We start from the raw sequence: 144179 nt of genomic DNA, 5'->3' as shown, positions 1-144179 counted from the left end.
CTATTCTACTGTATGACCAGTGCTCTATTCAACTGTATGACCAGTGTTCTACTCTACTGTATGACCAGTGTTCTATTCTACCGTATGGCCAGTGTTCTATTCTACTGTATGGCCAGTGTTCTATTCTACTGTATGGCCAGTGTTCTATTCTACTGTATGACCAGTGTTCTATTCTACTGTATGACCAGTGTTCTATTCTACTGTATGACCAGTGTTCTATTCTACTGTATGACCAGTGTTCTATTCTACTGTATGACCAGTGTTCTACTCTACTGTATGACCAGTGTTCTATTCTACTGTATGACCAGTGCTCTATTCAACTGTATGACCAGTGTTCTACTTTACTGTATGACCAGTGTTCTATTCTACCGTATGGCCAGTGTTCTATTCTACTGTATGGCCAGTGTTCTATTCTACTGTATGACCAGTGTTCTATTCTACTGTATGACCAGTGCTCTATTCTACTGTATGGCCAGTGTTCTATTCTACTGTATGACCAGTGTTCTATTCTACTGTATGACCAGAGTTCTATTCTACAGTATGACCAGTGTTCTATTCTACTGTATGACCAGTGTTCTATTCTACTGTATGACTAGTGCTTTATTCTACTGTATGACCAGTGTTCTATTCTACTGTATGACCAGTGTTCTACTCTACTGTATGACCAGTGTTCTATTCTACTGTATGACCAGTGTTCTATTCTACTGTATGACCAGTGTTCTACTCTACTGTATGACCAGTGTTCTATTCTACTGTATGACCAGTGTTCTATTCTACTGTATGACCAGTGTTCTATTCTACTGTATGACCAGTGTTCTATTCTACTGTATGACCAGTGTTCTATTCTACTGTATCACTAGTGCTCTACTGTACTCTACTGTATCACTAGTGCTCTTCTCTACTGTTTCACTACTTCTCTACTCTATTGTATCACTAGTACTCTACTGTATCACTAGTGCGCTACTCTACTGTATCACTAGTACTCTACTGTATTAATAGTGCTCTATTGTACTCTACTATATTATAGTGTGCTCTGTTCTACTCTTCTGTATCAGTAGTGCTCTACTCTATTCTACTGTATGACCAGTGTTCTATTCTACTGTATCACTAGTGCTCTTCTCTACTGTATCACTACTGCTCTACTCTATTGTATCACTAGTACTCTACTGTATCACTAGTGCTCTACTCTACTGTATCACTAGTACTCTACTGTATCAATAGTGCTCTACTGTACTCTACTGTATTATAGTGCTCTGCTCTACTCTACTGTATCAGTAGTGCTCTACTCTATTCTATTGTATCACTGGTACTCTACTCTATTATACTGTATCACTAGTGCTTTACTCTACTGTATCACTAGTGTTCTACTCTACTGTATTACTAGTGATCTACTCTACTCTCTGTATCACTAGTGCTCTTCTGTATCACTAGTGCTCTACTCTACTTTTCTGTATCACTAGTGATCTACTCTACTCTGCTGTATCACTAGTGCTCTACTCTACTCCACTCTACTTGAAAATGCACAAATTAGCCCACTTGTTTACCCTCTTATAGCAAAACACATGGATTACACATATCTGAAAATCTTATTAAGTTGTCTTTATAATCTCAACCATTGTAAAAATGTATTATGGGGTCTCTATCATCGTCCTGACCCCTTCATGTTGCATCATGTGCTAGGCCTATATTCTTCATCCAACTAACAAGCAAAGCAGCCAATTTCAAAGGGCTATGCCATCCCTATACCTAAGCATTTTAACGATCAACCTAATCATATTCACCACAGAGCCTGCCAGTTGTTCAGAGAGAAGGGTTTCTCTGGTTAGATCTTTGCCACACGTTTCTTTCTCAGGGAGGCTGTACCTAAAATCATCTCCAAATGGCCTCTTACATAAGACTGCTCAGTGCTTCAAGAGAGATTCCTGTTGCTGCTGATGCTGATGCTGGTCATCTCTCTCCCTTTCTCTCCAGCTCTCTCTCTCTTGTTCTCTCTCTCTCTTGTTCTCTCTCTTTCTCTTGTTCTCTCTCTCTTGTTCTCTCTCTTTCTCTTGTTCTCTCTCTCTTGTTCTCTCTCTTTCTCTTGTTCTCTCTCTCTCTCTCGTCTCTCTCCCTCTCTCACACACAATACATATTATCTCTCTCTATTTGTTCTAGTGAGGGAGGATGGCTGCCAAACAGATCATGTCCAGGCTTGCTCCCCTCCCCTTTTAAATGCACCGCATCAGGTAAGATAGGATGACTGAGAAAGAAAGAGTTTTAAATGAGTTAAACCAGTCATAAGTCAAAGAGGAAGAGCCCTGGGTGGTTGAACATTGTCCTGCATAATGACAGGGGGTGGTCTTTTTATTAGAGGATCTGAAACGCAGTATGGAGTTCTTGGCTTTGTAGTGGGTTCCACGTCCGCATCATCGGAAGCATCATCCTCCATTCAGCCAGGCTCTGGAAAATATCCCTGAGGACACGTATTCCACTGCTGCTATGTTTATGTGTGTGAGTGCTGCTTTTTGCATACAAATGTGCTCTCTCACTGCAGGACTGTTTCTTCAAGTTCTAGTGTAGAAGTCATTGCATGATAAATGAGCCACCAGTGTGTGGATCGCTGCTTGGGCTTGCACTGCTTCTTTTGTGTGCTGAGGAAAGCAGGAAAACAGGGTGGAATGATTTAGCTAATGTGGAAATACAAGAGGTTGTGACATAAGTAAAGAGAATAGAGGATTGTGGGAAGGGAAACGACTATATCGGTTTTATTTAACCCTTATTTTACCAGGTAAATTGACTGAAAGCAAATTGTCATTTACAGCAGCGACCTGGGGAATAGTTACAGGGGAGAGGAGGGGGATGAATGAACCAATGAATTAAAGTGATGTGTGTTTGAGAGCTTTTGATTATGTAATGAGCCAGATGACTTACAGTACAACGCTGCCAGATACAAGCACTCATACTGTATGTGTAGACTGGGGAGATTAGATTAGATCAGGGTTTCTTAAACTATGGGTGGTGACCCAAAGTGGGCCCTGGGCTTGTGAGAGGTGGGTCGCACGTTTTGAGAATACATCTATTATAGTACAGTATTTCTTCTTATTTGGGTCACGGGAGGACGGTCAATTTGTCATTTGGGTCTCGAGCTGAAAAAGTTTAAGAACCCCAGGATTAGATAGTACTTTATTGTTGGTTTTCACAGGAGTTTGTATTACGTTCAGAAATTGCACTGCTTAAAAGAGATCCACAACAAAAATCTCATCCTGTCCACTTATTAACCTATCAGGGACACATCACGTCCCCTTATAAACCTATTAGGGACACATCACGTCCCCTTATAAACCTATCAGGGACACATCACGTCCCCTTATAAACCTATCAGGGACAATGTCCTGTGTTGTCCTACTTCATCCTCTATCCATTGTATTCATCCGTCCTCTTATAGCCTCTATCCATTGTATTCATCCGTCCTCTTATATCCTCTATCCATTGTATTAATCCGTCCTCTTATAGCCTCTAACCATTGTATTTATCTGTCCTCTTATAGCCTCTATCCTTCTATTCATCCGTCCTCTTATAGCCTCTATCCATTGTATTCATCCGTTCTCTTATAGCCTCTATCCATTGTATTAATCCGTCCTCTTATAGCCTCTATCCATTGTATTTATCCGTCCTCTTATAGCCTCTATCCTTCTATTCATCCGTCCTCTTATATCCTCTATCCATTGTATTCATCCGTCCTCTTATATCCTCTATCCATTGTATTCATCCGTCCTCTTATATTCTCTATCCATTGTATTCATCCGTCCTCTTATAGCCTCTATCCATTGTATTCATCCATCCTCTTATATCCTCTATCCATTGTATTCATCCGTCCTCTTATATTCTCTATCCATTGTATTCATCCGTCCTCTTATAGCCTCTATCCATTGTATTCATCCATCCTCTTATAGCCTCTATCCTTCTATTCATCCGTCCTCTTATATTCTCTATCCATTGTATTCATCCGTCCTCTTATATCCTCTATCCATTGTATTCATCCGTCCTCTTATATTCTCTATCCATTGTATTCATCCGTCCTCTTATATTCTCTATCCATTGTATTCATCCGTCCTCTTATAGCCTCTATCCATTGTATTCATCCATCCTCTTATATCCTCTATCCATTGTGACACAGTGATTGCATGAACTCATACACAGTATCACTTCATCTTGTCATTGTAATGTAAACAACAACAGTGAAGAAAGGCAAGCAGCCTGTGTGTGGATGGAGTTACTGATCACATGTGGGTTTTCTGTCATGTTTAAGGTAGCTTTGTATATTCGGGTATGTTTTCAATTGTGGGTATATTTTGGTATGACGAAGGCCCTGATGTTTGACTGGCTGAATGACTGAATGACTGAATGACTGGCTGAATGACTGACTGACTTGCTGACTGGCTGGCTGGCTGACTGACTGACTTGACTGATATCGTAGGTGGAGCGACAGACAGAACTGTCCATTAGAGAGTAAGGGAAAGGAAGACGTATGATTATGACGATTAGAATGAATCAATTCCTAAATGATGAAATTGGGTTATAGCAGCAATGACAATGACCCACTTCTCTCTACATTATGTTAGTTCCACACAAAAAAAATATAGTTTCAGCGAAAGGCAAAATGAGATGTTTCTTGGGTACAATAGTTATTGATTAGTGTTGATCATCATGAATCAAATCTATAAGATCCCCTCCCTTCTCTATGCAAAGGAGGGCAACTGCTGCCATAAGTATACAGTTAGTGCTAGAACCCATGTGACAACCTGTCAGTTGAACCAATCAGCTGAAGACCATTATTACCTGGGCCAGTGACTATTTTGAGGCTGGCTGTTGGGATTATCACCAACCATCAAATGAAAAGTTAAAGAAAACTAAAGCCAAAAGAGGTTAACAAGAAATATCCAACAAGATAGGAAAGACAGTCTGAAAAGGATATATTTCTATCCATGAGGAAATATTCTCTACTGTTTAAAACATACCCAGAACCAAACCAAATGTTTCTTACTTTAGTAATACCACAACTGCCCCCCCAGACATAGGCTTTTACCTTTTGACATAACAGAGGATCATGCACTATCCTTGAATAACACTGTGAGTTGAGCAGTTTATATTGTTGTAATGATGTATGATATTAAAAAGTAGTGTGCAGCAGGGTCATATTCGTTAGTGCAAAACTAAGCAAAAAGGTTATGCAACGGAAAACAAGAACAAGAGTTTCTTATTGGACAAGCTCAGCTAGTCCCTCCCCTGCTGAGGGAATACAACCCAGGTTTCTGAGTCAGATTCACTGTACATTCTCCATATGCACAGCACCATGTCTGATTGGCTCTTATATAAAACAGAAAGCTGCAGGCATGGAGCCAAAAGAACCCACTACAGCCTTAGCTATCTATCTGTGTTCAGTTCTCTCTCTGCAGCTGGTGTTGAATTTCTTTTGGTTTTCTCCGGTTTCCCCTTGGCATTTTTTAGGACAACACCGAGATGTTTCCTCACAGACGCATCCCCTTTATGTAAAAGTTACTCTCCTATTAGTTCCATTGTTGTATTGGGGCAGAAACAAGTATGACAATCCTTTTTAGGAAGAAACGGAGCTGAGCACTGTGCCTTGGGGAATCCCAAACAAACAAATGAAAGACTGTTGCAACAGACAGATAAGGGAGAGAGATATAGAAAGAGAGGAGGGTGAAGGAGGAGGAACGCATAAACAAACAAATAAACCCTGGTGATTCAGGTAAAGTAAATGAAAGCTTCAACAACAGGCCATTGACGTTCACTCGCTCCTCAGAGAGAAATTCTCCCAGTGTGTGGAATCTCTGAGGACTAACAATGTATGACTCACCTTACAGTGAAAATTAAAGCCTGTGAGCATGTCTTCAGGTCATATAATGAAAGCCTGAACTCTGTGAGCTTGTATTCAGGTCATATAATGAAAGCCTGAACTCTGTGAGCATGTCTTCAGTGATATAATGAAAGCCTGAACTCTGTGATCGTGTGTTCAGTTCATATAATGAAAGCCTGAACTCTGTGAGCATGTCTTCAGGTCATATAATGAAAGCCTGAGCTCTGTGAGCATGTTTTCAGTTCATATAATGAAAGCCTGAGCTCTGTGAGCTTGTATTCAGGTCATATAATGAAAGCCTGAGCTCTGTGAGCTTGTATTCAGGTCATATAATGAAAGCCTGAGCTCTGTGAGCTTGTATTCAGGTCATATAATGAAAGCCTGAGCTCTGTGAGCATGTTTTCAGTTCATATAATGAAAGCCTGAGCTCTGTGAGCTTGTATTCAGGTCATATAATGAAAGCCTGAGCTCTGTGAGCTTGTATTCAGGTCATATAATGAAAGCCTGAACTCTGTGATCGTGTCTTCAGTTCATATAATGAAAGCCTGAACTCTGTGAGCATGTCTTCAGGTCATATAATTAAAGCCTGAGCTCTGTGAGCTTGTATTCAGGTCATATAATGAAAGCCTGAGCTCTGTGAGCTTGTATTCAGGCCATATAATGAAAGCCTGAGCTCTGTGAGCTTGTCTTCAGTTCATATAATGAAAGCCTGAACTCTGTGAGCATGTCTTCAGGTCATATAATGAAAGCCTGAGCTCTGTGAGCTTGTATTCAGGTCATATAATGAAAGCCTGAGCTCTGTGAGCTTGTATTCAGGCCATATAATGAAAGCCTGAGCTCTGTGAGCTTGTCTTCAGTTCATATAATGAAAGCCTGAGCTCTGTGAGCTTGTATTCAGGCCATATAATGAAAGCCTGAGCTCTGTGAGCTTGTCTTCAGTTCATATAATGAAAGCCTGAGCTCTGTGAGCTTGTCTTCAGTTCATATAATGAAAGCCTGAGCTCTGTGAGCTTGTTTTCAGGTCATATAATGAAAGCGTTACAGGACCGTGCACTGTGTTTCAGCCTGACTCACTCTGACTGATCTTCCTCAGTTGGAGTCAGGGATCAAACTGTACTCAATTAGCATCCCTGTATTTATAGACTTTCAGGCTTCTAGGCTTATCGTTTTCTGCTCGCTGTTCACAATTGTATCTATTTCCAGTCATAGCTCACTGCTGAGCCGCCAGTGAGTTAGACAGGTTAGTACATGTATTACTCATAAGTGTGTGTGTGTGTGTGTGTGTGTGTGTGTTAGAGACTCTGTCACATGCCCATGCCTATTGTGTGTGTGCTTGTAGGCACTCCTTTGATGACCTATTTGGACTCTATACGTACGTGCGTACATTCCATGTGAGAACGTTCTAAAAGCTAAGGCACATGTTTTCAACAATCATTTCAGTAAAAGACAAAAATTATTCATAATGTTGGAGCAAAGATATGCAGCGTTAATCAAATCTGTAAGATTTGTCCTCTTTGCAATTAGGAGATCGCTGCCACTTGTAATTCTAGAATCTGGACAGGATTCTAGAAGAGCTAGAAGGCTCAGAAAGTTGGGCCTGGGCAAACTATTGAGAACTTCACTCTTCTGTGAGGATCTGTCACGGCCGTCGTTGAAGAGAGAAGGGGACCAAGGCGCAGCGGGTACGTGAATACTCATACTTTAATTTATTTAATTAAAGTGAACACGAAAACAATAAACGACAGGCTGACAGTTTCACATGCTAATAATAATAACAGCAGTGCAAAATACAACTACCCACAATCAGACAGGTGAAAACAAGCTCCCTAAATATGACTCTCAATCAGGAACAACGATGTACAGCTGTTCCTGATTGAGAGCCACACCAGGCCAACAAAGAAATACACAAACTAGAAAAACCTAGAACACCAACACATATACCAAAAACCCAGGAACACATAAATACAATGCCCCTCTACATACACATAACCCCCAAACCATATAAAACAAATACCCCCTGCCACGTCCTGACCAAACTACAATAACAAATAACCCCTATTACTGGTCAGGACGTGACAGGATCCACGTGATGGACTGGAATATGGGCTATAGTATGCAACCCGCTCTCACCGTCTCACATCACAATTAGACGTTCATCCATGTTTCTTAAACGTCAAATTTCGACATTGTTCCAATCATCAACTGTCGAAGTGTTTAAGATTAAGTTCAGGCATTAACTCTGAATGGTTAAGGTTAGGCATAAACTCTGAATGGTTAAGGTTAGGGATTAAATCTGAATGGTTAAAGTTCGGCATTAACTCTGAATGGTTAAGGTTAGGCATGAACTCTGAATGGTTAAGGTTAGGCAGATGCTTACACCCATCCCCGTCCACATGTCCTAGCAAAACCCAAACCCTTGCTCACTGTTGCCCCTAGTGGCCGGTTTCCACGTCATCTCCCAACGTCCTCAGACATGGATGGACGTCGAATACTGATTTGTATCACAGGTGACCTGGCTGATAGTATGAGAATCATATCTAACCCTGGACTTACTGTGGATTGGATCTACTCGAGACTGGATCTTCTTAGGAGTGGATCTACTCTGGAGTGGATCTACTCTGGATTGGATCTACTCTGGATTGGATCTACTCGGGAGTGGATCTACTCTGGATTGGATCTACTGTGGAGTGTTTTCACTTTAAGAATGTGTCCTACTACTGCTACAACTACTACTACTGTTAGCTAACTGTTACGGACATGTTTTTGTGGTGGTATCTGGGATTCGCACCCCGGCTCTCGTGTTCAGTGTCCCAGCCTTAACGATGGCCGATGGGGCGAGACGCTGCTCTTAAAATAGGCCAGCTGCCAGGGAGATGTGCCCAGCGATCGCTCTTCCCGCATGCATGGTGAGAGTGGCGCTAACTGGGGCGTGATGGTGCCCACTGCACAGAGCTCAACCCCCTCCTCTCCTCTGCACCTGTCTCCTATCCCTCCCGCAACACAGTGAAGAAATCAATGGAGATTCAAATAGATTAGATCAGAAAATCTTTCAAGTTCTCGATGGCCATTCATTTCACTGCATACACAATACACATACACACCACTACACATACAGCAGGCCTGTTTTAGAGGCAGGATGGGCCACTAGAGAAAAAACACTGTGGATAATGACCTTAATAATAGATTTATTTGAAATTGATTACTTTGGATATCTACAGTTTTGCTCAAGGGGTTGCTTTGTACTCTGTATGATGGCTTCATGACCCTTTGCATAACTTTTGACCTGTGAAATGTGACCCTTGTCCCAGACCCCATTGTAGCTACAAAGATAAGGCACTGACATTGCAACAGAGCAACCTGGTCTCCGAGCATTTCGTATTATTCCGTACGTAAATCCGAGCCTCTCCATTTAGAATGATATGTTACGTTTGGTACGGTTACATAAGACAGATGGCTACTTAATGCAAAAACAAAAGGGAGGTGGATGGGTGGGCATATAACACAAATGTCTAGCAACCCGGAGGTTGCGAATTCGAATCTCATCATAGACAACTTTAGCATTTTAGTTAATTTGCAACTTTTCAACTACTTACTACTTTTTAGCTACTTTGCAAATACTTAGCATGTTAGCTAACTCTTCCCCTAACCTTAACACTTTTAGCCTTCCCTACCCTTAACCCTTTTAGCTAACCCTTCCCTTAACCCTAACCTTAACCCTAACCTCTAGCCTAGCTAACTTTAGTGAGCTAGCTAATGTTAGCCACCTAGATTCGTAACATATCATACATTTTGCAAAACGTAACATATTGTATGTTTTTTCAAATTTGTAACATATTATACGTTTAGAATTTTTTTTACATACCACACGAATTATACTTCGTAACATATCAAACGAAATGGACATCCACAAATTAATACATACCATACGAAACATAACATATCATACTAAAAGGAGTGTTTCGGATTTATGTACAGAATAATACAAAATGCTCTGAGACCAGGTTGAAGAGAGAAGAACTTTATAGAAGTTTTTCACCACCACTCAAAAAGCCACTTTGGCCCTCTAACTCAGGTTCACTTGGTGGGTAGGTAACATTTGGAGGTCAATTGTTTTTCTCTCGCACGTGTTAAAAGTTCAAATGACTACATCACAACAACTCCATCATAGAGGAAAATAGCAAAAACAGGTATTTGCAAATATCATCCGCTCGCAGTTCTTTGCAAGAATTTTGTTACGAATATGTTGACTGGAAAATCGTTTTTTCTTTTTCTTTTGGATGACTGAACCCAATCTCCTCTTCTTCCTACAGAAGTTAGACACCACCAATGGAGAGTGCACTGTAACAATGGGGGAACATGGAGAGTGCACTGTAACAATGGGGGAACCTCACAACCAAACTCGTAATGCATTAGGACCCATCTGTGAAAGGCGGTTGATTGCAGACCTCTTTTAGAACTGTTGTGTCACACTGAAAGCAGCGTTCAGGTGGAGTTTGTGTATCGAATAACTAATAAACTGAGTCATATTTCAGTCATATAGTACTTCATGTAAATTACCACAAACTGTATAAAGCCATGCTTTCTATGGTATTTTCTTATGTTCTGTCGATAAGACTATCCTGGTGTGAGTCACTATAATAACCTTTGGCGTGCGTCAGACTTTCCTATTAATTCCAATGAAACCTGGGCTCAAGCAGTGCTGCTCGGCAAGAGTCTGTCGCTGCTCAACTTAAAATTACGACTCACACCCGAGAACACTTCCTAAAGTGTCTCGCAACTGGATCATGCAGGCAAAAGTTACCCATCCACTGTAACAGCTAAAAACCTACTGTTTTCTCCAAGCCCCACTGTAACAGCTAAAAACCTACTGTTTTCTCCACGCCCCAGTGTAACAGCTAAAAACCTACTGTTTTCTCCACGCCCCACTGTAACAGCTAAAAACCTACTGTTTTCTCCACGCCCCACTGTAACAGCTAAAAACCTACTGTTTTCTCCATGCCCCACTGTAACAGCTAAAAACCTACTGTTTTCTCCAAGCCCCACTGTAACAGCTAAAAACCTACTGTTTTCTCCACGCCCTACTGTAACAGCTAAAAACCTACTGTTTTCTCCAAGCCCCACTGTAACAGCTAAAAACCTTCTGTTTTCTCCACGCCTCATTGTAACAGCTAAAAACCTACTGTTTTCTCCACTCCCCACTGTAACAGCTAAAAACCTACTGTTTTCTCCACTCCCCACTGTAACAGCTAAAAACCTAGTGTTTTCTCCACACCCCACTGTAACAGCTAAAGACCTTCTGTTTTCTCCACTCCAACAGTTAAAAACCTTCTGTTTTCTCCACGCCCCACTGTAACAGCTAAAAACCTACTGTTTTCTCCACTCCCCACTGTAACAGCTAAAAACCTTCTGTTTTCTCCACTCCCCACTATAACAGCTAAAAACCTTCTGTTTTCTCCACTCCCCACTGTAACAGCTAAAAACCTACTGTTTTCTCCACTCCCCACTGTAACAGCTAAAAACCTACTGTTTTCTCCACGCCCCACTGTAACAGCTAAAAACCTACTGTTTTCTCCACGCCCCACTGTAACAGCTAAAAACCTACTGTTTTCTCCACGCCCCACTGTAACAGCTAAAAACCTACTGTTTTCTCCACGCCCCACTGTAACAGCTAAAAACCTACTGTTTTCTCCACGCCCCATTGTAACAGCTAAAAACCAACTGTTTTCTCCACGCCCCATTGTAACAGCTAAAAACCTACTGTTTTCTCCAAGCCCCACTGTAACAGCTAAAAACCTTCTGTTTTCTCCACGCCCCACTGTAACAGCTAAAAACCTACTGTTTTCTCCACTCCCCACTGTAACAGCTAAAAACCTACTGTTTTCTCCACGCCCCAGTGTAGGTCCCCAGTTAGTTGCTATTGAGACAAACCTGTCTGAGCTGTCTCAGTAGCTCTATCACAGACACCTCCCAGTGACCTCCCTGTGACCTCCTTGTGACCTTGAGTCTCATCTCCAGACCACCACTCCCTCTGGCCTCTCACTACCCTCACAGGACTTCTAATTGGTCAAGGAAATACGTTCAGAAATCTTATTGGCCGTGGAGAACGGTGTGAGGTGCCCCAGCTGCTTTGTCCTTATTCAGAATAATGTGTTCACCTCTTTAAGACACCTGGAAGTAATTTACGAGCTATATCGGTAACCAAAAGTGCCAGCATAGATACAGAATCAGACAAAGCCTCAATGCATCCCCTTGGCCTTGATTGAGGGATAGATCACACTGTTGATTATAGCTGAAGAAATCCAGTCCAAAAGACAAGTCCTTGCTGGTATGTTTCCTGGTCCAGTATGTTGCTGACGGGCATGTTCTGCTCTGCACAAGGACCATTCATTCAGGTACTGTATCACTGAGTTATAGACTGCAGTTTATAGGCTGAGCATGCAGTACGTGCTTGATTAGCTTAGGTCTGTGAGATAACAGAGATAAAACGAACGGAATATTTCCGTACTGTCCGCTGAGCTCAGCATTGTTAGATCTCTCTGTCATTGATTACCCAATGCTCTTGTTTACATCTCACCTGGGCTACACACACACACACACACAACACACACACATGCACGAGAACGCATGCACACACGCAAGCGCTTGAACGCACACACACAAACACACACTCACACAAAACACAACACACACACACACACACACACACATTGTAATGAGTTTATTGGGCCTTTCCTTTTCCTTCTTGACTTTATAAATGACAATATTTTATAATCTGTATGGGGATTAGATTGGTATATAAAAGGCTGACATTCGAGAACAATATGATTCTTTTAAGATATAATCAAAGTATGATATGGAATCAGCTGAATGGCAATAACCACTGGGGGAGGTCAGTCCAAGGCTGGAAAGGATGTTGAATCTTAATTTGATCACTCTGTTGCAGGATAACTTTCCTACAATGCAGGACATTTTAAACTTGTTGTGTATTTGAGGTTTAAAAAAGCTTCAGAATGTTGAAATTTCCACTTTGAAATTTCAGACTTGATTTTCCCTCACATAAAATGTATCAACCCCTACAAAAATGTCCATTACTTATAATCCACATAATAATGAAAATGTTCTGTTGCTGCAGGATTCTTTTCCTGCTGTAGCAAACTTGCTCAAATTAAGTGAGCAAGTTTAATAAAATCAAATTAAGATCCAAACAGAACAGCACTGTTTCTTTCTAATAGTTTAGCTGCCCTTGATTGAGCTTTCCAGGCACAATGGAACCAATAGAATAATCCCCAAAGTGCAAAACCCACTCCTCTGGCAGCCAGGGCAGGCTCAATCAAACATTCAATCAAACACTTTAAAGAAAACAAATACTTTGTGAGTACAGCTCATTGGAGTGACATTGTCAAGGAGGACTAGAAATATCAATGTTTTTCATTTTCTCTGATGAATCTCTAACTCTCTATCAAGGAACAACATGGTGTAAAGATAGATGAACAGAGGACTGGCTGGCAGAGTGTTCCTCTCTATCAAGGAACAACATGGTGTAAAGATAGATGAACAGAGGACTGGCTGGCAGAGTGTTCCTCTCTATCAAGGAACAACATGGTGTAAAGATAGATGAACAGAGGACTGGCTGGCAGAGTGCCACAGGGGCAGAAGTGGATGAAAAACATCCAGTAGAGAAACAACAGAACTTATCTTATGACATTGACTCTCTCTGTAACACTGCTGAGTTGTGTAGTGGCTACAGTACAGAGTGATCATTGTTCCTCAGATGCCTCCCCATGCAGCCCTCCCTTACTCCCATCACTCACTCACTCACTCACTCACTCACTCACTCACTCACTCACTCACTCACTCACTCACTCACTCACTCACTCACTCACTCACTCACTCACTCACTCACTCACTCACTCACTCACTCACTCACTCACTCACTCACTCACTCACTCCCTCTGTCTCTCTCTCCCTCCTTCTGTCTCTACCCCCTCTTTCCCCCCCTCACCCCCTCTACCCCCTCTCTCTCCCTCTGCCCCCCCTCTCTGCCACTAGTCTAATTAGCTAACATTATCACAACAAAGTAACATTCCCACACCACAAACATAACATGAGGACATGAAGTGATATTGCGCAACATGGCTTCAGTCGGGCGAATTGAACATTTACCATTGTTTTCTATGGGGATTTTTCAATTCATGCATTTGATTTCAATCCACTTCATGAACTGGGAACATAATTGACCCAAACCCTGTTGTGTAAAATGACGCCAAAAGTGCAAGATGACAAAACATGAGGTAACCAGGCTAGCAACACTATAGCTCTGACATAATATAGAACATATAGTTTGCCTGCGCTATGTTTCTCATAGGATTACACAACATTAGCAGCAGCAGCAGTATGTCAGTCCAGTCTCAGATGGAGTGGGAGGAAGGTTTTATATAATACAGTCGTCACTAGGCTTCATGTATGAGGATCCATGCTGCTAAAGCTTCTCTGTTTCTGCCTCCCTCAGGGCTCCAATCATACTGTCCTACTTATATAAAACACCAGATGTATTTTGGGCCTTCCTACAATGCCTGCCTGTGAATATGAGCACTAAGACCCAAAATACCACACTTTTTTCACCAGTGAAGAGATAAGTTGAAAGAAAAGAGAAACCCCGTACACTGCTCTGTCTCGTATCACCTATTTTATTAAAGCTTGAAATGAGATCAGACCAGAGTCAGACTTCTGAACATCTTACACGTCTTCGGTTATAATAAACATTAAAGTGGCAATCTGGGGTATAAAATGGCGCCGGAAGAAATGGCAGCAGTTTTACGGGCGTCCAACCAATTGTGCTCCAAGCTCCTGAACAGGTAATCAAATGGCTACCCGGACTATTTGCATTGTGAGCCCCCCCTCGCTACTTTTATAGCCTCACTACTGTATATAGCCTGTCTTTTTACTGTTGTTTTATTTCTTTACTTACCTATTGTTCACTTAATAAATTTTTTGCACTATTGGTTAGAGCCTGTAAGTAAGCATTTCACTGTAAGGTCTACACCTGTTGTATTCTGCGCATGTGACAAATAAACTTTGATTTGATTTGATTTGCAGTTGCTACATCCATTCTTGGAATCATAAATTAATGATATGTACCCATTGATTCTTGAAGAATATAACTTAGAAATGCCTCATGAGCTCAGTTCAACAGTCGTACCCCATCAGAACCCATAATATAAGCTTGTTTTACTCTTATGTTTGTAAACAAAGTAATGTAAACAAACACTATATTGCCTCAACATGGTTAAAACTATAATTTTGATATCATGGATGGTCAGTCTCTGCATCCATAGCTCTGTCTATGAATTTGAGAGTGGTTACATTTCTCCAGCCCCATCCCTTTAGCTTTTTACTGAAACGGGGGAGGGCAGAATGCTTTGTTATTGTTTCAACTGCTGATTGCCTCTTCAAGGTGAGACGAGTATGATGTTAGAAAACCCAATGATAGCTAATATCCATGCCTCTACTACTCAACACACTTCTACTACTCAACACACTTCTTCTACTCAACACACCTCTACTACTCAGCACACTTCTACTACTCAACACACTTCTACTACTCAACACACTTCTACTACTAAGCACACCTCTACTACTCAGCACACTTCTACTACTCAGCACACTTCTTCTACTACTCAACACACTTCTACTACTCAGCACACTTCTTCTACTACTCAACACACGTCTTCTATTACTCAACACACTTCTTCTACTACTCAACACACTTCTTCTACTCAGCACTCTTCTTCTACTACTCAGCACTCTTCTTCTACTACTCAACACACTTCTTCTACTACTCAGCACACTTCTACTACTCAACACACTTCTACTACTACTCAGCACACTTCTACTACTACTCAGCACTCTTCTTCTACTACTCAGCACACTTCTACTACTACTCAACACACTTCTCCTACTACTCAACGCACTTCTACTACTCAGCCCACTTCTTCTACTACTCAACACACTTCTTCTACTACTCAACACACTTCTTCTACTACTCAGCACACTTCTTCTACTACTCAGCACACTTCTTCTACTACTCAACACACCTCTACTACTCAGCACACGTTTCTACTACTTAACACAGTTCTACTACTAAACACACTTCTTCTACTACTCAACACACTTCTTCTACTACTCAGCACACTTCTACTACTCAGCAGACTTCTTCTACTACTCAACACACTTCTTCTACTACTCAGCCCACTTCTTCTACTACTCAACACACTTCTTCTACTACTCAGCACACTTCTTCTACTACTCAACACACCTCTACTACTCAGCACACTTTTCTACTACTTAACACAGTTCTACTACTCAACACACTTCTTCTACTACTCAACACACTTCTTCTACTACTCAACACACTTATTCTACTACTCAGCACACTTCTACTACTCAGCACACTTCTTCTACTACTCATCACTCTTCTTCTACTACTCAGCACACTTCTTCTACTACTCAACACACTTCTTCTACTACTCAACACACTTCTTCTACTACTCAGCACACTTCTTCTACTACTCAACACACTTCTTCTACTACTCAACACACTTCTTCTACTACTCAGCACACTTCTTCTACTACTCAGCACACTTCTTCTACTACTCAACACACCTCTACTACTACTCAACACACCTCTACTACTCAGCACACGTTTTCTACTACTTAACACAGTTCTACTACTAAACACACTTCTTATACTACTCAACACACTTCTTCTACTACTCAGCACACTTCTACTACTCAGCACACTTCTTCTACTACTCAACACACTTCTTCTACTACTCAGCCCACTTCTTCTACTACTCAACACACTTCTTCTACTACTCAGCACACTTCTTCTACTACTCAACACACCTCTACTACTCAGCACACTTTTTCTACTACTTAACACAGTTCTACTACTCAACACACTTCTTCTACTACTCAACACACTTCTTCTACTACTCAACACACTTCTTCTACTACTCAGCACACTTCTACTACTCAGCACACTTCTTCTACTACTCATCACTCTTCTTCTACTACTCAGCACACTTCTTCTACTACTCAACACACTTCTTCTACTACTCAACACACTTCTTCTACTACTCAGCACACTTCTTCTACTACTCAACACACTTCTTCTACTACTCAGTACACTTCTACTACTCAGCACACTTCTACTACTCAGCACACTTCTACTACTCAGCACACTTCTTCTACTACTCAACACACTTCTTCTACTACTCAGCCCACTTCTCCTACTACTCAACACACTTCTCCTACTACTCAACACACTTATTCTACTACTCAGCCCACTTCTTCTACTACTCAACACACGTATTCTACTACTCAGCACACTTCTTCTACTACTCAACACACCTCTAGTACTCAGCACACTTTTTCTACTACTTATCACACTTCTACTACTAAACACACTTCTTCTACTACTCAGCACACGTCTACTACTTAACACACTTCTACTACTCAGCACACTTCTTCTACAACTCAGCACACTTCTACTACTAAACACACTTCTTCTACTACTCAGCACACGTCTACTACTTAACACACTTCTACTACTCAGCACACTTCTTCTACAACTCAGCACACTTCTACTATTTAACACACTTCTACTTCTCAGCCCACTTCTTCTACTATTCAGCACACGTCTACTACTTAGCACACTTCTTCTACTACTCAACACACCTCTACTACTACTCAGCACACTTCTTCTAGTACTCAGCACACTTCTTCTACTACTCAGCACACCTCTACTACTACTCAGCACACTTCTTCTAGTACTCAGCACACTTCTTCTACTACTCAGCACAATTCTTCTACTACTCAGCACACTTCTACTACTCAACACACTTCTTCTACTACTCAGTACACTTCTACTACTCAGCACACTTCTACTACTCAGCACACTTCTACTACTCAGCACACTTCTTCTACTATTCAACACACTTCTTCTACTACTCAACACACTTCTTCTACTACTCAGCCCACTTCTCCTACTACTCAACACACTTCTCCTACTACTCAACACACTTCCTCTACTACTCAGCCCATTTCTTCTACTACTCAACACACTTCTTCTACTACTCAACACACTTCTTCTACTACTCAGCACACTTCTTCTACTACTCAACACACTTCTTCTACTACTCAACACACTTCTTCTACTACTCAGCACACTTCTACTACTCATCACACTTCTTCTACTACTCATCACTCTTCTTCTACTACTCAGCACACTTCTTCTACTACTCAACACACTTCTTCTACTACTCAACACACTTCTTCTACTACTCAGCACACTTCTTCTACTACTCAGCACACTTCTCCTACTACTCAACACACTTCTTCTACTACTCAGTACACTTCTACTACTCAGCACACTTCTACTACTCAGCACACTTTTACTACTCAGCACACTTCTTCTACTACTCAACACACTTCTTCTACTACTCAGCCCACTTCTCCTACTACTCAACACAATTCTCCTACTACTCAACACACTTCTTCTACTACTCAGCCCACTTCTTCTACTACTCAGCCCACTTCTTCTACTACTCAACACACTTATTCTACTACTCAGCACACTTCTTCTACTACTCAACACACCTCTACTACTCAGCACACTTTTTCTACTACTTAACACACTTCTACTACTCAGCACACTTCTTCTACAACTCAGCACACTTCTACTACTAAACACACTTCTTCTACTACTTAGCACATTTCTACTACTCAGCACACTTCTTCTACTACTCAACACACTTCTTCTACTACTCAGCCCACTTCTCCTACTACTCAACACAATTCTCCTACTACTCAACACAATTCTCCTACTACTCAACACACTTCTTCTACTACTCAACACACTTATTCTACTACTCAGCCCACTTCTTCTACTACTCAACACACTTATTCTACTACTCAGCACACTTCTTCTACTACTCAACACACCTCTACTACTCAGCACACTTTTTCTACTACTTAACACACTTCTACTACTCAGCACACTTCTACAACTCAGCACACTTCTACTACTAAACACACTTCTTCTACTACTCAGCACACTTCTACTACTCAGCACACTTCTTCTACTACTCAACATACTTCTTCTACTACTCAGCACACTTTTTCTACTACTGAACACACTTCTTCTACTACTCAGCCCACTTCTCCTACTACTCAACACACTTCTCCTACTACTCAACACACTTCTTCTACTACTCAGCCCACTTCTTCTACTACTCAACACACTTCTTCTACTACTCAGCACACTTCTTCTACTACTCAGCACACTTCTTCTACTACTCAACACACCTCTACTACTCAGCACACGTTTTCTACTACTTAACACAGTTCTACTACTCAACACACTTCTACTACTCAACACACTTCTTCTACTACTCAACACACTTCTTCTACTACTCAGCACACTTCTACTACTCAGCACACTTCTTCTACTACTCATCACTCTTCTTCTACTACTCAACACACTTCTTCTACTACTCAACACACTTCTTCTACTACTCAACACACTTCTTCTACTACTCAACACACTTCTTCTACTACTCAGCCCACTTCTTCTACTACTCAACACACTTCTTCTACTACGCAGTACACTTCTACTACTCAGCACACTTCTACTACTCAGCACACTTCTACTACTCAGCACACTTCTTCTACTACTCAGCCCACTTCTCCTACTACTCAACACACTTCTCCTACTACTCAACACACTTCTTCTACTACTCAGCCCACTTCTTCTACTACTCAGCACAGTTATTCTACTACTCAGCCCACTTCTTCTACTACTCAACACACGTATTCTACTACTCAGCACACTTCTTCTACTACTCAACACACCTCTAGTACTCAGCACACTTTGTCTACTACTTAACACACTTCTACTACTCAGCACACTTCTTCTACAACTCAGCACACTTCTACTACTCAGCACACGTCTACTACTTAACACACTTCTACTACTCAGCACACTTCTTCTACAACTCAGCACACTTCTTCTACTACTCAACAAACTTCTTCTACTACTCAACACACTCCTTCTACTACTCAACACACTTCTACTACTCAACACACTTCTACTACTACTCAACAAACTTCTTCTACTACTCAACACACTCCTTCTACTACTCAACACACTTCTACTACTCAACACACCTCTTCTACTACTCAACACACTCCTTCTACTACTCAACACACTCCTTCTACTACTCAACACACCACTTCTACTACTCAACACACTCCTTCTACTACTCAACACACTTCTACTACTCAACAAACTTCTACTACTCAACACACTCCTTCTACTACTCTGCACACTTCTACTACTCAACAAACTTCTTCTACTACTCAACACACTCCTTCTACTACTCAACACACTTCTACTACTCCACAGTCTTCTCAAGTCTTCCCGGGACAAAATAATAATTTATCTATTCACTGTAATCTGTCATAGGTCATTACAGCATTGTAAACCTCCATGTGTCCTAATGATTTTACCCTAACATCTTTCCATTCCCTTTACATTTTGTACTAGATATTGTGCCTGAAATGGTATTGAGACTTTACATATTGGTTTAGAGAATTCGGCATAGAGCCCGCATGCACTGAGTGTACAAAACATTAGGAAAACCTGCTCTTTCCATGACATAGACTGATCAGGTGAATCCGGGTGAAAGCTATGATCCTTTTGATGTCACCTGTTAAATCTCAATCAGTGTAGATGAAGTGGAGGAGACAGGTTAAGAAAGATTTTTAAGCCTTGCGACAATTGAGACATGTCTTGTTTATGACAGAAGATTTAAGTGCCTTTGAGCGGGGTATGGTAGTAGGTTCAAGGCGCTCCGGTTTGAATGTGTCAAGAATTGCAACGCTGCTGGGTTTTTCACATTCAACTGTTTCCCGTGTGTATCAAGAATGCTCCACCACCCTAAGGACATCCAGCCAACTTGGCACAACTGTGGGAAGCATTGGATTTAACATGGGCTAGCATCCCTGTGGAACACCTTTGACACATTGTAGACTCCATGCCCTGATGAATTGAGGCTTCTTCTGAGGGCAAAAGGGGGTGCAACTCAATATTAGGAAGGTGTTCCTAATGTTGTACACTCAGTGTAGCTAGAAAGGAGTGATGAATATGCTTTTGAAGCTGTGCTGCAGTGGGTTCACAGGGCCAAGCACAGGTACTTCAGAGCAAGACTCAAAGGGCCTTTAATCTGAGAGGAGGCAGCAAAGGCAGTGAGAACAGAGAGGTGTGCTTCCCAAATGCCACCCTTTTTACTATGTAGTGCACTTCTTTTGACCAGGGCCCATAGAGCTCTGGTCAAAAGTAGTGCACTATATAGGGAATAGGGCAACATGTTGTGACTCGCAGAGAGGATTCATGGGGCACTCATCTTTCATCCTCTCTCTGCAGCTGCCAAATGTAACACCCACACCATGGTCCATGTCTGACTGCTAGACAGAAATGAAAGTGACACTTCCCTCTGCTGGCCGATGTTGGTAACTGCAGCCCTTATCAGATCTAATGGTCAATTCAGCACATTTGATTTCAACAATAATAATAATAATAATACAAGTACCTAATATTTTTTGGTTTCATAAATATTGGTATTTGTCCATTTCTGTTGCATATACCTTTTCCATCAAGTTAGATACAATTGACTGGTTTTGGATACAGTAAAAATAGCAAGGATATTCCCTCACAGCCAGATGCTTTTAGCACTGCACAAGGTATTAGTTATGTGGAAAGACATTGCTAAGACTTTGCTATGGCAGGTTTGCATGAATCCGACCCTATGACCCTATGAATGATTCCCTCTGCTGGGGGGGTACCCATACTGTACAAGTATACAAAGAGATTTATGAAAGAGATTTAAAGGAATTGAGTGAGAGGATGCACTTACAGGAAAACAATGAAATGAACACCTATAGGTTAATAATACAGGTCAATTAGACTAAAGTAAGATGTAGGGAATCCTTTCATGAAACTGTATTGTTGTTATTGTCACTGTGAATACACAAAGACTACAGAAAACAAATGCATGTATGGTGCACGTAGGGAAATACATTTTTTTTTGTTTTAATCCCAGACATGATCAACACTTACATATCACAGACAATCATCTATCCATGAGTTATAGGTCCCCTAAATAACAATGACTCGCCATTGATTTGTTGGAGTGGACTAGAAGATGGGGTGAGAATCAATGCTTTTCAATACTATATATAGATGTCTAAGAACACTTCTATAAAGTAGCTACTTGCAGGAATCCATTTGACCATTCCTGTCATATTATGATGCTGGATACTATACTGTACTGTGCATTGCATGCTGGGTAGCAGGCCCTATGCAGGTTTGGTAGTGGTAGTAGTGTCAGAGCTGGCATGTGGTACAATACATTGGGCTGTGCAGGCCCAGGCCCACCAGACCCATGCCTGTTTTTTGCATTGTCAGCCACCTCTGTGTATAAAACACTGTGTTATTTCAGCCATCCCTGGCACCAACCTGGTCTCAGAGCATTTCGTAATATCATGTATGTAAATCTGAGACTCTCCATTTAATGTGATATGTTACGTTTCGTATGGTATGTATTAATTTGTGGACGTCCATCATCCATTTCGTATGATGTGTTATGAATTACAATTCGTATTAGATGTTACAAATGTGCAAAATGTAGAATATGTTACAAATTTGCTAAATGTATAATATGTTACGAATTCTAGCAAGGTGGCTAACATTAGCTAGGCTATGGGTTAGGGTTAAGGGTTAAGGTTAGGTTTAAGTTTGGGAGTTAGGTTAAAGGGATAAAGTTAGGGTTAGGATTAGGGGAAGGGTTAGCTATCCATGAGGAGATTTGAACTTGCAACCTTCGGGTTGCTAGATGTTCATGTTATACGCCTATCTGTACACCCCGACCACGCACGCTACTTTCATTTTTGCCATAGCCCTTTCCTGCAGTCAAATGACCTAGTTGCCTCAGGGGTGGAATGTTATGAATATTTTTCATAATTAATAAACAGACAAAGATCCTGTGTTTCTATGTTTCTATGTCAAACATTATTATTATTATTTCAGTCTTCTGTGGTGTATATAAAGTGTAATATTGTAACTCAAACTGAAAATGTAATACATTTCAACTCTATATGTGACATGGTACAGGTATCTTCTTTTTTTAAGCCCATAACCATGTGTGTGAGGTGGATACTTTTGTTTCAAAGTAGATTTGTTTAAGACTACCAAGAAACACTCTGTGTGACCCAGATTTCGCCCACTGCAGTAAATTAAGTAACCATCTGTATTATGTAACCATACCAAACGTAACATATCATATTAATTTTAGTGTTCCAGATTTACATTTACTATGTTACGTCTAGCCTATGAAACCAGGCTGCTGGCACAGGCTCATCAGGCTGCCACCTCAGCACAATACCCCCCACTCACATTGCTGTGGATCCTTATTGGCAAATCCCCCTGAATCATCACTGGGGTTTACTGACCCATTGTTCAGACTTTTTAGCCCACATGCCCATTGACCACCACCTGCACCCACCTTTTACCCCACCCCAAACAGACTCCCCAGCTCCCCCCTGCCTCCCAATCCAAATAATCTCTGTATTGATGTTAGGAATCATCGGGTGGCTTCATGACAAAATACAAAAGAGTGATACGGTATTATTGTTGTATCTCTTCCTGAATGTTCCTCGTAAGAGGCGGCTGGTGGGCAAACAGCGGCAGGGTCGAATTTCAATTGGTCGCGTGTGGTCACACGAGGGCACGTCAGGACACAAATACTGTACACAAGATTCAGTTGACCTCATATGACCGAGGGATGTCACCATGACTACACACTTACTGTACTACACAGTCTGGTTGCTCTCAAAAACATCTCACCAAATACCAGCCTGGTCTCATAGACTAGACGTAAGATAGTGAATGTAAATCCAGGACACTCAAATTATAATGATATGTTAAGTTTGGTATGGTTACTTAAGACAGATGGTTAGTTAAGGCAAAAACAAAAGTAGAGTGGTTGGATCGGCGTATAACTCGCATTGCAACTACATTGGAACCCTAACCTTAATACTTTTAGCTAACCCTTCCCCCAACCCTAACCTGGGGCGGCAGGTAGCCTAGTGGTTAGAGCGTTGGACTAGTAACCAAAAGGTTGCAGCTCATTTGGTATGCCAATTGACGGTCTTGATGCACTCCTTCAAGTCTATACAATGCAGCTTACCACATTCATGTGGTGTTTGAAATTACAATTCATGCTGGATTTGTATGTGTTGAGATTCTATTGAGTAGATACGATGGGACAGGCAATGTGTACCCTAAAGGCTTGCTGGCACTCTCTTTTACTGTGGGAACTTACCTCAAGCGCTCTGATGATGTCACACAATGGTGAAAATGTAGCACAATTAAAGATAATGTCATAGTTTCCAGAAACTACACATTTTACAGTGTGCTGTCAAATTTATCTATATGGACCGGTACCATTGATGGCACTACAGAGCCCCACATGCAATCAAGACATATCAAGAGAAAAGGAAGTAGAGTGGAAAAGAAAGGAAGTAAAAAGTCAGATGCCTTCTGATTGGCTGTTGAGCATAACAATGTCTTTATTTGATCACCCTGTTGCAGGAAATTAAAAACTTGTAGTGTATTTGAGTTTTAAAAAGGCTTCTGAAGTTTGTAATTTCCACTTGATTTTTCCCTTACAAAATGTCCATTAATTATAATCCACATAATAATTTATATTTCCTGTTGCTGCAGTAATATTTTCCTGCTGTAGCAACCTGACTCAAATTAAAATCCTACATCTGTATGACATGGATGGTCTAAAAGTCCTGGACGCGGCGGAGGGAGCCCACGTTGGCCTGCATGCCCCCCCACTCGGTGTGGCGTCTGTACTCGCCCCTTTCCAGCAGGTGCTGGTGCCCCCTGTAGTTGGGGTGCTCGTAGAAGACCCAGGCGCCGTCCAGCACGTTGGCAGAGTGCACCTCGCGGTGTCGGAAACGCTCAGACAAGTTGGGGCTGTCCTCACTGAACTCAATCATCTGACCGGCAAAGTCGGGGCGCTCGTACACGCGGATCCTGTGCATGCCAGTGGTCTACAACACAGTGGAGCACAGTTCCAAACTTCATCTGAACAATATCCCTAGGGATCAATCAGCTGTGTCATTATACCTGGGATATCAGTGTCCTCATACGGGACACCAACATCAGGTTTCAACAGATCAAAAGACCAATGTTAGAATGGAAATGGATGCACTATAATAATTACATTTGGTCCTGTGTGTGTGTGTGTGTGTGGTTTGCATGCGTGCATGGATGCGTGCTTGCGTGTGTGTATGTTCGTGTGTGTGCATGCATGTCTGTGTAGATCCATGAATGAGTAATCAGCATGTACCACTACCACGCACAAATCACCTCAGTGGCTTGACTTACATGTCTGATAATCCGGCAGGACCTGATAGTGTCGTTGTAGCCCATCCAGCGCTGGTAGTCGGGGTACTCTCCCCTGGTCAGGATGTACTGAGAGCCCATGTAGTTGGGTTTCTCGTAGACCACCCAGGCACCACTCTCCACCCTGATGGAGTTGCAGCGGCTGAAATGAGAGCTCAGTTCGGGGCAGTCGCTGCTGCACTCATAGTGGAGGCCCTGGAAGTTCCGGTCCTCATAGAAGAAGATCTGCACAAAGGATTGTTGTCTTTTAAAAATGGTTACTTAAAAAAAAAGAGGGAGGAACACACACACACACACACACACACACACACACACACACACACACACACACACACACACACACACACACACACACACACACACACACACACACACACACACAGCCACCTACAGTACCTTCCCCTGCATGCGGTCCATGTTTGGATTATTCTTTTTAATACTATTCTACACACAATCAAAAATATCCCTCTAGACATATACGGTAATGTAAGGACACTGCCCTGGGGGAGTTTTATATATGTATGACATGGAAATGCATGGCCAGTGGAATCATTGTCATTCAAATGTGCACCACTATTAACTAGGGCACAACAGCTGATGCTGTGTTTGTTTTAAAACACCGCGGCTTCATGCCAAGTTTAATGATCTGTTGTATAGATGCTGACCTTTTGATCCTACAGAGCCTGATTCCAGAATCTTTTTAATTTATCCAATAAAATTGTTGCCAGCGGTGAGCAGCAGTTACTAGAACATAGCTATTAGTCTGAATACACTGTAGTCTCTGATAGTTCCAGTTTGCTGTCTGTAACACTTTACCTAAAGCCAGCTGCTATAATGCCTTATGATGTAGTTATAATGCATTGTAAGACTTGAATTAAGAAGGAAAGAAATTCTCAAATTAACTTTTGACAAGGCAAACCTGTTAATTGAAATGCATTCCAGGTGACTACCTCATGAAGCTGGTTGAGAGTATGCCAAGAGTGTGCAAAGCTGTCATCAAGACAAAGGGTGGCTACTTTGAAGAATCTCAAATCTCAAATATATTTTTATTTCTTTAACACTTTTTTGCTTTCTATATGTTTCCATATGTGTTATTTCATCATTTTGATGTCTTCACAATTATTCTACAATGTAGAAAATAGTACAAATTAAGAAAAACCCTGAAATGAGTACGTGTGTCCAATCTTTTGACTGGGACTATACAGTTGAAGTCGGAAGTTTACATACACTTAGGTTGGAGTCATTATAACTTGTTTTTCAACCACTCCACAAATTTCTTGTTAACAAACTATAGTTTTGGCAAGTCGGTTAGGACATCTACTTTGTGCATGGCACAAGTAATATTTGCACCAATTGCTTACAGACAGATTATTTCACTTATAATTCACTGTATCACAATTCCAGTGGGTCAGAAGTTTACTAAGTTGACTGTGCCTTTAAACAGCTTGGAAAATTCCAGAAAATGATGTCATGGCTTTAGAAGCATTTGATAGGCTAATTGACATAATTTCTGTCAATTGGAGGTGTACCTGTGGATGTATTTCAAGGCCTACCTTCAAACTCATTGCCTCTTTGATTGAAATCATGGGAAAATCAAAAGAAATCAGCCAAGACCTCAGCAAATACATTGTAGACCTCCACAAGTCTGGTTCATCATTGGGAGCAATTTCCAAACGCCTGAAGGTACCACATTCATCTGTACAAACAATAATACGCTAGAATAAACACCATGGGACCACACAGCCGTCATACCGCTCAGGAAGGAGACGCGTTCTGTCTCCTAGAGATGAACGTACTTTGGTGCGAAAAGTGCAAATCAATCCCAGAACAACAGCAAAGGACATTGTGATGATGCTGGAGGAAACGGGTACAAAAGTATCTATATCCACAGTAAAACGAGTCCTATATCGACATAACCTGAAAGGCCGCTCAGCAAGGAAGAAGCCACTGCTCCAAAACCGCCATAAAAAAGTCAGACTACGGTTTGCAACTGCACATGAGGACAAAGATTGTACTTTTTGGAGAAATGTCCTCTGGTTTGATGAAACAAAAATAGAACTGTTTGGCCATAATGACCATCGTTATGTTTGGAGGACAAAGGGGGAGGCTTGCAAGCCGAAGAACACCATCCCAACCGTGAAGCACGGGGGTGGCAGCATCATGTTGCGTGGGTGCTTTGCTGCAGGAGGGACTGGTGCACTTCACAAAATAGATGGCATCATGAGGGAGGAAAATGATGTGGATATATTGAATCAACATCTCAAGACATCAGTCAGGAAGTTAAAGCTTAAATTTGTGGAGTGGTTGAAAAACGAGTTTTAATGACTCCAACCTAAGTGTATGTAAACATCTGACTTCAACTGTATATATATATATATATATATATATATATATATATATATATATATATATATATATATATATATATACTGCTCAAAAAAATAAAGGGAACACTTAAACAACACATCCTAGATCTGAATGAAAGAAATAATCTTATTAAATACTTTTTTCTTTACATAGTTGAATGTGCTGACAACAAAATCACGCAAAAATAATCAATGGAAATCCAATTTATCAACCCATGGAGGTCTGGATTTGGAGTCACACTCAAAATTAAAGTGGAAAACCACACTACAGGCTGATCCAACTTTGATGTAATGTCCTTAAAACAAGTCAAAATGAGGCTCAGTAGTGTGTGTGGCCTCCACGTGCCTGTATGACCTCCCTACAATGCCTGGGCATGCTCCTGATGAGGTGGCGGATGGTCTCCTGAGGGATCTCCTCCCAGAGCTCAATTTCGAGTCTTATAGCAAGGGGTCTGAATACTTATGTAAAAAGGTACATTTGCAAAAATGTCAACCAAAAAAAACTGTTTTCGCTTTGTCATTATGGGGTATTGTGTGTAGATTGAAAATAAATAAAATAAATATAATACATTTTAGAATAAGGCTGTAACATAACAGAATGTGTCAAGGGGTCTGAATACTTTCCGAAGGCACTGTATTTACATATTCTTTCTGTAGTGGTTGTGCATCTACAGACCCATGATCCTGGAACAGGGACCTAGCTCAGCTGTAATGCTTGGTAACCTCTGACCATTGTTTTGGTTAAAACTTAGAAAAATGTCTTTAACCCTTCTGGATGACAACCAATAGTTCTAATGCATTTTAAGTAGCCTGTACATGTTGTTTCTCTGCATGAGTTTTGGAGCTGATAATAGCTGTTATTTTGACAGGATCGTTATATGAAGACACACGGATATCATAATGAGCTTATGTGTCACGTCCTGACCAGTAAAGGGGTTATTTGTTATTATAGTTTGGTCAGGACGTGGCAGGGGGTATTTGTTTAGAGTGTTTCGAGGTTTGTTGGGCTATGTGTTTAGGTAGAGGGGTGTTTGTTTAGAGTGTTCCGGGGTTTTTGGTTATGTTCTATGTTAGTATATTTCTATGTTCTGGTCTAGTCTTTTTAGTTCTATGTTTAGGGTTATAGGATGGACCTTCAATTGGAGGCAGCTGTTCCTTGTTGCCTCTGATTGAAGGTCCTATATAGAGGGGTGTTTTTGTAATGGGTTTTGTGGGAAGTTGTTTTTGCACTGCTGTGTCAGCCTGCGATACTGTTCGTTCGTTCGTTCGTTCATTTTCTTGTTTAGTTTTTGTAAGTGTTCTAATAAAAGTTAATATGAGCACTCAACCCGCTGCGCCTTGGTCCACTATATACGACGACCGTTACAGAACTTCCCACCACCAACAGACCAAGCAGCGGGGTAAGGAGCTAGAAAGGAGTTATTGTGAGTCGTGGACTTGGGAGGAGATTTTAGCCGGAGAGGGACCATGGAGGAAGGCTGGAGAGGACCGGGACTGTTATATTGGAACACGACTGGCATGGAAGCCTGAGAGGCAGCCCCGATAATTTTTTTTGGGGGGCACACGGGTAGTTTGGCTGGGCCAGGGTTAAGCCCCAAGCCAACTCCCCGTGCTTACCGGAGGCAGCATGTTACTGGTCAGGCCCTGTGCTATGGGGTGATGCGCACGGCGTCGAGGCCGAGCATTCACAGGCCGGTGTGCGCGGTGCCAGCGTCCCGCATTTGCCAGGGGGAAGCGTGCATCCAGCCAGTAAGGGTGGTGCCAGTACTGCGCTCGAGACCACCAGTGCGCCTTCACGGCCCAGTGTATCCTGTTCCCGCTCCTCGCACTAGCCCTGAGGTGAGTGTATCCAGTCTGGCGTCTCCAAAGCCAGCACCACGCACCAGGCCTTCAGTGCGTCAGCCCAGTCCAGGATGTCCTGCTCCCGCTCCTCGCACTAGCCTTGGGGTGCGTGTCTCCAGTCTGGTACCTCCACTACCAGCCCCACGCACCAGGCCTCCAGTGCGTCAGCCCAGTCCAGGATGTCCTGCTCCCGCTCCTCGCACTAGCCTTGGGGTGCGTGTCTCCAGTCTGGTACCTCCACTACCAGCACCACGCACCAGGCCTCCAGTGCGTCAGCCCAGTCCAACTCATCCTGTTCCCGCTCCTCGCACTAGCCTTGGGGTGCGTGTCTCCAGTCTGGTACCTCCACTACCAGAACCACGCACCAGGCCTCCAGTGCGTCAGCCCAGTCCAACTCATCCTGTTCCTGCTCCTCGCACTAGCCCTGAGGTGCGTGTTTCCAGTCTGGCACCTCCAAAGCCAGCACCACGCACCAGGCCTCCAGTGCATCAGCCCAGTTCAGCACGTCCTGTTCCCGCTCCTCGCACTAGCCTTGGGGTGCGTGTCTCCAGTCTGGTACCTCCAGTACCAGCCCCACGCACCAGGCCTCCAGTGCGTCAGCCCAGTCCAGCTCGTCCTACTCCTGCTCCTCGCACTAGCCCTGAGGTGCGTCTTTCCAGTCTGGCACTTTCAAAGCCAGCACCACGCACCAGGCTTTCAGTGCGCAGTCCTCGTCCAGAGTGTCCTGCAACAGTGCCCCTTCCAGAGTGTCCGGCAACAGTTCCCCGTCCAGAGTGTCTGGCAACAGTGCCCCGTCCAGAGTGTCCGACGACAGTGCCTCGTCCAGAGAGTCCAGCGACAGTGCCCCATTTAGAGCTTCCGGCGACAGTGCCCTGTAGAGAGATGGCCCACAGTCCGGAACCGAGTGAGACGGCCCACAGTCCGGAACCGAGAGAGACGGCCCACAGTCCGGAACTGAGTGAGACGGCCTACAGTCCGAAGCCGAGTGAGATGGCCTACAGTCCGGAGCCGAGTGAGATGGCCTACAGTCCGGAGCCGAGTGAGACGGCCTACAGTCCGGAACCGAGAGAGACGGCCTACAGTCCGGAGCTCCCAGAGTCGCCCTACAGTCCGGAGCTCCCAGAGATGCCCTACAGTCCGGAATCGGCGCAGCGAGAGTCGCCCTACAGTCCGGAATCGGCGCAGCGAGAGTCGCCCTACAGTCCGGAATCGGCGCAGCGAGAGTCGCCCTACAGTCCGGAATCGGCACAGCGAGAGTCGCCCTACAGTCCGGAATCGGCGCAGCCAGCGACGCGCTTCAGCCCAAGGTCTACAGCGACGCGCTTCAGCCCGAGGTCTACAGCGACGCGCTTCAGCCGGAGGTATTCAGCGGGGCTGGACAGGTTAGGTGGGGGACTAAGGCCAGAGCCTGAGCCACCTCCACAGTAGGAGGATTGGGGAGGGGGGGGGGAGTGTAGCACGGGAACCATCGGTGACGGTAGCCACCCTCCCTTCCCTCCCTTTAGTTGGGGGGTTTATTTTTGTGTTTATTTTTTGTGTGAGGTGCATCCGGGGTCTGCACCTTTGGGGGGGTACTGTCACGTCCTGACCAGTAAAGGGGTTATTTGTTATTATAGTTTGGTCAGGACGTGGCAGCGGGTATTTGTTTAGAGTGTTTCGGGGTTTGTTGGGCTATGTGTTTAGGTAGAGGGGTGTTTGTTTAGAGTGTTCGGGGTTTTTGGTTATGTTCTATGTTAGTATATTTCTATGTTCTGGTCTAGTCTTTTTAGTTCTATGTTTAGGGTTATTGGATGGACTTTCAATTGGAGGCAGCTGTTCCTCGTTGCCTCTGATTGAAGGTCCTATATAGAGGGGTGTTTTTGTAATGGGTTTTGTGGGAAGTTGTTTTTGCACTGCTGTGTTAGCCTGCAATACTGTTCGTTCGTTCGTTTTCTTGTTTTGTTTTTTTAAGTGTTCTAATTAAAGTTAATATGAGCACTCAACCCGCTGCGCCTTGGTCCACTATATACGACGACCGTTACATTATGACACATCCTACTATGCATTCTACCTGCATCACAATGCATTGCACCTATCGCCGTAAAGTAAAGTGTTACCTCATGCAGCCCAGGTTTTGAAATGGGACTACAACTGTCACGAAAATCTATGGTCAGGACCAAAATAAAGGAATGAGATTCAGCCCATATCGATCACTCAAGCCTGAATATTGTACTCATATTGCAAAGAAGTTTTTTAGATTTTCAACACAACTTTATTTGTACTTCTTACACACAATCATGCACATCCTCAACCCTTGGTGGTGACGTGCCGTACTACTTGACACAGCGGATGGAGCCTACGTTGGCTTGCACACCCCCCCCCACTCGGTGTGGCGTCTGTACTCTCCCCTCTCCAGCAGGTACTGGCGCCCCCTGTAGTTGGGATGCTCAAAGAAAACCCAGGCGCCTTCGAACACCTTGCAGGAGTTCACCTCGCGGCTGTGCCAGCGCTCCTGGAAGGAGGGCATGTTGTCTGCCACCTCCATGCTCTGGCCCTCAAAGTTAGGCTTCTCCCACAGCTTCATTCTCCACGAGTTGCCCACCTGGAGTCAGGAAACAGAATCACAACAAGAACTAAATGTTAAAGCATACATTTTTTTAGGGAAGATATGACCATCTAAATAAAAAAATGATATCTTGACCTGCCCCTTTATGGCTGAACAATAACTGCTGCACAATCAGACATGTAAAATACATTTACAGTAGGGTGGTAAGGTCTTGTTAGGAACAAGCTCTGTAAGTGTGATGCTAACCTGGGTATAATGATTACAGGTTGGTTATACTTCTCTATTCCATATGAACTCTTTGAAAGAGTCTCATATTGTCCATCCATCCACTCTACTCACATTCCTAACAATGCGACAGGACCTGACGGTGTCATTAAAGCCCATCCAGCGCTGGTAGTCAGGGTACTCTCCAGGGGTCAGCACATACTGGAAGCCCATGTAGTTGGGCCTCTCGTACACCACCCAGAATCCCCCCTCCACCCTGACTTACAGCGGCTGAGGAAGGTGTGCAGGTCGCTGGAGTCACTGTCACACTCATAGTACCGTCCCTGGTAGTTCCGGTCCTCGTAGAAGGTGATCTGACACCAAACATCATATAATTAAGTGATCATTCCTGAGAAGCCTGTGGTAACTTGTGGCATAGACACCAGCTGGAATGCGGTTTTAACCAATCAGCATTCAGGATTAGACCCACCCGTTGTATAATACATATTATGAGTTACTGTGTAACTTCAATGACATATGCAGTTTGTATATAACTTACTATAGAGTTATACTTTATGGTAACTTTGATAACTTTGTGATAGCTTTATCAATAACTGAATGTGGTAACTTTATCAATAACTTAATGTGATAGCCTTATCAATAACTTAATGTGATAGCTTAATCAATAACTTCATGTGATTGCTTTATCAATAACTTAATGTGATAGCCTTATCAATAACTTAATGTGATAGCCTTATCAATAACTTCATGTGATAGCCTTAATCAATAACTTCATGTGATTGCCTTATCAATAACTTCATGTGATTGCCTTATCAATAACTTCATGTGATAGCCTTATCAATACATTTGTGATAACTTTATGAATTACTTTCTGATTATTTTATCAATAACTTCATGTGATAGCCTTATCAATAACTTCATGTGATAGCTTTATCAATAACTTTGTGATAACTTTATCAATAACTCTGCTTACCTTTTCCATGGTTAATTACCAGTAGGCCAGGCGTGATACATTAAACATTAAACCACCAAGCTCCACCAATATTCTCTTTATATGGAGCCAGGACAATAAATGCAAGCACATGGTTACTAGCACTGTTTGAATTGTATATAATTCAATCAGCAATTCAAATCCAGACTCATCACATTGTTCAGAAGCACTGATGCCCCAATCTACAAACAAAGACAAATGGAAACCATCCAAACCATGCACTTTATACGCAACACCATGCTGACCAAAACAAGGGCACTAGAGGACATTGGTTTGATATCAAATGTTTTGGGTCAGGGCCCATCCTTTTTCATTTGTCAAAGAACCTGCAAGAGGTCTGGTCTCCACAACAGGACAACAGGTCTGGTCTCCACAACAGGACAACAGGTCTGGTCTCCACAACAGGACAACAGGTCTGGTCTCCACAACAGGACAACAGGTCTGGTCTCCACAACAGGACAACAGGTCTGTTCTCCACAACAGGACAACAGGTCTGTTCTCCACAACAGGACAACAGGTCTGGTCTCCACAACAGGACAACAGGTCTGTTCTCCACAACAGGACAACAGGTCTGTTCTCCACAACAGGACAACAGGTCTGTTCTCCACAACAGGACAACAGGTCTGTTCTCCACAACAGGACAACAGGTCTGTTCTCCACAACAGGACAACAGGTCTGGTCTCCACAACAGGACAACAGGTCTGGTCTCCACAACAGGACAACAGGTCTGGTCTCCACAACAGGTCAACAGGTCTGGTCTCCACAACAGGTCTGGTCTCCACAACAGGACAACAGGTCTGGTCTCGACAACAGGTCTGTTCTCCACAACAGGACAACAGGTCTGGTCTCGACAACAGGTCTGTTCTCCACAACAGGACAACAGGTTTGGTCTCCACAACAGGACAACAGGTCTGTTCCACAACAGGACAACAGGTCTGTTCGGCACAACAGGACAACAGTTCTGTTCTCCACAAAAGGACAACAGGTCTGTTCGGCACAACAGGACAACAGGTCTGTTCGGCACAACAGGACAACAGGTCTGTTCGGCACAACAGGACAACAGGTCTGTTCTCCACAACAGGACAACAGGTCTGTTCTCCACAACAGGACAACAGGTCTGGTCTCCACAACAGGACAACAGGTCTGTTCTCCACAACAGGACAACAGGTCTGTTCTCCACAACAGGACAACAGGTCTGTTCTCCACAACAGGACAACAGGTCTGTTCTCCACAACAGGACAACAGGTCTGTTCTCCACAACAGGACAACAGGTCTGTTCTCCACAACAGGACAACAGGTCTGGTCTCCACAACAGGACAACAGGTCTGGTCTCCACAACAGGTCAACAGGTCTGGTCTCCACAACAGGTCTGGTCTCCACAACAGGACAACAGGTCTGGTCTCCACAACAGGTCTGTTCTCCACAACAGGACAACAGGTCTGGTCTCGACAACAGGTCTGTTCTCCACAACAGGACAACAGGTTTGGTCTCCACAACAGGACAACAGGTCTGTTCCACAACAGGACAACAGGTCTGTTCGGCACAACAGGACAACAGTTCTGTTCTCCACAAAAGGACAACAGGTCTGTTCGGCACAACAGGACAACAGGTCTGTTCGGCACAACAGGACAACAGGTCTGTTCGGCACAACAGGACAACAGGTCTGTTCGGCACAACAGGACAACAGGTCTGTTCGGCACAACAGGACAACAGGTCTGGTCTCCACAACAGGACAACAGGTCTGGTCTCCACAACAGGACAACAGGTCTGGTCTCCACAACAGGACAACAGGTCTGGTCTCCACAACAGGACAACAGGTCTGTTCTGCACAACAGGACAACAGGTCTGGTCTCCACAACAGGTCTATTCATGTGCATCTTTTTTGCCACTGCTGATGGTGCTTATGATGATGTCTATAACCCTCTTAAAGGGATAGTTCACCAACACATTTCAAAATGACAAATGTTTTGTGGTACCTTGATATCAGGTTATGAACAAGGAGAAGGAGAGACTGCAGTCCATGCTTTTGGTTTGTTTACCCAGCCACTGTCACTACCTGCTTAAAAAAAAAGTCTAGCCCCAAACTAATGTGAGACAATGTAGCATACCAGATATCAGTGTTGTAGTACTCGAGAGGTCTTAAGACCACGTATTGAGTGTCTCAGTCTTGTCTTGGTGTTGGGAATACATTTGTACTCGGTCTTGACTCACCGAGACCAGCAGAGACCAGCGGAGTAAAAAACTCCTAATTATCAGCTTCCATTCAGTCAGCACATTAAACTCCTAATTATCAGCTTCCATTCAGTCAGCACATAAAACTCCTAATTATCAGCTTCCATTCAGTCAGCACATAAAACTCCTAATTATCAGCTTCCATTCAGTCAACACATAAAACTCCTAATTATCAGCTTCCATTCAGTCAGCACATAAAACTCCTAATTATCAGCTCCCATTCAGTCAGCACATAAAACTCCTAATTATCAGCTTCCATTCAGTCAGCACATAAAACTCCTAATTATCAGCTTCCATTCAGTCAGCACATAAAACTCCTAATTATCAGCTTCCATTCAGTCAGCACATAAAACTCCTAATTATCAGCTCCCATTCAGTCCAGTTCATAGTGAATGATGGCAGGTCCTACTGCCTGTAAACACACAGTCCAGTTCATAGTAAATGATGGCAGGCCATTCTGCCTGTAAACACACAGTCCAGTTCATAGTGAATGATGGCAGGGCCAACTGCCGGTAAACACACAGTCCAGTTCAAAGTGAATGATGACAGGTCCTACTGCCTGTTAACACACAGCCCAGTTCATAGTAAATGATAGGGGTGGCCAGTCCTCTTCTGGCTGTGCCGGGTGGAGATTATAACAGCACATGGCCTAGATGTTCAAATGTTCATAAATGACCAGCAATGTCAAATAATAATAATCATAGTAGTTGTCGAGGATGCAACAAGTCAGCAACACAAGAGTAAGTGTTAGTTAGCTTTTTCATAGCCGATCTTTGAGAGTATCTCTACCGCTCCTGCTGTCTCTAGAGAGTTGAAAACAGCAGGTCTGGGACAGGTAGCACGTCCGGTGAATAGGTCAGGGTTCCAGCAGGTCTGGGACAACAGGTCTGGGACAGGTAGCACGTCCGGTGAACAGGTCAGGGTTCCATAGCTGCAGGCAGAACAGTTGGAACTGGAGGAGCAGCATGGCCAGGTGAACTGGGGACAGCAAGGAGTCATCAAGCCAGGTAGTCCTGAGGCATGGTCCTAGGGCTCAGGTCCTCCGAGAGAGAGAGAGAAAGAAAGAAAGAGAAAGAGAGAATTAGAGAGAGCATATTTCAATTCACACAGGACACCGGAAAAGACAAGAGAAATACTCCAGATGTGACAGACTGACCCTAGCCCCCCGACACAAACTACTGCAGCATAAATCCTGGAGGCTGAGACAGGAGGGGTCAGGAGACACTGTGGCCCCATCCGATGAAACCCCCGGACAGGGCCAAACAGGTAGGATATAACCCCACCCACTTTGCCAAAGCACAGCCTCCACACCACTGGAGGGATATCTCCAACCACCAACATACCATCCCGGGACAAGGCCGAGTATAGCCCACAAGATCTCCGCCACGGCACAGCCCAAGGGGGGGCACCAACCCAGACAGGAAGACCACGTCAGTGACTCAACCCACTCAAGTGACGCACCCCTCCCAGGGACGGCATGGAAGAACACCAGTAAGCCAGTGACTCAGCCCCCGTAATAGGGGTAGAGGCAGAGAATCCCAGTGGAAAGAGGGGAAACCGGCCAGGCAGAGACAGCAAGGGCGGTTCGTTGCTCCAGCCTTTCCGTTCACCTTCACACCCCTGGGCCAGACTACACTTAATCATAGGACCTACTGAAGAGATATGTCTTCAGTAAAGACTTAAAGGTTGAGACTGAGTCTGCGTCTCTCACATGGGTAGGCAGACTATTCCATAAAAATGGAGCTCTATAGGAGAAAGCCCTGCCTCCAGCTGTTTGCTTAGAAATTCTAGGAACAATTAGGAGGCCCGCGTCTTGTGACCGTAGCGTACGTGTAGGTATGTACGGCAGGACCAAATCGGAAAGATAGGTAGGAGCAAGCCCATGTAATGCTTTGTAGGTTAGCAGTAAAACCTTGAAATCAGCCCTTACCTTAACAGGTAGCCAGTGTAGGGAGGCTAGCACTGGAGTAATATGATCAAATTTTTTGGTTCTAGTCAGGATTCTAGCAGCCGTATTTAGCACTAACTGAAGTTTATTTAGTGCTTTATCCGGGTAGCCGGAAAGTAGAGCATTGCAGTAGTCCAAACTAGAAGTAACAAAGGCATGGATTAATTTTTCTGCGTTATTCTTGGACAGAACGTTTCAGATTTTTGCAATGTTACGTAGATGGAAAAAAGCTGTCCTTGAAACAGTCTTGATATGTTCTTCAAAAGAGAGATCAGGGTCCAGAGTAACGCCGAGGTCCTTCACAGTTTTATTTGAGACAACTGTACAACCATCCAGATTAATTGTCAGATTCAACAGAAGATCTCTTTGTTTCTTGGGACCTAGAACAAGCATCTCTGTTTTGTCCGAGTTTAAGAGTAGAAAGTTTGCAGCCATCCACTTCTTTATGTCTGAGACACAGGCTTCTAGCGAGGGCAATTTTGGGGCTTCACCATGTTTCATTGAAATGTACAGCTGTGTGTCATCCGCATAGCAGTGAAATTTAACATTATGTTTTCGAATGACATCCCCAAGAGGTAAAATATATAGTGAAAACAATAGTGGTCCCAAAACGGAACCTTGAGGAACACCGAAATTTACAGTTGATTTGTCCGAGGACAAACCATTCACAGAGACAAACTGATATCTTTCCGACAGAGAAGACCTAAACCAGGCCAGAACTTGTCCATGTAGACCAATTTGGGTTTCCAATCTCTCTAAAAGAATGTGGTGATCGATGGTATCAAAAGCAGCACTAAGATCTAGGAGCACGAGGACAGACGCAGAACCTCGGTCTGACGTCATTAAAAGGTAATTTACTACCTTCACAAGTGCAGTCTCAGTGCTATGATGGGGTCTAAAACCAGACTGAAGCATTTCGTGTACATTGTTTGTCTTCAGGAAGGCAGTGAGTTGTTGCGCAACAGCTTTTTCAAAATATTTTGAGAGGAATGGAAGATTCGATATAGGCCGATAGTTTTTTATAATTTCTGGGTCAAGATTTGGCTTTTTCAAGAGAGGCTTTATTACTGCCACTTTTAGTGAGTTTGGTACACATCCGGTGGATAGAGAGCTGTTTATTATGTTCAACATAGGAGGGCCAAGCACAGAAAGCAGCTCTTTCAGTAGTTTAGTTGGAATAGGGTCCAGTATGCAGCTTGAAGATTTAGAGGCCATGATTATTTTCATCATTGTGTCAAGAGATATAGTACTAAAGCACTTTAGTGTCTCCCTTGATCCTAGGTCCTGGCAGGGTTGTGCAGACTCAGGACAACGGAGCTTTGGAGGAATACGCAGATTTAAAGAGGAGTCCGTAATTTGCTTTCTAATGATCATGATCTTTTCCTCAAAGAAGTTCATGAATTCATCACTGCTGAAGTGAGAGCCATCCTCTCTTGGGGAATGCTGCTTTTTAGTTAACTTTGCGACAGTATCAAAAATAAATTTCGGATTGTTCTTATTTTCCTCAATTAAGTTGGAAAAATAGGATGATCGAGCAGCAGTGAGGGCTCTTCGATACTGCACGGTACTGTCTTTCCAAGCTAGTCGGAAGACTTCCAGTTTGGTGTGGCTCCATTTCCGTTCCAATTTTCTGGAAGCTTGCTTCAGAGCTCGTGTATTTGCTGTATACCAGGGAGCTAGTTTCTTATGACAAATGTTTTTAGTTTTTAGGGGTGCAACTGCATCTAGGGTATTGCGCAAGGTTAAATTGAGTTCCTCGGTTAGGTGGTTAACTGATTTTTGTCCTCTGACGTCCTTGGGTAGGCAGAGGGAGTCTGGAAGGGCATCAAGGAATCTTTGGGTTGTCTGAGAATTTATAGCACGCCTTTTAATGCTTCTTGGTTGGGGTCTGAGCAGATTATTTGTTGCGATTGCGAACGTAATAAAATGGTGGTCCGATAGTCCAGGGTTATGAGGAAAAACATTAAGATCCACAACATTTATTCCATGGGACAAAACTAGATCCAGAGTATGACTGTGGCAGTGAGTAGGTCCAGAGACATGTTGGACAAAACCCACTGAGTCGATGATGGCTCCGAAAGCCTTTTGGAGTGGGTCTCTGTATTTTTCCATGTGAATATTAAAGTCACCAAAAATTTGAATATTATCTGCGATGACTACAAGGTCCGATAGGAATTCAGGGAACTCATTGAGGAACGCTGCATATGGCCCAGGAGGCCTGTAAACAGTAGCTATAAAAAGTGATTGAGTAGGCTGCATAGATTTCATGACTAGAAGCTCAAAAGACGAAAACGTCGTTGTTGTTTTTTTCGGGGTAAATTTAAATTTGCTATCATAAATGTTAGCAACACCTCCGCCTTTGTGGGATGTGCGGGGGATATGGTCACTAGTGTAACCAGGGGGTGAGGCCTCATTTAACATAGTAAATTCATCAGGCTTAAGCCATGTTTCAGTCAGGCCAATCACGTCAAGATTATGATCAGTGATTAGTTAATTGACTATAACTGCCGTTGAAGTGAGGGATCTAACATTAAGTAGCCCTATTTTGAGATGTGAGGTATCACAATCTCTTTCAATAATGGCAGGGATGGAGGAGGTCTTAATACTAGTGATTGCTAAAGCGAACACCGCCATCTTTAATTTTGCCCAACCTAGATCGAGGCACAGACACGGTCTCAATGGGGATAGCTGAGCTGACTACACTGACTGTGCTAGTGGCAGACTCCACTAAGCTGGCAGGCTGGCTAACACCCTGCTGCCTGGCCTGCACCCTATTTCATTGTGGAGCTAGGGGAGTTAGAGCCCTGTCTATGTTCGTAGATAAGATGAGAGCACCCATCCAGCTAGGATGGAGTCCGTCACTCCTCAACAGGCCAGGCTTGGTCCTGTTTGTGGGTGAGTCCCAGAAAGAGGGCCAATTATCTACAAATTCTATCTTTTGGGAGGGGCAGAAAACAGTTTTCAACCAGCGATTGAGTTGTGAGACTCTGCTGTAGAGCTCATCACTCCCCCTAACTGGGAGGGGGCCAGAGACAATTAATCGATGCCGACACATCTTTCTAGCTGATTTACACGCTGAAGCTATGTTGCGCTTGGTGATCTCTGACTGTTTCATAAGGTTGGGATGTTTTGACTTTTACTTTCCCTAGAAACTTGATTTCAGAAATGATGTTAAATTATTGGTTGGCAGATTGTGGTGAGTTGTACAAAGGTGTGCATATCTACTAAGACATATTATGGATCATAATTTAAGGATCGAGGTACAAAGGGAAATCCAATAGAAACATTAGGATCCTGGTGGCGCAGCAGACTAAGTAGGTTACAGGGCTTGAAGATCGCAGGTTTAAATCCTTCTTTAAAAAAGCTATAGATACTTTTGTATATATAGTGTATGTGGACACCCCTTCAAATTAGTGGAATCGGCTATTTCAGCCCACCCGTTGCTGACAGGCGTATAAAATCGAGCATACAGCCATGCAATCTCCATAGACAAACATTGGCAGTAGAAGTGCCTTACTGAAGAGCTCAGTGACTTTCAACGTGGCACTGTCATAGGATGCCAGCTTTCCATCAAGTCAGTTTATCAAATCTCTGCCCTGCTAGAGCTGCTGTGGTCAACTGTAAGTGCTGTTATTGTGAAGTGGAAACGTCTGGGAGCAACAATGGCTCAGCCGCAAAGTGGTAGCTCACAGAACAGGACCGCCGAGTGCTGAAGCGCGTAGTGCGTCAAAATCGTCTGTCCTTGGTTGCAACATTCGCTACCGAGTTCAAAACTGCTTCTGGAAGCAAGCCTAAAATCACCATGCGCAATGCCAAGCGTTGGCTGGAGTGATGAAAAGCTCGCCGCAATTGGACACTGGAGCAGTGGAAAACGCGTTCTCTGGAGTGATGAATCACATTTCACCATCTGGAAGTCCGATGGACCAATCTGAGTTTGGCAGATGCCAGGAGAACGCTACCTGCCCGAATGCATAGTGCCAACTGTAAAGTTTGGTGGAGGAGGAATAATGGTCTGGGGCTGTTTTTCATGGTTCAGGCTAGACCCCTTAGTTTCAGTGAAGGGAAATCTTAGCGCTACAGCATACAATGACATTCTAGATGATTCTGTGCTTCCAACTATGTGTTAACAGTTTGGGGAAGGCCCTTTCCTGTTTCAGCATGACAATGCCCCGGGCACAAACTGAGGTCCATACAGAAATGGTTTGTCGAGTTCGGTGTGGAAGAACTTGACTGTCCTGCACAGAGCCCTGACCTTAACCCCATTAAACACCTTTGGGATGAATTGGAATGCCGACTGCGAGCCAGGCCTAATCGGCCAACATCAGTGTCCGACCTCACTAATGTTCTTGTGGTTGAATGGAAGCAAGTCCCCGCAGCAATGTTCCAACATCTAGTCGAAAGCCTTCCCAGAAGAGTGGAGGCTGTTATAGCAGCAAAGGAGGGGAACCAACTCCATATTAATGCCCATGAAATTAGATGTTCGATGAGCAGATACTTTTGGTCATGTAGTGTATGTTTGGACAATACCCTAATAAAATATAATGATGTCAGAAGATTGAAATGCCATTATCTTTAAGTTTGCCAATGATAATAATGTTACATTCTTTGAATGTTAGCTCAAACCCTAACTAGAACTTGGGACTGTGGACTGTTAGCTAATGTTCTGGGAATGTTCTCGGTTTGCTTGGCAGTTTGTTCATTGACATTTAGAATACTCAGAAGGTCGCTTATGAAATTAATTTGTCAGAAAAGTTTAGCATTGTGGTAGGATCATGGTGTCCTACCACCAAACTCATGAAACCTTGATGTTATCTTTTGCACATGTTTGTATCTCATCTCAACAGATCACAAAACCAGTTTCAGACACTTGCAAATAGTTCATTTTTTATTGGATCATGTCACACAGACTCAATAAGATCAGAGAACAACTCGATCCTACACTCAAAGGTCAAAGGTCACAGAGCCCTAGAACTCGGTGATCCTGCGGAAGGAGCCCACAGCGGCAGATGCGGCGCTCCAGTCTGTGTGGCGGGGGTACTCGCCGCGCTCCAGGAAGTACTGGCGTCCCCTGTAGTTCGGCAGCTCGTAGAAGGCCCAGGCGCCGTGGGTCACCATGCACGAGTACACCTCGCGGAACTTAAAGGCCTCGTAGACCGAGGGGCAGTCCTCAGCCCACTCCACCATCTGACCGCCGAAGTCTGGCCTCTCGTACAGCCTCAGCTTCCACACGTTGCCATGCACCTGGCAGGAACAGAGGGAGAGAAAGACAACCATTGTGAAGGGTTAGTTAGGGTTTTGATTTGTACCAAATCTACTGTAATATAATTTATTGGGTGTTTCAGAGGCTTCTGAAATTCAGTTGGATATCATAATAGCTATAGCTGCCGTACATTCATGTTAAATATAATAAACTGCATGTAAGATATTGTCTTCACTTATGTTGGTCAATAAATTATTTTTAATTTAGAACAACTCATTCAAATTTAAATGACGTTGTAGCATATCTAACGTGGATTTGTTCGTCTCTTTTCGTGTTCGAAGGGCATGAAGTATTAAAGGAAAATGCCCCTTTAAAGGTTTCTTGGCATATTTCCTCTTAAAGTGATGGGCGTGGGGGTAAAATGCTGCCAAAAATGTCTGCTTTTGTCTGCTTGTATTGTCTGCTGGATTATAGAGCAGTGTGTTATTCCCTGATGCATTCTGGGCCTGAGGTCCACTTAACCCTGTATGAAACACTATCTCAGTCCCGTTCTGTAACATAGACTTTTATACAATATTAGACAAGAGGGAGAATTAGCTTACCTCCTAGTCGAGACTATCAAACATCATATTATACAGCTTTTTTTTTTACACACTTTTCAGAGCAAATTTTAAATGCATATTGGTTTGCGTTACAAGTTTCTGCGATGAAAGAGACACATTAACTGCTGGGAACTATGGGACTAAGATTTTTTTTTGAAAGCATACAGAAGAGAGAGAGAGAGAGTATGGAGGGCGGGAGGAGATAATTAGGGATGTAGGGAGTAGAGAATTATGATATGAAATATGGATATGCAAGGAATCATCTTACGTTTTTGATGGCGCGGCAGGACTTGACGCTATCGTTGAATCCCATCCATTGCTGGTTGTCTGCGTACTCCCCTGGGCTCAGGATGTATTGGTAGCCCTTGTAGTTGGGTTTCTCATAAAGCACCCAGGCCCCGCTCTCCACCCGCGCCGAGTTGCAGCGGCTGAAGTAGCAGTGCAGGTCGGCACAGTCGGTGCTGCACTCATAGCAGCGGCCCTGGAAATTATTTTCCTCGTAGAATGTGATCTAAGGAAGGATGGGAAGCAGAGAATACTCTGCGGTGAGTTATGGATAAAAACAAATATCATATTACTACAGGATCACATATTACATGTCCGCTTTATTCACATATTCTCAAAGTCATATAAAAATGGCAAAGCCATATCTTCAAACTATTATCAAGTTCACTTTTTGTGTTTGCAGGAATATGAAGAGTCTTGGCTGCATATGAATGAATAAAAAAATAAACATATAAAAACCCAAATGCTCAGCATTTCTATTGAATAAGTATATGCATTGAAATTACTATCATCACTGATAAATACAGACCATTTTTTTTCATGCGTCACCTTACCTTCACCATTTTGCAGCACTGTATACTACTTTCTTAGCTGCCGCACCGTCAAAGTATTTATGGATAAACAAAATGTGCAGAGTGTGGAAAGCCTTTGATATCCAAATGAGGTCGATTTGCATATCAGCAAAAATGATTTGGTCATGTTTCATTTCTCTTTGTTCCAGTCTAATGACTCTGTAACAAACAATTGCTGGAACAGTGAAATGAATGTTATAAAGGCCTAAGTCACAGCATTCTGCTCAGACTATTTTATGATGATTTATTTTTCTGTTGGGGTTTACATCTTGGATATACTGAGTGGGTTTCCTATTCCACTACTCTTGTTGAGGAAAATGGACTTGATCAAGTTTCTTCTTCATCTGATATCAAAGATGATCTGCATGTTTATGTGAGATTTGTGCTTTCTTTTTTTTTAAATATCCGTAACTGTTTCTGCTGTATTGTACTACATTTTCAAATGATACAAACATTTAAATTGCTACTTGGGCTTTAAATACAGTATCTGACATTTTTCAATAATTACTTCAGTTGTGATTTTTGAAATTACAAACATGTAGCCTATTTTTAATTGATAAGCAGGGTGTTGATAAGCGGGTGTTGATATTGGCAAGATATTTGCCTCGCTACCACTCTCTGTGAACAGATACTTGATACTGATTTGAGGTCAAATCATTCCTTGGTAGAAATTGAAGTGGATGTATACTGAAAGTAACTATGGATACTCAATGAAATGTCAATGAGAGCTAAATTAACTCTAACCTTGATAATGAAAATACTGGAAAAACAACCTTTTAGCTAAGCTTAGCATATTTATCTATAATCTTGGATAATTTCTCAACCTGGTCTCAGAGCATTTTGTATCATTCTGTACGTAAATTCGAGACACTTCATTTAGTATGATATGTTAGGTTTCTTCTGGTATGTATTCATTTGTGGATGTCCATCACCAATTTCATATGATATTTTAGGAATTACAATTCCTATTATATGTTACGAATTTGCAAAATGTACAATATGTTACGAATTTACAAAACGTATGATATGTTACAGATTCTAGCTAGGTGGCTAACATTAGCTAGGTGGGGTGGGCCGTCATTGTAAATAAGAAATTGTTCTTAACTGACTTGTCTAGTTAAATACAGGTTAAATAAAAAATGTACAAATACATAAAAAATCTAGGCTAGGGGTTAGGTTTAAGGTTAGGGTTAAGTTTAGAAGTTAGGTTAAAGGGTTAAGGTTAGGGGAAGGGTTAGCTAAAAGGGTTAAGGTTAGGGGAAGGGTTAAGGTTATGGTTAGGGTTAGGGGATGGGTTAGCTAACATGCTAAGTAGTTGCAAAGTAGCTAAAAAAGTAGTAAGTACCTAAAATGCTAAAGTTGTCCATGATGAGATTTGAACTTTCATCCTTTGGGTTGCCTTAGATTTCAATCTGTTTTATGTAACCATACCAAACAAATGGTTATCATACATTTTCTATGTTAGGTCTAGTCTATGAGACCAGGTTGCATTTATATATAATTATGTAGGCCTATCATTACCTCAAGTACTGCATCCAGCTTTTCCATATTTAGTCATCAGAGCCAACCTCTTTGAATGTAAAGTAAAACCCTTAATGGCCCTCTATCAGCCATCAGTAAAGAAGTCAAGCATTCATAATTTCATAATTGGTTGCATTACTGGCATGCTTGTTAAGGCCCACCTCCAAGGAAGTATTTAGAGTAATTCATGTCGTAGAGCAGAAATTCTTGTTTAGATTCCACCTCAAAGGCTGACTTAGACTGCTAAAACATATTATGGAATTGGAGATGGATAAAGTTGTGGTGATTCCCACGTGTAGCAGAGAAATAACAACAAATAGGCCACTGATTGACAGCGGTCAGTGTAACTAGCTAGCATGCTAACCTTAGCTAGCTAATGAAAGTTATATGAGTACCATTTAAACTAAGACAAGTCAGGTGAAAATAATGATTTCAGAAACAAACTACCAGCCTACCTGTCAAGAGATGAGTCTCAGCTAAACTGTGCCTATACCAGTTGTTGACATGTTGAGGGCTGACATTTGTCTGACTCTTGCAGTTTTGATAATTCCAGTGAAACTGTCGGCTTCCAGACATCATTAATATTTATACTTGTACAAGAACATAATCAAATAGCTATATTCTTTGTTCTCTCTGTTATCATTTCAGCTAGCTAGCTATACACTGACTATACATAACATTAAGACCACCTGCTCTTTCCGTGACATAGACTGACCAGGTGAATCCAGGTAAAAGCTATGATCCGTTATTGATGTCACTTGTTAAATCCGTCATTGTAGGCCGTCATTGTAAATAAGATTTTGTTCTTAACTGACTTGCCTCGTTAAATAAAGGTAAAATAAAATAAAAATGTAATCCACCTCAATCAGTATATTGGTGTTCTAAAATACAATCATATCACACAATTTGACCATTTATAAAATCATCATGTATCTTTTTCTATGTAGACTAGCTTAAAAATAAGTGAAATCTGACAAATGATCCAATGGATTATGATAATTAGCTGGTAAAAAAAGGGAAAGTGTAAAAACATTACTTTGCCCCCCTATTTTAATTTTCTCCATGGCAAGTCGGTCAAGTGTAGGGTCGTCACTAGTTAACACAGCCACAAAGTCATAAAACAGGATTTTAAACCTAACTCTCACTTTAACCCTAACCTTAACAACACTGCTAACTTTAGCCTGACCCTAACCTTAAATTAAGACCAAAAAAGCACATTTTTGTATTGTATTGTATTGTATGATATAGCCAAGTCTGACTTTGTGTCTGTTTTTATCTAGTAGAGCCCCACATGTAGACTTGAGAAAAGCTGTTTGGCTCTCAGTCGACTCGCGGATAGGAAGAACTTTGCAGCGGAATGAAAAAAAAACATTGCCATGCTGGTGGGTGGTAACATTTAAAGAAAACCCGGCCCTGAAACGGAACGTAGGCTGAAAATAATTCGCACATAATCTCATAGGATATGATACGGAAGACTCACGGAAACGTCTGAAGTCACACATTCGGATTTGGCACTTCAAGGTCAATTATATCATACTTTGACTAAAATGATGACTGAGTGACTTACATTGTTGTGCAACATCATAGGTAAGCTGTGGCCATCATCTTTTAGCTGTAAAAAGTGGATTTCTACTAGTGTGGGCGTTTAATAATGTTAAGTAAACTGCTGGGTTGGTTTCCTTACTCTGAGTTCCCCTAGCCTCTGTCCCCCTATAGGCTGAGTCACTGCAGGATTAACTGAGCATGACCTCGTGACCCCATCTGCTCCCAGGACTGTTGACATTCGCCTCTCAAAACAGTTGTCATGGTGACAGACACATTCTCACCCCCCCATAAAATGTGTATGTTAAATACATTACACAATCATTAAGATATATCTTCACTGCCTAAAAAAATGAAATAAAAAATGAATGCACCATATATTTGATACTCCAAACCAATTATAATGATGGTCAAATGTGTTGTTCTTTTGTAAAACACAATCCAATACGTGTAAAAAGTGTTTGTAAATACTCTTGGTAAACTATGATAAAAACAGCTACATGTTTTAAATACCTATGATCACGTGATAATTCTAATACAGTATTCGTGCCCACTGTCTCTCTGCTTGTGCCAGCCAAGGGCACAGCTGCACAAAAACAACAGCAAGAAGCATCCTGCTTATTCATCAGGATGGGGAATTTGAATAACAAAAAGCCATTTGAAATGGTATAAGGTATAAAAGCTTGAGTGAACATGGCCTATTGGACAACATCCCAGAGCCGCAGCAAACAAACACCATGGCCAAGGTACAGTGCTGTATAGCTGGATTTTCTGCCTGATACAATGGCAATTTACTTTATTTTATTTCTTTATTTTAGAATTGTTAAGTTACAGTTTTGACGTTAAAAGCTCTTTTTACTTGACTGTTTTTATGTTCAGTAACGTTCAGTTACATTTCAACAGCTGTTCTTCATGGCTGAGATTGTGTGGGCCTCATTCCTACATTTAACCATTTCATTGTTGATTTACTCAATTAATTACCAGTTGTTCTTCTTACAGATCAAATTGTTTACATTTCAATATTTAATTATTTAGTTGATTAAAAATTACTTTTGATTTGAGGCGTATCCATCTCCTCTCTGTGTTATGATTGATGTCTTTCCTTGGTTGCTCCAGATCATCTTCTACGAGGACAGGAACTTCCAGGGTCGTTCCTATGAGACCAGCTCAGACTGCCCTGAGTTGACCCCCTACCTGAGCAGGTGCAACTCCTGCAGGGTGGAGAGCGGCTGCTTCATGGTGTACGACCGCTCCAACTTCCAGGGAAACCAGTACTTTGTGAGGAGAGGAGAGTATGGTGACTACCAGCGTATGGGCATGTCTGACTCCGTTCACTCTTGCCGTATGATCCCCATGGTAAGATGGCTCTATTAGAAAACAAGTTATATATGATGCATTTATAGTGTCATATGTATAATATATATAGCTTAATACAATGCATAAAAAAATGTAAGTATTTGATTGTAAACTGATCAGATTCCTATTTAATTACTTTGATCATGTTCTTACTTTAAATATGTGTCCTTATAAACTTTACAGCACAAAGGACAGTTCAGGATGAGGATCTATGAGAGGGAGAACTTCGGAGGCCAGATGCACGAGGTGATGGACGACTGTGACTCCATCCAGGAGCGTTACCGCATGTCCGACTGCCAGTCCAGCAACGTGATGGAGGGCCACTGGCTCATGTACGAGCAGCCCCAATTCAGAGGCAGGCAGATGTACGTGAGGCCTGGAGAGTACAGGAACCTCAGAGAGATGGGAAACAGCTCCGTGAACAGATACAGCTCCATGAGACGTATCCTGGATTCCTGCGAGAGCCAGCATCATTGAAGTCTGAGATTCTTATTGTTCTGACATTCAAAATAAATATTGTATAATTGAAATGCATGTTTCATTGTCTATGTATTACCTACCTAAACTTTACTGATCATTCTAGTACAAGTGAATGATATTTTGTCTCCAGTGCCTTTAGAAAGTATTCATACCCCTTAACTTATTCCACACTTTGTTGTGTCACAAGCTGAATAATAAAACATTTAAAAATCTCCGCCATCTACAAACAATACCCTGTAACGACAAAGTGAATACATGTTTTTAGATATTTTTGCACATTTATTGCAATTTAAATACAGAAATATCCCATTTATATAAGTATTCAATACTTTGTATAAACACATTTGGCAGCGATTACAGCTATGTGTCCTTCTGGGTAAGTCTAAGAGCTTTCCACAAGTGGATTGTGCAACATTTGCCCATTATTCTTTTCAAAATTCTTCAAGCTCTGTCAAATTGGTTGTTGATTATTGCTAGACAACCATTTTCAGGTCTTGATATAGATTTGCAAGTAGATTTAAGTCAAAACTGTAACTCGACCACTCAGGAACATTCATTGTCTTCTTGGTAAGCAACTCCAGTGTAGATTTGGCCTTGTGTTTGAGATTATTGTCCTGCTGAAATGGGAATTAATCTCCCATTGTCTCGTGGAAAGTAGACTGAACCAGGTTTTCCTCTAGGATTTTGACTGTGCTTAGCTCCATTCTGTTTCTTTTTTATCCTGAAAAACTCTCCAGTCCTTCAACGATGACAAGCATACCCATAACATGATGCAGCGACCACTATGCTTGAAAATATGGAGAGTGGTACTCAGTAATGTGTTGTATTGGATTTGCCCCAAACATAACACTTTGTATTCAGGATATAAAGTTAATTGTGTATTACTTTAGTGCTTTGTTGCAAACAGGATGCATGTTTTGGTATATTTTTTATTCTGTAAAGGCTTCCTTCTTTTCACTCTGTTAATTAGTTAGTATTGTGGAGTAAGTATTGTGTTGTTAATCCATCCTCAGTTTTCTCCTATCACAGCCATGAAACTCTGTAACTGTTTTAAAGTCACCATTGGCCTCATGGTGAAATCCTTGAGCGGTTTCCTTCCTCTCCTACAAGGTACAGAGATGAGGTAGTCATTGAAAAATCATGTTAAACACTATTATTGCACACAGAGTGAGTCCATGCAACTTATTGTGTGACTTGTTAAGCCACATTTTACTCCTGAACTTATTGAGGCTTGTCATAACAAAGGGGTTGAATACTTATTGACTCAAGACATTTCAACATTTCATGTTTAATAAATCTGTAACAATTTAGAAAAACATAATTCCACTTTGACATTATGGGGTATTGTGTGTAGGCCAGTGACCAAAATATCTATATTTAATCCATTTTAAATTCAATCTGTAACAGGACAAAATGTGGAAACGTGAAGGGTGTGAATACTTTCTGAAGGCACTATATTTCCTTTAGTGTCAATTAATGAAAAAATGCTTTTGGTTTAGGAGACTTATGTTATATTGAATAGTCCTAAAATATACACCATGTTCAGTTCTGAAACAACTAATATTGCATATACTGTATATGTTTATATCAGAGCCAACTTAGGTGCACACTACCACCTTACCACCCCGATACAGATTCAAACACAGCTCTGATGATTATAACCATGTTTACATCTAGACATTATTCTGAAGCCCACCAGGCACCAGAATAATGGATAGTCCATATGAATGACAGAAACTCATATACGGTATGTGTCTGTGATATCATCTTGAGTTGAACTTAGGTAATGCAAGTGAGTAAATTGATCTAAAAAGGAACATTTGTAAATAAAAAAGGGACATTGTACAGACAACTTCATTATGTACAGGGCCACAACATGCACTTGCAGTGTTGCTCTATGTTTTGGTGATTGTGGGTAATTTGGCTCATTGTGAATTTCGTAAATCTTGGGTTATTGAACTTAATACCCTTCGTTCTTACAGTGGTAAATGGTCAGTAATTCTAATAACCGGCAAAGTCAGCCCTTCCAACGTGGAATTGGCTGGTCAAACTACTGAATGTACCATTTGAGGGGTAGAGTATGCAACCTACTGTAAAAAATAACTAACAAAATATAATTTGGCTGACATGTTGTCTAAGCCTTTAACTTATTTTGAATTTACTTGATTATTATGAGTTACACAAACAAATAAATCTAAGTTGAAACTTTGTTGAATTTAATAAATCAGGCTAGCCTACCATTTTTCCTAGGATAGCTACTGCAGCAAGAGAGTGAAGGAGAGGTTGCTAACTAAGTGTATGTAACTTTTGCTAGCCAGCTAACTAACTTTGGTACCTGGGGTGAAACAATGAAGCTCTTTTAGTTAGGTAGCTCCTGCAGCGCTCTTTGCTACTTAACATAACGCCAAAACTCATAGAACTCCAAAACTGGTAAGGTAGCTTCAATAATGTTGATATTTGTGATCTGTCCCCTTTCCAAACGTATTGCATAATATTTACTGAACTTATTTATGGATTCAACTTCAATTCTTTGTCATTGAATCTAATTACAGATTATCTCAACATTTTGAATGCCGGTGACACCATGTCCCTTTGTCAAATGATGCATGTCTGATTAAAATGAAAGAGTGATCTTTGTAAAGGAGTGGTTTACCATGTACAGTACATGTTTACAGGTTAGTGGTTTACCATGTACAGTACATGTTTACAGGTTAGTGCTGTAGCCTTCTAAAACTATAACCAGCACCATTCACTTAGAAAGTGGATTACATCACAATCTGTCAAATGTAAACACAACTGCAGACACCTTATCATTTTTGGAGGCGTGTTCTTGACACAACAGCATTACAGTAGCTAGTAAAAGAGTTTAGGAGTGTCTGTTAACAATCTGTAAATAACTTTGGCTGGCTGGCTAACTAACTTTGCTGATCTGCAGGCCAAAACAGTTCACTTATTCACAGCTAGTTAGCTATCTCACCGTTCTTTGCTATCAAATGTAATGTTACCCCCAAAACTGAAAAGGTGTCTTCTCTAATGCTTCCATTTTCCTCTTTGTGACATGTCCACTTTCCAAGCCTATTAGCTCATGGCAGACACCAGACCTTACGCACTTGTCTTACTAATTGGTTCCTTTTGATTGATGAGATGGTTGTTGTGCTCTGTTTTAAAGAACTAGGACACATCAGGAATAATTACAAATTTAACACTTTATTAAGTTAAACTACAAAGTTGTGATTTTAACAGGAATCAGTGATACGTCTAACAGACATGAATCTATTCATGGAGCTGTTTCCCATCTCTCTGAGGTTCCTGTACTCTCCAGGCCTCACGTACATCTGCCTGCCTCTGAAGTGGGGCTGCTCGTACATGAGCCAGTGGCCCTCCATCACGTTGCAGGACTGGCAGTCGGACATACGGTAACGATCCTGGATGGAGTCACAGTCGTCCATCAGCTCGTGCATCTGGCCTCCGAAGTTCTCCCTCTCGTACATCCTCATTCTGAACTGGCCCCTATACTGTTGATAAAAGCAACAGGTCAGACAGATATGGAACTACTGGAGATCCAACCGCTGGGCTCATACATTTAAATGTCAAATCTTGTTGATGACACGAGTTCACGACCCTTGCTGTTGAAACTATCTGCATCAGCTAAGAAGCAGCTACACACTCCATTACTTACACTGGGGATGTTACGACAGGACCTGATGCAGTCGCTCATGGTCATACCCATCAGACGCTGGTTGTCGGGGTACTCTCCTCTCCTAACCATCATCTGGTGACCCATGAAGTTGGGGCGCTCATAGACCATGAAGCAGCCGCTCTCCACCCTGCAGGAGTTGCACCTGCTCAGGTAGGAGGTCACCTCAGCACAGTCGTTGCTGGTCTCATAGGAACGACCCTGGAAGTTCTTGTCCTCGTAGAAGATGATCTACACAGACAATCACACAGTTAGTGCTCGATATGTTGAAATTAGTGCACTAATGCTCATTTGATTAGCAATGCCTTGTGTTTCCGATCCGACAGTCTTCTTTGGATGCAGGGCTGCTTGGATAGACCCAGAGAGATAGGCATGGAGGAAGACTTGCAGTGGCACTTACCTTGCCCATGGTCATGGTGATGGTGATCCAATCTCTTATCCAATTTCAGATGGAATGCTGGACCATCAACCTCATGTCCCTTTTATACCTTGGACTGCATTCACATCTCCATATTTATTGTTCTGGAACTCCATGAGTCATCATTCTATATTGTTGTGCAAGCCAGTCCTATAGTGCCACGTAGTGAATGCCACTTTTCTAACTATGTCACGGGGGGTAAAATAGAGGATCATGTTTGTTTCCAGCTAACCCTAGCTACCCTAATACTAGCTGAATTAGTATATCAGTATTTTATCAAATATTCCAGATAAATTGAGATGGAACTGAGATGGAATTCAATGTATATTGTAGCATTATTTTATTGTGAGGTATTATTTGGTTGGATATTTTTTTTTATGGCACTATGTACACTACCGGTCAAAAGTTTTAGAACACGTACTCATTCAAGGGTTTTTCTTTATTTTTACTATTTTCTACATTGTAGAATAATAGTGAAGACATCAGAACTATGAAATAACACATGGAATAATGTAGTAACCAAAAAAGTGTTAAACAAATCAAAATATATTTTATATTTGAGATTCTTCAAATAGCAACCTTATGTATTGATGACAGCTTTGCACACTCTTAGCATTCTCTCAACCAGCTTCATCTGGAATGCTTTTACAACAATCTTGAAAGAGTTCCAACATACCCTGAGCACTTGTTGGCTGCTTTCCCTTCACTCTGCGGTCAGACTCATCCCAAACCATCTCAATTTGGTTGAGGGCGGGGGATTGCGGAGGCCAGGTCATCTGATGCAGCACTCCATTACTCTCCTTCTGAGTAAAATAGCCCTTATACAGCCTGGAGGTGTGGTGGGTCATTGTCCTGTTGAAAAATAAATGATAGTCCCACTAAGCCCAAACCAGATGGGATGACGGATCGGTGCAGAATGCTGTGGTAGACATGCTGGTTAAGAGTGCCTTAAATTCTAAATAAATCACAGACAGTGTCACCAGCAAAGCACCCCCACACCATAACACCTCCTCCTCCATGCTTTACGGTGGGAAATACACATGCAGAGATCATCCGTTCACCCCCATCGCGTTTCACAAAGACACGGCGGTTGGAACCAACGATCTCCAATTTGGACTCATCAGACCAAAGGACAAATTTCCACCGGTCTAACGTCCATTGCTCGTGTTTCTTGGCACAAGCAACTCTCTTCTTCTTCTTAATTTCCTTTAGTAGTGGTTTCTTTGCAGCAATTCGACCATGAAGGCCTGATTCACAGTCTCCTCTGAACAGTTGATGTTGAGATGTGTCTGTTACTTGAACTGTATAAACCATTTATTTGGGCTGAAATTTCTGAGGATGGTAAATCTAATGAACTTATCCTCTGCATCAGAGGTAACTCTTGGTCTTCCATTTCTGTGGCGGTCCTCATGAGAGCCAGTTTCATCATAGCGCTTGATGGTTTTTGCGACTGCTCTTGAAGAAACTTTCAAAGTTCTTGTAATGTTCCTTATTGACTGACCTTCATGTCTTAAAGTAAGGATGGACTGTCGTTTCTCTTTGCTTATTTGAGCTGTTCTTGCTATAATATGGACTTGGTCTTTTACCAAATAGGGCTATCTTCTGTATACCCCCCTACCTTGTGACAACACAACTGATTGGCTCAAATGTAATAAGAAGGAAAGAAATTCCACAAATTAACTTTTAAGAAGGCACACTGTTAATTGAAATGCATTCCAGGTGACTACCTCATGACGCTGGTTGAGAGAATGCCAAAAGTGTATAAAGCTGTGATCAAGGCAAAGGGTGGCTATTTGAAGAATCTCAAATATAAAATATATTTAGATTTTCTTTGGTTACTACATGATTCCATGTGTGTTATTTCATAATTTTGATCTCTTCATTATTATTCTACAATGTAGAAAATAGTAAAAATAAAGAAAAACCCTTGAATCAATAGGTGCTCTAAAACAGTAGTGTATGTATTTCTAAAATGTAGGAAATCAGTAGTGTTGTATTAATTCATTATTTACCTGATAATTACTTTGTTCTCTGATTCTTATTTTTTGTTATTTTGAGAAGAACCAGAAAGTTGTTGACTAAGTGTGACCGAGTTCACTAAGTGGGACCAAGTTCACTAAGTGGGACCAAGTTCAGTTACTGTGACCAAGTTCCCTAAGTGTGACCAAGTTCCCTAAGTGGGACCAAGTTCACTTAGTGTGACCAAGTTCACTTAGTGAGTCCTAATTCACTGTGACCAAGTTCACTTAGTGGGACAAAGTTCACTAAGTGTGACCAAGTTCACTAGTAAATATACTGTAACTGTATTTTGACCTGGTAAAGTACCATCGAGCATAATCACCCAAACTGAAGAATATGCCATGTTCTATTTCTGGTGAGAACAATACATGTCATGGCCCCCATGCTGCATTCAGCATCCAATAATAACTAATTGAGATGTGCTGTGTAAAATGTATACAAGCCCCACGTGGGCCTTGTGATGACTCATGCTATTTAGCACAAAGGTGTGCAAGGTGCCCTGTGGACCCAATGTCAACATAAAAGTGCCACTGGATCGACACAACACACCGTGTCTTCTGCGTGTCATCTAATCAAGCTTCACCATCAAGCTAAACCACTGTAACCATGACCAGGGTAATACAGAGCAGCGGATTTTTATTCACTATAAGAGCTGGCCATTGAGATATGAATATAGTGTCTTGCATAGCAGCTATAACCACAAAATCCTAATCCAAATAATATCAATCTGTGAGAATAAAGCAACGTTTTTCAGCTAACTAATGCTAAACTATTTGTTTTATTAAAATAATATAGAGTTATTATATGACATCATGCCGTTGATATGCATTATATACATTTAAGAATTTACAATTATGTTTTTAATTATTAATAGTAATGACAAATTAATCACAATCAATTAATAATGATTAACTATATTAATTATGTAAAACATTTAAAATCATAGCCTTTATAATCTTCTCAACATAGGTGAAGAGGTCATAGGTTAAATAATTTCTTAATCAAATCACCCTCTCAGATCATCTTCTACGAGGACAGGAACTTCCAGGGTCGCAGCTATGAGACCAGCAGCGACTGCCCCGACCTCAACATGTACCTAAACCGCTGCCAGTCGGTCAGGGTGGAAATGGGCTGCTTCGTCATCTATGACCGCTCCAACTTCATGGGCAACCAGATGTTCCTGAAGAGGGGAGAGTACTCCGACTTCCAGCGTATGGGCTCCATGATGGGCATGGGGGATATGACCATGCTGGAGTCCATCCGTTCCTGCCGCATGATCCCAATGGTAAGACGTCCACAGTTGGAGTTCCACCATCTCCTTGTGTTTGATGATGACATGATTATATTTATGATATGGTTCATGCTATTTCTCTTCATATAAAGAGTGCATTTTTATATTTTTGAGTAGCTAGATGTTCGTGAATGGTGATGAAGTTTGAGTTACTAGGACTCTGTACATCTAATACTTGACGTGCTTTTCACCTGGGTCGTGTTCAGCAGGGCACACCGTAGCCAAACGTTTTGTAACAGAAAACAAAAATATGTCTTCTAATTGAACAAGTTTCGGTATTATCTAAACAGTTTGTCCCTAATGAACGTGGGCCTCTATTACTGTAGAAGTCAGCTGACAAGCAATGATAAATGTAATACTGGAAGCATACAGTACACACACGGTAGCAACTGTCAATGTTCTCTCTCCCCAACAGCACCGGGGACAGTTCAGAATGAGGCTGTACGAGAGGGAGAGCTTCAGAGGCCAGATGCATGAGCTGATGGAAGACTGCGAGTCCATCCAGGAGCGCTTCCGCATGTCCGAGATGCAGTCCTGCAACGTGATGGATGGCCACTGGCTCATGTACGAGCAGCCCCATTTCAGAGGCAGGATGATGTATGTGAGGCCTGGAGAGTACAGGAGTATCAGAGACATGGGCATGAGCACCATGATGAGAGTTCACTCCATCAGAAGGATCATGGATGCCTGTGAGGGTCAGCGGCATTGATGCCTGAGATTCCTGCTGTCCTGACATCGAAAAAGGCTGCTAAAAGTCACAATTCTCATTGAATGAAATAAAACTCTTATTTTGAAGTACCTGTTCTCTTCTCTTTTTTCTATCAAATCTAATCTACCCATGGTATTTAAATTACACTGGTTTATTCTGACAGATTGTTGTCTGGAGAGGGATTTCAAATGGTCTGAAAGAAAAAAAGTAATATAATTCGATTTTGATACACCAAATGTGCACAGAACATTCATTTACCAATAGCAAAAATATATATATATATATATATATATATATATATATATATATGCATTTTCTCACTGGCTCAATTGAACCAAATTTAACCCATGTTACAGTACATCAGAAATGATATACAGTACATCAAATTATATTACTCAGAAAGCCTGATGTACTGTAACCTCCAGTTTCTCAAACTTATTTTGCAGCAAACTAATCCTTATTGTCCATTATTAGCATTACGCTAGTTTACATTTTCTCCACAGTATAATGTAAAACCAATGACCTGGGATAGAGAAGTAATGTATAACCAATGAACTGGTTTAGAGACATTAGAGAAGTAATGCATAACCAATGAACTGGGATAGAGAAGTAATATAACTAATGAACTAGTTTAGAGAAGTAATGTATAACCAATGAACTGGTTTAGAGATGTTAGAGAAGTAATGCATAACCAATTAACTGGTTTAGAGACGTTAGAGAAGTAATGTAGAATCAATGAACTGATTTAGAGAAGTAATGTGTAACCAATGAACTGGTTTAGAGACGTTAGAGAAGTAATGTGTAACTAATGAACTGGTTTAGAGACGTTAGAGAAGTAATGTATTACCAATGAACTGGTTTAGAGACGTTAGAGAAGTAATGTATAACCAATGAACTGGTTTAGAGACGTTAGAGAAGTAATGTGCAACCAATGAACTGCTTTAGAGACGTTAGAGAAGTAATGTGTAACTAATGAACTGGTTTAGAGACGTTAGAGAAGTAATGTATAACCAATGAACTGGTTTAGAGACGTTAGAGAAGTAATGTATAACCAATGAACTGGTTTAGAGACGTTAGAGAAGTAATGTATAACCAATGAACTGGTTTAGAGACGTTAGAGAAGTAATGTATAACCAATGAACTGGGATAGAGATGTTAGAGAAGTAATGTGTAACTAATGAACTGGTTTAGAGACGTTAGAGAAGTAATGTGTAACTAATGAACTGGTTTAGAGACGTTAGAGAAGTAATGTATAACCAATGAACTGGTTTAGAGACGTTAGAGAAGTAATGTGTAACTAATGAACTGGTTTAGAGACGTTAGAGAAGTAATGTATAACCAAAGGACTGTGGACTGGTTTAAAGAAGTCAGAGGAATTAGACCTTCCATGACCTCTGGTGGCTGATAATATTTTGTCAGAGGAACTCTTTGAAGAACATCTTCTGCATTGGGGTTTGAATTGGACATCATTTTTGTTCATAATAATAGTTCCTAAATGTGGACTGTATGTGAGCATCAAATGTGCAGCATGGATATGTATCCCTTTTTCTGTTGTTGTTTTTGGGGGGGGTTTCTGAAACATTTCTCTTTTAATAGTTTCAACTGTATTCTTTGTGGGCATGATACATTTTTGTAGTGACATCACAATGCAAATGAATGCCATTACAGTACATAACAACCAGACAGCGGTATACCGCTCTATGCTACTTCATGTTGCTTGGTCAGGGATTCTTCACAATGGGGCCACCCATTTCACTAAACACAATAGATGTATTATAAAAGTAAGGTATTAGATAGGGGTCAGGCGTACAGTACATTGTGGCTATTCAATTTCAGAACAGATCAAAGTGTATAGTTGCCTACCTGCTTACATAATTCATGTATTGCAGTCATCTGCTTTCTTTATGCCCATGCAGGTACACACACACACTTATGCACACACACACACACACACACACACACACACACACACACACACACACACACACACACACACACACACAGCACAGCACAGCACACACACACACACACACACACACACACACACACACACACACACACACACACACACACACACACACAAGCACAGCACAGCACACACACACACACACACACACACACACACACCACACACCACACACACACACACACACACACACACACACACACACACACACACACACACACACACACACACACACACACACACACACACACACACACACACACACACACACACATATGCACATGCACAGCACAGCACACAGACACACACACTCTCTTGCACGTTGAGCGCCAAAAGGCAACCACAAAACCAACCCTATAGGAACAACTTAATGTAAAGTGTTACCCTATAGGAACAACTTAATGTAAAGTGTTACCCTATAGGAACAACTTAATGTAAAGGGTTACCCTATAGGAACAACTTAATGTGAAGGGTTACCCTATAGGAACAACTTAATATAAAGTGTTACCCTATAGGAACAACTTAATATAAAGTGTTACCCTATAAGATAAACTTAGTATACACTTTTATCCTATAGGAGCAACTTAATATAAAGGTTTGATTCCTGCTGGGGCCACCCATACGACAATGTATGCACATATGACTGTAAGCTCTGGATATTACAATTTTATTTCATTAGGATGATGTACAGGTAACTGCACAGATAATGGAAACACTTGAGTAAATGAGGGATACAAAGTGTATTGAAAGTGTATTGAAAGTGTATTGAAAGTGTATTGAAAGTGTATTGAAAGCAGGTGCTTCCACACAGGTGTGGTTCCCATCATGCTTAGGATCATGCATACAAATGCTGGGCAGGCCATTATTTTGGTTACCATGGCTATGCATGCCCCCATAGGCTGACATTGCCCCACCCACAGGGCTCGAGTGGTCACTGAATGGTTTGATGAGCATGAAAACGATGTAAACCATATGCCATGGGTGATTCTGGAGCGGCACCTGAGACAGGAACACTTATGGGGGACTCTGGCGCGGCCCCTGAGACAGGAACACTTATGGGGGACTCTGGCGCGGCCCCTGAGACAGTGAACACTTATGGGGGACTCTGTCAAACTAAATATCACAGTATCTTTCAATGATATTGAATGTAGCTACTGTACAAACACTTGCATAAAAAGTGCATGCACTTTTTAAATAACACTGAATTGGAATATTATATTGCTGAAACACTCAAGGAGCAATTCAAACAACCCCCATATTGCTTTTGCTACTTTTTTTAATACTATTTTGATACTATGCGATATGCAATATAAATTGTAAGGTACACCTTTACCTACACCTTACCAACCACTTAAAGGTAAAATCAACTATCTTTTGGTTTTTTTGTTCAATAGTCCACAGTTTGCATCATGATGATGTGGCTGGTGACACTGTACTTCTTGAAAGTCCAATATCTTGTAAACTTGACTGCTGACATGCAAAACATTTCGGGACTGTAATCAATAGGGGAATACCAAAATATCATTTTTGAGTGGAGGTTTCTTGTGTGCACTGCACAAACCTATTCCTAATGCAAATGAAATAGGCATGAACATAGCCTATAAAGTTAAATAAAGGTTAAATTACAATTAAAATAAAAAAATGAAGTGTTTCCCCCAAATGGTTAATTATGAGCACATCATTTACACAAATGTATTGTTGAAGCTAAATTAAAATCCATAAATAGTTTATTCACCCTTCACAGTCTATTTAAAAGAGACTATACAATACATCTAAAAGGAATCAGACCTAATCTAAACCCTTTTACCTTACAGAGCACTAAATGATAACTCTTTGCCGTGAGCGTTGCGTTGATGTATAGTACAGTACAGTGTTGCTCAGCTGACTCAGCGTTTTATACAATTGGACGGTAGATTCTTCTGGAGCTACATCAAGCATAAAAGGCAGCACGCCAGTAGGGAGAACAACAGAAATCAAATAACTGTGACCATGAACGGAAAGGTACTGTAATGTGGGGCTGTGATCAAAGTCTGTGCACAGTGCTGAACTGTACGTCACCTGGCATTGGAACTATGAATCTAGGATGCATCAGAGCCCATTTCCAATGGGAAATATATCCTTGATGTGTGTGTTTTTAGATTCAGAACACTATGATAACTACAGATTACTTATAATGACTTATAATTATAATCATGGTTGCATTGTTTGATTTTGTCAGACACATTAAAATTATTATGTAGAATCATTTCTGAACGGGATAGAATGTATGACTTTTTGCACATCAAAATCAATTGGTTTCACGTCATGATGTTTAGACCTTCAACGCATACTTTCTCTTTCTCCAGATCATCTTCTACGAGGACAAGAACTTCCAGGGCTGCTCCTATGAGTGCAGCAGCGACTGCTCCGAGCTCTCCTCTCACCTGAACAGGTGCAACTCGTGCAGGGTGGAGAGTGGCATGTTCATGGTGTACGACCGGCCCAACTACATGGGCCACCAGTACTTCCTGAGGAGGGGAGAGTACCCTGAGTACCAGCACATGATGGGCTTCAACGACTGCATCAGGTCTTGTCGTATGATCCCCCAGGTAAGCAGTTCTGCAGACAGAGCACAACAGACCACAACTATTCACAACCACACCACAATGACCACAATCATCGATGCCATAAAACTATCTTACACTCCAAAATTGAAGACTGTCTAATGTTTTCACACCTCAAATGTAATCTAAAGTCAACATAAAAACACATCCCACGCCATCGGTTGTGTAGATCCAGCTATATGCCTCAACTGCAAATGAATGAAGAAGATAACAATTATACCGTATGGTGCTTATCTTTTTCATTCATTTTAGATTGTGGCATATTGCATTGTATGCCATCCTATCAACCAAGCTCATCCTATTCAGTTAATAGATGTGTGAAATGTGTTATTTTCTTTCCAATAGCACATGGGCCAGTTCAGGATGAGGATCTACGAGAAGGAGAACTTCGGAGGCCAGATGCACGAGGTGATGGACGACTGTGACTCTATCCAGGAGCGTTACCATATGCCCGAGATGCAGTCCTGCAACGTGATGGACGGCCACTGGGTCATGTACGAGCAGCCCCAATTCAGAGGCATGCAGACCTACCTGAGGCCTGGAGAGTACAGGAACACAAGAGAGATGGGAATGGGAAATGATGAAATGAGGTTCCAGTCCATGAGGCGCATCAGCGGCGATGCTGCCTTTTAAATGGGCTGTCTTTAAAGAGTGCAACGACTTTTTAATAAACATTTTAAACCTTCATTTTTTGCAGCGATTTTCTTACCTTATTTCCACAAACCACTGCACTGTAAATTACTGTTATATCAATATAATACTCTAACCACTAAAAAGCCACTATAAGCAACTATTATACTGCAACCACTATAAACACTAATATCAGCTGTAATGTATGTAAACACAATGTAAACAAAAATGTCCCTTTTTCCCCAAATTCTATAATCCTTATACAGTGAGGGGAAAAAGTATTTGATCCCCTACTGATTTTGTACGTTTGCCCACAGACAAAGAAATGATCAGTCTATAATTTTAATGGTAGGTTTATTTGAACAGTGAGAGACAGAATAACATAAAAAAAATCCAGAAAAACGCATGTCAAAAATGTTATAAATTGATTTGCATTTTAATGAGGGAAATAAGTATTTGACCCCCTCTCAATCAGAAAGATTTCTGGCTCCCAGGTGTCTTTTATACAGTTAACGAGCTGAGATTTGGGAGCACACTCTTAAAGGGGGTGCTCCTAATCTCAGTTTGTTACCTGAATAAAAGACACCTGTCCACAGAAGCAATCTATCAATCAAATTCCAAACTCTCCACCATGGCCAAGACCAAAGAGCTCTCCAAGGATGTCAGGGACAGGATTGTAGACCTACACAAGGCTGGAATGGGCTACAAGACCATCGCCAAGCAGCTTGGTGAGAAGGTGACAACAGTTGGTGCGATTATTCGCAAATGGAAGAAACACAAAAGAACTGTCAATCTCCCTTGGCCTGGTGCTCCATGCAAGATCTCACCTCGTGGAGTTGCAATGATCATGAGAACGGTGAGGAATCAGCCCAGAACTACACGGGAGGATCTTGTCAATGATCTCAAGGCAGCTGGGACCATAGTCACCAAGAAAACAATTGGTAACACACTACACCGTAAAGGACTGAAATCCTGCAGCGCCCGCAAGGTCCCCCTGCTCAAGAAGCACATATACATGCCCGTCTGAAGTTTGCCAATGAACATCTGAATGATTCAGAAGACAACAGAGTGAAAGTGTTGTGGTCAGATGAGACCAAAATGGAGCTCTTTGGCATCAACTCAACTCGCCATGTTTGGAGGAGGAGGAATGCTGCCTATGACCCCAAGAACACCATCCCCACCGTCAAATATGGAGGTGGAAACATTATGCTTTGGGGGTGTTTTTCTGTTAAGGGGACAGGACAACTTCACCGCATCAAAGGGACGATGGACGGGGCCATGTACCGTCAAATCTTGGGTGAGAACCTCCTTCCCTCAGCCAGGGCATTGAAAATGGGTCGTGGATGGGTATTTCAGCATGACAATAACCCAAAACACACGGCCAAGGCAACAAAGGAGTGGCTCAAGAAGAAGCACATTAAGGTGCTGGAGTGGCCTAGCCAGTCTCCAGACCTTAATCCCATAGAAAATCTGTGGAGGGAACTGAAGGTTCGAGTTGCCAAACGTCAGCCTCGAAACCTTAATGACTTGCAGAAGATCTGCAAAGAGGAGTGGGACAAAATCCCTCCTGAGATGTGTGCAAACCAACAAGAAACGTCTGACCTCTGTGATTGCCAACAAGGGTTTTGCCACTAAGTACTAAGTCATGTTTTGCAGAGGGGTCAAATACTTATTTCCCTCATTAAAATGCAAATCAATTTATAAAATTTTTGACATGCGTTTTTCTGGATTTTTTGTTGTTATTCTGTCTCTCACTGTTCAAATAAACCTACCATTAAAATTATAGACTGATCATTTCTTTGTCAGTGGGCAAACGTACAAAATCAGCAGGGGATCAAATACTTTTTTCCCTCACTGTATTTAGTCTTCCCTGTGGCTCAGTTGGTAGAGCATGGTGTGTGCAATGCCAGGGTTGTGGGTTCAAATCCCACAGGGGGCCAGTACAAAATAAATAAGAAATGTATGCATTCACTACTGTAAGTCGCTCTGGATAAGAGCGTCTGCTAAATGACTAAAATGTAGTCTTAAAAAAACTCTAGCCTATACTTGACACTGCCTTGTGTATGGGTGTTTTAGACAAGATAAGCTCTTAACACCGGAATCCTGCCGACTACGCCAAATGAGGATCGAAATAAGACTACGCCACTTTTTGTAAAAGGCAAGGAAGGTCCTCTAATTAACTAAAAAGATGAAGGATGGAAATCAGACAGGTGCTCAAGTGATCAATTGTTTTGTTTACTTTGAGGAACTTCAGCTTTGAGGAGATTCAGCTTTGAGGAACTTCAGCTTTGAGGAGCTTCAGCTTTGAGGAGCTTCAGCTTGAGGAACTTCAGCTTTGAGGAGCTTCAGCTTTGAGGAGCTTCAGCTTTGAAAGCTCAGCTCAGCACATCATACTGTCCGTACTCAGACATAATCAAGCATGTTGCTGCTATAATAAAATAAGGACATTTCACACTCACAAATTCAACACTTAAGAACTAGTGACAACTTGTCACAACCCGTCAAACTACACAGTGGCATGCCATATTTATCAAACCACTTCCCACTTCCATCCTTCAAAACTGTAACATTACCATAATACAAACCACAAACTCATCAAATAGAATATGTGTAATAATTTCCATGAGGCATACATAACTCCTTATAAGTGCCTTAGTAATGCCTTATAATACACTTATAGTGCCTTATAATACTCGCTATAAGATATAATAATTTATCATAAGTAGTTATGGCTTTCTTACAATACATTACTATAATGCATTATCAGCCTAAAAAGCATCATGCATTATAGACCTACCTAAAATGCTCTGTCACAGACCTGCTGTTTTCAACTCTCTAGAGACAGCAGGAGCAGTAGAGATACTCTGAAAGATCTGCTATGAAAAGCCAAATGGCATTTACTCCTGAGGTGCTGACCTGTTGCACCCTTGTCAACCACTGTGAATATTATTATTTGACCCTGCTGGTTATCTATGAACATTTGAACATCTTGGCCATGTTCTGTTATAATCTCCACCCGGCACAGCCAGAAGAGGACTGGCCACCCCTCATAGCCTGGTTCCCCTCTAGGTTTCTTCCTAGTTTCTGGCCTTTCTAGGGAGTTTTTCCAAGCTACCGTGCTTCTAAACCTGCATTGCTTGCTGTTTTGGGTTTTAGGCTGGTTTTCTGTACAGCACTTTGTGACATCAGCTGATGTAAGAAGGGCTTTATAAATACATTTGATTGATTGATTGATTGATACTTAACAACATTAATGTGAACAGAGCATGATTTATAACATCAGCCTTTTGGTATTTAAAACCGGCCATTACCCCTACGCCAAGAAAACTAGCTAGCTAGCTCGATCCCTGGATTTTGGAAGGTGCAGCTAGAGTAGAGTAGCTACAGTTTATCTAGCTACAGCTTATGTCATCTTTAACTCTGCATTGTTGGAAATTGACCCATAAGCATTTCACTGTTAGTCTACACCAAAAATTGGATTCAATTTTGATTCACTTTGATAAGACTATTTGAGTGAGTCGCTAGCTAATTTTGGCTAGCTACATTTCTAGTGGCACGAGGTATTTGCAAACAGCACAGCATTGTGTGATTAGCTACGAGCTAGCTAGCTAACAAGCTGGCTAAGTTAGAAATGTCTGAGCTGCTAGCCAACACTGTGTTGTATTTACCCAAGTTAGCAGGACTAGGTAGCTAACGTTAGCTAGCAACAAATATTTGGAAAAGCTAGGCACCTGCCGACACTTACCTAGCTAGCTAGCTAACTGTTTGCTAGGAACACAGCTGACTGTGAAGATTGCTAATAAGCTAGCAGAGGCTGAAGACATGACTGATGCTAAACATATAATTATCAAGCTAGCCGAGTCAAATTCATCTTTGACCTAAATATAACACTAATATGTAGCTAGCACGAAATGTGAGTGTTCTTTGCTAGATTTTCACATTCTTGCAATGATATAATGCATTTTATGCTCTCTGGGCTTATAACGCATTATATGTATTATCAGGATGGATAAGTACTTATGAACAATTAGTAAGTATGATACAACTCTTTGTATTATAAGACATTACATATACACTTATAAGGCATTATATGTATGCCTCATATAAAATATTAACAAATATGTTTTTACACACATGACGTCTACCAAAACAATAACCTATTTTTTTAATTTAATAAACACATTTTCAAATGTCAGTCAGATCACTCAACCAAATCTAAATTATTTCAATCAATGGGGGTGACTGGAATACTGTGACTAAAGGAATTGTACATATCTGGCACAATCAGGAAGTGAGGCATGTCCTGGAAGAAGGAAAGTGGATCCTGAGGAGAATAACAAGCTCACCTTGCCTAAAACACTAACTTACTGTTGCTTGACATCACATTTGGATAAAAGAAACACACACTTGAAACAAACTACAATTTGTAAAGGCTCTATAGGGCTTTCATAGCCTTTATAAGAACTACACAAGTGCTTCACAAATTATTCATAAGCTCCCGAGTGGTGCAGCACTCTAAGGCACTGCATCTCAGTGCTAAAGGTGTCACTACAGACCCTGGTTCGATTCCAGGCTGTTTCACAACCAGCCGTGAGAGTCCAATAGGGCGGCGCACAATTGGCCCAGCGTTGTTAGGGTTTGGATGGGGTAGGCAGTCATTGTAAATAAGAATTGGTTCTTAAAACCTGTTAGGGACAGACGTTCTGCTAGCGGAACGCCTCACCAATATCCAATGGTATAGAGTGGCGCGAATTACAAATACCTAAAAAATGCAAAAACTTAAATTTCTCAAACATATCACAATTTTACACCATTTTAAAGACAAGACTCTCCTTTATCTAACCACACTGTCCGATTTCAAAAAGGCTTTACAACGAAAGCAAAACATTAGATTATGTCAGGAGAGTACCCTCCCAAAAATAATCACACAGCCATTTTCAAAGCAAGCATATATGTCACAAAAACCAAAACCACAGCTAAATGCAGCACTAACCTTTGATGATCTTCATCAGATGACACTCCTAGGACATTATGTTATACAATACATGCATGTTTTGTTCAATCAAGTTCATATTTATATCAAAAACCAGCTTTTTACATTAGCATGTGATGTTCAGAACTAGCATACTAGCATACCACAAACTTCCGGTGAATTTACTAAATTACTCACGATAAACGTTCACAAAAAAATTATTTTAAGAATTATAGATACAGAACTCCTTTATGCAATCGCGTTGTCAGATTTTAAAATAGCTTTTCGGTGAAAGCACATTTTGCAATATTCTGAGTACATAGCCCGGCCATCACGGCTAGCTAATTTGACACCCACCAAGTTTGGCCCTCACCAAACTCAGATTTACTATAAGAAAAATTGGATTACCTTTGCTGTTCTTCATCAGAATGCACTCCCAGGACTTCTACTTCAACAACAAATGTTGTTTTGGTTCGAAATAATCCATAGTTATATCCAAATAGCTCCGTTTTTTTCGTGCGTTGAAGTCACTATCCGAAGGGTGACGCGCCGGCGCATTTCGTACCAAAAAATTTCAAAATATTCCATTACCGTACTTGGAAGCATGTCAAACGCTGTTTAAAATAAAATGTTACGCTATTTTTCTCGTAAAATAGCGATAATATTCCAACCGGGTGACGTTGTGTTCATTCAAACACTGAAAGAAAAAAATTGAGTTGTCTCGTGCATGCGTGCCTCAGTGTCATTGTTCTCAGAAGGACCACTCACAAAAACCTCTGCTGTTTTTCGCCCAGACTGGAGAGCTCTAATTCCACTTTCTGGCGCCTTCCTATAGCCAATGGAAGCCTTAGAAAATGTCACGTTACAGCAGAGATGCTGTATTTTTGATAGAGATGCCCTAGAAGTAGAACAAATTGTCAGACCGGGCACTTCCTGTATAGAATCTTCTCAGGTTTTGGCCTGCCATATGAGTTCTGTTATACTCACAGACACCATTCAAACAGTTTTAGAAACTTTAGAGTGTTTTCTATCCAAATCTACTAATTACATGCATATTCGAGTTTCTGGGCAGGAGTAGTTACCAGATTAAATCGGGTACATTTTTTATCCGGCCATGAAAATACTGCCCCCTATCCCAAACAGGTTAACTGACTTGCCTAGTTAAATACAATTTTAAAAAATGTGTTACTAAATAAAGGGTAAGGTTAATGGACATTCCATCTGGTATTTTGACAAATGTGGCATAACCCTTTTACTATATTTATACAGCATCTCTTTGCTAACAAAGGCTTTACAAAGCCTTACAAGTTGTAGTTCCTTTAATTGCACGGTGGATCAATAGCAAGGTCAGGTGCAATAGCAAGGTCAGATTCAATAGCAAGGTCAGATTCAAATGGATTAACTACAGTATGTGACAGTGACAACAATGGGTATTTCTCAATATGCATACTACCGTGCTCTGAGCATGCAAATTGGAGCACAGAACGGTTGGAGTGTGAGTCCAAATCAGAGTATGTGAAACGGGAATGGACTATGGCTGCGAGGGGTTTTGAGGTTAAGTCAGGAGGAGGCCACCCACACTGTTCATTGGTAAGACAACATACAATGGATAATGGACTAACTCCAGGCTGTTTGGCAACAAGGACGAAGTGGGCTGATGCAGAAATAGGCATGAAGTCTATATAGACCACTACACCAAGTACTGATATATAATAGCTTAATTTCTTGCAACAAATTCAGTTTTGTTTGACTATTGGTCATTTTTGACCAATTTGTATTTATAAATACATTTCTGTTCAGAATTAAAGTATCAACTGAACTGATTTCCAATCAAAGTTCAAGACTGCAAATTGGTTTTCCATTTCACTCAGGGAACTAGAGATTCTCAGGGAACTAGAGATTCACTGAAAACAAAAGCCAGCCATAACGTTGTCTACCTGTACATTACTCGTGTAATAATTTACAGGAAATAGGTTAATTTAGGCTGTTTTCACTTTGAAATGAAAAACATAATCCCAGTCAATCAATCACTTATCACTGAACATCTAAAGATCAAATATTGTTTTCAGTGATTTCTCTGACAGGACATGTCAGTGCGTTAAATTGAGAGGCAATGTACAGTACTATACATTACCAGCCTCTCAAATTATGATGTGCATAATGTTATGTTATTATAATAATATTATACAGTAGATGGGTGCCCTTTGAGGTAAATGATCATAATTGGACCAGAGAATTTTCTTTTTTTCTCTCTGTCATTCAAACAGCAACAATCCAAAAATGGACCCCACCTCACAAATGCACACAATGGGGAGTAATAAAGGATTTAGCTGGAAACCATTGTGTAAAGGGGCCCCTATGCCATTATGCCAACTCAGGACTTTTCACAATGGAGCTGGGGGTTCTTTTGACGTTAAGCCAGGTATAAAAGTACCCAAGGACGGAGAATAAGCTATACATCTTCAGGCCAAGTATCACCGTATATCTGTAGGCTACCCAAACAAGAGTCACCATGACCAAGGGAAAGGTACACCAACCTACAGCCTCTCACCACTGAAGAAACTTTCAAAATTGCAGTTGAACTTGAATTTTGAACTTGTCGTATTACTGTTTGGAGTCAATGTTGTTGTTTCTTTTGACCTCCAGATCATCTTCTACGAGGACAGGAACTTCCAGGGCCGTTCCTATGAGACCAGCTCAGACTGCCCTGAGTTGACCTCCTACCTGAGCAGGTGCAACTCCTGCAGGGTGGAGAGCGGCTGCTTCATGGTGTACGACCGCTCCAACTTCCAGGGAAACCAGTACTTTGCGAGGAGAGGAGAGTATGGTGACTACCAGCGTATGGGCATGTCTGACTGCATTAGGTCCTGCCGAAACATCCCCATGGTAAATAAACAACTAATTAATATGTTTCTGTAATCACTTATATAGTTTCGATTGGATAAAATAGTTATAATTGGAATAACATTTTATAATCCATTACAGCACAGCGGCCAGTTCAGGATGAGGATCTACGAGAGGGAAAACTTCGGAGGCCAGATGCACGAGATGATGGACGACTGTGAGAACATGATGGACCGTTACCGCATGTCCGACTGCCAGTCCTGCAATGTGATGGACGGCCACTGGCTCATGTATGAGCAGCCCAACTACAGAGGCAGGCAGATGTACCTGAGGCCTGGAGAGTACAGAAACTTCAGCAACATGGGAGGAAGCATGGGCAACATGAGATGGCAGTCTATGAGGCGTATCATGGATTCTTGTTAATTCACTGTTTGATGTGAATATTAGGTTTATAATAAAGGCTTGTATAAAAGCATCTGTCATGACGTGACGTTGGATTGATTAATGTGACGACTGCTGTTCATTGAATGATTAATTGTTTATAATTACGTGATTAAATGAATCAGGTAATTATTAAGTCATTAACCTGGGGCACCATGGGAAAGTTTGGTTTTATTGAGTTTCTATTTCCCAAATTAACTCAAAGAATATCGCTAATTAATTAATTTCCTCTACAGTCTCATCCTGAACGTTGCATAATCCGGGAATCTGCACAAACCCGAGTCCCACTAAAAAGGTCCGTACCACACCAATTGAGTTGATTATTTATTTACTAACAGACTAAAATTATTATATAAGATACACATACACACAGTCTAGGCTATTGATTAGAACCTAGTACAATGAAACAGGTCCCTAGCGGGCCAACACAATATCACACATGTTACACAAAATGGGGATTTCAAAAGAGAGAGAAAGAGAGAGGGTACGAGAGAAAAGCACACTTGGGTACATTTGTAAACTATGCTTAGTTTAACCCTAACCTTAACCCGAACTGCCGCTCTTATTGGTCAGAATATAATGATGTAATTATGTGTTGAAGGTCTCCGATGGGGTATCTCCTTGTGGACCGAGTTCCGAATTCTCCTCTGAGGGCGACACTTCTGTTGTTACCGGGTGTAACTCTCTAATTGTCCACACAATGTCAGTGTCCTTTCTCTTCATGGTCTGTTTCCTCACCCTTGTTCTGAAAGGGGGTCTTCTGAGTACAGTCAGCTGTGTAGCTCAGGGCTCCAGTGTAGGAATGAAAGCAGTGTAGACACACGATTCCTTGGAGAGTGGTAACCGGGTGGTCCTGCTTGAATTCACCCTCTTAGACACAGCTACTCATCCGTAGCATAGATTAAGACGTTCCTTTGTCTTCTTCAACCTCGTGTTACATTTTGGGGTTACAACTAATTGGACCTTGGCTGTAGTTCGTGGTCACCTAGTCTGATATGTTAATTCTTAACTCACATGTTTTATACCCTCGGGTCAAAAATGGGCCTTTCCGCCTTTAGGGCATAACTAGTTACGAGGCAAGGTTGGGATTTTACTCAGATACAATTTAGACAACTAACTTCACATTTCCTCTTTACAAAAACATTTTACTTGATCTGGACATTTTCCACACAATGTACAGTATGCAAACATCAGGTACATATTGTGAAAACTCTTCAAGTTACAATGTTTTCGTTATAACATCGTCATTTAACTTTTAATAACATAACAAAAATGACATTCATTTTCATATTCCATCTATCGTCATTACTACCATTTTGGCTGACGAAACATATTGTTCCAAAGTCCGTTTATTGCATGTTACTGTTCTGAGGTAGGTTCTCCATAGGCCCGTCATACTTTCTATTCCTCCATACTGAGAGGACAAAGGGATTTTGTCTGCTGCCTTAAGATTTACAATGGGCGTGAGATGTCATAAAACCCCCCACCTCCATACCTCTCGATCTCTCCCCCTCTGGTGGGTGTGAGAGATGTCTCTTGTAGGAGTGTGGTCCATGGTAACCTGATCCGAACAGGCCAGTCATGACACATCCATCTCAAATTAATTGATTCAATGTTACAGGTAATTTTAATATTTGAATACAAAATAATGTTACATATAATCTATTCCCAAGAAAATATGCTTGCAATCTATAACAAAAATAAATACTTAAAGTTACTCTAAAATCAACTTCCTCTCATAACATTGAAAACTCTTCTACACAGAGGTCATTGGTAGCCTAGTGGTTAGAGCGTTGGGCTGGTAACCAAATGGTTGCTGGTTTGAGTACCTGAGCCAACAAGTAAGGCTTTTAACCCTAATTTGCTCCAGGGCTGCCCTACTACTATGGCTGACCCTATAAAAGACCCCGTTTTCCTGCACCTATCTGGTGTATGTGACAACAAAACATATCTATTTTTTATTTATTTATTTACAATTAGAAATCATTTGTACTAGGTCTGTGGGCCTTTTTCTGAGTTAACCAAAACTCTACTAGTTGACACCACTAGTTGGTCCCTTCCTCATTAATAGTTTGGCATGGAAGTGTGCGGTGGCCTGCAGGTCCCAAAAAGCCTCATAGAGCCAGGCCAGTTTCTTATTGAAATGGCGCAAGGCCTAAATTCCAGCCGTGCATGTTTTCAAATGGCCAGGGGATGTTAGCTCCAATGTCCCATAATATTCCAACAAAAATAAACATTAGGTTCTGTCTGTTAGTTAATTTTGTAGTTTTGTTATTTAGAAATCATTAAACTTGTTCATCAAGAGATGTATTTTGAAAAAATATATGAGTTTTGCGATGACGCTGAGAGAAGGCAAACACCTTCTCCCTAAAGAATTAAACACATTTAGAATTTGACTGTTGATAGACTGCTGCTAGGTACTCATAGTAGGAGGCTGTCCCTTCTCTTTCTAGAACAAAAAACGTACCTGCTGCATACCGACGAACATGCAATTTCTACTTGTAGAATCACAACGCTCCTCAGTGGCCAACAACTTGACTTTGAGCCAATCAGAGAGCACAAAGTGGGGGAGCCGAGAGGAGTAACAACAAAAAGGAAAAATAATACTGTGCTGGCTAGCGAATTACATGCTAAAGGTTTAGTTAACAAAAATAAATGGCACTGGCAGCATGGGATTATGGAGAGTGAATTAAATTGTTTCTTTGTCATCTTGCTAGCTAGTTATTTAGCTTTGGCCATCTGTCAAGGATCACCAAGGGCATTCTACAACAATAGCAACATTAGCACAGCTAGCTAGTTAGCTAACATTGGATCCCTACAAAACAAAATACATAGGGACTAGCATTGTCAAACTAAGCTGAAGAATGCAACACTACTGCTACCTTCTAGTTAGGAGTATTTTAACAAGACTGTAAACTTTAATTCATAGGCTAGGTTGTAGCAACCGCATGATGGGTACAGGGAAAATTCAAGTATCATGTAGTAGCCTAAATCTATCACTGTTACATTGAACTGGCAGAATGGAATATGAAGGACAGTCATCCAATATGCTGTAATAGAAATAAGGCCATGCTCATGAAAAAAAATATCGGCCTCCTTCATCTTAAACTGCACTGACCACCACTGATACCAATATCTACATGTCCTGTAGTCAAAAATATGGAGAAAAAAAAGGTCCTAAGAAAATTACTCTCTATGATGTCATCAGGAGTCATAATTAAAACTAAATGAGTTCCCAGTTGATTCCACACACCAGTAAGATTGTCAGATGTTTGCTTGCCAAGAGTACTTAGCACCTATGAACAGAGTTTTGGCAGTCAATCTCTTTTGTGTGTTCACACCGAACATACTTTGAAGCCATCACTCTTGCCTGCATCTAGCTGATATAGGGTGTAGTCATTCGTACCACAGTTGCAAACAAGAGTTTCTATTGGACAAATTCAGGTATGTTTATCCCTGTTTTTCAACAGAATTGATTATATTAATACACCCCTGATCACGCGTAAACACAGTTCGCTTTCATAGCAGCCACGTTCTATTCCTTCTCGCATCTATGCGCTCTCCTCCTCTCACCTTTTCCCTTCGCTTCCGGACTACAATGCACAACACATCAGCTGTATGTGACCAGGCGAAAAAAAACTTTCCAAGCCAAACCATATGATAACCACTACACACAGCCTACATCATTGTCACAATATTAGCTAAAGTAACATCATAGTCAACATAGCTATAGAACTAACACGCTGGTAAAGCCGCTACAATCATGCAGTAACGTTACAGTGTAAGCAGTTTAGCACTTAAAAGCAGAAGCTTGCCTTGACTTGGAGTAGTTGTGTTGGATAGTCATAGCCAGCTAGCTACAGTAACATAGCATACCTCTGTTTGAGCAGGGTGTTTGAGTAGACTAAACTAGCTAGCTGCATTTACTAGCTAAGTGGAACTGAAAGTGAAGAAAATGATCATCTTTCTCTATCTCTCTCTTGCTTCTCCTTCATTTTGGAAGAAATTAATTTGTTCAAATCTGTTCAACTGTTGTCTTTCTCTCTCTTTGAGTCAACTACAGACCACATTTTATGCACTACAGTGCTAGCTAGCTGTAGCTTATGCTTTCAGTACTAGATTATTCTCTGATCCTTTGATTGGGTGGACAACATGTTATTTCATGCTGAAAGAGCTCTGATAGGTTGGAGGACGTCCCCTGGGAAGTTGTCATAATTACTGTGTAAGTCTATGGAAGGGGGTGAGGACCATGAGACTCCTAGGTTTTGTATTGATGTCAATGTACTCAGAGGAGGACAGAAGCTAGCTGTCCTCCGGCTACACCGTGGTGCTACCCTACAGAGTGTGTTGAGTTTATTTACTTTATTTGTATTATTTTATTTTTAATCCTTTTTCTCCCCAATTTTGTGATATCCAATTGATAGTTACAGTCTTGTCCCATTGCTGCAACTCCCGTACGGACTTGGGAGAAGTGAAGGTTGAGAGCCATGCGTCCTCTGGAACACGACCCTGCCAAGCTCCACTGCTTCTTGACACACTGCTCGCTTAACCCGGAAGCCAGCTGCACCAATGTGTCGGAGGAAACACTGTACAACTGGAAACCGTGTCAGCGTGCATGTACGATGGGACAAGGCCATCCCAGCTGGCCAAACCCTCCCTTAACCCGGACGACGTTGGGCCAAATGTGCGTCGCCTCATGAGTCTCCCAGTCATGGCCGGCTGCGACACAGTTCGGGATCGAACCCAGATCTGTAGTGACTCCTCAAGCACTGCAGTGCCTTAGACCGCTGTGCCTCTACAGAGTGTGTTTTAATCAATTATTTGGTGACATGATTATATTTATTATAGTTTTACATAAAAAGGTGTTTAGATGTTTAAAAATATATATTTTTATGAAATTCACTGAGGAAGATAGTCCTCCCCTTCCTCCTCTGAGGAGCCTCCACTGATTGGTATGGTGCTGAAGATAATGAATATGAGGTTACAAAGTGGTTAAAGAACCTAATAAAGCTTCAAATCCACCATTTCGTTATAAAGAATGTTGCTTGTGACTTATAAACACAAAAACTTGTTTGTTACTTATATTTTCTTTGTTTAGACACGTACTAGTATGTCCCCATCGATTAGTAGCTTCACTGTATTTTCTTTGTTAAGACACATACTAGTATTAAAACCTTTGAGGGATTAAGCCTATAGAACATCTCACAGTAGGAGGATTTGAAGCCAACAAAAGCAGAAAGAGACAGAGAGTTTATTATGCTGACCCCATAGAAATGAAGGGTGGCTCAACTGTAAATACGCAACGTATAAAAGGTCGACTGCAACACTAAATGAACACAAACATCCCCATGGGAGCGGGTTTGTAATGACTCTAAGTACAACATGTAGATTAGATAGATAATGGATACAGACAACAGTTCAATTGTAATAGTTAGAGAAGTATTGGCTCTGCATACAGCTTGATCTTACCTGACAAAGTTGTCATCTCTGCAGGGAAAACAGTGATAGAGCTGATGTTTTGGTCAATGTTTACTTGACTTCTGACCCAGATCTGCAAGGGCTGTTGTTTACTTTAACTCTCTGACCCAGATCTGCAAGGGCTGTTGTTTACTTTACCTCTCTGACCCAGATCTCCAAGGGCTGTTTTTTTAACTTTACCTCTCTGACCCAGATCTGCAAGGGCTGTTGTTTACTTTACCTCTCTGACCCAGATCTCCAAGGGCTGTTTTTTTTTACTTTACCTCTCTGACCCAGATCTGCAAGGGCTGTTGTTTACTTTACCTCTCTGACCCAGATCTCCAAGGGCTGTTGTTTGGCCAACACCAGCTACTGCTTACCCTAACCGGCCTTGCAGTGGCATTCCTCACGTATGTACAAATGCTTCAACTATTTTGATACCTCCATTTTGCTGAGATTAACATTTTACGTAGCAGGGACACCATTTAAAACAGAATTGTGGGTAGTATGGCCATTGCCATGTGATTCATTGCAAAATGTGATTACAGAAACAGAGTTATTGTACATATTAAATTAGTGTGGCCAAACCACTTCTGGTTTTTGTTTCTACCTGGTAGTTAATTTGCACTCACCTGGTGTCCCAGGTCTAAATCAGTCCCTGATTAGAAGTAGAGGATGAAAACAAGAAGTGTTTTGGCCCTCCAGGACCAGAATTGAACAGCTTTGAATTATAGCATTAAATTAGAGTATTATGTTTTCTTGGTTTTATCAAAACATCACAATGTAGAAGAACTGAGTAAGTAACACAAGGCACATTGAATATATAAAAAAATGTGATGACTTGACATTGGATGAGTTATTCAATTATATGTTTTACAGTGTTTTTATGTTAAATCCATGCCATCAAGTTTTCCCTTCAGAGAGCCAAGAGGAAGATTGGTGACATAGAGATGTTTCAATTTTTAATAGTTCAATAAAGAACTCCCCCTCCAAATGTACTGTGCACTTTGTTTTTTATGAAATGTGATGGGGTACATACAGGAAAACATCATTTTCACTACTATAATGTTTTAACCTGGGTTGGTTCACAAAACTGGACACTTGTATTACTCAGATTAGTCTACCATTTAATTTCTTCATATAGAAATATAGTTGTTAATGTATCACAATCAAATCCCAATCTAGTCTAAAACAACATAGTTGTAATCGTCAAGAGATGATCACTCATCTACAAAACATTTTATAATTACAATCATCCTAAATAAAATAAGCCTTTGTTGAAAAGGAAAAACGCTTACTTTGTTGACCACCTAAGATAAAAATACATTGCAGTGTTCACAGCATTCTTGCGAAAAAAAAACGCTGACGTGTTAAAAGTCAAACTATTTACATGACAATACTACCGTTTGTCCATGGATTATAAAGAGAGGACGCACCTCCCAACCCGTGCTGAGTGCCAGTGAGACCAAAGTTAACCTTCACAATGGGAAAGGTAAGGCTGGTTTTTATGCTATGCATATGTTGTGCCTCTGCATTCCTCTATAGATTATTCTACCGAAATCAATAAAAGGGGATGAGATTCATTAAAGGTAATGTGTGCCTCTGATCAGGAATTTTAGTCTGTACAATATTTCAAAATAATTCTAAATCTTGGGGCTTACTGCTGGGGAAGAGATCTGGTCTTACACAATAAAACACCTCAATTGATCTGTTTTTAGATAATTTTCTACGAAGACAGAAACTTCCAGGGTCACTCTTATGAGTGCGGTGGAGAATGCTCTGACCTCCATGCCCACTTCAGCCGCTGCAACTCCATCAAGGTGGAGAGCGGCAACTGGATGGTGTACGAGAGGCCCAGCTACATGGGCTATCAGTACTTCCTGAAGGAAGGCGAGTTCTCCGACTACCAGCGTTGGATGGGCTTCAATGACTGCGTCAGGTCCTGCCGCATGATCCCCCAGGTAAGAGACGGATTTAGGAAGAGGTTAAAGAGATCCCATTAACTCTGAAGTATTGGAGGGATTCTAAAGTATTACAGGGACTTTTGGACCTTTGTAGTTTGATCCCAAAACTACACAAAATCAACTGCTGGATTCTGAGCAGTGGAGGCTGGTGGAGAAAGAAATGGGGAGGACAGGCTCATTATCCTTCCCATTTCTCCCTCCACCAGCCTCCACTGACTCTGAGGTTGGACATAGTCTACCACATATTTTTCTGAGATAGGCTACACATGAGTATCATCCCAATAACATTGCTCTCTGTATCAACAGCACCAGGGATCTCACCGTATGAGAATCTTTGAGCGCTCCGAGTTCGGAGGACAGATGACGGAGTTGACGGACGACTGCCCCAACCTCCACGAGCGCTTCCATTACAATGACATCTACTCTTGCAATGTGATGGAGGGCTCCTGGCTTTTGTATGAGCACCCCAACTACAGGGGGCGCCAGTACTTGCTGACCCCGGGAGAGTACAGGAGATACAACGACTGGGGAAGCATGAGCGCCAGGGTGGGCTCCGTCAGACGTATTGCTATGTAAGAAGCTGAATGTATGACTGTTGAATCAATGACCAATGGGAAATCATTTTGAAATAAATCCATCCACACATTAGAGCCTTTTTTCCTGCCTTTTGGATTTTAAACCACAGAGAAAGAAGGAATATGCAAACTTATCTGTTAGGTTGGTTGAACTTTTAAAATGTTTTACCATGAATTAACTCCCATATTACCCATATTACCGGAGTGAATCAACCTAGAACAGACCATGTGTGTACCCTAAATACCTCACATCAAATATTTGTATTTATTGGTTATTGTCATGAACAGGCTGTTCATGACAATTTGAGAATAATATGAAATGAAGACCCTACATATTTTGCTTTGCACTCACATTTGTGTAATGTGTTACAGATGTAGGATCCTAATTTGATCACCCTGTTTCTGGTGAACTTTCCTGCAATGCATTAAAAAAGGCTTCTGAAGTTTGTCATTTCCACTTTGACATTTCAGACGTGATTTTCCCTTTGAAAAAATGTATCAACCCCTACAAAAATGTCCATTAATTATAATACACATTTCCTGTTGCTGCAGGATTATTTTCCTGCTGTAGCAAACTGTCTCAAATTAAGATCCTACATCTGTACTCAGCAGAATTTGCTAATATTCATTCATGATACAATAGGGAAATGTCTGGGCAACTCATAGTCAGCACTGTTGATTGAAGAACTTGAGTTACAGAAAGGAAATTGATTATGTTGCAACATTGCAACATGAAAAGGTGCATCTGATGATGTTAACGTTGTATTTTTGAACCGTCTTCCATGTTGTAATGGCTTGAATGGAATCATTGGAATGGTATCAAACACATCCAACACATGAAAACAATGTGTTTAATGCCGTTCCATTGATTCCATTCCAGCCATTATGATGAGCCCGTCCTCCTATAGCTTCTCCCACCAGCGTACTCTACCATGCATATGCATACATTTACTGTTATACAATGCCGTTAAAGTGCATGATACTGTAATACTAAATATTGAATACAAATCCCTCTGTGTTCTGTGGATAGTTCTAGAAGCACCTACACAAGTGTTCACTGTTTGGAGACACATATTGTTTGGTTGAACATGAAGCTTTATTGAGAACAGACATAGGACATAGAACTTTTAGTTGTTGGAGTCAGAGATTCGTCTGAGGGATCCGATCCTGGGGCTCAGGCCACCCCAGTCGCTGGGTCTGCGGTACTCGCCAGGCTTCAGGTAGTACTGTCTGCCCTTGTAGTTGGGCTGGTCGTACATGAGCCAATGGCCGTCCATCACGTTGCAGGAGTTGATGTCGGACATGCGGAAGCGGTCCTGGACATTGGGACAGTCGTCGTTCAGCTCCTGCATCTGGCCACTCATGTCGGGGCGATCGTACAGCCTCATCCTGTAGGAGCCGCGGTGCTACAGGATGAGGAAATAGAGGTCATATTGGGTTTTTACATTACTACAAATTAGAGGTCAATTATTTACAAGACAATATAGCAAAATAGGTGGGGCCAAAACGGAGCCTTGAGGAACACCTTTACTAAGTTCAAGAATATTTAATTGGTGCTCTTCTATAAAAACACATTGTAATGTGAGATGGGCCTAGTGATGAGCGTAGCCCTGTGTTTGAGGCATCTACACTGGGTTTACCATGGGGATCATGCGGCAGGACCTGATACAGTCGTTGATGCCAATCATGCGCTGGTTGTCATTGTACTCTCCCCTCTTCAGGAAGTACTGGTGGCCAGTGTAGTTGGGCCTCTCGTAGACCATGAACATGCCACTCTCCACCTTGATGGAGTTGCAGCGGTTGAAGTAGGAGTGCAGGTCGGCACAGTCGCTCATGCACTCATGGTGCCGACCCTGGAAATTCCTGTCCTCATAGAAGATGATCTGCAAAGGGGAGTGTAGACATTTTAAAGCATTAAAACATGTATCTTACATCTACTGAACTGATGTATTTTTTTCAATGTTGTGGTCATTATATGGTGGACAAAAACTAAATGTTTTATGTTTTTTTTCAGTTATACTATAAAACTAGTAATATGAATGCAGGTGGGTGCCTGACTTACCTTTCCCATTGTCATGGTTGCGTGAGGGGCAGATAGACAGTCAATGGTCACTCTTTCTGTGCCTCTGTCCTTTTATAAAAAGCAGCTGGGTGATTGCGCAGCATAAAGTATTGTCATTCAAATCATGATCTGGAGTTAGCACACAAATCTGTTTATGTGTAGCCATGCATTATTGTGTGACAAGTTATTGTTGTTGGCCAGTTTTCACATGTTCATCACTATTGTCAGAAAACACTACTGTATACTGGAGATCCGGTGCGTTGCTGGGCTTAGCATCAGCAAAACAACTCAACGAGACATTTAGCATATCATTGTAATTCACAAACACCGTCAATTTCAATTGTGTCCTTTTATGCACAATTATGCAAATGTATCAGCTTATAAAATGTCTTTCTGGGATTGAATCCGTGAGAATGAGCCAGAGAATATGTTTCTTATTTCTAGATGTAGGCATGCACTCTGAAAACGCTGACGTTACCGTAAATTATGTAATGAACTGTTGTTTGGCCCCATACTTTCATTGTTCTGATCTATACTTAAAGATCTGTGTTTTGTGGGCGAACAAAATATCTGTCTATATGAATATGTATGTATGTAATCATATACCATGTTTACATACATAATGGCCAACAATATTGCCATGGTGTCATTAGCAAGAAAAAAAAGCAAGTAAAAAACTGTGCTAATTCACTTTGAGAGGAAAAACTTCATTTTCATCCTGATCCGGATTTGAAAATAAACGTCAATGTTATACCGACGGTCAGTGAACGGTTATGTGATGAGTAACCTTGTCGGAGACCTGAAGACTTGCGTTAGCTCCCCAAACTAAAGGCTTTGGCTCAGTGGGCTAATACAGTCTTTGTGGTGCACAGGGGGACCTGGATTCGAATGCCAGTCAGTCTCAGAGACAGCATCATGTCAGTGTTGTGTAATTGAGAAAGTTAATGGTAGCAGTAGCCAAGCATCCAGGAAAAACCATCGGGAACATCAGGATAACTGATGGTTCAAATCTACACAAACCTCTACACATGAGTTATCTGTGGTTCCTCATATATAAGACGACAGTTGATGATAGTGTTGTTGTTGTTGTTAGAATGATATATTATTGGATGTAATGTATTGGTATTTTGTATTGTTTTAGTAAGTATGTGTATTGTGACTGTGTAATTGTCCTTGGCTGCTCTGGGACTACGGGTGCAAATTAGCTTTTGGCTAACCCTGGCACATTTACATGGATGTTGCATTATTGTAATATGGATGTTGATTAATGTGCATTGTCCCCTATAAATGAATAATAAATAATTGATTGTTTTATTTAACCAATTTATTAATTGTGTGAAAAAAGGCATACAGGAGACATTTTTTTATTTAACTAGGCAAGTCAGTTAAGAACCAATTCTTATTTACAATGACGGCCTAGGGACAGTGGGTTAACTGCCTTGTTCAGGGGCAAAACAACAGCTTTTTACCTTGTCAGCTCAGGGATTTGATCTTGCAACCTTTCAGTTACTGACCCAACGCACTAACCACTAGGCTACCTGCCAACCCAGGATTGATCTGGATTGGTTTGTTATTGAAAGTCCTTTTCTTAATTAAAAGGTATTTTTTATTAGAGGTCCATGAGACGCCTGATGGAACCGATCCTGCCTCCCCAGTCACTGTATCTACGGTACTGGCCGGGCCTCAGCTAGGACTGCTGCCCCTGTAGTTGGGTTGGTCGTACATCATTCAGTGGCCATCCATCACGTTTGAAAGGAGTTGAAGTCGGACATGCGGAAGCGGTTCATGCGGTTGGGGTAGTCGTCGTCCATCTCCATCATCTAGCCGGCCGTGTCATTGTGTTCGTACATTCTGAAGCTGCCACAGTCCTGTAAGGAACGACCAAGTCACGTCACTCAACCCAATGTGTACATGTCATCAACATAGCCAGAATAAATGCAGCTTGTTGAGTGATGTTCAACACATTATTTAACTAGATGTAGATTAGAATTTACAATTGTCAGGTAGGTCATTTACACAAATAGTCAACTATAATGGCTCAGTAAAATAACCTTGTGGCACTCCAGTACCATTTTATAGATTTACCAATCCATAGCATAAGATTACCGGTGTACAGGCCTATTCATATCCTGGTATTAAACATCATACCATGGGGATCATGCGGCAGGACCTGACACAGTCGTTCATGCCCATCATACGCCGGTAGTCGGAGTACTCTCCCCTCCTCAGGAAGTACTGGTGGCCCATGTAGCTGGGACGAGTGTAGATCATGAAGCAGCCACTCTCCACCCTGATGGATTGGCAGCGCTGGAAGTAGGGGTCAGCACAGTTGACCATGCATAACCTCAGGAAGTAGGAGTACAGGTCAGAACAGTCGACCATGCATAACCTCAGGAAGTAGGAGTTCAGGTCAGAACAGTTGACCATGCATAACCTCAGGAAGTAGGAGTTCAGGTCAGAACAGTCGACCATGCATTACCTCAGGAAGTAGGAGTACAGGTCAGAACAGTCGACCATGCATAACCTCAGGAAGTAGGAGTTCAGGTCAGAACAGTCGCCTGCACCCAGGGTGGGCAGGTCAGACGCGCCTGCACCCGGAAGTAGGAGTTCAGGTCAGAACAGTCGACCATGCATAACCTCAGGAAGTAGGAGTTCAGGTCAGAACAGTCGACCATGCATAACCTCAGGAAGTAGGAGTACAGGTCAGAACAGTCGACCATGCATAACCTCAGGAAGTAGGAGTACAGGTCAGAACAGTTGACCATGCATAACCTCAGGAAGTAGGAGTTCAGGTCAGAACAGTTGACCATGCATAACCTCAGGAAGTAGGAGTACAGGTCAGAACAGTTGACCATGCATAACCTCAGGAAGTAGGAGTTCAGGTCAGAACAGTTGACCATGCATAACCTCAGGAAGTAGGAGTTCAGGTCAGCACAGTTGACCATGCATAACCTCAGGAAGTAGGGGTGCTGAGGGTTCTGCAGCATCCCCTGAATAATCCTGCTTCACAGACGTTAACACACTAGAATAATGCAACACGGCATGTAGACATGTTGAAACTCTTTTTTGTTGTTGTGGCATCATTTTGGTATCAAGTATCGCGATACTAAACCTGGTATCGGTATTGAAAGTCAAAATTCTGGTGTCGTGATAACACTACATTATTGACATAATCAAGTAGTAGACTTTGGTGAAACTTTATGTTACTTTAGTAGTAGGCCTTTTCTACAATGTCTGGTTTAATTCATTTGATTTGATCTATTTTGTATTCTGCAAACAGATATTGTTACAGGTTTTGCTTGTACAATATTTTCTACTCAGAAATGCATATACACTGAACAAAAATATAAACACAACATGTAAAGTGTTGGTCCCATGTTTCATGGGCTGAAATAAAAAATCCCAGAAATGTTTCATATGCTCAAAAGCTTATTTCTCTCAAATTTTGTGCACCAATTTGTTTACATCTCTGTTAGTGAGCATTTCTCATTTGCCAAGATTATCCATCCACCTGAGGTGTGACATCAAGAAGCTGATTAAACAGCATGATCATTACACAGGCTCACCTTATGCTGGGGACAATAAAATGCCACTTTAAAATGTGCAGTTTTGTCACACAACACAATGCCACAGATGCTGAGGAGTATTTCTGTCTGTAATAAAGTACTTTTGTGTGGAAAAACTTATTCTGATTGGCTGGTCCTGGCTCCCAAGTGGGTGGGCCTGGCTGCCAAGTTGGTGGGCCTATGCCCACCAATGCACACCCATGGCTGCACCCCTGCCCAGTCATGTGAAATCCATAGACTAGGGCCTAATGAATTTATTTAAATTTACTAATTTCCTTACATGAACTGTAACCCAGTAAAATTGTTGCATGTTGCATTTATATTTTTGTTCAGTATACATAACTGATCTAACCAGACATAGAACATATTAGATTTATTATAGAACAATCTTATTAGTAACAATATGATTCATACCATAATTACAATATTTTCACTTCTGACAGCACTTTAAGCAAATTTTGATAGCACTTTAAGGTGGTCCTTAAACATGACTTATAAAAGTGTAATTTTATTGACAAAAATCCATAATGACAATGTAGGCCCGTCTATACACCTTGAAGTCCCTGGAATATTATTATTACGTTACTGACATTAATATTTGCTTCTATATACTTTGACTGACAGGGCCTAGTAACCAATAGGATTTCTGTTATATTGCATAAGGTGGAAGCGCACACTAGCAGGTATGAAAATATCTGTAGGATCTCTGTTTTATTATTTTATGGGCTTTGTTTTGGGACCTTTTTCTGGTTGGGAACTTTGCCAACGAGGAGGTAAGTTTCAACTGTGTGACCCTTTTTGGCCCAGTGACTCTGTGTCAAAGAAGCATGTAGAGTGAGTAAGCTAGAAACTTGATCCTGCACATGGTCTGCTTAATGTCATATGATTCAACACTTTAATGTTAAATGTGCAACACAGAGATACACCATTAAAACAGCCCATTCAGGTACATTTTTAAGGTGTATTTCAAATATATATTTACATCCTCTTATTTGCAGTATATTCCATTCTATTTAGACCTACATGTACAACATGTGCCTCTTGCTCAATATATTGAGGTTTGTCCTCCATTTAAGCTAAAGGCACAAACACAGACCCCAAATATCATAAAGGTCACCAAATAATATCAATCACTTAATCAGAAACAGTGAAATGGAAATATCAACAGCAAGCTTATTTAAACAATGGTTTTATTGACTGGTCAGAGTGGAGAGGATGTTGGGCCTAAAAGTCGGTGATCCTTCGGAAGGAGCCGGTGGTGGCACAGGTGGCTCCCCATTCGCTGAACTTCCTGTACTCGCCGGGCCTCATAAAGTATTGGCGCCCCCTGTAGTTGGGATGCTCGTAGAGGGTCCAGTAGCCGTCCATGACGTTGGCGGAGTAGATGTCACGGCTACGGAAGCGGTCCTGGACGGAGTCACAGTCCTCGCCGAACTCCATCATCTGTCCCTGGAAGTCTGGCCTCTCGTAGATTCTCATACGGTAGGGACTGCCGCTGGCCTGCTCGGACAGAGAGGTACAGGAGAGGTAACACTGGCAAAACACAGGTCACTTGGGGGGCATGGGGAATCACAGGTAACCAGTACATCTGACATGTTTCAGCGGGCCTTAGGTTAACACGGGTAAGTAAAAATGCTAAAGTAGCCAAACACCACATTTGATGTCAGAAGTGGATATCGCAATTGGGGAGGTTGCAGTGTGCTAACATAGGCCAGGGTCATGACAGTCACAAAGGTAGTTTAGGACATGTCTAAAATGTCTCAGAAATGTCTCTTGAAGGAACCCAAGATGAACCCAGAATGATCTGCATGAGATATTCTGCTGATTAGGTATTGTTTTGGTTGGTGGGAGGCTCCAGTCTGAGGCTAGACAACATGAAACAGCATTATGTCATTAACATGACATACATGGTAGATAACTATGTCATATGAAACCTAATACAAAGGGTCTATGGGATTAACATTTTATGGGCTTCCATCCATCCAACCATCGACTCTCCTCCTCTAGGCGAGTCGTAGAGTCATGTTGCTTTATTTGCCATGTACCTTCAGACCTTTATGTGGTCTGGTTATCTCCCAACCATTCACAGATTCATGTGTTGTGCTTATAAAACTATGGGCCGGGTTCCCGGACACAGATGAAGCCTAGTCGTGGACAAAAATCAATGGAAAATCTCCACTGAAAGTGCTTTTTAGTCCACGACTAGGCTTCATCTGTGTTAAGGCAACCTGCCCTAAAACCACCAGTTGAGTGAACAAGTATACACTGATAAATCCCCACAATGCATTACTACAATACAGATTGAGCCATGAACAAACCAGACATTAAAACCCATCTTCTCTCACATCCCGGCTACTCACATAAGAAAAGGTACGGCAGGAGCGAATGGTGTCGCTGTATCCCATCCAGCGCTGGTACTCTGGGTACTCTCCCCTGGTCAGTACATACTGGTAGCCTCCGTAGTTGGGCCTCTCGTACAGCACCCAGCAGCCGCTATCTACCTTGATGGAGTTGCAGCGGCTGAAATGGGGGTGCACATCGGGGCAGTCCGTGTCGCACTCATAGGAGCGACCCTGGAAGTTTTTATCCTCGTAGAAAGTGATCTACACAGCCAGGGCCGAAGGTCGGAGGGAAATGTTAACATCAGTTAGGGCATACACTTTTTTTTCTTTCATTTTACTGCATTTCAAATAAAATGACACTTCCTAATATAAAAACACATTTTCTATGATTTCTATAATGGAAAAATATACTGCCTTCTCTGGACCAACAATTACGTACAAGTAAGTTTGTCTCCTGTTTATAGGTCTCCTGTTAAAGGCTACTACACTGCTGGCATTCTACAGCTTGTCTACCAGTAAAACAGCGATCAATGATCATTTTCATTACCAAACACTATCAAACTTACCTCTGGATTATCTTTCTTGGCAGCACTATGACATTACTGTGTTGAACAATCAACCAGTTTCTTTCCAAATCAGCTTTAAAGTCCATGAAAACAAACACAGACCCAGAGAGCTGTATACAGTAGTGCCAACTAGCTAGAGAAAAACTGGTCTGCCTTACCTTACTCATGTCTGGGCTGTTGTTAGAGCACTCTTCCTCAATGTAATATCCAGGACAGAGGGCCACGAGCCTCTTTTATAAAACTCAATCAAAGGTTGCCGGATCAGAGGTTTTGTTATTTTAATGAGCAGGGATTTAGTGGCATTGAGATGCTGCCAAGGCCTTGATCCTGTCCATACAGATAAAACCCCTGATTCATCAATGCAGATGTCCTAGCCCTGCACATTATTGACCCACGTGCTGTGGACCACGGCCCTTTTGATACTGTACGTCTACCAAAATACATTTTATTATCCAGTAATCCACAATAAAGGGACACATGTTTACTGTTTGGAATGCATCATCACAATGCTACAGTATCTGCAGGCCCACATTCATTCTCTTAAAGTCATCACAACACTATGGTATAGGACCATCACAATACTATAGTATAGGACCATCACAACACTATGGTATAGGACCATCACAATACTATAGTATAGGACCATCACAACACTATGGTATAGGACCATCACAACACTATGGTATAGGACCATCACAACACTATGGTATAGGACCATCACAATACTATAGTATAGGACCATCACAACACTATGGTATAGGACCATCACAATACTATGGTATAGGACCATCACAATACTATAGTATAGGACCATCACAACACTATGGTATAGGACCATCACAACACTATGGTATAGGACCATCACAACACTATGGTATAGGACCATCACAATACTATGGTATAGGACCATCACAACACTATGGTATAGGACCATCACAATACTATGGTATAGGACCATCACAACACTATGGTATAGGACCATCACATCACTATGGTATAGGACCATCACAACACTATGGTATAGGACCATCACAACACTATGGTATAGGACCATCACAATACTATGGTATAGGACCATCACAATACTATAGTATAGGACCATCACAACACTATGTTATAGGACCATCACAACACTATGGTATAGGACCATCACAATACTATAGTCTAGGACCATCACAACACTATGGTATAGGACCATCACAACACTATGGTATAGGACCATCACAATACTATAGTATAGGACCATCACAACACTATGGTATAGGACCATCACAACACTATGGTATAGGACCATCACAACACTATGGTATAGAACCATCACATCACTATGGTATAGGACCATCACAACACTATGGTATAGGACCATCACAACGCTATGGTATTGGACCGTCACTACACTACGGTATTGGACCGTCACTACACTACGGTATAGGACCATCACAACACTACGGTATAGAACCATCACAACACTATGGTATATAACCATCACAATACTATAGTATAGGACCATCACAACACTACGGTATAGAACCATCACAACACTACGGTATAGAACCATCACAACACTACGGTATAGGACCATCACAACACTATGGTATAGAACCATCACATCACTATGGTATAGGACCATCACAATACTATGGTATAGGACCATCACAACACTATCGGTATAGGACCATCACACATACTATAGTATAGGACCATCACAACCCTACGGTATAGGACCATCACAACACTACGGTATTGGACCGTCACTACGGTATAGAACCATCACAACACTACAGTATAGAACCATCACAATACTATAGTATAGGGCCATCACAATACTATAGTATAGAACCATCACAATACTATAGTATAGGGCCATCACAACACTACAGTAAAGGACTATCTGCAGTACACATTCATTCTAGAAATGACATGGAGGCCTGTTAGAGATAAGCTTCTCTATATGGAGTACAATATGGAACATAGGAAGGAGCAGACACTCTCAGATTCCGTCCAACCATGACGTTATTGTTTTAGGGTATAACAGTTGTTATAACAGAGTATAAACAGCTTGATCATAACATCTAATGCATTGTGAGGATAGAATGGACTATAGAACATGGAACATTGTCATTGAGAGTAAGCTAATGGAGAATCAGTTAATATTTACAAACAGGTTATCCTGTGGAAATGCCTGATCCTACAGTAGGCTACTGCAGCCACAAAAAGGCTTATGAGGCTTATGGTATTATTGGGGGAAGAGTGTCTGACAGGGGAACAATATATTATGGGGGATAGGAGTATCTGTTATGGAACAACACATAATGATAATAATATAGCCTCTACTGCATCAGATACTGTCACAGGACTGGTGGTCAACAGTGTGGCCTGTGAATTTAAAAAGACTCAACAGTATTAATCAATCAAATGAAAGGAGACAATAAACAGAGAAAATTACATTTGTTTTCTTACATATAAATACATTGAAGTCAAAATTACCCCCTATTTTTCCTCAAAATATTTATGTTGAGAACAATTTAATAGCTTTCCACAACTAAACAAATATTATTCTTATTTTCTATTTTCACTGATATATATATATATATATATATATATATATATATATATATATATATATATATATATAGCAGCAATGGTGTGTGTGTGTGTGTGTGTGTGTGTGTATAAGAGAGGATGTATCAATGTATACTTGATTTAATTTCAGCTCTCAGATCCACACGGGTGGGAGAACTGGGTGTATTCATTATTTGGATTTATGAATTAGTCGGACTCCGTTGCAAAACGTTTGGTCTGTTGCAAAAGGTTTTGCAACGAAAACGAGAGTTTCTATTGGAGAAATTGAAGTAGGTCCCTCCCCGTTTCTTTCCGTTTGTTCTGTTTGTTTCCGTTTGGTTCCTAGAGTAAACGGTAAACTATATATACACGCACACACTACATTGACACTCCCACACACATACACTACATACGCTAACACACATAGGCTAACACACACACGCACACAGAGACCGACACAACACAAACACACACTTTTACACTCATCATTTGCTGCTGGTGCTCTGTTCTTTATTTTATTCTTATTATCGATCCTGATGTCTAGTCACTTTACCCTGCCTTCGTGTACATATCTACCTCAGATACCTCGTACCTCTGCATATTGATCTGGTACTGCTACTCCCTGTCTATATACTGTAGTTCCATTCTTGTGTATCTTATTTTATTCCTCTTGTACTACTTTATTTTTAAACTCTGTCGTTGGGAAGGGCTCGTAAGCAAGCGTTCCATGGTAAAGTCTACACCAGTTGTATTCGGCCCATGTGACAAATACAATTAGATGTTATATTATTTGATTTAAACGGTTTCTTTTTCTAAAGCGTTTTTCCAACAGAATCCGACTAATGAATACACCCCCGAGGTTCAATCAAATCCGCAATCTCATGTTTTACTGAACGAAGAAAGGCTACTTGCAGGGCGAGCTGACACTTCCTCTAGCGTTGGCAACATCCGGATTCCAGTCGAGATGGTCATGGCGGAGGGTGCAGCTGTTATGAGGAGGAATCGACCAGGGACTAAGGAAAAGGTACCGGATTTTAGCAACATGGTTTAATTTTAGTGTGCTCAATGCTCCTGTCTTGCATTTTACTTGGGCACATTTGGATCCTTTCCTTTATGGCCCGTTTGTCAGCTGCTAACGTTAGCTTACTTAACTAGCTAATGTTGCTAGTTAGCGAGGCTACATACTGCCAGCTGGCTAGCCAGTCAAAGTCAGGAGCTATAAGATATGGGTTGGTAACAGCTATCAAACGATGCCTGTTTATATTGTTAATTGTCTGAAGTTATCTGAACATCGAATCTACAGGTAACTATGTAGTAGCTAACTACCTCGCCCTTCATCACGACTCTCAGTGCCATTAGATTACACATCAGTCACTGGATGAAGGATTCTTCTGTAGGTGGGAGTTTTGTAAGAGCCGCGACATTCGGTCTGAACATTAACACGGATAGTTTGCAGTACGATTTTGGAAACATAACGACCTTATCTTTCATATCGGCGAGAAATAATGTAAAAAAACAAACAACAAAAAACATGTGAAATTGATACACATCTTTAAAAGGTTAGGGTACCACATGGACATATTTCCATTTTACAACGCTTGTTAAGGTCTCGATACCTGTGCTAATTAGCTGTCTCTGAACAACTGTGTGTAAACTGAAGACAGGCCACAAACATGTCACTGAAAAATACTGTCCACTGCAGCTGTGTTAACCGGTTAAACCGGTTAAACCAGTGGCGGCAGGTGGGAGGACCTATATGAGGAACTCATTGGACTGAGCCCTTCCTATAGCTCCTCCCACCAGCCTTCACTGGTGTACAGTAAGCTGTATTTTGCATTTGTGAAATTATTTTGTGACGTGAACATAAATCCCTCTATGTTTCTAGAACTGTACCACAATTGAGAATGGATTCATGTTTAGATGGAGTATTTGGCTTCCAGAGCCAATTCGCCCTTTAAACAGAACATGTATGGTCCTTGGACTATAAGGAGTGATGTTAGGCTCCTTAAGTCCAATATTGGGCTAGTAGCTACCTAGTCATTTACCAGACAGAGATAAGCTAGCTGGCGAGGTGTTTTTGTCAGCTGAATCAGTGCAGTTAGTTTGCCCTGCTCAGTTTCTTGTGTATGCCCACAGGACTTCTACAACTGGCCCGATGAGTCATTCGAGGAGATGGACAGCACACTGGCTGTGCAGCAGGTGGGAGTCAGATGTCTCTGTTAAAATGTTTGAAATATCTTACTGTTTGAGTCATTTGAATATGATGACAGTGTGGTTAATTGAAGAAGTCTAATCAGGCATTCTACTAGCTACGTAGCTAGGGTTGATCTGTGTCGGCAGTTCTCTGTAACATTCTCCAGTATGGATTGAGCAGTTGCATATAGCCAAAATATCAGAGAAACTGAAATCTTTCGAGTGTAGACAACAATCAGACTGCTATTCTGCCATTTGAGTTGCTGAGGTAGAATGGCTTAGTCAGGTGATATATTTAATACAGTTCTGTTCTGCTTCTAAAGTGTGTTTGTGGTTCTTGTCAGTACATCCAACAGAACATCCGTACAGACTGCTCCAACATGGACAAGATCCTGGAGCCCCCAGAGGGTCAGGATGAAGGGGTCTGGAAGTACGAACACCTCAGGTAGTGGCTGCCATTTACCACTTACAAGAAAGTCATGTGGACATCCAAAATGTGTACTGGTGCTGAAAACAAATCCTTCTTTTAACATTTGGTCTTGTCTCCTGTCCTCCATTTTTAGGCAGTTCTGTTTGGAGCTGAACGGACTTGCTGTGAAACTACAGGTATGCTCTTACGATTGACCAGCAGGCCTGGGCATTTCCAGTCCTCGGGGGCCTGATTGGTGTCACAGTTTTGCTCCAGCTAACACACCTGACTCCAATAACCACCTAATCATGATCTTCAGTTTAGAATGACATTTGATTAATCAGCTGTGTTTGCTAGGGATGGAGAAAAAGTGTGACAATCAGGCCCCCGAGGACTGGAGTTTCCCAGGCCTGTGACATAGCTCTTCAGGAAGATCATGTTGAACATCCATTCTTCTCACACTGTGTTTGTTGGAGTGGTAACGTCCAGTAAGTCTGTTGCTAACATGTACTCTATCTGTTCACAGGGAGAATGCCACCCAGACACATGCACCCAGATGACGGCAACAGAGCAGTGGATCTTCCTCTGCGCTGCACACAAGACTCCCAAAGAGGTAAGGTCCTCTCTGCCCACAGCATTTGTAGAGAGGGATCCCTCATCCAGTTCCTACCCCCTTTCCCTGGTATAAGAATAGAATACTAATATAAACCAGTTACACTTTTATCCAAAGACACTTAGTCTTAGTGACTTAGTCATGCGTGCATACATTTTTTGTTTTGAAGTAAGCATTTCGTTGGACTGTGTATCCCAGTGGGAATCGAACCCCATGGCACTTAGCATTGCAAGCACCGTGCTCTACCAACTGAGCCACACAGGACTACAAGATAGTTGTCCTCTGGCACCGAACATTCAACATGCCAGGACTAATAACACCATTATAGTCATTATTGTATCATGGCTGGTACTCAAGCCTGTTGTTGTTTGCTGTCTCCTGCAGTGTCCAGCCATCGACTACACCAGACACACTCTGGACGGAGCCGCCTGCCTCCTCAACAGTAACAAGTACTTCCCTAGCAGGTAACAACTGTTTACCGTGTTCCTATGTCTCCTGTGACTTTCTCATTAACCCCCAGCACCCTTCACACACAAATCACAATCGTTTTTTTATTTAACACCGTTTCATCCAATTGATCATTCGCATCGTACTGATTTATGCAGCTACCTACACTTGCTGTAAGCGTTGAAGCGTTGTAATAAAGTTGCTGTCTATAGATTGTAAACTGATTTGGTCTCTGTTCTATGGTAGAGTGAGCATTAAAGAATCCTCAGTAGGGAAACTGGGTTCAGTTTGTCGACGGATCTACAGGATATTCTCCCACGCTTACTTCCACCATCGTCAGATCTTTGACAAGTATGAGGTAAGCATTTTCTATGACTGTCTTTATTCCTGTGAATTGTAATTACACATGTACATACTGTATTTAAAGCACTAACCCAAAACCTAGCCCTAAGGCTGGGATTCAATCTGATCCCGCGTTGTCGAATGTTCCAGCGGCTGCGGAGATCACGTTCACGGTTAACGCTGCATATGTCGGCTCAATGGGAAATGACCTTTACATGTTAAGTGTGCTACAATGTGTGATCAGATTGAATCCCGCCATAACTCTTACCCCAACAGGTTTCACATAGATTCAGCTGTGATTGTGATGATACTTGTTACATTGCATTTAATATAATTTGACTCTGGTTTATTGGTTACCAGTGATTACAGCTTTCAACTAGCATTGGATTTAGAAATGTTGTTGTTGTTGTTGTTGGGGGGAGGATTTTATATAGGAAAACTCAAGCGAATGCTCTTGCCCTCTCCAGAACGAGACGTTCCTGTGCCATCGGTTCACGCGCTTCGTGATGAAGTACAACCTGATGTCCAAGGACAACCTGATCGTACCCATCATGGAGGATGAGACTAACCCTAACGAAGCAGAGGGCGAGAACGACGCCTGAGGACTGGGATCTGAAGAGGATCTGCTACACCCTGCCAAACTATTTCAAACACATGGCTGTTACACACCACACACACACAACTACACAATACTCTCAAAAGCACACTAAAATCACCAGTTTAAGTAGAATATTTTCAATATTGTATGAACATCCTAATTTAGCTTGTATGTTTCAGAGAACAAGACAATGTTGTGGTTAAATGACTAACCAATATACACTGTGGCCAGTTAATTAGGTACACCCATCTAGTACCGGGTCAGACCCCGCTTTGCCACCAAAACAACCTGAATCCTTCAGGGCATGGATTCTACAAGGTGTCGGAAACGTTCCACGTGGATATCGGTCCATGCAGACGGGATGGCATCACGCAGTAGCTGCAGATTGGACGGCGGTACATTGATGCTGTGAACAGCCCGGTCTACCTCATCCCAAAGATGCTCTCTATTGGGTTTGGTCAGCAACAGTGTTCAGATACGCTGTGGCGTTCAATCGTTGCTAAATTGGTATCAAGGGACCTAACGTGTGCCAGGAAAATGTTCCCCACACCAGTACCCTACCGGCACCAGCCTGTACCGTTGACACCAGGTAGGATGGGTCAACGCACTCCTGCTGTTTACTCCAGAACCCAACTCTGTCATCAGCATGAACCGGGATTCGTCAGACCAGGCACGGTGTTTCCACTCCTCAATTGTCCAGTGTTGGTAATTGCGTTCCCACTAGTGCTTCTTCTTTGTTTTAGCTGATAGGAGTGGAACCCCGTGTGGTCGTCTGCTACAATAGCCCATCCGTGACAAGGATCGACTAGTTGTGCGTTCTGAAATGCCGTTCTGCACATCACTGTTGTACTGCGCCGTTATTTGCCAGTTAGTGGCCAGCCTGTTAGCTTGCATGATTCTTGCCATTCTCCTTCGACCTCTCATCAACGAGCTGTTTTCACTCACAGGGCTGCCGCTGACTGGATCATTTTTGTTTGTCGCACCATTCGCGGTAAACTCTAGACAATGTCGTGCGTGAAAGTCCCAGGAGGCCTGGCCCTTTCAGAGATATTGGATCCGGCGCACCTAGCACAGACGATCATACCACGCTCAAAGTCACTTAGGTCTCTAGTTTTACACATTCTAGCATTCAATCAAACAGTTACTGAATGGCTCGATGCCTGTCTGCCTGCTTTATAGACCAAGCCACAGCCACGTGACTCACTGTCTGTAGGAGCGAATCATTTTGGTGAACAGGGTGGTGTACCTGATAAACTGTGAGACACCCTTGGCTAGTTACTTTATCATGTGCTTTCTGTTTGGTCCTTAGGCAGCGTTTACACAGGCAACCAAATTCTTATGGGCAAAATAATTGCTCTGCTTGGTCAAAAGACCAATTGGTGGCAAAAGATCATAATTGGGCTGTCTGTGTAAACGAAGCCTTTGTTGTGTTCTAGGTGTCAGGAACTCTGGTCTAATGTAGAGCTACAAGTTAATATAACAGGTATTTAATAAACAGCCTACATTATACAGGTTGATATAACAGGTATTTAATAAACAGCCTACATTATACAGGTTGATATAACAGGTATTTAATAGTCCATTATTTCTGACTATACTGTATATAGCACCACGTCAGTCTTCCATCCTAGATTAAGGAAGTGGAAGGGCATGATTAATTGAAGACTATAACAAAAAATGGGTTGTAGGGTTTTAGTCCACTAATGACTGAGTTTAGGATTAGGGGAAGGGAAGCTGATCCTAGATCAGCTGAGGTTAGGATTAGGGGAAGGGAAGCTGATCCTAGATCAACTGAGGTTAGGATTAGGGGAAGCTGATCCTAGATCAGCTGAGGTTAGGATTAGGGGAGGGAAGCTGATCCTAGATCAGCTGAGGTTAGGATTAGGGGAGGGAAGCTGATCCTAGATCAGCTGAGGTTAGGATTAGGGGAAGCTGATCCTAGATCAGCTGAGGTTAGGATTAGGGGAGGGAAGCTGATCCTAGATCAGCTGAGGTTAGGCTTAGGGGAAGGGAAGCTGATCTGCACCTAGGGGAAGCTTTAACCCAGAGCCAAAAACTGCATCATTGCCGCAGGATAGCCTGTTTACTGGGCCAGAGTTCCTACATCTTTGACACTACAGACTGTTTTCCTAATAACTTGTTTCTATAGAAGGGGACGGGGGTGTTTATGTTCATGCCAACAATCTCTCACTGTATTTATTTAAAAGAAAGGAATTTGATGTTTTATTAGTGAATATTAATTAATGACAGCTACTCAGAAATGCCTTAGGTTTTCAAAGCACAAGTATGTCTCATTCACTTTCTATATTCTTGTGATTAACTATTACTCAGGCAACACAACGATGTGTTTGACTGTGTTGCCATTTTGTCCCTGGTGGATATCTATTCACTGTTTCTTATTAAAATATCAGATATATTTACAATCAAGTGCCATGTGTATTCCTATTGTACATTTGTGACCTGTTGTCTTCACATTTTCACTGTAGTGCAACGTTTTCAAACAGGCTTCCATTTCATCAGTAAGGGTTTTTTAATAAAGGGTTGTTTCCCTGGGCTCAATGACACACGGACGTATCCATCCTTCTCAAGGGTTCAAACTTTATTCTTATGAACAAGACGACCCACTTCTGAACACAAGTCTTAAACATTTCCCCCCAATATTCGGAAAGAACAAGGCACAATGTAATGTGCAGAAGAACATAAACATCCAAACGTTAGCTAGTGTTCAGAACTATATACAAAACATACAACATGCACTGAGGTTAAAACAAAATCTTAACTGTAAGGTCAAGACAACTTAGCCTCATTTAGAAAACGGGTGGACGAAGGGAACATATCTTAACTCAAACAATATTTGACATTTTTTAAAGGCTGTACTTTGGAGCAAAGCATAGTTGATCTGCTCCTCAAATTGAGTAATGGGATTACAGGAAGTAGAGGAAGGGAAGAAATGGAATATCCTCAAACGTCTAACATTGTAATAAATAGTTAAACATTTGTTTTAAAAGGCAAGACACATTGACTTGACAATGTGGTGCTATGGAAATATGTAAAGAGTAAAACATGTTTATTTAAATGTAACATTTTGAGAAATTACAGGCATGCTTGGAATACAACAAAATACTTTTCCTAAAATGATCTAATTTCAAATCAAACTTTGATTCTGTTTTATTAGTAACTGACCAAATCAAATTTACCTAAAAGTTTACTTTAATGTTAAATTAACAGAACGTGGGAGCACTTATTTATGAAATTCTTCTGTCATTTGTTTTCATCTGGCATTGACTTTCACTATGATCAAAATTCTCAACAAGAAAACAAGTACGTTTCAAAGCAAAACGGCATAACTTTTCAATTGTGAACCGTTGTGGAAAATTCGAGATGTTTCTACCCTGATTATATATTTTTTTACAGGGAAGATAATGAAAGTGAATAGCAGTTCACACAAAACAAAATCAGACACCTCATAGTACATGCTATTCAAATAATTATTCCAAAAAAATAGGCCTACATGAAATATGTGATGTCATAAATTCTTTAGTTAAACCTCAACACTGACACCCATAGCTTATCAGTTATAGAATACAATTTATAAAAACTTTTTTACAGAATACATGCATAAGCAATGAGGGAGCAGACCAAGACAGGATGCAGGAAAAAAGAAACCTGACCATGTAAACCTGAGTGGACCATGGGTGACTCATGACTGAACCAAGGGTGATTGAAGTTGATGAAGATGAGGTGAATAATTTACAGGCAGGAAAGAATGGCAAAAAAAAAAGAGCTTACTTTGTTGACCTTCCAATCTTGAAATGTCCCAGCCGTCACACAAAGCCAACGTGAGACCACGTGAAACTTTATTTGTGGTCCCAGTCCTGTGGACAGAGTTATTTTGATGTTACCCCTCATCTGGAGGGCACATCGTTTTTAGAGACTCACAATCACAGAAAAATCTACATGAAACAGCTCTCGAAAACATGAGATACATAAAAATGCATAAAATAATCTCCTGTTTATGTATTTTTTCATCCAGTTGGAGAATTATGTAACGATTAACCCTCTAGGGATCTATTTGCCCTCTTCTGTGACAGCAGCCTAATTATTTTTAAATACATTTTCCAACATGTATTGCTGTCACATTAAAAAGACAGTAATCTTGACTATTCTAATACCATTGAGATAAAACATGCTCAATAGCAGATAGAGCTTTTCACCAATATTGGCAATAATCTTCGTTAGACTTTTTTTTCATTGCGTTAAGAGCTAATTTGAAAAACAAAACTTGTGATTGGCCAATAGGCCTACATAAAGCAGTACCAGGAAATAGTTACCTATTGCTTCTATACTCTGAACGGTTACATGGCAAAAGTTTGACACAGATGCCAATGGAGGAACATTCTTGTTACAAAAGATCGTTTAGCTTAACTTTAAGCTCAATCCTGCATTAGGTTAAGTTATGAAACAGTTAAACAGTACAATACAGTACCAAGAGCTAGTTATCCCTCTGAGTTGTGGAAAAAACACCAGAGAAAACTATGCACTTTTTTACAGTCCGGAAGTGATAGAACGAGCACTTACATCATAGTGCTTACAGTACTTTTTAGTAGCTAAAATGATAGAATATTACATTAAATTATACTACACAGATAAAAAAAAATGAACATTCAGCGAGCACATAGTTGTCTGGACTGAATAATATAATGCGGGTGAAGGGTTGGAGGAGACAGGGTCATGAGAAGCGGGTGGAGCGATTGAGAAGTGGGTGGAGCGATTGAGAAGCGGGTGGAGAGATTGAGAAGTAGGTCTTTCTGCCTGAGGAGATGGGCGTTTCATTGGCCGAAAGGAAACGTGGATGACCTCTACTTGAGTGGTTCGGTGGCGGGCAGAGGGGAGGGGTCAGTGGTGATTTCTGGGCGGTACTCCTTGCGCAGGTGGGCGTAGTGCGGGTTGCGGCCGTACCTGGGCTTCAGGGTGACCGGTGAGGAGGGGTAACCTCGCCTCATGGCGTGGAACTTCTGTTCCTAGATGGGGAACGTAACAGACACGACACATGACAATCCTTCTCCAACAGTCATTCCTCACAACAGACCAATAAAGATGATTCTCTAGCATGCATTATCATATGTCATAATAAGTTTATACTGGTATTATAACTGGTACCTTTCCTGGTTCTTGCTGTATCATCACAGGTGTCATCCCCCCTGGACTTTGTGGGTAGTATGATAACGTGTGATTGTAGGCTGGTTGCACCATGTGGTCGATGAACTGCTGCTGTGGTAAAACAAGTAAGCACTGAGTACGGTTTTATACATCAACTGTCACCTAATGCTAACGCTATGAAGTAGCATATGCGAAATAGTACCCTGACCGAGGGAACTACAAAACGGTTGTGTTCAGTAGGTCGTACTGTGGCAAAACATTTTGAAACAGTCAATACAAATGTGCCTTTCTTATTGGACCAAGGTAATTTTTTTCTCAGTTTTGAGCGTAATGAACAGGACCCAGGTCAGGATGTTACCAACCTCTGGGATGGGGGCCTCTATGAGGGGCATGGCAGGCTGGACACAGCCCCCGTCGCTGGGCTGCTCCATGGGCTGGTACAGGAGCTCAGAGGGCTGCATGTACAACACTGGGCTGGAGGGCACTGGAGACTGACACACACACACACACAATTAGTTGACATTTAGAAAACACCTTGCCTCTGATAAAAACCCACTCACAAACGTAGAGGTGAAGAACACAGAAGCCCATCTCCTTACCTGAGGAACGTTCCATTGCAGGTGACTAGGGTGACACTGTGTAGGGGCCTGACGGACACAGAGTATAGGAAACATCAGTACCCAGGAGTACACCAGCTTTCTCCCGGAATAACACCTCAATAGCATTACATTACATCTGAACAGCTGACTTGGCTGTCAGTGGCTGAGGTACCAGTATTTACAATGGATGTCTTATGATGCTGTACTGGTGACTACGGTTAGCCTGGTCCCAGATCTGTTTGTGCTGTCTTGCTAACTCCTATGGTCATGAACATAATTCCTATAGAACACAAACAGATCTGGGATCAGGCTGGTCAGCTGAGCTGTAATGGTGGTGGTGAGACGGTCCAGAACAGTCTGCTCTGACCTGGTAGTGATGGTAGGCCGGCTGCTGGTAGATGGGTGGAGGCTGGTGGGCCAGCATGACTGGAGAACCAGGCACTGAGCGGGACTACAAGGACACAGACGCACATGTAATATGTGGGACACCAGCCATGTAAGAAAGAACATGTATCTTTATGCCAAAAAAGCAAATGTACAATAACTTAAGATTTTATCAAATGCAATGAATTGTATAAAATGACTAAAACACTGTAGTATGTCATGTCTGTTTCCTGTATGAAACATGATCAATAGTCTCTCTATGATTCTCACATGTTGCTGTGTAATCAAATCTTCATGTAGAATGCACATTTCATTCACCACCAGGGAAAATGTGGCATGAGCACATGGCTGAGTGAAGGATAGGACTCACAGGCCAGTGGTAGGGGGTGGAGGGGCTCATCTCTGGGGTGTGGAAGTAAGCCACTCCGTTGTGGTAGGTGTAGGGGTACCCCGTAGAGGTGGTGAGGTACATGGTTCCACAGGGGGTGGGCATCATGGCAGGAGTATGGCTGGACACAGAGAAGCTGTTTGCTGAGTGGAGGAGGAAGGAGGCACAAGTCAACCACCAGGTTATGTACAAAGGCAAATGTTATCGACACTCAATCCCAGGTGATGATTCAGCATTTTAAAGCCAACAAGTGCAAGAGCACATTAGTCCCCCCCACCACGATCAAGATAAGACAATATATGGTATGATAGTTCAAATGTTCAATGATGCATTACAAACGTGTTGAAAAACGTATTTCCACCACTATGTAATCCTACTGCTTCAGCTGTCACTCATCTACAGCATGGTAAGACAACCCTGTTCCTGAGGTGCTGCAGGATTCTGTTCAATCTAGGCACCACACCTGACCAAATTAGCTAATGTTCAGTGACTGCCTAAATTCAACACACCTGGTCTTCCAGGTCCGTTAAAGCACTTCAGGACCAGGGTGACCTAGCCCTGCTCTATGGTGCTCTGTTACTTACGGTGACCTCCCACTTGTTGCTTGCGGACAGCCTGGCCGATGTTGAGCCTCTTGTCCCGGAAGCACAGTCTGTCAGCCTGGGGATGTGGTGGTGGCAGAGGGACAGGGGGTATCCGGTACAGATTGAGACAGATCACTTTACTACCCATGACCATGACTTTACTGGTGATGGACTGAGCTAGATCTAATGTGAATTTGAGCTGCTGTCTGCCAGAAGGAGATATAAGGTTTGTATTGTATCATTTCTATCCCATATCTCTACAGTATACTGGCTCTAAAAAAAAAGGTGCCATCTAGCACCTAAAAGGGTTCTTCGGTTATCCTCATAGGGGAACCATTTTGGATTCCATGTGCAACCCTTTCCAGAGGGCTCTACATGTAACCCAAAATGATTATAACTGGAACCAAAAAGGGTTCTCCTATGGGGACAGTCGAAGAACCCTTTTGTGAAAGAGTGTACTTTTAGTTACTCACATCATGAAGGATTCTCTCTGTATCCTCCTGCGTCTCAAAGGTAACAAAGCCATATCTGTGGGATGGACACAAACACACAGTGTCCCTGGATTACATTTCCATTGCCATACCTTATTTAATAAACATCATTGCAAGTGTCATCCAGTCTATGTGGGGCAGAACATCTCCAGTTTAACTGAACTCACCCTTTTGACACCCCAGCACGGTCAATCACTATCTTCACCTCCTTCACTGCTCCATGCTGGGAGAAGAAGCGTCTCAGGTCGCTCTCATTGGTCTACACACAAAAAGAACACACCCTTTTTATGCTCCAGTAACATGCAGCAGCAGCAAAAAGGTAAAGTTAGGTCGCAAAACACAAAACCAGGAGGCCCTATGAAAGTAAAGAAAGAGACAAAATTCACCTTGAAATCAATGCCTCCCACAAAGATGCGGTTAGGGATGATGGTGCCAAAGCGGGGGGCATGGTGAGAGGGAGAGGTGTTGTTGCTGAGGTCTTGAGACACTGGAGTAGGAGGAGGAGAGGGAGTGCTGGTCTGCGTGCAGATTGAGATTAGCTTGAAACAGAACAAGAGCATCACTGGATTGGCCATCCTCACCAATGCTGAGAAATTCTGATAATGTAGCAAAAGTTAGCTATTTTACAAAGCAATATTGTTTGATATCTTTAAGACAAAAGGTATGTTGTAAGCCTTTGATCTTTCAAAACAAACTGTCTCTACAACTGTATTCTTGGGGACAACTGCACCTTGAAAAGAGGTTGTCTTTGTAGATGCACTTTTGTTTTGTCTAGAGCTGGGAATAACTAGCCAACCCTGAGTGACCTTTTGCTTTTTAAAGCCTATAATATGGCTCACAGAAATGCATGAGAAACTGCACAATGCTAGGCTAAGGTTTAGGAGAGAACTTAGCTACTTAGCTAGCTACTAGCTAACAAGAGTCAGCCAACACATTTTCGATCAGGAGAAACATGCAAGATTAATCACCATTTACCAATAAACGAGTTACAACATAACTTACTCTGGTTTGGAATACATTATCTATATCAAGCGACATATAACTGAACAGAAAGAACGCTAGTTAACATAGCTAGCTAGATAAATTAGCTAAACTAAATACCTTGCTAACTTTATGCACTGGAAGCTAACGTTTGTGATAGCTAGACAATTATCGTTAGCATTCAAGAGTGACATTTTAACTTACTGGCTATATAACATTAATTTATATAACTGTAGTATTGGCAACCCACATTGTTACATGAATCACAATTAAATATACCGACACAATCAAACGTAACACTTATCTGTTTAACGTTATATATATATATATATATATATATTACATATTCATCTTAGTTAGCTACTGGTAGCTAGCAAGATGGCAAGTAAAGTTAGTACGCTCGTAAAGGTAACTTACAGCTATTTCGTTCTCCATCGTAGACACTGTGCTTAATTAGATGGCTTGAACAAGTAAAGTGGAAACAAATAATTGATTGAGGGTTATATCCAATGTAAAACAGCAAGACAATGGCAACTAAAGTTAAAACACCTTGCAAGCGAAGTGCACACAGCCAGGGACAGCCGACCTTGTATCAGAGTCATCAACACCAGTCTCGCTCTAGCTGCAGCAGGAACGAAGGAAAAATATCTGGCGTTTACCAGATCGAGCTAGTCGATCCTAAACCATTCATATTCATAGGTGGGCAAGTATTGGTTACATTTCTTTTGTTTCATTTGGATTTAACCAGAGAAACATGTATCTATAGATTATTGTTAGTTTGTTTCCATGTGCCAAAGGTAGGAAACTTTAGGTTAGCTAGCTAGTTTAATTCGGTTTTATTTCCCGCTCTTCGAGGCTCTGCCGCCCTCAACTTGTCAGGATGGCACTTTCCCAGTCCCCAATGACAACGTTGTTGGCGGGAGAAAAACCGTTTTTAGGAAAAACGTTTTTATTGAACAATTTCAGTTAATTGCTACATTATAAGTGTGCACGAATGAACATGGCAATTTATCGTATTATTAACATTTTGGCACAAATATTCTACAAAGAAAACTAGCAAACATACCAAAACATTTAGGCACATTTACCCTATTGCCCGAGTGTATGGTTGGTACCGGGTTCTGTCTTGCCTGGTTGCCATTTTTTTTAAAGCTCATGTTCAACTCCTTGTACTTCATATTCACATGACTTGGAGAACAAGGAGTGGAATGTTAGCTAAACAGACTGGCAACCAGGCTACTAGGTTCTGTCAGGCAGAGACCGTTCACATTGATACAGCACCTGTTGCTGTCTTCAATGCAGCGCCCCCTCCCAGTCTGGCTCTTCCTGAGAGGCCTTTTATATATGAACCCTCTTTGATTAGCCATGCACTGTAGTGTGAAGTCCTTAGCTGATCTTTTCACAAGTAGACCTATGGGTAAATGAAATAGAATGTATCTGTGACGTTCAGCATTATTTTTGCTAGGTCGTTACATTACATAGTCCTATTGAAAGCATTGAATTGATTTTGTGTGCAAGCATCCAATATTGCTATTAATATGTTGCAGGTGTTGTGCAGTACGGTACAAGCTACAGGTGCTATTATTGGTTGCGTTCCCCTGCTCAAACGCTGCATGCATAAACCAATGGTTGCCTGCCCTGTCATCAACTGTGCAGTTTTGCACCAAAATGCTAAAACATAAGATGTGGTTAGTTGATACATAAAATACATATCCGGGCGTTGTAAAATCTGGCATGTGTCAGCTACGTCAGAGCAGAGGAACTCAGAGCAGAGGAACACGACCATTGCCATGCCTTGTTTTGTCATGTTCCCTAGCCTAGCAGAATGTCACACCTGTTCACGCTGCTGGTGCTTGGCTTACCTACCTGGGAGCACTGAGGTCCAGGGAGGCTGGAGGGTGAACCGTGCATTTCTCCACGGTCCTGGGAGAGACAGGGTTTGGTGCGATGAAAGAAAGAGACACTGTGAGAACTCTGTCGCCAGGCTTGCAATGCCTGTGCTGCACATACCAGGACGGTATCGTTTAACCGTGAACTGTGGGCAATGAGCACCGCCATCCACCCTCTCCTGCCCCATATCTCTCACTCTGTGTTGCTTTGCTTATAGTCCCTCCTTTTTCTTTATCCTTCTCTAGCCCTGACCAAAGAAAGAGTTCTAGTATATACACTCTGTCTCGGCTATACACTGAGTATACAAAACATTAGGAACAACTGCTGTTTCCATGACATTGGCTGACCAGGTGAATCCTGGTAAAAGCTATGATCCCTTATTGATGTCACTTGTTTACTCCACATCAATCAGTTTAGATGAAGGGGAGGAGACAGGTTACAGAAGGATGTTTAAGCCTTGAGACAATTAAGACATGGATTGTGTATGTGTGCCATTCAGAGGGTGAATGGACAAGACAAAAGATTTAAGTGCCTTTGAACAGACTATAGTAGTAGGTGCCAGGCGCACCGGTTTGTGGCAAGAACTGCAACGCTGCTGGGTTTTTCACGCTCAACAGTTTCCTGTGTATATCAAGAATGGTCCACCAGCCAATGTGACACAACTGTGGAAGCATTGGAGTCAACATGGGCCAGCATCCCTGGGGAACGCTTTTGACACCTTCCCCGACACCTTGTCCATGCCCTGACAAATTGAGGCTGTTCTGAGTGCAAACTCAATTTTAGGAAGGTGTTCGTAATGTTTGGTATACTCAGTGTATGTCCTTCCTGGTTTGGTCAGCATTATGGCCAGTATGCAATATACTGGCTATAAGGTCTCCAGAATAATGTTGGCCTCAATAAATATTTATGCAATATTCAAGATCATTCACAAGAGGGCAATGTTTCCCTCTGAATTTGTGCTGGTTAGACCAAAACATAGCCTGCCTGTCTACTACAACATGTCATGAACTGGGTTTGTTTGACATTTCTATTCCAGAGAACGGTAAAGCATGTTGTAGGTCTAGTATGTAATGAGATGCTTATAGAACCTTTCATTTGATAGCTGTGTTCTATCAGGCAATATGGCTCATAACAGCTTTATCCACCACCAGGATAGGTTCAGGCCTATCGCTGGGAGGGTTAGGCCTATAGGATGTGTCTGTCTGACTCCTAGGCAGGGGGACAAAGTACCTGACAGACTCAGCTTATAATGCAGATGTACATCTGGGGCAGTATTTCCCTAGCATTACATCATTACACTTGATTTAAAGGTTTGATGATGAGTTGATTAGTGGAATCAGGCGTGTAGTACTTGGGCAAAAACATGGCCTCCTCAGCCTGACAGGGCTGCATGCGGAAAGGAGTCTCCATCAAATAAAATTGTATTTGTCACATGCTTTGTAAACAACAGGTGTAGACTAATAATAAAATATTTAACTTACGGGCTGTTCTGGACAATGCATAGAGAAAAATAATAGAAAAATAATAACACAAGGAATAAATACACAATGAGTACAAATAACTTGGCTATATACACGGGGTACCAGTACCGAGTCGATGTACAGGGGTATGGTCAGGTTACAGTCAGCCATGTAGCCTCTTTTAACTCAGTCAGGTGTGACATGTAGCTTTTTAGCCTCTTTTAACTCAGTCAAGTGTGACATGTAGCCCCGTAGCCTCTTTTAACTCAGTCAGGTTTGACATGTAGCCATGTAGCCTCTTTTAACTCAGTCAGGTTTGACATGTAGCCCCGTAGCCTCTTTTAACTCAGTCAGGTTTGACATGTAGCCCCGTAGCCTCTTTTAACTCAGTCAGGTTTGACATGTAGCCCCGTAGCCTCTTTTAACTCAGTCAGGTTTGACATGTAGCCATGTAGTCTCTTTTAACTCAGTCAGGTGTGACATGTAGCCATGTAGTCTCTTTTAACTCAGTCAGGTGTGACATGTAGCCCCGTAGCCTCTTTTAACTCAGTCAGGTGTGACATGTAGCCCCGTAGCCTCTTTTAACTCAGTCAGGTGTGACATGTAGCCCCGTAGCCTATTTTAACTCAGTCAGGTTACAGTCAGCCATGTAGCTTCTTTTAACTCAGTCAGGTGTGACATGTAGCCCCGTAGCCTCTTTTAACTCAGTCAGGTGTGACATGTAGCCCCGTAGCCTCTTTTAACTCAGTCAGGTTTGACATGTAGCCCCGTAGCCTCTTTTAACTCAGTCAGGATTGACATGTAGCCCCGTAGCCTCTTTTAACTCAGTCAAGTTTGACATGTAGCCCGTAGCCTCTTTTAACTCAGTCAGGCTGGACATGTAGCCTCTTTTAACTCAGTTTTTTTTTTTTTAAATGGTCGAATCAATAAACTAAAGTAAAAAACGAAAAGTTTCTCTCCCTAAGTCAAATTGGGCCAGGTACTGGTAGCTGGAGAGAGACAGTGGAGGGGAGAGTGGGTGGGCAGCCAATTAGCAGCGCAGGTAGCAAGAGCCTCGTTAAAGACAGGGCTGATTCAGGTGGTGCAGTCGGAGCACTTTGTTAATAAAGCTAGTACATGTAATTTGGACGCTCTGCCCCACACAACGCCACTCGACGCTGTGCTGATCCTCAAAGAGCCACTTTGTGTCTGATTATAGGCCTCGTGCAGCTATAATTTCTCTCTGATTGAAGACAGATCACTCTAGTCTTGACAGTCTGTAAATTGCATCTTATTTTTTCCCCAACCTCTCTTACCACAACAAAGGGATACAGCATCAGTTGTACCAAGAGAGCACGAGGCAGCAAATCGCCTGCTCCATTACCTGTAATGCATGGACGACTCCGAGGGGGGCGGCATACTGAAAAGTGTTCACGTCCAAACTTTCCCATCCTGTGTGTGTTTTTCCTGTTACGCATATGCTGATTGGTCGAATTCCAGTTTTTATGTCTCTGCTTTTTTCCTGGATCGAATTGTCTGTCACGTATGCCTTGTCAATACTTTACAGTGACCTTAAACTGGCAAATGAGTGTTTTATACTGAACTAGGCCTATGTGCTAGAGCTGAGGACAAAGCAGACATTACCTAAGGATGAGCTGGTTGGGTTCAAACGTCATTCCATTTACAGCCTTTCTCTGTACAATTTAGATTTTGAAAGACCTCTCTCTCTCTCTCTCTCTCTCTCTCTCTCTCTCTCTCTCTCTCTCTCTCTCTCTCTCTCTCTCCTACTCTCTCTCTCTGTCTCTCTGTCTCTCTCTCTCTCTCTCCTACTCTCTCTCTCTCCTACTCTCTCTCTCTCTCCTACTCTCTCTCGCTCTCTCTCTCTCCACACAGACTTATCTTGTCCCTCCATACATCAACACTCTTGGTCATATAGCACTTAGCAGCTCCCCACTGTTCACTGAAAGCCTCATAAAATTAGCCCCATGATGAATCCCCTTCTTCCTTGTTCCTTCTTCATTATTTCAACCCCCCATCCCCCCATTGTCTGCCCTCCCCACTCTGCAATATGGACCTCTCAACTGGGGCTGAAGTCACTTGTTGTCCACGGCCACTGGAAGTTAATTGGCGCTTTAAATTTGCCAACGAGGTCTTACTGTGCTAAATGAATATGGCTTTGCTTGATAATTACAGCAATCTGGCCCCCCTCCCATTTACATCCCACAAAGATGGTTTTAGATAGAAGGCTTCTCTGAGAACATCTCTTGCATTAAACAGAAACCAAATATAAAGGGGCTCATTCTTTTTATCTACTGTGGAAAACTACCTGTATCCATACATGCATGGCTGAGCGAGTGTTTTTACACAGTTATTATTCAGTTATATGGGGAATTTTAACTTCTACAGTAGAACTCCCTCTATTCTGTATCCTATATATCTGCCTATCCCCTCACTCTGGCAGGCTGTTTCTACCCCAAATCTGCTCTGATGCAACATGACATGACAAGCCTCCTGCCAACTGTCCTGCTGCTGTCACTGTCACACACAAGGGAAAGGGTATAGCTAGGTAGATCAGGGTATAACCTACAGAACTAGGTAGATCAGAGTATATCATACAGTACTAGGTAGATCAGGGTATAACCTACAGAACTAGGTAGATCAGGGTATAACCTACAGTACTAGGTAGATCAGAGTATATCATACAGTACTAGGTAGATCAGAGTATATCATACAGTACTAGGTAGATCAGGGTATAACCTACAGAACTAGGTAGATCAGGGTATAACCTACAGAACTAGGTAGATCAGGGTATATCATACAGTACTAGGTAGATCAGGGTATAACCTACAGAACTAGGTAGATCAGGGTATAACCTACAGAACTAGGTAGATCAGGGTATATCATACAGTACTAGGTAGATCAGGGTATATCATACAGTACTAGGTATATCAGGGTATATCATACAGTACTAGGTAGATCAGGGTATAACCTACAGAACTAGGTAGATCAGGGTATAACCTACAGAACTAGGTAGATCAGGGTATATCATACAGTACTAGGTAGATCAGGGTATAACCTACAGAACTAGGTAGATCAGGGTATATCATACAGTACTAGGTAGATCAGAGTATATCATACAGTACTAGGTAGATCAGAGTATATCATACAGTACTAGGTAGATCAGGGTATATCCTACAGAACTAGGTAGATCAGGGTATATCCTACAGTACTAGGTAGATCAGGGTATAACCTACAGAACCAGGTAGATCAGAGTATATCATACAGTACTAGGTAGATCAGAGTATATCATACAGCACTAGGTAGATCAGGGTATATCATACAGTACTAGGTAGATCAGGGTATATCATACAGTACTAGGTATATCAGGGTATATCATACAGTACTAGGTAGATCAGAGTATATCATACAGTACTAGATAGATCAGAGTATATCATACAGTACTAGGTAGATCAGGGTATATCATACAGCACTAGGTAGATCAGGGTATATCATACAGTACTAGGTAGATCAGGGTATATCCTACAGTACTAGGTAGATCAGGGTAAAACCTACAGTACTAGGTAGATCAGAGTATATCATACAGTACTAGGTAGATCAGGGTATATCCTACAGTACTAGGTAGATCAGAGTATATCATACAGTACTAGGTAGATCAGGGTATATCCTACAGTACTAGGTATATCAGGGTATATCCTACATTACTAGGTATATCAGGGTATATCCTACATTACTAGGTAGATCAGGGTATATCATACAGCACTAGGTAGATCAGGGTATATCATACAGTACTAGGTAGATCAGGGTATATCCTACAGTACTAGGTAGATCAGGGTAAAACCTACAGTACTAGGTAGATCAGAGTATATCATACAGTACTAGGTAGATCAGGGTATATCCTACAGTACTAGGTAGATCAGAGTATATCATACAGTACTAGGTAGATCAGGGTATATCCTACAGTACTAGGTATATCAGGGTATATCCTACATTACTAGGTATATCAGGGTATATCCTACATTACTAGGTAGATCAGGGTATAACCTACAATACTAGGTAGATCAGGGTGCATCCTACAGTACTAGGTAAATCAGGGTATATCAGGGTATATCCCACAGTACTAGGTAGATCAGGGTATATCAGGGTATATCCTACAGTACTAGGTAGGTCAGGGTATAACCTACAATACTAGGTAGATCAGGGTATAACCTACAATACTAGGTAGATCAGTTTGTCCATGGCGCTGTATGTTTTTTTATTTTTTATTATTTAACTAGGAAAGTCAGTTAAGAACAAATTCTTATTTACAATGACAGCCTAGGAACAGTGGGTTAACTGCCTTGTTCAGGTGCAGAACGACAGATTTTACCTTGTCAGCTCGGGGATTCAATCTAGTAACCTTTCGGTTACTGGCCCAACACTCTAACCACTAGACTACCTGCCACCCCGAGCACCATATGACACCGTATCAGTTCATGTCTACGGAGCAGTTTTGAGATGCAGTTAAATGAAACCTTGCGGGACCGTAATCACTAGAGGTGGTAGTTCACCCCAGCTCACATTGTTAAGACTGAGAGGAAAAGCAGGTAGGTTCCATTCCAATACCTTGTGTTTTCACAGAGTCCAGTGTTCTGAATATGTAGCATACTCATTCAGCTGGTTGTTTACAGAGTCCAGTGTTCTGAATGTGTAGCCTACTCATTCAGCTGGTTGTTTACAGAGTCCAGTGTTCTGAATGTGTAGCCTACTCATTCAGCTGGTTGTTTACAGAGTCCAGTGTTCTGAATGTGTAGCCTACTCATTCAGCTGGTTGTTTACAGAGTCCAGTGTTCTGAATGTGTAGCCTACTCATTCAGCTGGTTGTTTACAGCGTCCAGTGTTGTGAATATGTAGCCTACTCATTCAGCTGGTTGTTTACAGAGTCCAGTGTTCTGAATGTGTAGCCTACTCATTCAGCTGGTTGTTTACAGCAAAGACCAGGTCTTGACTAATGCTCCTGTAAGTAAGAGGGGGCCAAGCAAGGAGAATGGACCATGCTCCCAAAGACAAGACCAGACACCCTGCCCCAAATTACCAGGGGGTGTGGGGTGTCCCCAAGGAGTCAGTCAGTCAGGCCAATCCCAGTGTCTCTGGCCGGTCTCCAGTGGCAGGTCACGGGGGATATCTGGTCTGTGAGCCAGTTCTTGACAAAGCAGCGTACCCAGCAAATCAATTCAACCAAGGCGCAAATACAAACAGCAATTAATTTCTGTCACTGAGCTGGGCGCCTGGATTACATGGAATCCTGGTTGTTGTTGCTACCCAGATGCCAGACTTGTATAGGGGTTTGTTTGTTTGGGCTCTGTTTTGCAGTGTACTGAAGAGGTGCACATTTTGGATGAATGGTCACACATGTAGTTTGAGCTAGTTACTTTGCATATGTTTAAGGCTTATAGGCCTATATGCTTGGTATAAAAAAGTGTACATTATCGGCAACCACATCTCTCTGTCTCTCTCTCTGTCTCTCTCTCTCTCTCTCTCTCGCCCACACACGCACACACACACACACACACACACACACACACACACACACACACACACACACACACACACACACACACACACACACACACACACACACACACACACACACACACACACACACACACACACACAGACAGTCTGTGTTTCTGAACACCGTCCTGCTATGCTAGATTGCTCAGACTGATTTTCACCTCGTGAGGCATTAGATCCATTTCCTCCCTATCAAACCCAGTGCCACCGAGCCTCCTGATAGGCCAGACAAAAGACAAAGATGAAGATAAGCCTTAAACACAGGCACTGAAAGGAAGATAATTGATACATACAGAAAAGGATAGGAGTCAGGCAGATGTATAATTGTTGAAATCTTTAAAGCTGAAGACGTCAGACAGTTTCCCTATGCGGTATCTGTGATTGGCCATTCTTGAGAGTTGTGTTTGTCCAAATGTTGACTCTTCACCTGATGAAGTGTGTATGGAGCGGAAGAAAATGAGTGTCTGTAAAAAGAAACAGGCTTTGATTGACAGAGTGGGATGGTACGCTGCATGGATTGAATGGTTCTCAGTTGTTATTCAGTGTTTGAGGATGTCCTCAGATTGACAAACGCTGTTCTTGTTTTATTTCATTCTGTTGCTAAATCACAACGAATACTGTCCTCTGCATTGCCACGTAGGTTAGCCTTTTGACAAGGTAAAAAAAGTCATACATTCTATGTTTCATGCAGTTAACCATAAAACAGTGGTTTGGCTCAACTATGTCATTACTTTACAAATCTCTGATTTCCCTTCCTTTCACTTTGGGCTATTTTTAGACAGGGGCATTCCTTTGGAAAATAAATAAGCTCCTTCACAAAGTACAATACCAGAAATGAATGGTTTAGACAAACATTTGCAGAGGCGTGGTTGAGCACACTGACCACTACTGGCCTTGCGTGTGGTTCTGGTCCTCGTGTGGTTATCTTTCTCCAGGGCACAGTAGGTTGTTTCTCAATGTTTTTCAATGTTAGAGCCAAAGATAGTTGAAAGAAAAATAGGCCTGAATTGTTTGTTGGCTGAATGAGTAGTGTTGATGGTTGGTCTAGAAAGTTAAAAAAGGTCAAGTGCGTTTTACAGTCATCCTTTACCCCGACCTATTCCCCTGCTTACTCAAAGAATACGGTCAAAGGCAAACACATCCTGCAAAAATGCATACCCTCCTTACACACACACACACACACACACACACACACACACACACACACACACACACACACACACACACACACACAGTCTGTTGTAGCTCAGGTAACAATAGTCCTTCAGACCTCCCTACTCCTGTCCCAGTGTGTTTATGTTATAATCACAGGTCTTTATTGGTAGATCTGCCCAGCCCTCTTCTCCCGTTGAGACTAACCACCTCTGATATGTGTGGAGAACCTCAAGCTTCCACAGTGTTTAGGTCATCAGAGGACCATATTTACAACAAGGAGTTCCTCATTGATTATGTCTGCCCTCCACTCTGTTTACAGAGGAAATCAAGAACACATGTGTCCTTCTTATCCTCTCTACCACTCTTTCCATCTACTTCCCACAATCATTCTTTTATCATACTAGGCCTCTTACTCTCTTTGATGATCTGAAGTTACATGTTGGTCATTTAGCAGACTCTCTGATCCAGAGGGACTTACAGGAGCAATTAGGTAACAGTGCCTTGCTCAAGGGCACATCTACAGATTTTACACCTAGTCGGCTCGGGGATTTGAACCAGCGACCTTTCCGTTACTGTCCCAGCACTCTTAACCGCTAGGCTACCTGGATGAGTTTTCACTGTGTGTGAGTGTGTGCGTGAGCGTGACAGTATGTGTATGCGTGTATGTGTATGACTGTATGTGACAGTATGTGCATGACAGTATGTGACAGTATGTGTATGACTGTGTGTGCGTGACTGTGTGTGTGTGTGTGAGACTGTGTTTGTGTTTGCGTGACTGTGTTTGTGTGTGACTGTGTGTGTGTGTCCTATAATTAAGCAATAAGGCACGAGGGTGTGGTATATGGCCAATATACCATGGCTAAGGGCTGTTCTTAGGCAAGACGCAACGCGGAGTGCCTGGACACAGCCCTTAGCCGTGGTATATTGGCCATATACCACAAACCCAAGAGGTGCCTTATTACTATTATAAACTGGTTACCAACGTAATTAGAGCAGTAAAAATAAATGTTTTGTCATACCTGTGGTATACGTCTTATTTACCATGGCTGTCAACCAATCAGCATTCAGGGCCCAGTTTCTAATGTGTTGTAATGCAGCATCAGACATTACTGTTATAAATGTCCTGGCTGGTACAGGGGAAGTAGTTCTCCCTGTGAGTCTATACAACAAAACTCTTTTAAGACCTCTGAAGAAATGTCTTATCTTAAACCAATGGATGCCAGATGCATTAGGAAACAGTTTGTATACTTAATGTTTATACTCCAAACCACAAAGAGAGAGTAGAAATATTCACACAGTAGAGATATTCATCAGCATAATGGGTAAATGGCAGGTAGCCTAGTGGTTATAGTGTTGGGCCAGTAACTGAAAGGTTGCTGGATCAAATCCCTGAGCTGACAAGTCAAACATCTGTTGTTCTTCTCCTGAGCAAGGCCGTTAACCCATTGTTCCCTGGGTGCTGCTGATTAAGGCAGCCCCTGCACCTCTCTGATTCAGAAGATTTGGGTTAAATGCGGAAGACACATTTCAGTTGAAGGCAGTTTTCTCCCTTTAAACATATTCCTGTGTCAAATATATTCTTACAGAGAACTGTGTGTTTGACAATATCAATGTGAATAGTAGGCCTACTTAATCTAGTGACCTCTGTGTACTCTGCAGATAAATTCAATGGACCATATTCACAGATCAGAGTCTCAGAGTAGCAGTGCTGATCTAGGATCAGGACCCCTCTGTTTATATCATCTTATTCTTTAATGATGATCCTAAAGTGACGTCTGATCCTAGATCAGCAGTCCTACCCTGAGACTCTTTGTGAATACAGGCCAAGGTTTTCCATCATTGTCAGTTTCACTTTAATGTTCAAATAGTATTTGAACCCTGGTCAGGAGTATTCAACTGTTATTCAACTGTCACTAAAGTATTTACTGTCACTAGCGAGTTGCCATTCTATAGTCTCCCAACAGGGGGCAGTAGAGTCTGGATAAGGACAGAGCTAGCGGCCCCCTACAGGCTTCATGCACTGGATCCTCCTCAACCAGAACTACACTTAGAGAGAGAACGACATCCTCACTGTGAGTGAACACTTCTGTACCCTTCTACAATCTACACCATACTAACTGAATGTGTCATCCTTCTACAATCTACACCATACTAACTGAATGTGTCATCCTTCTACAATCTACACCAAGGTAACTGAATGCGTCATCCTTCTACAATCTACACCATAGTGACTGAATGTGTCATCCTTCTACAATCTACACCATAGTAACTGAATGTGTCATCCTTCTACAATCTACACCAAGGTAACTGAATGTGTCATCCTTCTACAATCTACACCATAGTGACTGAATGTGTCATCCTTCTACAATCTACACCATAGCTAACTGAATGTGTCATCTTTCTACAATCTACACCAAGGTAACTGAATGTGTCATCCTTCTACAATCTACACCAAGGTAACTGAATGTGTCATCCTTCTACAATCTACACCATAGTAACTGAATGTGTCATCCTTCTACAATCTACACCAAGGTAACTGAATGTGTCATCCTTCTACAATCTACACCAAGGTAACTGAATGTGTCATCCTTCTACAATCTACACCATACTAACTGAATGCTCAGACCGTCAGTCTCCCTGCCAGTACTGCCCCCTGCTCAGACTGTCAGTCTGCCTACTGCCCTCTGCTCAGACCGTCAGTCTGCCTACTGTCCCCTGCTCAGACCATCAGTCTCCCTGCCAGTACTGCCCCCTGCTCAGACCATCAGTCTCCCTGCCAGTACTGCCCCCTGCTCAGACTGTCAGTCTGCCTACTGTCCCCTGCTCAGACCATCAGTCTGCCTACTGTCCCCTGCTCAGACCGTCAGTCTGCCTACTGTCCCCTGCTCAGACCGTCAATCTGCCTGCCAGTACTGCCCCCTGCTCAGACTGTCAGTCTGCCTACTGTCCCCTGCTCAGACCATCAGTCTCCCTGCCAGTACTGTCCCCTGCTCAGACCATCAGTCTCCCTGCCAGTACTGCCCCCTGCTCAGACTGTCAGTCTGCCTACTGTCCCCTGATCAGACTGTCAGTCTGCCTACTGTCCCCTGCTCAGACCGTCAGTCTGCCTACTGTCCCCTGCTCAGACCGTCAGTCTGCCTACTGTCCCCTGCTCAGACCGTCAGTCTGCCTACTGTCCCCTGCTCAGACCGTCAGTCTGCCTACTGTCCCCTGCTCAGACCGTCAGTCTGCCTGCCAGTACTGCCCCCTGCTCAGACTGTCAGTCTGCCTACTGTCCCCTGCTCAGACCGTCAGTCTGCCTGCCAGTACTGTCCCCTGCTCAGACCGTCAGTCTGCCTGCCAGTACTGTCCCCTGCTCAGACCGTCAGTCTGCCTGCCAGTACTGTCCCCTGCTCAGACCGTCAGTCTGCCTGCCAGTACTGTCCCCTGCTCAGACCATCAGTCTGCCTGCCAGCACTGCCCTCTGCTCAGACTGTCAGTCTGCCTGCCAGTACTGTCCCCTGCTCAGACCGTCAGTCTGCCTACTGTCCCCTGCTCAGACCATCAGTCTGCCTGCCAGCACTGTCCCCTGCTCAGACCGTCAGTCTGCCTGCCAGTACTGTCCCCTGCTCAGACCGTCAGTCTGCCTGCCAGTACTGTCCCCTGCTCAGACCATCAGTCTGCCTGCCAGCACTGCCCTCTGCTCAGACCGTCAGTCTGCCTACTGTCCCCTGCTCAGACCGTCAGTCTGCCTACTGCACCCTGCTCAGACCGTCAGTCTGCCTACTGTCCCCTGCTCAGACCGTCAGTCTGCCTGCCAGCACTGCCCTCTGCTCAGACTGTCAGTCTGCCTGCCAGTACTGCACCCTGCTCAGACCGTCAGTCTGCCGGGCCAGTGTACCAACCTCAAATGGACGGAGTGTGTAGAGACTGGCGACAGTGTTAAGTGCATAGCAGTCCTGGGTTCAAAACAGTAGGCCTACTTGTTTTTCTTTCAAATAATTTTGCACACTGGGGTCAATGGAGTAGTCCCAAAAGTGTAAGCCCCGACCATCTGGCACTATGTGTCAAATAGGGGGTATGTCAGCTAAGAGGGTAGGTCAGAAGTTTGGGAGGGGGGTGGAATGAGTGTTAGCGGTTGAAGCAATAGCGTCCAGTAGCATAGTGGTCGGTTGGCTCATTACAGTTTTTCTCAATTGTTTACACACAAATACTGGTACTTGAGACACAATGACCACAACATGTAACTCATGCACCAACCCCCTGAACCAATTCTGCTAAACTACAAGCACAAGTCCTGCTTTACACTCAAATTGCAGTTCTAAAACACACTTTTTTCAAAACACTACACACAATTCTTTGCATTTGGCACAATTTTCATGCAGAAAATCTCTTGTTTTCACAATGAACACACTGCCATTCAAATATGCACACTGACTCATCACATGGGTAAACACCCATCACACAGTTTTACAATTAGCAATCAGAGCTTTAGCATAAAAGGGCAACAGGTGAGCTCTTCTGTTTTGGAGCGATGGATGCCAACATTGGAAACAGAGGCAGAGCCAGAGGAGTGAGAGTAAGAGGAGGAGGACGGGGAGGACACGGACGAGGACGAGGAAGGCCAAGGACCGTAATCTCTGATGAGATCCGAGCCACTTTGGTTGATCATGTGGTCAACCATGGTCTAACAATGAGGGAGGCTGGGCAAAGAGTACAGCCAAATTTGAGCAGGTACACTGTAGCATCCATCATCCGGACATTCCGAAATGAGAATAGGTAAGAAATCTACTCTCACTAGAAAATTGCAGTACTGCATATCAATACAGTACTCAATGAGTACAGTAGTACAGTATTGCCTGTGGACTGTTCTGTAGGACTGTAAAAATAAAGTATGTTTCAAGTATTTGGGAAATGTATTCCTACTTTGTATTTACAGTATTTGACTATTTGTTTGGCAGAACTGAAAGATTACCAACACAAGGTGGTCGGGAACGTGTTCTGTCTCCTGAACAGGAAACTGAAATCATCAACATGGTCCTAGAAAATAACGCCATAACATTACGGCAAATACAAAGAAAAATAATAGAAAACAATGAGATACTTCAAAATATTGATAGGGTAAGCTTATCAACACTGGAGGTCTACAGGGTGCCATTTGAACGCAATTCAGAATGAGTCAAAGAATTGCGATATAACTATGTGCAAGTGAGTCCTATACAATCCCACAATTGATGCATACTCTCAACACTGTATAAATTATACATATTTCAGTATTGTAATCATAATGATTGTGCTTCACAATAGTGACCACTCCATGTCTATTTCTGATATTGTCATGTGTGTTTCAGAGAGTCCTTGAGCTAGAGGTGGCTGCAGTGGAGCACCAGTTCATCTTCATTGATGAGGTTGGATTCAACCTCACAAAAAGATGAAAGAGGGGAAGGAATATCATCGGCCAGTGTGCCATTGTTCAAGTCCCTGGCCAGCGCGGAGGGAACATCACAATGTGTGCAGCGATTACCCACCACGGCGTCATCCATCACCATGCTACCCTTGGCCCCTACAACACCGCCCATCTGATCACATTCCTGGACACCCTACACAACACACTCATTCCACCAGATCAGGTAGATGGCCCAGAGCAGCTCAGGTACGTTGTCATTTGGGACAACGTAAGTTTCCACAGGGCTGCTCTGGTTCGTAACTGGTTCACTGCCCAGCCACGCGTTTTAGTTGTTTATCTCCCTCCATATTCTCCAGTCCTCAATCCTATTGAGACATTTTTTTCTGCCTGGAGATGGAAAGTGTATGACCGAAATCCACAAACGTGTATACCTCTTCTCCAAGCTATGGAAGACGCATGTGGAGATATAGCAGCTGATGCTTTTCATGGCTGGAATCGCCATGCTAGGCCATATTTCCCCCGCTGCTTGGCCAGGGAAAACATTGCTTGTGATGTGGATGAGGTGCTGTGGCCAGACAGAAGAGAGGATGCAGCATAGTTTTAGAAAATTTTTATTTGTTATTTTTTTACTGTAACTGTATACATTAAATTCTTCTGTTTTGTATGTAGACCACTGTATGTGCAACTTTGTGTTGGTTGGGAATGGGATGTGTACATTGTTTTTGTGGGAAAAAGAAAATATATTTGTTACCGTGTATTTGTGTGTTCTGAGTATAAAAACAATATTGTCAAATATTTTACAACACACTTATGTATGTACTGTCTGTAGTAATGACAACACTGAACCAAAAAAAGGCCTAAGTCATTATGATGAATGGAGAAGAAGTGTTTTCCATTCATCATAGTGTTTTACATTGAGCACATCAGTGTTCAACTGGTTCTTATAAATGTCTATTCATATGATGGTTTGTGTGTGTCATTTGAAAACAAAATACCATTTTGATAAGAAATAACATTGTTTTGAATGTAAAGTTTCATTTTGCTGGAGAATTGAGGGGTTTTGCCCATTGTGTGTGTGTTTTTTGATTTGTGTGTAGAGTTCTGAGAATATGAGGCATGCTTTCAGAAAATGTGTTTAAACTATCGAGGAAAAACTGTAAGAGAGAACACAACCATTTCTGTCCCCCCCAACAACAACTCTCTTTTACTAACATGAAAAGACCTCACTATTTACAAGCAGGGTGACAAACAAGATCTGTTCACTTTTTATTACCATAGTAAAACCACATAAGGCTTACTGATCAGAGTCTATTACTATCCTTTGTACTAGTTTAGATCACATAAAAATCACATGAAAGTGAAATAGCCGTGCTCTTCATCCAAGGACTTGTTGCTGACGTGATCCTGGGAAAGTGGCATCTGTGGTGCCTTGATGTTTGCAGTTCCTCTTTATGTGATCACATGATGAACAGTGGATGGAGTCATCATGTGGATTATTTCTACTAAACACCATTGATCTGTACAGGACAGTGTGCTGTGACTCCACTAGATGCTTGACATTATGGAAGTAGGTCCCCTTCCTGAACACTGACAAACTCATGGACTGTCAGTCTTTGCATCTAGCAGCTATTTCTATGTAACAGTCAAAGCTAGAAAGTCAGGGAGTGATGTATAGAGGACAATGTTTTGATACATTTTGACTGCGAGGATATATAATCCATTTATAATATAATCTATTTAAAGTGAGGCCCTTGGGACTTCGGTGAGGACTGAATGCGGCCCGCGGTGCAAAATGAGTTTGACACTCCTTATCTAGCTACTTGTATGAATTGTCCCAGTCCGGTTCCTCATCTCAGTAGTGGCAGGGAAGCAGCTGTTGGCTGAAACACAAGCTGCAGATTGTAGCTTTAAGTATAGATGGTTAAACCCCCAGCAACATATTGATGCCACTGGGAGGGCCCATTTGATGTGCTTTACTACTGTGGCTCCTCATACATTCCTGTTCTAATCTACTCAGATAAAGCAGTGACAATATAGTGTCTTCTGACACCGTCAGCTCAACGTCAACTCACTAAACATCACCCTTTACCTCTGTAGAATCACATTCATTTACTGGTTTACCTGTCTGTCTGTCTGTCTGTCTGTCTGTCTGTCTGTCTGTCTGTCTGTCTGTCTGTCTGTCTGTCTGTCTGTCTGTCTGTCTGTCTGTCTGTCTGTCTGTCTGTCTGCCTGCCTGCCTGCCTTCCTTCCTGCCTGCCTGTCTGTCTGCCTGCCTGCCTGCCTGCCTGCCTGCCTGTCTGTCTGTCTGTCTGTCTGTCTGTCTGCCTGCCTGTCTGTCTGTCTGTCTGTCTGTCTGTCTGTCTGTCTGTCTGTCTGTCTGTCTGTCTGTCTGTCTGTCTGTCTGCCCTGTTTAATCATAGGCTTTTAAGTGTAATTTAAATGTACAGTAAATGTCCATCATTCATCTCCATGTTGAAGTGTTATGTCAGCACATGACTGGCCTTGACATGATCTGTAGTTATTGTCTAACGAGGAACCGTTACGGTACTATGGGAAATGATTTCCCTATAAAGTTTTATTCTCTTCAGTTTTACTGAAGGTTTTACTGTCTCTCTGTAATCAACTGTTCTCTGGTGGAGGCCAGAAAGAGGTGACAGTTCGTGTGTGTGTGTGTGTGTGTGTGTGTGTGTGTGTGTGTGTGTGTGTGTGTGTGTGTGTGTGTGTGTGTGTGTGGTGTGTGTGTGTGGATTAATCTGAGTCTTGAGTCTTGGATGTGGTAGAGATGTTTTGGAAGTATTGGTTCCATTATTTGTACTTTTATTTGTCATAGTTTATGACACATATTGACCACCCACTCAAAAACTATGTTCTCTCGCACTTGCACAAACACAAGGTCATGCACACACACACACATGCATGCGCGCACACACACACACCCTCTTATCTTCACACTCTTCAATCCCACTGTGGCCCTATGTGTGGCGAGGCCCTGGTCACTGTCACAATGACAGCATTCCCCTGTGGGTTAGGACCCCAGACACACAGCACCTCCCTCCTTTGTCTCCCCTGTGAATTAAGACCCCAGACACACAGCAACTCCCTCCTTTGTCTCCCTGTGGGTTAGGACCCCAGACACACAGCACCTCCCTCCTTTGTCTCCCCTGTGAATTAGGACCCCAGACACACAGCACCTCCCTCCTTTGTCTCCCTGTGGGTTAGGACCCCAGACACACAGCACCTCCCTCCTTTGTCTCCCTGTGGGTTAGGACCCCAGACACCTCCCTCTATTGTCTCCCTGTGGGTTTGGACCCAAGACACCTCCCTCTATTGTCTCCCTGTGGGTTAGGACCCCAGACACAGAGCACCTCCCTCCTTTGTCTCCCTGTGGGTTAGGACCCCAGACACGCAGTATCTCCATCCTTTGTCTCCCTGTGGGTTAGGACCCCAGACACACAGTATCTCCATCCTTTGTCTCCCTGTGGGTTAGGACCCTAGACACAGAGCACCTCCCTCCTTTGGGTTCCTCCACCCTGTTTGTTCTCTCCCTTTATAAAGTATTTAGCCAGAATGGGTAAATAGCCATAGGGCAGCAACACCCATTTATTTCCCTAACAGTAGACATATATTTAGTGTTTTAATGATACGGAAGCTATATTTAATGAGAATGCAGAGCAGAGCAGAGCAGAGCAGAGCGAGAGAGAGAGAGAGAGAGAGAGAGAGAGAGAGAGAGATAATTATTTTCTTGTTATTCCAAATAAGACATTATGTCCATTATAACAGGAGAGTGAAGTAAATAAGACATTCTGTCCATTATAACAGGAGAGTGAAGTGAATAAGACATTCTGTCCATTATAACAGGAGAGTGAAGTGAATAAGACATTCTGTCCATTATAACAGGAGAGTGAAGTGAATAAGACATTCTGTCCATTATAACAGGAGAGTGAAGTGAATAAGACATTCTGTCCATTATAACAGGAGAGTGAAGTGAATAAGACATTCTGTCCATTATAACAGGAGAGTGAAGTGAATAAGACATTCTGTCCATTATAACAGGAGAGTGAAGTGAATAAGACATTCTGTCCATTATAACAGGAGAGTGAAGTGAATAAGACATTCTGTCCATTATAACAGGAGAGTGAGGAGACGGAACATACAGAAACAAGCTCCAATCAAGTGATGGGTTGTAATGTGGCCATCCCGGATCATGAATTATTTGGCATCATAACATTCGTTTTGCATTAGACCTTAGGCCTCGGTGCGTCGGTGCATTCAGACTCTGCCATCTACTCCCCCTCTTGTTGTTAGTTAACTCTCCTGGCGCTTTCTGATGAGAGTGTGTGTTGTGGTGAATATAGGTCAATATATGTGGTGTGTGTGTGTGTGGTGGGTCCGCGGCACGTTGTGTGTGTGTATGCGTGTGTGTGGTGGGGGTGATGAACGATGTGTGTGTGTGTGTGTGTGAAACACGTATAGTAGCAGGACAGTGTGTGACACACTTCTCTTAATACAACGCTCACCAAGTTGAACATTTCAGTTAGCTGATGAACTGTATCTGTTCTGCACCCTGATCCTTACTATACATAATACATCTGTTCTGTTCCCTGATCCTTACTATACATAATTCATCTCTGCTGCTCCCTGATCATTACTATACATAATACATCTGTTCTGTTCCCTGATCCTTACTATACTTAATACATCTGTGCTGCTCCCTGATCCTTACTATACATAATACATCTGTTCTGCTCCCTGATCCTTACTATACATAATACATCTGTTCTGCTCCCTGATCCTTACTATACATAATACACCCGTGCTGCTCCCTGATCCTTACTATACATAATACATCTGTTCTTCTCCCTGATCCTTACTATACATAATACATCTGTTCTGTTCCCTGATCCTTACGATACATAATACATCTGTTCTGTTCCCTGATCCTTACTATACATAATACATCTGTTCTGTTCCCTGATCCTTACTATACATAATACATCTGTTCTGCTCCCTGATCCTTACTATACATAATACATCTGTTCTGCTCCCTGATCCTTACTATACATAATACATCTCTGTTGCTCCCTGATCCTTACTATACATAATACATCTGTTCTGCTCCCTGATCCTTACTATACATAATACATCTGTTCTTCTCCCTGATCCTTACTATACATAATGAATCTGTTCTCTTCCCTGATCCTTACTATACATAATACATCTGTTCTGGTCATTGATCCTTACTATACATAATACATCTGTGCTGCTCCCTGATCCTTACTATACATAATACATCTGTTCTGTTCCCAGATCCTTACTATACATCATACATCTGTTCTGCTCCTTGATCCTTACTATACATAATACATCTGTTCTGTTCCCTGATCCTTACTATACATAATACATCTGTTCTGCTCCTTGATCCTTACTATACATCATACATCTGTTCTGTTCCCTGATCCTTACTATACATAATACATCATTTCTGCTCCCTGATCCTTACTATACATAATACATCTGTTCTGCTCCCTGATCCTTACTACACATAATACATCTGTTCTGTTCCCTGATCCTTACTATACATAATACATCTGTTCTGCTCCCTGATCCTTACTATACATAATACATCTGTTCTGCTCCCTGATCCTTACTATACATAATACATCTGTTCTGTTCCCTGATCCTTACTATACTTAATACATCTGTTCTGTTCCCTGATCCTTACTATACATAATACATCTGTTCTGATCCTTACTATACCTAATACATCTCTGCTGCTCCCTGATCCTTACTATACATAATACATCTGTTCTGTTCCCTGATCCTTACTATACATAATACATCTGTTCTGCTCCCTGATCCTTACTATACATAATACATCTGTTCTGCTCCCTGATCCTTACTATACATAATACATCTGTTCTGTTCCCTGATCCTTACTATACATAATACATCTGTGCTGCACCCTGATCCTTACAATACATAATACATCTGTTCTTATCATAATACATAATACATCTGTTCTGCTCCCTGATAATTACTATACATAATACATCTTTTCTGCTCCCTGATCCTTACTTTTCATAATACATATGTTCTGTTCCCTGATCCTTACTATACATAATACATCTGTTCTGCTCCCTGATCCTTACTATACATAATACATCTGTTCTGTTCCCTGATCCTTACTATACATAATATATCTGTGCTGCTCCCTGATCCTTACTATACATAATACATCTGTTCTGCTCCCTGATCCTTACTATACATAATACATCTGTTCTGTTCCCTGATCCTTACTATACTTAATACATCTGTTCTCTTCCCTGATCCTTACTATACATAATACATCTGTTCTGATCCTTACTATACCTAATAGATCTGTTCTGTTCCCTGATCCTTACTATACATAATACATCTGTTCTGATCCTTACTATACCTAATACATCTCTGCTGCTCCCTGATCCTTACTATACATAATACATCTGTTCTTATCATAATACATAATACATCTGTTCTGCTCCCTGATAATTACTATACATAATACATCTGTTCTGCTCCCTGATCCTTACTATTCATAATACATCTGTTCTGTTCCCTGATCCTTACTATACATAATACATCTGTTCTGCTCCTTGATCTTTACTATACATAATACATCTGTGCTGCTCCCTTATCCTTACTATACATAATACATCTGTTCTGTTCCCTGATCCTTACTATACTTAATACATCTGTTCTGTTCCCTGATCCTTACAATACATAATACATCTGTTCTGATCCTTACTATACCTAATACATCTCTGCTGCTCTCTGATCCTTACTATACATAATACATCTGTTCTGTTCCCTGATCCTTACTATACATAATACATCTGTGCTGCTCACTGATCCTTACTATACATAATACATCTGTTCTGCTCCCTGATCCTTACTATACATAATACATCTGTTCTGTTCCCTGATCCTTACTATACATAATACATCTGTGCTGCTCCCTGATCCTTACTATACATAATACATCTGTTCTTATCATAATACATAATACATCTGTTCTGCTCCCTGATAATTACTATACATAATACATCTGTTCTGCTCCCTGATCCTTACTATTCATAATACATCTGTTCTGTTCCCTGATCCTTACTATACATAATACATCTGTTGTGCTCCTTGATCTTTACTATACATAATACATCTGTGCTGCTCCCTGATCCTTACTATACATAATACATCTGTTCTGCTCCCTGATCCTTACTGTACATAATACATCTGTTCTGCTCCCTGATCCTTACTATACATAATACATCTGTTCTGCTCCCTGATCCTTACTATACATAATACATCTGTTCTGTTCCCTGATCATTACTATACTTAATAAATCTGTTTTGCTCCCTGTTCCTTACTATACATAATACATCTGTTCTGTTCCCTGATCCTTACTATACATAATACATCTGTTCTGCTCCCTGATCCTTACTATACATAATACATCTCTGCTGCTCCCTGATCCTTACTATACATAATACATCTGTTCTGCTCCCTGATCCTTACTATACATAATACATCTCTGCTGCTCCCTGATCCTTACTATACATAATACATCTGTTCTGCTCCCTGATCCTTACTATGCATAATACATCTGTTCTGCTCACCTATCCTTACTATACATAATACATCTCTGCTGCTCCCTGATCCTTACTATACATAATACATCTGTTCTGCTCCCTGATCCTTACTATACATAATACATCTCTGCTGCTCCCTGATCCTTACTATACATAATACATCTGTTCTGCTCCCTGATCCTTACTATGCATAATACATCTGTTCTGTTCCCTGATCCTTACTATACATAATACATCTGTTCTGTTCCCTGATCCTTACTATACTTAATACATCTGTTCTGTTCCCTGATCCTTACTATACATAATACATCTGTTCTGATCCTTACTATACCTAATACATCTCTGCTGCTCCCTGATCCTTACTATACATAATACATCTGTTCTTATCATAATACATAATACATCTGTTCTGCTCCCTGATAATTACTATACATAATACATCTGTTCTGCTCCCTGATCCTTACTATTCATAATACATCTGTTCTGTTCCCTGATCCTTACTATACTTAATACATCTGTTCTGTTCCCTGATCCTTACAATACATAATACATCTGTTCTGATCCTTACTATACCTAATACATCTCTGCTGCTCTCTGATCCTTACTATACATAATACATCTGTTCTGTTCCCTGATCCTTACTATACATAATACATCTGTTCTGCTCCCTGATCCTTACTATACATAATACATCTGTTCTGTTCCCTGATCCTTACTATACATAATACATCTGTGCTGCTCCCTGATCCTTACTATACATAATACATCTGTTCTTATCATAATACATAATACATCCGTTCTGCTCCCTGATAATTACTATACATAATACATCTGTTCTGCTCCCTGATCCTTACTATTCATAATACATCTGTTCTGTTCCCTGATCCTTACTATACATAATACATCTGTTCTGCTCCTTGATCTTTACTATACATAATACATCTGTGCTGCTCCCTTATCCTTACTATACATAATACATCTGTTCTGTTCCCTGATCCTTACTATACATAATACATCTGTTCTGCTCCCTGATCCTTACCATACATAATACATCTGTGCTGTTCCCTGATCCTTACTATACATAATACATCTGTTCTGTTCCCTGATCCTTACTATACATAATACATCTCTGCTGCTCCCTGATCCTTACTATACATAATACATCTGTTCTGCTCCCTGATCCTGACTATACATAATACATCTGTTCTGTTCCCTGATCCTTACTATACTTAATACATCTGTTCTGTTCCCTGATCCTTACTATACATAATACACCTGTTCTGATCCTTACTATACCTAATACATCTCTGCTGCTCCATGATCCTTACTATACATAATACATCTGTTCTGTTCCCTGATCCTTACTATACATAATACATCTGTGCTGCACCCTGATCCTTACTATTCATAATACATCTGTTCTGTTCCCTGATCCTTACTATACATAATACATCTGTTCTGCTCCTTGATATTTACTATACATAATACATCTGTGCTGCTCCCTTATCCTTACTATACATAATACATCTGTTCTGTTACCTGATCCTTACTATACATAATACATCTGTGCTGCTCCCTGATCCTTACTATACATAATACATCTGTTCTGCTCCCTGATCCTTACTATACATAATACATCTGTTCTGTTCCCTGATCCTTACTATACTTAATACATCTGTTCTGTTCCCTGATCCTTACTATACATAATACACCTGTTCTGTTCCCTGATCCTTACTATACTTAATACATCTGTTCTGTTCCCTGATCCTTACAATACATAATACATCTGTTCTGATCCTTACTATACCTAATACATCTCTGCTGCTCTCTGATCCTTACTATACATAATACATCTGTTCTGTTCCCTGATCCTTACTATACATAATACATCTGTTCTGCTCCCTGATCCTTACTATACATAATACATCTGTTCTGTTCCCTGATCCTTACTATACATAATACATCTGTGCTGCTCCCTGATCCTTACTATACATAATACATCTGTTCTTATCATAATACATAATACATCTGTGCTGCTCCCTGATCCTTACTATACATAATACATCTGTTCTGCTCCCTGATCCTTACTGTACATAATAAATCTGTTCTGATCCCTGATCCTTACTATACATAATACATCTGTTCTGCTCCCTGATCCTTACTATACATAATACATCTGTTCTGTTCCCTGATCATTACTATACTTAATAAATCTGTTTTGCTCCCTGTTCCTTACTATGCATAATACATCTGTTCTGTTCCCTGATCCTTACTATACATAATACATCTGTTCTGCTCCTTGATATTTACTATACATAATACATCTGTGCTGCTCCCTTATCCTTACTATACATAATACATCTGTTCTGTTACCTGATCCTTACTATACATAATACATCTGTGCTGCTCCCTGATCCTTACTATACATAATACATCTGTTCTGCTCCCTGATCCTTACTATACATAATACATCTGTTCTGTTCCCTGATCCTTACTATACTTAATACATCTGTTCTGTTCCCTGATCCTTACTATACATAATACACCTGTTCTGTTCCCTGATCCTTACTATACTTAATACATCTGTTCTGTTCCCTGATCCTTACAATACATAATACATCTGTTCTGATCCTTACTATACCTAATACATCTCTGCTGCTCTCTGATCCTTACTATACATAATACATCTGTTCTGTTCCCTGATCCTTACTATACATAATACATCTGTTCTGCTCCCTGATCCTTACTATACATAATACATCTGTTCTGTTCCCTGATCCTTACTATACATAATACATCTGTGCTGCTCCCTGATCCTTACTATACATAATACATCTGTTCTTATCATAATACATAATACATCTGTGCTGCTCCCTGATCCTTACTATACATAATACATCTGTTCTGCTCCCTGATCCTTACTGTACATAATAAATCTGTTCTGATCCCTGATCCTTACTATACATAATACATCTGTTCTGCTCCCTGATCCTTACTATACATAATACATCTGTTCTGTTCCCTGATCATTACTATACTTAATAAATCTGTTTTGCTCCCTGTTCCTTACTATGCATAATACATCTGTTCTGTTCCCTGATCCTTACTATACATAATACATCTGTTCTGCTCCCTGATCCTTACTATACATAATACATCTCTGCTGCTCCCTGATCCTTACTATACATAATACATCTGTTCTGCTCCCTGATCCTTACTATACATAATACATCTCTGCTGCTCCCTGATCCTTACTATACATAATACATCTGTTCTGCTCCCTGATCCTTACTATGCATAATACATCTGTTCTGTTCCCTGATCCTTACTATACATAATACATCTGTTCTGTTCCCTGATCCTTACTATACATAATACATCTGTTCTGATCCCTGATCCTTACTGTACATAATACATCTGTTCTGTTCCCTGATCCTTTCTATACATAATACATCTGTTCTGCTCCCTGATCCTTACTATACATAATACATCTGTTCTGCTCCCTGATCCTTACTATACATAATACATCTGTTCTGCTTCCTGATACTTACTATACATAATACATCTCTGCTGCTCCCTGATCCTTACTATACATAATCAATCTGTTCTGCTCCCTGATCCTTACCATACATAATACTTCTGTGCTGTTCCCTGATCCTTACTATACATAATACATCTGTTCTGTTCCCTGATCCTTACTATACATAATACATCTCTGCTGCTCCCTGATCCTTACTATACATAATACATCTGTTCTGCTCCCTGATCCTGACTATACATAATACATCTGTTCTGTTCCCTGATCCTTACTATACTTAATACATCTGTTCTGTTCCCTGATCCTTACTATACATAATACACCTGTTCTGATCCTTACTATACCTAATACATCTCTGCTGCTCCATGATTCTTACTATACATAATACATCTGTTCTGTTCCCTGATCCTTGCTATACATAATACATCTGTGCTGCTCCCTTATCCTTACTATACATAATACATCTGTTCTGTTCCCTGATCCTTACTATACATAATACATCTGTGCTGCTCCCTGATCCTTACTATACATAATACATCTGTTCTGCTCCCTGATCCTTACTATTCATAATACATCTGTTCTGTTCCCTGATCCTTACTATACATAATACATCTGTTCTGCTCCTTGATCTTTACTATACATAATACATCTGTGCTGCTCCCTTATCCTTACTATACATAATACATCTGTTCTGTTCCCTGATCCTTACTATACATAATACATCTGTGCTGCTCCCTGATCCTTACTATACATAATACATCTGTTCTGCTCCCTGATCCTTACTACACATAATACATCTGTTCGGTTCCCTGATCCTTACTATACATAATACATCTGTTCTGCTCCTTGATCCTTACTATGCATAATACATCTGTTCTGTTCCCTGATCCTTACTATACATAATACATCTGTTCTGCTCCCTGATCCTTACTATACATAATACATCTGTTCTGATCCTTACTATACCTAATACATCTCTGCTGCTCCCTGATCCTTACTATACATAATACATCTGTTCTTATCATAATACATAATACATCTGTTCTGCTCCCTGATAATTACTATACATAATACATCTGTTCTGCTCCCTGATCCTTACTATTCATAATACATCTGTTCTGTTCCCTGATCCTTACTATACATAATACATCTGTTCTTATCATAATACATAATACATCCGTTCTGCTCCCTGATAATTACTATACATAATACATCTGTTCTGCTCCCTGATCCTTACTATTCATAATACATCTGTTCTGTTCCCTGATCCTTACTATACATAATACATCTGTTGTGCTCCTTGATCTTTACTATACATAATACATCTGTGCTGCTCCCTGATCCTTACTATACATAATACATCTGTTCTGCTCCCTGATCCTTACTGTACATAATAAATCTGTTCTGATCCCTGATCCTTACTATACATAATACATCTGTTCTGCTCCCTGATCCTTACTATACATAATACATCTGTTCTGTTCCCTGATCATTACTATACTTAATAAATCTGTTTTGCTCCCTGTTCCTTACTATGCATAATACATCTGTTCTGTTCCCTGATCCTTACTATACATAATACATCTGTTCTGCTCCCTGATCCTTACTATACATAATACATCTCTGCTGCTCCCTGATCCTTACTATACATAATACATCTGTTCTGCTCCCTGATCCTTACTATACATAATACATCTCTGCTGCTCCCTGATCCTTACTATACATAATACATCTGTTCTGCTCCCTGATCCTTACTATACATAATACATCTGTTCTGTTCCCTGATCATTACTATACTTAATAAATCTGTTTTGCTCCCTGTTCCTTACTATGCATAATACATCTGTTCTGTTCCCTGATCCTTACTATACATAATACATCTGTTCTGCTCCCTGATCCTTACTATACATAATACATCTCTGCTGCTCCCTGATCCTTACTATACATAATACATCTGTTCTGCTCCCTGATCCTTACTATACATAATACATCTCTGCTGCTCCCTGATCCTTACTATACATAATACATCTGTTCTGCTCCCTGATCCTTACTATGCATAATACATCTGTTCTGTTCCCTGATCCTTACTATACATAATACATCTGTTCTGTTCCCTGATCCTTACTATACATAATACATCTGTTCTGATCCCTGATCCTTACTGTACATAATACATCTGTTCTGTTCCCTGATCCTTTCTATACATAATACATCTGTTCTGCTCCCTGATCCTTACTATACATAATACATCTGTTCTGCTCCCTGATCCTTACTATACATAATACATCTGTTCTGCTTCCTGATACTTACTATACATAATACATCTCTGCTGCTCCCTGATCCTTACTATACATAATATATCTGTTCTGCTCCCTGATCCTTACCATACATAATACTTCTGTGCTGTTCCCTGATCCTTACTATACATAATACATCTGTTCTGTTCCCTGATCCTTACTATACATAATACATCTCTGCTGCTCCCTGATCCTTACTATACATAATACATCTGTTCTGCTCCCTGATCCTGACTATACATAATACATCTGTTCTGTTCCCTGATCCTTACTATACTTAATACATCTGTTCTGTTCCCTGATCCTTACTATACATAATACACCTGTTCTGATCCTTACTATACCTAATACATCTCTGCTGCTCCATGATCCTTACTATACATAATACATCTGTTCTGTTCCCTGATCCTTGCTATACATAATACATCTGTGCTGCTCCCTTATCCTTACTATACATAATACATCTGTTCTGTTCCCTGATCCTTACTATACATAATACATCTGTGCTGCTCCCTGATCCTTACTATACATAATACATCTGTTCTGCTCCCTGATCCTTACTATTCATAATACATCTGTTCTGTTCCCTGATCCTTACTATACATAATACATCTGTTCTGCTCCTTGATCTTTACTATACATAATACATCTGTGCTGCTCCCTTATCCTTACTATACATAATACATCTGTTCTGTTCCCTGATCCTTACTATACATAATACATCTGTGCTGCTCCCTGATCCTTACTATACATAATACATCTGTTCTGCTCCCTGATCCTTACTACACATAATACATCTGTTCGGTTCCCTGATCCTTACTATACATAATACATCTGTTCTGCTCCTTGATCCTTACTATGCATAATACATCTGTTCTGTTCCCTGATCCTTACTATACATAATACATCTGTTCTGCTCCCTGATCCTTACTATACATAATACATCTGTTCTGATCCTTACTATACCTAATACATCTCTGCTGCTCCCTGATCCTTACTATACATAATACATCTGTTCTTATCATAATACATAATACATCTGTTCTGCTCCCTGATAATTACTATACATAATACATCTGTTCTGCTCCCTGATCCTTACTATTCATAATACATCTGTTCTGTTCCCTGATCCTTACTATACATAATACATCTGTTCTTATCATAATACATAATACATCCGTTCTGCTCCCTGATAATTACTATACATAATACATCTGTTCTGCTCCCTGATCCTTACTATTCATAATACATCTGTTCTGTTCCCTGATCCTTACTATACATAATACATCTGTTGTGCTCCTTGATCTTTACTATACATAATACATCTGTGCTGCTCCCTGATCCTTACTATACATAATACATCTGTTCTGCTCCCTGATCCTTACTGTACATAATAAATCTGTTCTGATCCCTGATCCTTACTATACATAATACATCTGTTCTGCTCCCTGATCCTTACTATACATAATACATCTGTTCTGTTCCCTGATCATTACTATACTTAATAAATCTGTTTTGCTCCCTGTTCCTTACTATGCATAATACATCTGTTCTGTTCCCTGATCCTTACTATACATAATACATCTGTTCTGCTCCCTGATCCTTACTATACATAATACATCTCTGCTGCTCCCTGATCCTTACTATACATAATACATCTGTTCTGCTCCCTGATCCTTACTATACATAATACATCTCTGCTGCTCCCTGATCCTTACTATACATAATACATCTGTTCTGCTCCCTGATCCTTACTATGCATAATACATCTGTTCTGTTCCCTGATCCTTACTATACATAATACATCTGTTCTGTTCCCTGATCCTTACTATACATAATACATCTGTTCTGATCCCTGATCCTTACTGTACATAATACATCTGTTCTGTTCCCTGATCCTTTCTATACATAATACATCTGTTCTGCTCCCTGATCCTTACTATACATAATACATCTGTTCTGCTCCCTGATCCTTACTATACATAATACATCTGTTCTGCTTCCTGATACTTACTATACATAATACATCTCTGCTGCTCCCTGATCCTTACTATACATAATATATCTGTTCTGCTCCCTGATCCTTACCATACATAATACTTCTGTGCTGTTCCCTGATCCTTACTATACATAATACATCTGTTCTGTTCCCTGATCCTTACTATACATAATACATCTCTGCTGCTCCCTGATCCTTACTATACATAATACATCTGTTCTGCTCCCTGATCCTGACTATACATAATACATCTGTTCTGTTCCCTGATCCTTACTATACTTAATACATCTGTTCTGTTCCCTGATCCTTACTATACATAATACACCTGTTCTGATCCTTACTATACCTAATACATCTCTGCTGCTCCATGATCCTTACTATACATAATACATCTGTTCTGTTCCCTGATCCTTGCTATACATAATACATCTGTGCTGCTCCCTTATCCTTACTATACATAATACATCTGTTCTGTTCCCTGATCCTTACTATACATAATACATCTGTGCTGCTCCCTGATCCTTACTATACATAATACATCTGTTCTGCTCCCTGATCCTTACTATTCATAATACATCTGTTCTGTTCCCTGATCCTTACTATACATAATACATCTGTTCTGCTCCTTGATCTTTACTATACATAATACATCTGTGCTGCTCCCTTATCCTTACTATACATAATACATCTGTTCTGTTCCCTGATCCTTACTATACATAATACATCTGTGCTGCTCCCTGATCCTTACTATACATAATACATCTGTTCTGCTCCCTGATCCTTACTACACATAATACATCTGTTCGGTTCCCTGATCCTTACTATACATAATACATCTGTTCTGCTCCTTGATCCTTACTATGCATAATACATCTGTTCTGTTCCCTGATCCTTACTATACATAATACATCTGTTCTGCTCCCTGATCCTTACTATACATAATACATCTGTTCTGATCCTTACTATACCTAATACATCTCTGCTGCTCCCTGATCCTTACTATACATAATACATCTGTTCTTATCATAATACATAATACATCTGTTCTGCTCCCTGATAATTACTATACATAATACATCTGTTCTGCTCCCTGATCCTTACTATTCATAATACATCTGTTCTGTTCCCTGATCCTTACTATACATAATACATCTGTTCTGCTCCTTGATCTTTACTATACATAATACATCTGTGCTGCTCCCTTATCCTTACTATACATAATACATCTGTTCTGTTCCCTGATCCTTACTATACATAATACATCTGTTCTGCTCCTTGATCTTTACTATACATAATACATCTGTGCTGCTCCCTTATCCTTACTATACATAATACATCTGTTCTGTTCCCTGATCCTTACTATACATAATACATCTGTGCTGCTCCCTGATCCTTACTATACAGAATACATCTGTTCTGCTCCCTGATCCTTACTACACATAATACATCTGTTCGGTTCCCTGATCCTTACTATACATAATACATCTGTTCTGCTCCTTGATCCTTACTATGCATAATACATCTGTTCTGTTCCCTGATCCTTACTATACATAATACATCTGTTCTGCTCCCTGATCCTTACTATACATAATACATCTGTTCTGATCCTTACTATACCTAATACATCTCTGCTGCTCCCTGATCCTTACTATACATAATACATCTGTTCTTATCATAATACATAATACATCTGTTCTGCTCCCTGATAATTACTATACATAATACATCTGTTCTGCTCCCTGATCCTTACTATTCATAATACATCTGTTCTGTTCCCTGATCCTTACTATACATAATACATCTGTTCTGCTCCTTGATCTTTACTATACATAATACATCTGTGCTGCTCCCTTATCCTTACTATACATAATACATCTGTTCTGTTCCCTGATCCTTACTATACATAATACATCTGTGCTGCTCCCTGATCCTTACTATACATAATACATCTGTTCTGCTCCCTGATCCTTACTACACATAATACATCTGTTCGGTTCCCTGATCCTTACTATACATAATACATCTGTTCTGCTCCTTGATCCTTACTATGCATAATACATCTGTTCTGTTCCCTGATCCTTACTATACATAATACATCTGTTCTGCTCCCTGATCCTTACTATACATAATACATCTGTTCTGATCCTTACTATACCTAATACATCTCTGCTGCTCCCTGATCCTTACTATACATAATACATCTGTTCTTATCATAATACATAATACATCTGTTCTGCTCCCTGATAATTACTATACATAATACATCTGTTCTGCTCCCTGATCCTTACTATTCATAATACATCTGTTCTGTTCCCTGATCCTTACTATACATAATACATCTGTTCTGCTCCTTGATCTTTACTATACATAATACATCTGTGCTGCTCCCTTATCCTTACTATACATAATACATCTGTTCTGTTCCCTGATCCTTACTATACATAATACATCTGTTCTGCTCCCTGATCCTTACCATACATAATACATCTGTGCTGTTCCCTGATCCTTACTATACATAATACATCTGTTCTGTTCCCTGATCCTTACTATACATAATACATCTCTGCTGCTCCCTGATCCTTACTATACATAATACATCTGTTCTGCTCCCTGATCCTGACTATACATAATACATCTGTTCTGTTCCCTGATCCTTACTATACTTAATACATCTGTTCTGTTCCCTGATCCTTACTATACATAATACACCTGTTCTGATCCTTACTATACCTAATACATCTCTGCTGCTCCATGATCCTTACTATACATAATACATCTGTTCTGTTCCCTGATCCTTACTATACATAATACATCTGTGCTGCACCCTGATCCTTACTATTCATAATAAATCTGTTCTGTTCCCTGATCCTTACTATACATAATACATCTGTTCTGCTCCTTGATATTTACTATACATAATACATCTGTGCTGCTCCCTTATCCTTACTATACATAATACATCTGTTCTGTTACCTGATCCTTACTATACATAATACATCTGTGCTGCTCCCTGATCCTTACTATACATAATACATCTGTTCTGCTCCCTGATCCTTACTATACATAATACATCTGTTCTGTTCCCTGATCCTTACTATACATAATACACCTGTTCTGTTCCCTGATCCTTACTATACTTAATACATCTGTTCTGTTCCCTGATCCTTACAATACATAATACATCTGTTCTGATCCTTACTATACCTAATACATCTCTGCTGCTCTCTGATCCTTACTATACATAATACATCTGTTCTGTTCCCTGATCCTTACTATACATAATACATCTGTTCTGCTCCCTGATCCTTACTATACATAATACATCTGTTCTGTTCCCTGATCCTTACTATACATAATACATCTGTGCTGCTCCCTGATCCTTACTATACATAATACATCTGTTCTTATCATAATACATAATACATCCGTTCTGCTCCCTGATAATTACTATACATAATACATCTGTTCTGCTCCCTGATCCTTACTATTCATAATACATCTGTTCTGTTCCCTGATCCTTACTATACATAATACATCTGTTGTGCTCCTTGATCTTTACTATACATAATACATCTGTGCTGCTCCCTGATCCTTACTATACATAATACATCTGTTCTGCTCCCTGATCCTTACTGTACATAATAAATCTGTTCTGATCCCTGATCCTTACTATACATAATACATCTGTTCTGCTCCCTGATCCTTACTATACATAATACATCTGTTCTGTTCCCTGATCATTACTATACTTAATAAATCTGTTTTGCTCCCTGTTCCTTACTATGCATAATACATCTGTTCTGTTCCCTGATCCTTACTATACATAATACATCTGTTCTGCTCCCTGATCCTTACTATACATAATACATCTCTGCTGCTCCCTGATCCTTACTATACATAATACATCTGTTCTGCTCCCTGATCCTTACTATACATAATACATCTCTGCTGCTCCCTGATCCTTACTATACATAATACATCTGTTCTGCTCCCTGATCCTTACTATGCATAATACATCTGTTCTGTTCCCTGATCCTTACTATACATAATACATCTGTTCTGTTCCCTGATCCTTACTATACATAATACATCTGTTCTGATCCCTGATCCTTACTGTACATAATACATCTGTTCTGTTCCCTGATCCTTTCTATACATAATACATCTGTTCTGCTCCCTGATCCTTACTATACATAATACATCTGTTCTGCTCCCTGATCCTTACTATACATAATACATCTGTTCTGCTTCCTGATACTTACTATACATAATACATCTCTGCTGCTCCCTGATCCTTACTATACATAATATATCTGTTCTGCTCCCTGATCCTTACCATACATAATACTTCTGTGCTGTTCCCTGATCCTTACTATACATAATACATCTGTTCTGTTCCCTGATCCTTACTATACATAATACATCTCTGCTGCTCCCTGATCCTTACTATACATAATACATCTGTTCTGCTCCCTGATCCTGACTATACATAATACATCTGTTCTGTTCCCTGATCCTTACTATACTTAATACATCTGTTCTGTTCCCTGATCCTTACTATACATAATACACCTGTTCTGATCCTTACTATACCTAATACATCTCTGCTGCTCCATGATCCTTACTATACATAATACATCTGTTCTGTTCCCTGATCCTTGCTATACATAATACATCTGTGCTGCTCCCTTATCCTTACTATACATAATACATCTGTTCTGTTCCCTGATCCTTACTATACATAATACATCTGTGCTGCTCCCTGATCCTTACTATACATAATACATCTGTTCTGCTCCCTGATCCTTACTATTCATAATACATCTGTTCTGTTCCCTGATCCTTACTATACATAATACATCTGTTCTGCTCCTTGATCTTTACTATACATAATACATCTGTGCTGCTCCCTTATCCTTACTATACATAATACATCTGTTCTGTTCCCTGATCCTTACTATACATAATACATCTGTGCTGCTCCCTGATCCTTACTATACATAATACATCTGTTCTGCTCCCTGATCCTTACTACACATAATACATCTGTTCGGTTCCCTGATCCTTACTATACATAATACATCTGTTCTGCTCCTTGATCCTTACTATGCATAATACATCTGTTCTGTTCCCTGATCCTTACTATACATAATACATCTGTTCTGCTCCCTGATCCTTACTATACATAATACATCTGTTCTGATCCTTACTATACCTAATACATCTCTGCTGCTCCCTGATCCTTACTATACATAATACATCTGTTCTTATCATAATACATAATACATCTGTTCTGCTCCCTGATAATTACTATACATAATACATCTGTTCTGCTCCCTGATCCTTACTATTCATAATACATCTGTTCTGTTCCCTGATCCTTACTATACATAATACATCTGTTCTGCTCCTTGATCTTTACTATACATAATACATCTGTGCTGCTCCCTTATCCTTACTATACATAATACATCTGTTCTGTTCCCTGATCCTTACTATACATAATACATCTGTTCTGCTCCTTGATCTTTACTATACATAATACATCTGTGCTGCTCCCTTATCCTTACTATACATAATACATCTGTTCTGTTCCCTGATCCTTACTATACATAATACATCTGTGCTGCTCCCTGATCCTTACTATACATAATACATCTGTTCTGCTCCCTGATCCTTACTACACATAATACATCTTTTCGGTTCCCTGATCCTTACTATACATAATACATCTGTTCTGCTCCTTGATCCTTACTATGCATAATACATCTGTTCTGTTCCCTGATCCTTACTATACATAATACATCTGTTCTGCTCCCTGATCCTTACTATACATAATACATCTGTTCTGATCCTTACTATACCTAATACATCTCTGCTGCTCCCTGATCCTTACTATACATAATACATCTGTTCTTATCATAATACATAATACATCTGTTCTGCTCCCTGATAATTACTATACATAATACATCTGTTCTGCTCCCTGATCCTTACTATTCATAATACATCTGTTCTGTTCCCTGATCCTTACTATACATAATACATCTGTTCTGCTCCTTGATCTTTACTATACATAATACATCTGTGCTGCTCCCTTATCCTTACTATACATAATACATCTGTTCTGTTCCCTGATCCTTACTATACATAATACATCTGTTCTGCTCCCTGATCCTTACCATACATAATACATCTGTGCTGTTCCCTGATCCTTACTATACATAATACATCTGTTCTGTTCCCTGATCCTTACTATACATAATACATCTCTGCTGCTCCCTGATCCTTACTATACATAATACATCTGTTCTGCTCCCTGATCCTGACTATACATAATACATCTGTTCTGTTCCCTGATCCTTACTATACTTAATACATCTGTTCTGTTCCCTGATCCTTACTATACATAATACACCTGTTCTGATCCTTACTATACCTAATACATCTCTGCTGCTCCATGATCCTTACTATACATAATACATCTGTTCTGTTCCCTGATCCTTACTATACATAATACATCTGTGCTGCACCCTGATCCTTACTATTCATAATACATCTGTTCTGTTCCCTGATCCTTACTATACATAATACATCTGTTCTGCTCCTTGATATTTACTATACATAATACATCTGTGCTGCTCCCTTATCCTTACTATACATAATACATCTGTTCTGTTACCTGATCCTTACTATACATAATACATCTGTGCTGCTCCCTGATCCTTACTATACATAATACATCTGTTCTGCTCCCTGATCCTTACTATACATAATACATCTGTTCTGTTCCCTGATCCTTACTATACTTAATACATCTGTTCTGTTCCCTGATCCTTACTATACATAATACACCTGTTCTGATCCTTACTATACCTAATACATCTCTGCTGCTCCATGATCCTTACTATACATAATACATCTGTTCTGCTCCTTGATCCTTACTATGCATAATACATCTGTTCTGTTCCCTGATCCTTACTATACATAATACATCTGTTCTGCTCCCTGATCCTTACTATACATAATACATCTGTTCTGATCCTTACTATACCTAATACATCTCTGCTGCTCCCTGATCCTTACTATACATAATACATCTGTTCTTATCATAATACATAATACATCTGTTCTGCTCCCTGATAATTACTATACATAATACATCTGTTCTGCTCCCTGATCCTTACTATTCATAATACATCTGTTCTGTTCCCTGATCCTTACTATACATAATACATCTGTTCTGCTCCTTGATCTTTACTATACATAATACATCTGTGCTGCTCCCTTATCCTTACTATACATAATACATCTGTTCTGTTCCCTGATCCTTACTATACATAATACATCTGTTCTGCTCCTTGATCTTTACTATACATAATACATCTGTGCTGCTCCCTTATCCTTACTATACATAATACATCTGTTCTGTTCCCTGATCCTTACTATACATAATACATCTGTGCTGCTCCCTGATCCTTACTATACATAATACATCTGTTCTGCTCCCTGATCCTTACTACACATAATACATCTTTTCGGTTCCCTGATCCTTACTATACATAATACATCTGTTCTGCTCCTTGATCCTTACTATGCATAATACATCTGTTCTGTTCCCTGATCCTTACTATACATAATACATCTGTTCTGCTCCCTGATCCTTACTATACATAATACATCTGTTCTGATCCTTACTATACCTAATACATCTCTGCTGCTCCCTGATCCTTACTATACATAATACATCTGTTCTTATCATAATACATAATACATCTGTTCTGCTCCCTGATAATTACTATACATAATACATCTGTTCTGCTCCCTGATCCTTACTATTCATAATACATCTGTTCTGTTCCCTGATCCTTACTATACATAATACATCTGTTCTGCTCCTTGATCTTTACTATACATAATACATCTGTGCTGCTCCCTTATCCTTACTATACATAATACATCTGTTCTGTTCCCTGATCCTTACTATACATAATACATCTGTTCTGCTCCCTGATCCTTACCATACATAATACATCTGTGCTGTTCCCTGATCCTTACTATACATAATACATCTGTTCTGTTCCCTGATCCTTACTATACATAATACATCTCTGCTGCTCCCTGATCCTTACTATACATAATACATCTGTTCTGCTCCCTGATCCTGACTATACATAATACATCTGTTCTGTTCCCTGATCCTTACTATACTTAATACATCTGTTCTGTTCCCTGATCCTTACTATACATAATACACCTGTTCTGATCCTTACTATACCTAATACATCTCTGCTGCTCCATGATCCTTACTATACATAATACATCTGTTCTGTTCCCTGATCCTTACTATACATAATACATCTGTGCTGCACCCTGATCCTTACTATTCATAATACATCTGTTCTGTTCCCTGATCCTTACTATACATAATACATCTGTTCTGCTCCTTGATATTTACTATACATAATACATCTGTGCTGCTCCCTTATCCTTACTATACATAATACATCTGTTCTGTTACCTGATCCTTACTATACATAATACATCTGTGCTGCTCCCTGATCCTTACTATACATAATACATCTGTTCTGCTCCCTGATCCTTACTATACATAATACATCTGTTCTGTTCCCTGATCCTTACTATACTTAATACATCTGTTCTGTTCCCTGATCCTTACTATACATAATACACCTGTTCTGATCCTTACTATACCTAATACATCTCTGCTGCTCCATGATCCTTACTATACATAATACATCTGTTCTGTTCCCTGATCCTTACTATACATAATACATCTGTGCTGCACCCTGATCCTTACTATTCATAATACATCTGTTCTGTTCCCTGATCCTTACTATGCATAATACATCTGTTCTGCTCCTTGATCTTTACTATACATAATACATCTGTGCTGCTCCCTTATCCTTACTATACATAATACATCTGTTCTGTTCCCTGATCCTTACTATACATAATACATCTGTGCTGCTCCCTGATCCTTACTATACATAATACATCTGTTCTGCTCCCTGATCCTTACTATACATAATACAACTGTTCGGTTCCCTGATCCTTACTATACATAATACATCTGTTCTGCTCCTTGATCCTTACTATGCATAATACATCTGTTCTGTTCCCTGATCCTTACTATACATAATACATCTGTTCTGCTCCCTGATCCTTACTATACATAATACATCTGTTCTGATCCTTACTATACCTAATACATCTCTGCTGCTCCCTGATCCTTACTATACATAATATATCTGTTCTGCTCCCTGATCCTTACCATACATAATACTTCTGTGCTGTTCCCTGATCCTTACTATACATAATACATCTGTTCTGTTCCCTGATCCTTACTATACATAATACATCTCTGCTGCTCCCTGATCCTTACTATACATAATACATCTGTTCTGCTCCCTGATCCTGACTATACATAATACATCTGTTCTGTTCCCTGATCCTTACTATACTTAATACATCTGTTCTGTTCCCTGATCCTTACTATACATAATACACCTGTTCTGATCCTTACTATACCTAATACATCTCTGCTGCTCCATGATCCTTACTATACATAATACATCTGTTCTGTTCCCTGATCCTTGCTATACATAATACATCTGTGCTGCTCCCTTATCCTTACTATACATAATACATCTGTTCTGTTCCCTGATCCTTACTATACATAATACATCTGTGCTGCTCCCTGATCCTTACTATACATAATACATCTGTTCTGCTCCCTGATCCTTACTATTCATAATACATCTTTTCTGTTCCCTGATCCTTACTATACATAATACATCTGTTCTGCTCCTTGATCTTTACTATACATAATACATCTGTGCTGCTCCCTTATCCTTACTATACATAATACATCTGTTCTGTTCCCTGATCCTTACTATACATAATACATCTGTGCTGCTCCCTGATCCTTACTATACATAATACATCTGTTCTGCTCCCTGATCCTTACTACACATAATACATCTGTTCGGTTCCCTGATCCTTACTATACATAATACATCTGTTCTGCTCCTTGATCCTTACTATGCATAATACATCTGTTCTGTTCCCTGATCCTTACTATACATAATACATCTGTTCTGCTCCCTGATCCTTACTATACATAATACATCTGTTCTGATCCTTACTATAACTAATACATCTCTGCTGCTCCCTGATCCTTACTATACATAATACATCTGTTCTTATCATAATACATAATACATCTGTTCTGCTCCCTGATAATTACTATACATAATACATCTGTTCTGCTCCCTGATCCTT

General features: G+C 41.2%; 13 protein-coding genes and 2 pseudogenes across 22 annotated transcripts; 7 read left to right on the top strand and 8 right to left on the bottom strand.

Annotated features, from left to right (window-relative positions):
* Nucleotides 1-24635: 24635 nt before the first annotated feature.
* Nucleotides 24636-25877, bottom strand: LOC106595629 (gamma-crystallin S-1). The gene is made up of 3 exons (XM_014186995.3): nt 25791-25877; nt 25377-25619; nt 24636-25039 (listed from the first exon to the last, which is right to left on the bottom strand). The coding sequence occupies exons 1-3, from the start codon at nt 25809-25811 to the stop codon at nt 24767-24769; spliced, it is 537 nt and encodes a 178-aa protein (XP_014042470.1). The 5' UTR covers nt 25812-25877; the 3' UTR covers nt 24636-24766.
* A 6060-nt stretch (nt 25878-31937) lies between these two features.
* Nucleotides 31938-33354, bottom strand: LOC145861054 (gamma-crystallin S-1 pseudogene; annotated as a pseudogene).
* Nucleotides 33355-42436: 9082 nt separating this feature from the next.
* Nucleotides 42437-44230, bottom strand: LOC123727895 (gamma-crystallin M2-like). The gene is made up of 3 exons (XM_045698147.2): nt 44185-44230; nt 43614-43856; nt 42437-42784 (listed from the first exon to the last, which is right to left on the bottom strand). The coding sequence occupies exons 1-3, from the start codon at nt 44191-44193 to the stop codon at nt 42509-42511; spliced, it is 528 nt and encodes a 175-aa protein (XP_045554103.1). The 5' UTR covers nt 44194-44230; the 3' UTR covers nt 42437-42508.
* A 3702-nt stretch (nt 44231-47932) lies between these two features.
* LOC123727894 (gamma-crystallin M3-like) lies at nt 47933-49155 on the top strand. Its single transcript, XM_045698146.2, has 3 exons — nt 47933-48011; nt 48382-48621; nt 48805-49155. Exons 1-3 carry the CDS (start codon nt 48003-48005, stop codon nt 49096-49098), a joined length of 543 nt encoding a protein of 180 aa, XP_045554102.1. The 5' UTR covers nt 47933-48002; the 3' UTR covers nt 49099-49155.
* Nucleotides 49156-52292: 3137 nt separating this feature from the next.
* Nucleotides 52293-53280, bottom strand: LOC106575865 (gamma-crystallin M3-like). Its single transcript, XM_014152566.3, has 3 exons — nt 53199-53280; nt 52781-53029; nt 52293-52616 (listed from the first exon to the last, which is right to left on the bottom strand). Exons 1-3 carry the CDS (start codon nt 53211-53213, stop codon nt 52338-52340), a joined length of 543 nt encoding a protein of 180 aa, XP_014008041.1. The 5' UTR covers nt 53214-53280; the 3' UTR covers nt 52293-52337.
* Nucleotides 53281-55761: 2481 nt separating this feature from the next.
* Nucleotides 55762-57324, top strand: LOC106595105 (gamma-crystallin M3-like). Its single transcript, XM_045696815.2, has 3 exons — nt 55762-55850; nt 56254-56520; nt 56942-57324. The coding sequence occupies exons 1-3, from the start codon at nt 55842-55844 to the stop codon at nt 57233-57235; spliced, it is 570 nt and encodes a 189-aa protein (XP_045552771.1). The 5' UTR covers nt 55762-55841; the 3' UTR covers nt 57236-57324.
* Nucleotides 57325-61098: 3774 nt separating this feature from the next.
* On the top strand, nt 61099-62491 carry LOC106595106 (gamma-crystallin M3-like). Its single transcript, XM_014186480.3, has 3 exons — nt 61099-61202; nt 61547-61789; nt 62150-62491. The coding sequence occupies exons 1-3, from the start codon at nt 61191-61193 to the stop codon at nt 62435-62437; spliced, it is 543 nt and encodes a 180-aa protein (XP_014041955.2). The 5' UTR covers nt 61099-61190; the 3' UTR covers nt 62438-62491.
* Nucleotides 62492-69847: 7356 nt separating this feature from the next.
* On the top strand, nt 69848-70725 carry LOC106575871 (gamma-crystallin M3-like). Its single transcript, XM_014152571.3, has 3 exons — nt 69848-69933; nt 70053-70292; nt 70392-70725. The coding sequence occupies exons 1-3, from the start codon at nt 69919-69921 to the stop codon at nt 70671-70673; spliced, it is 537 nt and encodes a 178-aa protein (XP_014008046.1). The 5' UTR covers nt 69848-69918; the 3' UTR covers nt 70674-70725.
* A 6844-nt stretch (nt 70726-77569) lies between these two features.
* LOC106575873 (gamma-crystallin B) lies at nt 77570-78760 on the top strand. Its single transcript, XM_014152572.3, has 3 exons — nt 77570-77640; nt 77867-78109; nt 78419-78760. The coding sequence occupies exons 1-3, from the start codon at nt 77632-77634 to the stop codon at nt 78686-78688; spliced, it is 522 nt and encodes a 173-aa protein (XP_014008047.1). The 5' UTR covers nt 77570-77631; the 3' UTR covers nt 78689-78760.
* A 1001-nt stretch (nt 78761-79761) lies between these two features.
* LOC106575874 (gamma-crystallin M2-like) lies at nt 79762-80871 on the bottom strand. Its single transcript, XM_014152573.3, has 3 exons — nt 80750-80871; nt 80328-80570; nt 79762-80093 (listed from the first exon to the last, which is right to left on the bottom strand). Exons 1-3 carry the CDS (start codon nt 80762-80764, stop codon nt 79815-79817), a joined length of 537 nt encoding a protein of 178 aa, XP_014008048.1. The 5' UTR covers nt 80765-80871; the 3' UTR covers nt 79762-79814.
* Nucleotides 80872-82358: 1487 nt separating this feature from the next.
* Nucleotides 82359-83736, bottom strand: LOC106575867 (gamma-crystallin B-like; annotated as a pseudogene).
* Nucleotides 83737-85488: 1752 nt separating this feature from the next.
* Nucleotides 85489-87484, bottom strand: LOC106575866 (gamma-crystallin M2). Its single transcript, XM_014152567.3, has 3 exons — nt 87382-87484; nt 86676-86918; nt 85489-85815 (listed from the first exon to the last, which is right to left on the bottom strand). Exons 1-3 carry the CDS (start codon nt 87388-87390, stop codon nt 85540-85542), a joined length of 528 nt encoding a protein of 175 aa, XP_014008042.2. The 5' UTR covers nt 87391-87484; the 3' UTR covers nt 85489-85539.
* A 2684-nt stretch (nt 87485-90168) lies between these two features.
* LOC123727891 (MOB-like protein phocein) lies at nt 90169-96810 on the top strand. 2 transcript variants are annotated; one of them, XR_006759853.2, is made up of 10 exons: nt 90169-90394; nt 90604-90809; nt 91922-91984; nt 92323-92423; nt 92542-92584; nt 92914-93000; nt 93385-93464; nt 93694-93805; nt 94257-95912; nt 95955-96810. XR_006759853.2 is itself a non-coding variant. In XM_045698143.2 (9 exons), the coding sequence occupies exons 2-9, from the start codon at nt 90750-90752 to the stop codon at nt 94389-94391; spliced, it is 681 nt and encodes a 226-aa protein (XP_045554099.1). In that variant the 5' UTR covers nt 90169-90394; nt 90604-90749; the 3' UTR covers nt 94392-96810. The 2 variants fall into 2 exon arrangements, 1 of the variants encoding a protein (XP_045554099.1); XM_045698143.2 differs by having other exon boundaries at nt 94257-96810.
* Nucleotides 96811-96866: 56 nt separating this feature from the next.
* On the bottom strand, nt 96867-104345 carry LOC106574806 (protein boule-like). 7 transcript variants are annotated; one of them, XM_014150893.3, is made up of 12 exons: nt 104256-104345; nt 103392-103435; nt 102380-102511; nt 102161-102252; nt 101976-102030; nt 101503-101578; nt 100901-101061; nt 100514-100597; nt 100147-100194; nt 99910-100038; nt 99548-99658; nt 96867-99408 (listed from the first exon to the last, which is right to left on the bottom strand). In XM_014150893.3, the coding sequence occupies exons 2-12, from the start codon at nt 103407-103409 to the stop codon at nt 99247-99249; spliced, it is 1068 nt and encodes a 355-aa protein (XP_014006368.2). In that variant the 5' UTR covers nt 103410-103435; nt 104256-104345; the 3' UTR covers nt 96867-99246. The 7 variants fall into 7 exon arrangements, with proteins under 7 accessions (XP_014006368.2, XP_082819171.1, XP_014006369.2 ...); XM_082963045.1 differs by lacking the exon at nt 104256-104345 and adding an exon at nt 103524-103917; XM_014150894.3 differs by lacking the exon at nt 104256-104345 and adding an exon at nt 103561-103917.
* Nucleotides 104346-114989: 10644 nt separating this feature from the next.
* On the top strand, nt 114990-119465 carry LOC123728187 (uncharacterized). 3 transcript variants are annotated; one of them, XM_082963044.1, is made up of 3 exons: nt 114990-115101; nt 115219-118216; nt 118360-119465. In XM_082963044.1, exon 2 carries the CDS (start codon nt 115646-115648, stop codon nt 116933-116935), a length of 1290 nt encoding a protein of 429 aa, XP_082819170.1. In that variant the 5' UTR covers nt 114990-115101; nt 115219-115645; the 3' UTR covers nt 116936-118216; nt 118360-119465. The 3 variants fall into 3 exon arrangements, with proteins under 3 accessions (XP_082819170.1, XP_045555315.2, XP_082819169.1); XM_045699359.2 differs by having other exon boundaries at nt 115219-119465; XM_082963043.1 differs by lacking the exon at nt 114990-115101 and having other exon boundaries at nt 115111-118216.
* The last annotated feature ends 24714 nt before the right edge of the window (nt 119466-144179 follow it).

Source organism: Salmo salar, chromosome 16, assembly GCF_965601325.2.
Source record: "Salmo salar chromosome 16, fSalSal1, whole genome shotgun sequence".
In the NCBI taxonomy this organism is placed as follows: Eukaryota; Metazoa; Chordata; class Actinopteri; order Salmoniformes; family Salmonidae; genus Salmo; species Salmo salar.
The sequence above is the reverse complement of the archived record's forward strand: the minus strand, read 5'-3'. Positions and strand labels throughout refer to the sequence as shown.

Coding starts and splice junctions, on each gene's coding strand:
- LOC106595629 (XM_014186995.3), bottom strand. CDS start 25,811: ATGGACCGCATGCAGGGGAAG. Junction 25,620..25,790: donor TGGACCGCATGCAGGGGAAG/GTACTGTAGGTG, acceptor TCCTTTGTGCAG/ATCTTCTTCTATGAGGACCG. Junction 25,040..25,376: donor CCTGCCGGATTATCAGACAT/GTAAGTCAAGCC, acceptor ACTGTGTTGTAG/ACCACTGGCATGCACAGGAT.
- LOC123727895 (XM_045698147.2), bottom strand. Junction 42,785..43,613: donor CCTGCCGCGCCATCAAAAAC/GTAAGATGATTC, acceptor TGTTCCTGCCAG/GTGCATGGCAACGTGTGGAA.
- LOC123727894 (XM_045698146.2), top strand. Junction 48,622..48,804: donor CTTGCCGTATGATCCCCATG/GTAAGATGGCTC, acceptor TAAACTTTACAG/CACAAAGGACAGTTCAGGAT.
- LOC106575865 (XM_014152566.3), bottom strand. Junction 52,617..52,780: donor CCTGTCGTAACATCCCCAGT/GTAAGTAATGGA, acceptor TTTTATCAACAG/TATAGGGGCCAGTTCAGAAT.
- LOC106595105 (XM_045696815.2), top strand. Junction 56,521..56,941: donor CCTGCCGCATGATCCCAATG/GTAAGACGTCCA, acceptor TCTCCCCAACAG/CACCGGGGACAGTTCAGAAT.
- LOC106595106 (XM_014186480.3), top strand. Junction 61,790..62,149: donor CTTGTCGTATGATCCCCCAG/GTAAGCAGTTCT, acceptor TCTTTCCAATAG/CACATGGGCCAGTTCAGGAT.
- LOC106575871 (XM_014152571.3), top strand. Junction 70,293..70,391: donor CCTGCCGAAACATCCCCATG/GTAAATAAACAA, acceptor AATCCATTACAG/CACAGCGGCCAGTTCAGGAT.
- LOC106575873 (XM_014152572.3), top strand. Junction 78,110..78,418: donor CCTGCCGCATGATCCCCCAG/GTAAGAGACGGA, acceptor CTGTATCAACAG/CACCAGGGATCTCACCGTAT.
- LOC106575874 (XM_014152573.3), bottom strand. Junction 80,094..80,327: donor CCTGCCGCATGATCCCCATG/GTAAACCCAGTG, acceptor CTCATCCTGTAG/CACCGCGGCTCCTACAGGAT.
- LOC106575866 (XM_014152567.3), bottom strand. Junction 85,816..86,675: donor CCTGCCGTACCTTTTCTTAT/GTGAGTAGCCGG, acceptor CTGTCCGAGCAG/GCCAGCGGCAGTCCCTACCG.
- LOC123727891 (XM_045698143.2), top strand. CDS start 90,750: ATGGTCATGGCGGAGGGTGCAGCTGTTATGAGGAGGAATCGACCAGGG. Junction 91,985..92,322: donor GCACACTGGCTGTGCAGCAG/GTGGGAGTCAGA, acceptor GGTTCTTGTCAG/TACATCCAACAGAACATCCG. Junction 93,001..93,384: donor CACACAAGACTCCCAAAGAG/GTAAGGTCCTCT, acceptor TGTCTCCTGCAG/TGTCCAGCCATCGACTACAC.
- LOC106574806 (XM_014150890.3), bottom strand. Junction 102,031..102,160: donor CGTGCTGGGGTGTCAAAAGG/GTGAGTTCAGTT, acceptor TCCATCCCACAG/ATATGGCTTTGTTACCTTTG. Junction 99,409..99,547: donor TACAGCAAGAACCAGGAAAG/GTACCAGTTATA, acceptor TTCCCCATCTAG/GAACAGAAGTTCCACGCCAT.
- LOC123728187 (XM_045699359.2), top strand. CDS start 115,608: ATGTGTCATCCTTCTACAATCTACACCATACTAACTGAATGCTCAGAC.